Here is a 144,179-nt window from a genome sequence, read left to right on the forward strand (position 1 = left end):
CTAAGTGCTGCCACCTGACCGCTGTCATTCTAGAATCCCATCGTCTCGTTGATACAGGGGAGCCCAGGTTCAGAGCAGCATCTCCCGTGGTTAACCCCACCCTCCAGAGGGTGACCATCACCACGTTTCTTACAGGCGCCAGTGTCCCCATCATCTGTGTCTTCATTATTGCTTCAATGAAGGGGTGCCCATAGGATCCTCAGAGGGACCATACTCAAAGTGGCCCTCATGTCTTACATAACAAATCCATTCTAACATTTCCATCTCTCTGAGCCCCCTGACCCCTTCCTTAAATACTACACCAAAGAAATCCTGGCTTCTCCACCTCATTGTTGTAGGCCAGTGGTTCTCAAACCACAGAGTCACTTGGAAGACGTATTATAAACACAGATTGTTAGAGCTCACCCCACAGTTTTTGATTCAGTAGAGAGTTTTCATTTCCCCAGGTGATGCTGATTCTTTTGTTCTGTGGACCACACTTTGAAAAGAAAAACACTGTGGGCTGTAACCCATTGTCAGGCACAAGCTTCAAATAGCCATCCCAGAAAACTGTTAGGACCAACTTCAAACACAAAGGTCCCTGCCAGACCATTGAAACCTAATTCATGGGCAGGTGCCTCAACAATAAATTCTCTCCTTTCTAGCCTTATATTCCTCTCTGGTTAAACACCCACAAGATCTACACACACATGTGTTCTGGTCTCTGCTGGTATATATTAAATAGGTCCTTTGACTCTTTCATATTTTAAGCTATTTTCTCCCATAGCAGGGCTGTACTTCTCTACTCAGGTTTTGTTGAAATCCAGCTTTTGTTATCAGCCTGGATGAATGAGCGGAAGTGAGGGAAAGGCTTGTGGAAAACAAGCAGAACCTCATGAGGCAGGCAGAACCTCCCTAAGGGAGGTCATTGCAGTCTCCAAGCAAGAGGACGCTGCTCTCCTCTGACAGATGGATGGGGATCCTCTGCCAGTCTGGAGAGTTCAAAAGCAGCAGGGGATTCAATGTCCTCTGGCTCATCTACCCAAATTACTCTAGCTCAGGGTTTCCCTATTTTCCTATTCAAGACATGACCACGATATGGGACACTTGTCCTGTTGTGCATCTGTCTCTTTGCAGCTCTGATACCCTTTCAACTAGATGCTGGGACTGATCTTCAGCACCGCCTGCCCTGTGGCTGCAGAGATGAGCATCTTCTTGAAAGCTGCCTTAGAAAGGTCTAGTTTTCACAACATAATTTGTGAGTTGGCACTTCTGAGCTTGTCATTTTTGTAAGGTTTTAGTGAAGCTTTTAAAGAGCCAGCCCTATAATTATCATTGTCCCCATACTATTCAAGAGCTGCAGTCACCACGTATCTCAACACCTCACCTTCTACCTGTGCTTCATCCCAAGTAAACCTGGGTGAAAATGTTAATCATTAGAATGCCACTGTCTCCCAGAAGTTATTAGTACCCCACTCATCGTTGGTGCAGGGGTTCTTATTCCCATCCAACTGATGAATGACACAGCTCCAAACTCCATTCAGGGGTCTGATTTCTGAGACCACTGCTCTTACCAACTCTTAAAGCAGAAAACACAGCCTGAGGAAAGGGGCTTATGTGTTTTACTTAAAGGGAATTTGATCCAAGGAGGTAGGAGTGACGGTCAAAGGAAGTAAAATGGGGAAGGAGGCCGGGTGAGTACGGGAGCATCATACCTGCCAGCGCTGAGTCTGACTGCTTGATCCAGCAGCACCATCCCTGAGAAGTCACGGAAGGACCGTCCATCAGGAGGTGAAAGGAGGCAGAACTGATCTACTGGATCCCTCCTTCTATTAGGAAAGTTTCATTCCATGAGGGAAACCCACGCTTCCAAGTAACACATGCTACTTGAGTGGGATTTTGCTGCAGCACCCATAGTTAAACCCTGGAACATGAGACCAGAGGTGCCAGAGGCAGGCACGAGGCAGGGCACTGACGGGTTATGTCTCTAAAATCCAATGGAGTGCATGAACATTCAGTAACCAAAGTGACAGCTAGAACAAGAGACAAAGAGGCCAGAGGGGGTATAGAAAAGATATTCAATACACATAGTGTACAAAACTAAATCCCTGCCCTTGAGAGCTTACTTTATACTGGCCTGGGAGGGGTGGGAAGACTGACATTTTACAACTAAATTAATATGTGTGTGTGTGTGTGTGTGTGTGTGTGTGTGATTTCTTTCACTCAGTATAATCATTTCGAGATTCATCATATTGCAGTGTGTATCAATAGTGTCATGCTCCAAGAGCCTCTGTGTTTCATTTTAGATCATTTCTAGTGTTCAAGTTCACTGATCTTTTCTTCTGCAAAGTCCACTCTGCCCTTAATCCCATCAGTGTATTTTTCCATCTCACACACTATAGTCTTTGTCTTTAGTTCAGTTTCAAGCTTTTGAATATTTTCTGTCTCTACTTAACTTTTTGTCCTTGCCTGTGTTAGTTCTGAATTGGTTGCAGTTAATAAATTTTTCTCCTCATTAGTGTTTGTATTTTTATTTGATGCCAGACAGAGTGATTTTACCTTGTTGGGTGCTGGATGTTTTTGTGTTCCTGTAAATATTCTTGAGATTTGCTTTAGATACAATTAAGTTACTAAGAAATTGTTTGATCCTTTCATTTTAAAGTTCCCATCTTAGATAATGCCCAACGATGTCATCGAACCACGCTTCCCAGACAGCGTTAAACAATATGCAGCAGATAATAAGAACACAATGCCTGCAAAATAAAATGCCCCAAACTGGCCCATAAAATTTAACATTGTTTTCCCTCTCTTTCTTCCAAGTCCATCCCTGGTTGATGCAGCAAAATCCAAATTGTCAAGAAATCAATTTCTTATTCCCGGTGGTCATAGGTCCAGTTCTAAACTCTATGCAAACACCTTCCTTCCACTGCTTGCTTTCCTCTCAGCTCACCCCAGCCAGCTAGGGGGGTGGTGTCACACTCAAGGCAGAAGCATCTCTGTGTCCCTTGTTCATCGGCTGTGACCTGCTCCACCTTCCCCTGGAAGTGAGGATACTTCCTTCCCCGCCTTCCCACTCAGTCTCTCGACTGTTCTATTTCCTCAAAAGTCCAGGTGATGAACAGGATACATAAGAATACCACTTTGCCAGTCCCACCCCACCAAACTGTAATAACATAAGCAAATCCTCATATTAAATATGGTTGCTGCCACAGCTCACAACTTAATCCCCAAAACTGCTAGGCAATAACATTTCCCAAGGAATCCTGATAATGTCTCTGGGATATAATGCATCTGATGCAACCTAGAATTACATGTCGCTACCACCCGCAGGGTCAAAACACAGGGCTAAACCTCTGCTCATCGAAGTCATGGAGGTGGTCCAGCGACTCTTTGAACAAAGGCAGTGGAAAGCACCCTGGTGGACCATTGCCAGAGTTAACTGCACCCTGGCACTCTGGCCATGTTGTGGGTGGTGGCGTTTCCAGAAGCATCTTCCCCTGGGCCCTCTAGCAAGTCCTAGTTGTCTTCTGAACAACAAGCTTGCTGAGGTACATGGGCACAAAAGATTCTGGACATAATTCTCAGGGGCTTTGAGTCTTTGTCTCTTGCTATGTCCCTTCTGCTGATGAATCTACTCCCTGCATCGTGCATCGCCAGGCAATGCAAGCGGTGAGGCCTCTGCAGCCCAAGCCCTATTGGCATGTCTAACTGGTCTGCAGTTTGTGTAGCTACTGGCCCCCCTGTTTATCAGAGGCCACCGCTAGTAGCTATCACCCTGTGTGGCACAGACTGTATCTGCCCTGCAGGCCAGACTCTGAGCACCTGAAGCCACCATGAAACGTGCACTTTGATTGAGTTGAGGTGCTGCTAAAAAGCTTTATCACAGGATCCACTACAGAGGCCTGCAGCTGGCAGGGGAAGCATTGCTGCTCCTTTGCTGAGCTGAGGCAACAGTGCCTTGGTGTCAACGGTGGCAATGCCCTCAGCAGGCTGGCCTTCCTGTGTGAAATGCAGATCTCTGGGCAATGAGAGCTGAGGATAGTGAGCAGGGCCTCAGTGGTCATTCAGTCACTTCAACTGATCCCGGATTCAGGGGAAGTAGGGCGGGGAGAGGCCTCCTAGGCCACGTGCTGTGCAGTGACAACCACTCCAGTCATTACCATGGAAAGTGAGACAGGCTAGCGCTTTAACATTTGGGTTTTCAAAATCATGGACCTGTGTTTAAATATCTGTACTACCATTTCCTATCTGTGGGACTTACAAACCTCCCTGTTAAACCCTCTAAGATTTTTCCTTCATCTATAAAATTGGGATCATGATAGAACCTGGTATTCCAGCTGAGAACGTATGTGATGATGTATTTAAAGACTTGTCACGGGCCTTGCCGGCGGTTTGTACTCCCTGGAAGTGGGAACAGTTAAGTAGGATGAAGAGCGCGGATTTGTACAGAGCTGGGCTCCAATTCCAGCCATACTCTCTCTGCCAAAGCCCCCATCACACACCTTCTCTGACTCTTAATGTCCTCATCTGCACAAACAAGAGAGGAATCATTGCTTCGCAGAGTTATTGGAGGATTCAATGAGATAATGTTTAGAACGTATTTGGCATTAGGTTGACACTCATTGAACGGAGTGTAAAAAACTCCACCCGGCTACGCCTGCGCATTAGGGCCCTGTTTTACACGGAATCCTCGGTAGTGGCTGGTTTCCAACAGCCAGATCTGCCTCTTTGGGGGGCTTCCATATCCACCTCTGACCAGCTTCTCCTCTAGGGTGGTGCTCCTTCCCTCAATCTTCCCTTCCTTTTCCCTCCCCCTCCTTTAAAGAAAAAGTTTCGCTTCAAATACTGTTGTATATAGATTATTTATAGATGCATTTTGTTGTAATAGTATAAAAACCTACATGGGATGGGAGCAGAGGAATGGGATTAGAGAGGGGGTTTAACTGTGTCTATGTTTTATTTCTTTTAAAATGACAAAAAGCACATATGCCAAATATTATGATTTGATAAAGCTCAATGCTCCTTACATTGTCTTCTTATTTTTTCTGTATGGTTGAAATATTTCATTTATTTTAAAGATCAGGTATGTGGGTTGGGGAAAAAAATCAGATTTTAATGAAAAATGGATAAAATAAAATGTAAAAATTAAAAAAATATTTTAAGTTTCTCTTTTCCGTTAACTTTTCAGTTTAGAATAGCTTTAGATTTACAGCAAAGTTGCACAGATAGCACAGAGAGTCCTCATCTACCCCACGCTGTCTCCGTTATTAACATCCTACCTTAATACGACCCACCGGTCACAGCTAATGAGCCAATATTGATATGTTTATATGAACTAAAGCCCATTCTTTACTCAGATACCTCAAGTTTTCCTTAACGTCACTTCTCTGTCCCAGGACATCATCAAGGATACAGCACTATGTTTAATCATCCCGTCCCCTTACGCTCCTCTAGAAAGTGACAGCTTCTCACTTCTGATGAGTCTAACATCAAAACTTAAGGTATTTTGTAGGCTGTCCTTCAATTTAGGTTTGTCTGATATTTTTCTCATGATTGACTTGGGTTCTGGTGTTTGGGGGAGGAAGGTCTTTTCAGAGGTAAAGGGCCATTCTTGGCACTTCAGGTCAAGAGTGCAAGCTATCAGCTGTCACTGCTGATACTGACAGTGATCACCTGGCTGCGGCAGTGTGATCAGGGGTCTCCACTGTAAGCTGACTCTCTCTCCCCCTTTCCATCCTATGCTCTTAGGAAGGAAGTGACTGTGCACTGCCCGCTCCTAAGGAGTGGGGGCTTGTCTTTCACCTCCTTGAGAGAGGAGTATCCACATGAATGATTTGGAATTCTTCTGCATAGAAGCTTTATCTGTTCTTCACCATTTATTTATTTATTCAATCATTTATATCAGTATGGACTTGTGGATATTTATTTTATATTGTAGGTTGTAATCCAATATTTCTTTATTTATTTTCTTGCTCAATTTGTTCCTGATTTCGCCATGGGGAGTTCTTCCAGCTGGCTCCTGTGTCCCGATGACATACCCCATCATTGTGTATTTTTTAACACTTCCTTACTTTCTGGAACTATGTAATTCTCTGAGCTCATCCTGTCTATTCCCTGCCCCAGCCCTAGAATAAACCATTTCTCCAGAAGCCTGGTTCCTTTTATCAGAGAATGGTATTAGAAACTAAGATTGGGCTCTGGGTATGCTCACTGCTCCTGGAGTATCGTTGTGTCTTGGCCCTCTCAGCTGATAGAATAAGGAAATACGTGTGTGTATACTAACCCATTAATATGTGTACATATCTAAAAACATTTCTTTATATATTCATCTGTATGTATATTAAGCTAAACACGAGATCATAGATCAATATCTCCAATGCTAATCCAGGACCACAAGGATCATTCTGGCCTCCTCCCCTTGCTTGTCTATGACCTACCACTCCATCAGTGAGAAGTCTGACTCCCACCATCCACCATCCATTTATTCCATTCTTCAGTTCCAGTGTATGTACACGTAGAGTGGTTTCAGAATTGTTAACCTGCACCCCGACGGGAAACACCTTCACCAACTATGGTACTGTGTTTATGTACAGCTCCTCTTGTCTTTAGTCTTAGAGAGTTCATTCATTTCCAAGGTTACTCAGGTCAGCATCTTTTCCCCTACACCCTTCCTGGTGCAACACTGTGAATATATTTCCTTGAGGCTCTGTCCCCCATTGATCTGGTGGCTTTTTTCTCCCTTAGGTGAGAAAGAAGGAGGAGGGCAAGTCCCCTCCCCTGACTTGCATAAAGTTTTGGTATTGTGCTCCAGCTAAGTCCTTCCTCCTGGAGAGAGCAGATGCTATGGAGAACCATGCTGGGCCTGGTTTGCAATGATGACTCTCCCCTGCCAGAACCGCAAGGAGATCTTTCTAGGATCCTCACTGTGAAAATATGTTGGGATTACTGGAGTGAAAGTCTATAAAATTGTGGGGGACCACCTAAGACATGGCCTGCAGAGCTCTGTCACTGTCACACTAGGACACACACAGCCTCCAGCAATTCACCCAAATTACCATTAAATATTCCTACTAGTTTATGGCCCCAGTGGCTTCTTCTCTGGTAAAGAAATCTCTCTGGATGCTCTTGTGTCTCCAGATTTTAGAGTGGCAGTTTGCCCTGAAACCACAGTTCTCTGATGAAGTCAAGAAAAGTTGTTGATCTTTGTCCAGGCTTTTCTTGTCCCATAAAAATGGGAGTGATGACTTCCAAGCTTTTTAAATGTCAGGGTTGAAACTGGAAATTCCCTCTCTTTTCATCAGGATACTGCTTTTCCTCATCCTCTCACCTTACTAGTCTCCCAACTTGCAAGCCCCAACTCCTCCATTCTCTCCATCCAACCTGATCATGGCACCCCATAGGGCCTTCACCCTCCTCTGAGCCCTTATTTTATGATCTACTCGGACATTTACTCACAAGCTGGCTTGGACCTCTCTTGTGTCTGAAGCTATTCATTGTTATTAAGCTGTGACAGTGATGCTATTATTTCTCTCACATATTTTTTGTAACCTGAGTGTCCCTCAGGCCCACCACTTGCAGATCCTGGCCAAGGTCACTTTAACACTGTGTCCTATGATCTGCCAAGTCAACAGGTCCCACTCACCGAATCTTAGGCCCCCTCAGTCCTTCTCTTTTCCTATATCTCTCAGGAAGGCCCTGATGCATGGGGAGGTAGGTGTCTCATGCATAGTTCGGGCTGCTACCTCTTCATCTGCAGCCCGTCTTTCTTAGCCCACTGATGCTTTGACCAAGTGTGCCTGACACACGCTGTCCACCATCCACTTAGATGTCCCTCCTTGATCCCCGAGGCGTAAGCATCTCTGCCGAGGAAACCCCATTACTGGCCTCATGCTTTTCTGGGCTCACACTTTTCGGCTAAAGAAAACTCTCCTTCTTTTTGAGTCCCAAGCACTGGTTTTAGAGGGAAAGGGTACCAAGCAGAGGGGATACATGCTTAGGCCCCTAAGTCCAGTTTTCTTTCTTTTTCTTTTTCCTCTCTAAAAGAACTTTTTCTATCAATTTAATATGTTTACATAATAGAAAAGCAATCAACCTAAAATGTATGCAGTCACTTGCCCATTTTTAAATTTACATAGCCCTCCAATAGTTCTGTGCTGATGGACAAATATTTCTTTTTCTTTTTCTCTTATGCTCTCTAAAAGCTAACTGTAAATTTCTGATGCCAGTTTTTTTTCTATGAACTCAAGTTGGTCAGCTATAGTGCTGGATTTAGGAGGTGCAAATATACATACTCCAGTTAAATGTGGTGCAAGTCATACTATTCGCTTCTCCGTCGGCCTTTTTCTACAATAGCTTCATATGCAAACTGGAAAACCCTGTAGGTTTTTTAGGGGCACAATATATCCCTGATGCTCACGTCAGGCACTGGACCACCTCTTCTTGTCACACAGGTTTGTTTCACCTCCCTTGCCTTGCCGAAATCTTTGATCACCAAGCCCATTGTGGATATTTGTGTAGATATCTTCTAATTTTTAGTTTATACATCATTCACATCACTTACAACATAATTTAGTTCTGGGATGAGAATACAACACAGTTTTCAGTTTTGCTGCCCAGTCTTCCCCTCTGCACCCAGGAGGTGGATTGGGATGGGTTCAAATACAGCCTCACATGTACCTGAACAGTTTGTCCCCCTCTCCCCACACTCGGGCCCTGCTGCTGCCCCCGACACCTGAGCTGGCCACTCCCCTTGCTTGGGGCACCACTCGGTCCCAAATAAGCATGTGTACAGATGTCTGAACCATAATGTGGACGAGATTCAAGTTCTGTGCTTCTGAGTCACCTGCAGATCAGAGGAGAGGGCTTGATTGTAGAAGGGTCCCCAACCTCACCGGCTGGTGCATCTGAGCCTCAGCATTGATCCAGCTGGGATTCCTGAAGGTTTTGTTGTTTTGTTTTGTTTTTCAGTAAATTCTGAGCTTCTTGAACTCGGGGACTGGATGTCTTTTCCCTCTGAGTCCTCACTTATCTAACTCAGGCCTGACACCCACACAATGTGTTATTTGAATTGACTTCATTGTATTTACACTAACTTCATTTAATTATACGGCATGATAAAATAAAACTTTATTATGCACTCCCACACCCTCATCCAAGAATTAAGGAGGAGGAAATTTGGGGTCTAAGCTGTTTCTTGTCAAGTTAATGCAGAATTCTTTGTGACATGATCCAGGTAAGGAAGGGCTAGACACTATTTGCATAATAAGGCCAGTGTATTAGTTGGCAAGAAGTAGACCCAAATTTGGGTTAATATGCAGAGTATGAATTTCTTTTATAGACCCAAGAAGGTCAGAGAGAGGTTTCAGAAAGAAATGAATCCTCACACAAGCAGCATTTGTTTGGTGTTCATTATGGAGGTGGAATGTACAGGCAGGAACTAGTCCCAGCCCAGAGGTCCAGGCTTTATCTCCCCATCCTCCAGGGGAACAGCCACAATGAGATTAAGTCCACTCCCCCCCCACAAGGTGTCACCTCATTTGGGTGACACTAGAAAGGGTCTATGTGGAGGAGGAGGGGCTAGAGGAATGGGGTTGAACCTCGGGGAGAACGGGAAAGGAGTGAGACCCCAAAAGGACAAGAGTCAGAGAAAGAGCAGAAGCAATCAAGGAAGAGAGGGGCAAAGGGTGACGTCACAAGGGCTGTCCACACCCAGGACCCTGACCCCACCGCCACCTCCCCAGGAGGCCCAGGTGACACTGGAACCAGTCAAGACATCAGAGACACCTGGGCTGCCTAGAACTTGTCCTTGTGAGTCTCCAAAAATGCTCACCCATGTGATATTAAAGATGCATTTTTTCCGCCAGAAAAAAAGCAAAAGCTATATTTCTGGGGCAAGTAGACTTAATAAGCCAAGAGTAAAGAAACATATGAGTTAAGAGTCTAAATGTACACACTGAGTGACCTCAAATCAGAAATGAGACAGCTGGCTGAATCCTTAGCGCTAATTGAACAAAACCAAAAAAGCTTAGAAAAGACTTAGTAAAGCTGCCTTTCAAAACAAAAGCATCAAAAAACAACCAATCAAAGTTCCAGGAAGATTTTTTTTTAAGGAGCTCACAGTAGAGATAAAAAGAACTTAAGTATGCTCTTAAGCAAACATGAGCTGTAATGAGGAACAGTCTAAGCCAGAAAACAGGGGAAGTGGGGGACTGGCAAACTAGGAGGCATGATTATACCTTACACATGAGACCCCAAGCAGTGGAATGGGGCATCTGAGAGCTCAGTCAGCTCAGGTGGAGTCGGAAATTCAGGTCCAAATTAGACAAAAAGAAAAGTCTGTCCGTGTGTGCGATGCTCCCACCTTGGAGAGGGGCTGCACATGTTGAAGAAATGATGTAGCGGAGCCCTAAACTCCTGGTGTTGAAATGCAGTTGGAGCGGGGCTTTGATGGTCCTGTCTGTGCTGGGGAGTAGAGAACAGGAAGCTTGGCTCTAGTCTCAATTCTGCCATGACCTTGGGAGGTCATGTGGCACAGGAGGTTGAGAGAGGCTTTGAGGTCAGCAATCACTAGTTCAAATCCTGACCCCACTATCAATTAGCAGCACAATTCAGACATGCGCCTCACTTTTAAGAGCCCTGGGGTTTCCTCACTGGAAAAAAGCCTCATGAGGTTCTTGGAGGACCGCATGAGAGACTGCACAATGGCTCCCAGCACAGGGATAAGAGGCAACAATAAACATGAATTCCTCTCATCTCCAGGGTCAGTTTCTTGATCAAAAAATGAGAGGAGACTAGAACATTTTTAAGTTCTCTCCCAGCTATAAACTTCCCTGATTCCATAACAGAAGACTACGGGAAAGATTTGTGAAATGGGGTTGTAAGATCTAAAGCAAAATGTTTAACCTCTATGAGCTTATTTCTTTCTCTATACAATTGGGATAATAAAAATCATAACAATATCAACCTGACAAGGTTGTTGTAAGGATTAAATGAGCTAATGCATGTATACATGTTGGGGAAACCTCAATAAACATTAGCAAGGATGGAAAGTAGGATGATGAAACAGAAGCAGAAGAAACAGTTCTTGAGAAGGTCAACACAGGTTGCCATATTGCCAGATCCCATGGACATTTGAAGTCCTCATCTCCCTTGGCTTTTCAGCAATATTTGACAATCTTGGTGCTCCCTTCTTGAAACAACCTCTTCCCTCTAATTCCACACCAGGACATTCTTCTGGTTAACACTCTACCTCTTTGGTTGCCACTTCTCGAGGAGATCTCTCCTTAAGAGTTCCAGACTGATAAATTCAACTGCATGCTACACATCTGAACTCAGAAGTCTCTCAGGAAGCTCAAAATCCTTATGCCCAAACCTGAACTCAAACTTCCATCCCCAAACCCATTTCTCCCCTAGCAGTCCCCATCTAAATTATTGTTCAAGCCATAATCCTTTGTTTCTCCTTCTTTATCAGTACCCTGCCCCACCAACCCCTACACAAGTCCTCTTGGCTCTACCTCCAAACCCACCTCCATCTCATCCATTTAGCTCCATCTCTACAGCCACGTCCTGCCTCTGGGCTGGGCCACTGCCAGAACTTCCTGACTGGTTCCTGGCTTCCCCTGTGACCCCACCAGGCAATTCTCCATACAGTTATTTAAAACCTTTAAATGGTTTCCCACTGTTCTTAGAGCACATCCCTAATTTTTTTTTTTAATGTCCCAAACTCCTCCTTACCTATATAGATCCATCTACTTCTCATAACTCTCCACCCTACTCACTAGGCTTCAGCTTCACTCCCTCTTTCTGAACTATTTTCGAGACAGTCTCCTTCCCATATTTCACCTGCTTCCCTGAGGCTGTGGTCTAAATCAGCCTTCCTCATCATTCCCTCTCACAGTTGCCTGCTCTCTCCCTTCTCAGAACTTACCACAATTCTTCATTAATCAGGTGACAATTGACTCTTCTCTATCCACACTGGACTGTAAACTATACACGAGCTGGGACAGCTGTTGTGTTTACTGCTGTATCTCCAGTTCTTGGCGTAGTGCTTATATAACAGTAGGTCCTCAAAATTAAATGACCTAATGAATGAACAGTAGTTAGACTGGGCCTTGGAGGGAAACACAGGATCCAGGGCTAAGGATGAGTGGAGCAGCCCTTTGCATAAAAGAGTTGGGCAAGACAGCTACAAAACAATGAGAGACATGATTACAAAGCAAGGAATTCCAAAGCAACAGGAAGGTGTGCACAGTCAAGACCACAACATAGTTGTCAGCCAGAAAATAGGTACAGGACAGGGCTAGAAGGGTGGGGGAGAATCACCAGAAAAGCAAGAAGCCAGGCCTCTCTCTGAAGGGACTGGGTGGTGCCTGGTAGAGAGTGGATGGCAGGACACTGACTCCTGCCCTAAGCCACCACCCAGAGGGAAATCGTGGCTTGGGAAAGAACCTGGGTGAAGAGAGACTTCCAGATTAGGAAGAAGGCTGCCTTCCTTCCTGGGAGTGGGCCAAGTGATGGGGCAGTGGATATGCAGTGGCCCACATCCTGAGCTCACCTTCTGGTACATTCTGCCTGACTTGCCTCAAAGATCTGGACAGCACCCCGCTGCTCCAGGCTTCTCTCTTTCTCTCTGGGAAGGTGATGGCGGAGATCCTTATAGCCGTTAATGGCTCCCCCAGATCCCTCACCATGCAAGCAGATGGGAACTGTGCTCCAAGCCCATACTGCCCTTGCCTTGTTCGCTTCTCCTGCTTAAGTCTATGTTCCGGTTCTCACCACGTAGCCCAGCCACCGACCACAGCAGCCCACCCGCCGTTTTCTCGGCTTGCTCTGTTCCTCCCATACTTCAGTCCTTTGCACAAGCCATTCCACTCCCTAATGTTATCCTTCTGTCCACACTTTCCTGATGAAGCCCATGTATCCTCAAAACCCAGCTCAGATCCTAACTTCTCCCCAAAGCCCTCCGAGACCCATCTCGTTTAGTCTATTTGTCCCTCTTACACTGTGTGTTCATATCTTCAATGGATGAGATGAATTATGGTTGTCAGTCTCCCCCATGAAACCAAGAGTCACTGAAAGTGTAGGAACCCTACCTGGCTCATCCTTGTCCTCCCACAGCATCTAACCCAGAGCACAAGTCCTCCGCTGGGCTGGATGTTTGTTGGAGGAGTGTACTAGTGTCCTAAGGCTCTGTAATAAAGTACCACGAAAGGGGTGGCTCAAAACAATAGAAATGTATTGCCTCACAGTTCTGGAAGCTGGAAGCCAAAAGTCAAGGTGTCAGCAGAACCGCGCTCCCTCTGAGACTTGCGGGAGGATCCTTCCTTGCCTCTTCCCTCTGGTGGTGGTGGCAACCCTTGGTGCCCCTCGGCTTGTGCTGTAGCACTTCAGCCTCTGCCTCCATCATCACATGCCACCCTCCCACGTGTGTCTTGTGTTTCTTCTTATAAGGACATCAGTCATATTGGATTAGAGCCCCCCTGATGGCATATGACTTCATCCTAACATTACATCTGCAACGACTATGTCCAAAAAGGTCACATTGGGTATCTGGGGTAAGGACTTCAACATATCTTTTGGGGGGGACACAGTTTAACCTACCACTGGATGTATGTGGAAAGGGCATTGCATCCCTGAGGACTGATTGAGGGTTACAGATGTCCAAAGCCAAAAAACACACACATAAACCCAGCCACAGCCTGGGAGGAGGGAGGGGGAGAAATGAGGCAGAGGCGGGACTGCGGAGAGAGACCAAAGAGGAGAGGAAGGGGAGGGGTGGACCGAAGGAGAGAGACTAGGTGAGAACACCGACCTGGAGACCCTCTGGCCAAGCACGGCATGGAGGTAACAGTTAGTAGGACACAGGAAAGACACAAAGAGCCCCGGGCTTCATGACAAAGTGAAGGTGGCCCCAGGCCCCATCCCTGCCCTCCTTCCTTCATAGCTGCATCCTCCTCTTCTTCCATGGTTCTCCTGCTGCAGCTTGACTCTCCTGATAGAGAATTTAATGAGACCTGCAGTAAGTGGATCCCAGATTCTCTCTCCCTGCCCCAAGTAATTATAAAGCTCAGCAATTTTTTTCCCCTAACTTGCTGATAATTTTCTAATTACTCTTGCTTCAAATAGGACAGTTAGCATTAAAACGAAACCGTGCTGAGGTTGTGGGTTCACTCGTATCTGCTTTGCTTATTTCCTTAATTTGACTGCATGGCTTTATGGACAGAGAGCAGAAGGTGACCCCCATACTTCAGATTGCCTGGACCCCCAAAATATGGGAAACCCGCAACTGGCATCAAGGTAAAACTCTCCTGGAGGAAAAACTCTTCAAGACATACCCACCAGATGGAGTTTAATGAGTCAGAATACAGCAGCGCTCTCTCTGGAAGGGGACCAAGGGGACATTTTCCTTCACTTCTTCTCAGTCATGGAAGTAGCCTGGCCCCAGCAACTTGAGATGAATTTCCAAACAAGATGGAGATTCCTTTCCTATAAGGACATACAGTTGGGTTGATGGGATAGGAGGTATTGGGGTTGGGGGAAGGAAAAGAAAGTTCAGGTAAAAAGAATATAAGTAGCAGCAGCAACTAAGCAGAAACAGTCAGAAAATACTTGGTTTGGTGCAGAAAATGTTGGCATCTCTGCACGGGCACGTCTGGAGAAATCTTGCAGAGAAGGCCCCACCTTCAAGCCAGATTGCCCCAAAGTTACATTAGGTTGATTAATAGGGACTTTCCTCTTGCTAAATTCCATCACCTCATTGGGGAAAGCGAGAGAAACTTTCCAAGGTGGTGTGATTAAAGGAACCAGCGATATTTAATCAGAAAGAAGTCCTCACTGCAAAACCTTCCATCCATGTATCTAATTTAAAAATACCCTGTGGCAAGTCAATCTCATTTCTTCTTCCTTCCTCTAAGTGGCATCTGTGGAGGATCCTCTGCTCCTGGATGCTGAGCCGATGCTTGCAGGATCCTTTCCCCTCTCTCTGACATCTCACACGCCCATTTGTCCTCCATCAACACCTCAAGAGTCAGCTAGGAAACAGGAAAAGAAGAGTCTTCAGATGCCTGTAGCAAACGGAGGGAGATTTTAGACTCTATTTCCCTACCCTATTGTCCTGGGTTCTTGATTTTCCCCCCATTCTGCTCCTTCTTTGTTTGTTTTTTTTTAAATTATTTATTCATTTGTTTATTTATTTATTTATGGCTGTGCTGAGTCTTCGTTTCTGTGCGAGGGCTTTCTCTAGTTGCGGCAAGTGGGGGCCACTCTTTATCGCGGTGCGCGGGCCTCTCATTATCGCGGCCTCTCTTGTTGTGGAGTACAGGCTCCAGACGCGCAGGCTCAGTAATTGTGGCTCACGGGCCTAGTTGCTCCGCGGCATGTGGGATCTTCCCAGACCAGGGCTCGAACCCGTGTCCCCTGCATTGGCAGGCAGATTCTCAACCACTGTGTCACCAGGGAAGCCCAGTATCCCAGTTTTGAGCACAGATTCTGGTGCCAGACTGTCTGCATTTAAATCATGGGTCTGCTGCTTATGAGCTGTGTGACCGTGGACATACTACTTAACTTCTCTGTGCTTGAATTTCTTCGTCTGTTAAATGGGGATAATATAGTTCCAGTCTAAGGTAGGGAGAATAATGTTCCCCCAAAGATGTCTACGTCCTAACCCGTAGAAACTGCGAGTGTTACCTTATATGGCAAAAAAGGGCTTTGCAGAAGTGATTATGTTAAGAATCTTGAGATATTATCCTGAGTTGCCTGGGTTGGCCCAATGTAATCACAAGGGTCCTTCTAAGAGGGAGGCAGGAAATCAAAGTAGTAATAGGAGATGCAATGATGGAAGCAAGAGACTGTAGTGATATGATGAACGGATCACGAATCAAGGAATTGCAGGTGGCCACTCGGAGCCAAAAAGGCAAGGAAATGGATTCCTCCCTAAGTCTCCAGATGGAAGGAGCCCAGCTGACACATTGCTTTTAGACTTCTGACCTCCAGAACTATAAGAGTTCTGTTTTAAATCACTGCTGTACTTTTTTTTAAATATTTTTGTTTGTTTGTTTTTTAATTTTTTAAAAATTTATTTTTGGCTGCATCGGGTCTTTGTTGCTGCACACGGGCTTTCTCGTTGCAGCGAGCAGGGGCTACTCTTCATTGCGATGTGCGGGCTTCTCACTGTAGTGGCTTCTCTTGTTGCAGAGCATGAGCTCTAGGAGCGCAGGCTTCAGTAGTTGCAGTGTGTGGGCTCAGTAGTTGTGGCTTGTGGGCTCTAGAGCAACACTGCTGTAATTTTTTACAGCAACAACAGGAAATACACATCCTCATTAGGTTAAATGAGTTAATACATTCAAAGCACTTAGAAAAGTGCCTGACACGTAGCCTACACATAAGTGTTAGCTAGTATTATTAATGGAAAAACTCTTGGCTTGGGTCAGAGATGGCCAGTCTCATCCGTATTCCAGCTAGTAGAGAGGCCTATCACTTCTGTTACATCCAGTTGGCCTGAATTTGGTCACCTGGTCACATGTAGCTGCAAGGGAAGCTGAGGGATATAATTTTTCTCTGAGTAGCCATGTGTCCAGCTGAAATTTAGGGGTTCTAGGACTAAAGGAAGAAGGGAAGGTGGCTATTGAGGAGTTAACAGTGGCCTACTTTGAAAGACGAAAAGTTTAGCAAAGGTACTTTCCCCCCAGAGTTTGGATAGCTACTCATTTTCCAGCTCCTCTTTTTTGTGTTCTTAATTTTATGGAATATCTCTTGACTCTTGGCTGTGTAAGATGAGACATCCTTGATCACTCTTTTCCTCCCTCTTCTTGCAAAACCATTACATTTGCATCTGGTCCTGTAACCATAATTAAAATGCTCTGTTTTTGTGTGTTGTCTATCTCTGAGCTTCAAAAATTGAAAAATCAATAAGGTGTTTTTAAAAAATATTATGACTATGTAAACATTATTCTCTGCGGAGCTAACTAGCATCCTGGGACCTATACAGAAGGAGCTATAATCTTATGGTTTAAATGCTCTTGAAGAAGAAATGCTCCAGGCTCCAAGTTCAAATGTATTTTTCTACATTCCTTCAGATACTCAAAGTCATGTTATATTTTAATTTGCTTCACGTTTGGGCCATGACTTTCTTACACAACTTTTTGTTCTCCCGGAGTTTTTAACTGCTTTTCTCTTCTCTTCTCATGAAAAGAAGCATATGCCTTTTTAATCAGGTCATTAAAATCTTCCAGCTTCTTAATTACATTATTTGTTGAATGAAGCCCATTTTCTTCTTAAGGACATTCTTCTCCAAACCCTCTGATTTCCTGTTCTAATTTTGACTGATGGTTTTATGGACCTCTGGTATTTCTATTCACTGCACTCCTGGGTTAATTCAACTTTTTCATGAATCTATTAGCTCTCTCTTTCTTGGGTTTTGTCTCTGTTTTGCTGGAGTATATCTTCAAATAACATTTTTTTTTAATTTATTTATTTTTATTTATTTATGGCTGTGTTGGGTCTTCGTTTCTGTGCGAGGGCTTTCTCTAGCTGTGGCAAGCGGGGGCCACTCTTCATCGCGGTGCGCGGGCCTCTCACTATCGCAGCCTCTCTTGTTGTGGAGCACAGGCTCCAGACGCGCAGGCTCAGTAATTGTGGCTCACGGGCCCAGTTGCTCCGCGGCATGTGGGATCTTCCCAGACTGGGGCTCGAACCCGTGTCCCCTGCATTGGCAGGCAGACTCTCAACCACTGCGCCACCAGGGAAACCCCCAAATAACATTTTAAAAAGGGGTACCTGGGAGAAAAGCTATCTGAATCTTTGTGTGTCTGAAAATCTGCTCCTTCTTTGGAAGGAGCAGAATGGGGGAAAATCCTGAATCCAAATACTCATTTTACCAAAAATGAGTATTTGGATTCAGGATTCTTGAAGTGTAGGGAAGTAAAAGTGGACTTGAGACTCAGGTAGATCTGGGTTTGAATCCCAGAAGCACCATTGATGAACCATGTGTCTTTGGTAAATTTAATTTCTCTCATCCTCACCTCCCTCCCCTGGGAGCTGGAACCAGCAGCACTCATCAGGTTTACTGTGAGAACCCAAGGAGTTTGCAGACATAGCATTGACCTCCAGTAAACATTGGTCCTCATCTCCTGATCATTAATTCAACAAGCATGCCTTCAGAATCTCAGCTGGGAAAAGGGGTTGTGTGATTCCCCCCGCCCCACGATGTATGGGGCTCCATGTTTGTGCAGTGGCATCCTCACTGGTACCCTGGAATCTTCTCTTTCTTTCTTCCCCACACCCACTCAGTTCTCCAGGGCAGTGCAGGACTGAGCCGGTATGGCTCCAGGGCTCAGTTCATCTTGTTTCCATACCATCTGGCCTCTGACCCACCCTTAGTCCTTTTATGCCTCCTGTCTAAAGAAACGTCTTGTATTTTGCCTACAGAAGATGGTTCCCTAATGAATGTCAAACAACAATAAAACTTAAGTGTTTTCATCAGACACTTGAGCAGGCATCTGTCCTCCCAGCAGTAAAATATGCTGGGGTTCTGGAAACAGCTAAGAAATTTGAAACTAGGTTTCATCCACTTAGAGGAGAGCTGTGATCTGTGATCATTTCACTCACTGACTCAGTTAGAGGAAAAGCCCTCAGGGGGCTTCAACTAAGCTGTAGTGGCTCTTGACATGAGCTTTCCCCATAGAAGGAAAAAGAAGGGTGTGCCAGGCAGAAGGAAGGATGGGAAGGCCCCCAGAGCCCACAGCACCAGCTGGGGAGAGTGGTACAGGCTCCTGGGGGGCCACAGGAGCCTCTGCTGCGGTCTTGGCCCCAGGTTCTGTGAACACCCTGGGATCACTGCAGCCCCCAGAGGAGCATGCATTCGGCAGCCCTGGTCTGCCCTGAGCACCAGAGGATGTGCTTGAAACAGAGCAGGACCCTATGGTCCTTCCCCACCAGGTCCTCCACCTGCCTTTTGTCTGTAGAAAAACTTTAGTCAAAGAATAAGTTTAATCAGAGAAGTGAGAAAATGCGGAAGCAAAGGAAAACAGTCAAACAAGACTAAATAATAATAGCTTAGTCATTAAACAAAATCAAGGACTTTTAGTTCCTCCTCAAGGACTATAGATAATATTCTGAGCCTTCTCCTTTGAGCTGTCTTGTAGATGCTGAGACCCCCACCACGTAGAAGAAGTTAACTACATAATGACCAGACTGTAGCCATGACATAAGCCGCCACAGTTCCGAGAACTGGCCTCAAGGAAATGGGAACGAACCAACTCTGGAACTGAAGATTAATCGTACTTAAAACAATCAAGATGACACTGATCAGACCACCGCATGACCAAATCCAAGATGACTGTCAGAGGTGAGTGTGCTGTTTCTACATTCAGCCCCCTCCCTCTGCCTATACAAGCTCTTGCCCACTGGTTGTCGGTGGGGTGGGGGGGCGGGAATTGGCCTTTGGACTTGAGTCTGCCCTCCCCCCCGCCCCCATCCCCCAGTTGCCAGCCTCCGAAATAAAGCAAACTTTCCTTTCCACTGACCTTCCCTCTTTACTGGCTTTTGAGCAGCAAGCAGCCGGACCCCACTTTCGGTAACATGTTTGCTTACTGGTCAAGAGGGGCTTCAAGTCACAAACAGAAAAAGAGCTGCTCAGGTAGCAGCTGCCTCCATCATATGAGGTCAGATATCCAGGAGCAGAAGAATCACACCCAAAGGCCCTGAAAGAACATGCAGACAAGATCATAAAGTTTGGGTAAACACAGAAAATGAAAAGCACTAGGGTGTAGATTTGGAACCTAACGGTCCTGGGTTCAAATCGTGGTATAGCCACTGGTCAACTGTGTGGTTTGGGGAAAGTCATTTAACCACTTTGAGTCTCATTTCCTAGTATGAAAAGTTAGGTGTTGGGATAGAGGGGGAGGTAGATGGGACTTAGTATTTTTCCTCCAGAATTGATGGGTGGATTAGAGAGAAGTTGTGTAAACTGTCTAGAATATAGCTGATACTCAACAATCAACAGCCAGAAATCCCAGAGGCTAGGGGACTGAATGGTCTCCATTCTCTAAGGGAGAAGAAACAGCCTGAGGGACTTAATGACTATCCCTAGTGAGAGTGATCAAGTCAGAGGTCACCAGTGTTCACCAGGAACACCAAAATTGAGCAAAGTTCAACAAATAATGTACCCGTGTACACTGTTTTCTTCAAGAACTCTAAAAAAGACTCTTGTAAATATGGAGATGAAGTTTGGATAAGAGCAGCTGGGTGAAAGCATCTCAAAGATCCATGGAGGAAGGCCTCCATGGATCCTGCCATAACATCTTCAGTGTGCTTGGTATCAATTCATTACCAAACGACCCCTAAGAAGCAAGAACAGGCCTCCTTGTGGATGGCACAAAGCTAAGAGAGTTTTATGATCATTGGATTATAGAATTAAGATTCAAAACTATCTCAATGGTCTTAAATTATCAACTCAAAGAAAGAAGCAGAAATATCATCGTTAAATTCTTCACTTCAGTTCAAAATGGTAGCTGGAGGTGAGGCTGTCCTGCTGAGAGCAGTGACATTCTTGTTTTAAGCTGGAGATAAAAGCAGTGGAGGAGGATGAAAACTATTCCGAATCCAAATAATCCAGCCCACCCATCCAAGTCAGATGCCACCTGGGGTGGTTTGCAGGAATTGATAGGTTCAGATGCCTAGGTCGCTCCCTTGCCTTCTTCTGGGTATTTAACAGCCTTGTCCCGCCCTCTGCATTTTGCTTGAAGAGCAGATTCTGCTCTCTGTTCAGAACTAGGCGACCACCTCAGCAAACTGAAGCAAAGTCGGGGGCTCGGCTGAGCCAAAGGCAAAGTCAGCTGGAGCCCTGGCCTCACATTAGAGTGGCCTTCTTCGTTTTATGCTTACTGTCTTACATGATCCATTTACTCCATTTCTGCTGGCAGGAGAAAAGAAAGGACACTCCGTGTGCGCCTAGCATGGGAACCCTCCACTCCTGGTCTCTCCCAGTGTATTTCTCCTTATCAGAGCCATTCTCTTTGCTTCATTTCCTCCCTTTGGAAACCACATTAGCAAAATAGCTAATGTGCATCAATTCTGTTTTACTACAGCCCTTCTTTTTTGTTACTTTAAATGTTAGAATCTACTAGACAATTGCTGCTATTGATAATTCTTAAACTGGCCTTTTTCTCTGCCAAATATTTGGTATGCAATAAAATGGAACTGGGCACATTTGAAGCTGTCCCCTGGCTTCTCCCTTCCTTCCTAACAATGTTGGGGTGCCAGAAGTAGAGTGACCTCCTCGCTCCCCCCATAACCTTCCCATTTGTGGGAAAGGGTCACTGCCACACGGCCTCTTCTCCCCAGGGCTCCTCATGGGAATAAAAAGAATTAGGGAGCAGTGCAGGTCAATTTTATGACATCATGATGGAGGCTCCAAGGCAGGATAGATTTAAAATGTTTCCCCCTCTTGGTTTTGACCCTAAACCGGAACAGCAAGAGTGATTTTTATAGGTTACCAGGGGAGTGCTTGAGAATAACTTTACTTCTTTTTTAGGGAAATAAAATGATTTTCAAGAAATTCTGCCAGTGTATGAGTCAAGCCCATGCTTATCCCCCCGAAAATATTGCTTTAAATGCTGTCACATGTTTTTACTTATCTGACTTGTAGAGTATATATCTTCAGAGAATCTTCAAGAAATAATAAATATTAAAATTTTAGAAGTCAGAAATGAGTGAGGCCCTGGGACAATAAAATTATTTTTTGACACCCAGTCCCTTGTTCTTTCCACTCTTAGTTCTTCAGTAATTTATTTCAGATTATAATTCTCCACGCATTATATGAGCATAAATTCATGAAGTTTATTTTCATATGGGATTCTGAGGGTTTGGCATAGTATGGACTTTTAGGATTATGTTTTAGACCTAAAAGAGCTAGAAGAATCATATTCACCTCTCTTTTGCCTGCAACAGTAACGCATACCTTATTAGCATTCAAAGCTTGTCTATTTGCTTCTGCTACATTCCTTGGAACTTGAGCGTCACAAAAAGCAACTGCTGACCCGTGGTCCAGGCTCCCCTTCCCAGACCATGCAGGCTGGTCCCTGTGCCAAGCCCAGACTGCCCTTCCAGAACTATTCTCTGCCCAGAGAAGTCCTGGAAGACCCAAAAGCAGGAGCCCAAGGCTACCTCAGGACCCACTCTCGCCTCCTTTGTCCCGGATCTTCCTCATCACTTCTGGGGGTACTGACTACTGGGCCCTGGCCACTCCCCTTAGACAGGGGTCACAGCCTTCCCAGACTCACAGGCCTGCTGGCATCCTGCTGTCTGCTGGTCTGCCTGATGAAGGTACTAGCTTCTCATATTGAAGCCATCCCTGCCAGTTGCTGCCCTTCATTAGGCCCTTAGCATCTGCTGGTCTTTTCCTTGACCCTTGACCCCTGCCATCCACTGATACCAGGCCCTGATACCAGACACAGTGACCAAGAAGCCCAGATTCCTCCAATGTGGTGTTGTCTTAAAGCACTTATATTTAAGACACATTTAAGCGCACCACGGGTGTGAGCATTGAGAGCCAAAGGGAGAGCCTCTGGTGACCACACAGGCACACAAGAGGCCCAGCAAGGAGCCGAGTCTCACTGGGAAGATGGGGACCAAACTCTAAATGGGAGAACCAAAGGCCCAAGAAAATTGGGGCAGGGATGGGTCATGGAGCCCAAGGTTCATAACTGAGAAGAGATTTAATCCACATCTGGAATGCTTTGGAAACAGGGAAGGAGGGTCCTGGGGGATGGCTGGAATCCCAGGAGTCCGTAGGCTATTTGCAGGCCTGGTTGAGAGTGCGGTGCATGAGTCATGCTGTGCTCAGGGCCAGAGAAGGCAGACATCCAGCCACAAAGCGAACAGTCTGACACACCAGAATCCACACTCAGCAATACTGATTCCAGCAACACTGAATAAGTTCTTTGATATTTTATTGGAGGCTGAAACTTTTCATTTTAATTAGATTAATTCTCTAGGTTTACTACATTTTTAATGTGTTTTCATTATGCCTTGGGGTCATTTCCCCCATAGGAATTATTCTGGGTTTACAATTTTAAAAGGAATCAACATTCTGAATTTAAAATACGGATTTTTTCAGATTTAACTTTTCTGGACCAAAGTCATACCATAAAAATGAGACCACTGAGAGACTTGGAGGGCTGGTCTGTATACACGTTACAAGGTAATTTTTTTCTTCTCACCTGGATGAAATAGAACTAGCTTTTACTGACCAGCACTGAGAATCATCTCAGCCTGCGGGTTCTTGGTGAAGATCCCAGGGTCTCCTGGGGCGAATGTGAGCAGTCTGCCTCAGAGCTGGCTACAGAGCCCATGCAGGCGAGGTGGCTGCTTTTCCTGGCAGTCGGGAGGTGAAAGCTGTCGCTGGATTCTGCTACCTCAGCCCCACGCTGACAAACAACACACTAATAGGCAAGGAACTAGACAACTCTACCTAGGAACCCAGCATGTCTCTTGGCAGAATGGCAGGAAGGTTCTGGTTTCCAAATAACAAAGTTTTGTCAGAGCCAGAGGCCCAACATGCCCCTACCTAGATGGACACTCATGTTTCCCTCACTCCTCTCATCAAGTCAGCCTTTCCTTCAGCAAACAGCCCACAAGCCATGGGCTGAGCTGGCCATGGGCACCGGGGTTCCAGGACCCATGTCACAACCCAGTCCTGCTGCCAAAGGCCGGGTCTGTTACTGAGTTTCCACTAAGCATCAGGTACTGCACTAGGCATAGTGGAAAACATTGTTATTCTCATTTTAGAGTCAAGGAAACCAAACTGGTACTCCAAAAGATGAAGTGACATGCCCCAAACCGCAGCACTGACAGAGCAGAAGCTAATCTGAACACGAAATCTGCCCAGCTCCAAATTCTGCACACTTCCCCCTCCACCAAGCAGCATCCTTTCCAGAAGCTACAGGGTTTCTGTATGGGTGAAGCCCCCTGTTGCCTCCCTGTTAAGCAGTCTCCTGCAGACCCCTGCCCTTCTAGCTTGGTCCCACACTATAACACGTAAGCTAAGGCTTTTTTTTTTTAATTTATTTATTTTATTTATTTATTTTTGGCTGAGTTGGGTCTTCGTTGCTGCGCATAAGCTTTCTCTAGTTGTGGCGAGCGGGGGCCACACTTCGTTGTGGTGCACAGGCTTCTCATTGTGGTGGCTTCTCTTGTTGTGGAGCACGGGATCTACGAGCGCGGGCTTCAGTAGTTGTAGCACACGGGCTCAGTAGTTATGGCTCACAGGCTCAGTAGCTGTGGCTTGTGCGCTCTAGAGTGCAGGCTCAGTAGTTGTGGCACATGGTCTTAGTTGCTCTGTGACGTGTGGGATCTTCCCGGACCAGGGCTCGAACCCATGTCCCCTGCATTGGCAGGCAGATTCTTAACCCCTGCACCACCAGGGAAGTCCAGCTAAGGCTTTTCACACCCAGCACAATGGATAAAATAGGATCCAGAACAAGTGCCTCCTCCCCAGAATCAGAGCTCAGCTTTGCTCTTTAGCACCCCCTGTGGCAGCCCCCAGCTCTGCACTCAACCTGGTCATCCCTGCCCAGCCCCTGCCTGGGACTCCAAAAGAACATCATCGAAAACCCTCCTTGCCATTCATACAAATTGTCTTTATATGAACTTGTGGTGATGTGCCTTCTTCTCTCATCTTGAATTTATCTAAAGAGCCCCAAACATCTCAGTGCTTATGAAAATGAAATTATCCAGATGTCTTTGCAGATGTCACAAATGGCCAGCGAGTACAGCATAAATGCAAAGGAAATCTCCTCTCCCCACATGGTAGTGAGTGTCTGCAAATGAGACCAGGAAAAAAATGACCAAATGCACACTAATTCCTGATGAAAGTGATTTTTCTTTATCCCTGTGGTTAGAATTTCAATTTTTAAAATCTTAACTATTCTAAATTTGGATTTTTTTTCAATGGTGATCAAAGATTGATATTTGGTGGTTATTACATTGTCGTTAATTTGGGGCAAAAAAAACCAAGGAAGTGTAGTGAGGCGTGGAGGGGATAAGGGGATGAGTATGATTATCTTCCTGTTCCTTTGGGATCAGTGAAGAGATGCAGTTTGCTCCTGTATGCTTGGAGGCGGGGGAAGAAGGCATGAGAAGGACTCCTGGGCAGATACCCAGAGAAAACCATAATTCCAAAAGATACATGCACCTCACTGTTCATTGCAACACTATTTACAATAGCCAAGACATGGAAGCAACCTAAATGTCCATCAACAGAGGAATGGACAAAGATGATGTGGCACATATATACAATGGAATATTACTCAGCCATAAAAAGGAACGAAATTGTGCCATTTACAGAGACGTGGATGGACCTAGAGACTGTCATACAGAGTGAATAAGTCAGAAAGAGAAAAACAAATATATATTAATGCACACATGTGGAATCTAGAAAAATGGTACAGATGAACCTATTCCCAAAGCAGAAATAGAGACACAGACATGGAGAAAAAACTCATGGATACCAAGGGGGGGAAGAAGGGGTGGGAGGTTGGGAGATTGGGATGACATATATACACTACTATGTATAAACTAGATAACTAATGAGAACCTACTGTATAGCACAGAGAACTCTACTCAGTGCTCTGTGGTGACCTAAATGGGAAGGAAATCCAAAAAGGAGGGGATATATGTATACATATAGCGGATTCACTTTGTTATACAGCAGAAACTAACACAACATTGTAAAGCAATTAAACTCCAATAAAAATTTAAAAAAAAATTTTTTTTTTTAAAAAAGAAGGCATGAGAACGAGAATGGGATGGCAGATGAAGGAACAGAGCTTCACGGAGGAGATGAAACGCCAGCTGATCATGAGCATTCAAGACAATGGTTTTGGTGGAGATGGAGGAAAGCAGCCTTTGGAGAGCGCCTTGACCGAGAACACAGGGTTAGAAATGGGTCAAGCCCGTTTGAGGACTGACTCAGATCGTTCTGAATGGAGGGAGTGGAGGCAGGGACCAGACCCTGGACGTCCTTGAGTTCAGCCCGGAATTTTATCTCTAAAGCAAACAGAAGCATTGGAATTGTTCCAACAGCGGTGTGACACAGTGAAAGTAGAGATTTAGTAGGATTATCTGTGTGGTAAAGAGAAGGATAAATTGAAAGGCAAATTGTTCATGGATTCACCTGTCAGATTTTCACTCCGTCTCCTTTCACAGAGAAGTCGAGGGCTCCAAATCTGCTGTTCTGGTCCAGGGGTCAGGAGACGAACATATGCCCTCCATCCCTTCTGTATGCCTATGTTTTCTGCCTGTGGTAGGAGGAGCAGCAGAGCCGATTAAATCCTGGAGCCGGCCAGAGGCCTGCAACCTCCTCAGCGGTTGGTGCATCTCTGTTCTGGTCTGGCCACCAGACAAGACCTGCAGAAGCCGCCTCCCACCCCAGCCCACATTCTGCTCCTGGCCGCCTGCCGCTCCCTCTGGTTCCTGGATAAAGTCACACCACTTCGCGTCCTGCTGTCGCGTCCTTGAGTCTCCTGCTGGCCTGGGTTTTGGCTTGCCTGCTCGCAGTCTGCCGTGGCACAAACCAGCATCCTAGCGGCAGCCGTTTCTACCGTGGGCCACACAGCTCAGCAGGAAGGAGGCCTTCTCCAAGGGCCACCTGGGGGTGGGGGGTGGGGGGCGGGTGGAGCTGCTTGGGGTGAGTGTCATGTGTCTGAATGGGAAAGAAAGGGGAGATGGGTGCTCTCGGCCCCGAAAATCCTCCTGGCTCTTTAGGTTCTGCCTCTGGCCCTTGGATGGCATTACTTGGACTGAGTGAAAATCTCAAGCCACATGCTCACGTGGGCAAGATATATAATCTCTTCATCTCCTTAATTTTTTGGAAACGGAACTTCATTACTATTTCAAACACCCAGATCCCTGGAGCATAGAAATAATCTTAGCTAAAATGGAGCCCTTCCCCACCTCACCCTAGCCAGGTTGTGGGGTTTCCTTACCTAGTGCCGGGGTAGCGGCAGGCGGGAGAAATCCTCCTGCATCCTCTGCTAAGCTGTCCTCATGCCATCTGGTCTTTGGTCATTTGTTCACACAGGTTACTTCGGGTCTCCCTCCCCCCATTCCTGGCCCTAAGGCCTCTATAGGTGCAGCTTTGTCTCAGCTACTGCCACGCCCCTCTGCACCAGACCCCTCGAAGCTGGGTCCCCAAGTGCCAGGGTACACCAGGAAACCACTTCCTCTCGGGGGTCTGGCTGTCTCAGTGGGGTTCTGCCTAGATGTAGGGTAGGTACAAGTTCCCTGTGCCTTGGATTCCCCAAACCTTCAGGGGCTGTGTCTGTTGGTCCCCTGAGAAGTGGACAGTGAGGTGAAGTCAGGAGTAGAAGAGGTTTACCAGGGCCGGGTAGGGGGAGTGTGAACACTTGTGAAATATAAAGCGGGAGGAAGCAGGACTGGGCAGGAAGGCATGCACTGTCTTGAAGATTAATAAAGTCTCCCCCCTCCCCAGGGAGCTGCAGAGCTCATTAGAGGGATCTTGCATTGGGGGCCCGTCACCGGCCCTAGTATCCCAGCCCCATCATCGATGGCTGGAGCTGCGCAGGGCGAGTGTGGACTTGGCTCAGTCACTGTGTTGAATCCTGAAGGCCGCGCAGCTACAGGCTCTCAGCCAACTGCACTGCCCCCAGGAGAATGGCAGGTTTTTTCCAGAAGGGAGAGCCCAACAGCGAGCCTTCAGGGCTCCACAGGGGCCTGCCACACCTGGGCGCTCTTCACTTCCCCTCAGCCTCCCCCCTCATCCGGGATGGGGAATCTTATCTGAATCACCTCAGAGCCTCCTAGAGTTCTTTCTGGGCCCTGCTGAGGACAACGCTTTTGAAACCTAAAAACCAAAAGTGGATCTTGTTTCCTCTCTTTACATTATGAAACCCCTCCCTTTAGGAAATAAACTGGGCATAGCCTAACTTGACTGGGAAGAGACCATGGGGATGAGGGACACATGGATTTGCATCCAGGCTTTACCAGCTGGTAATTGGTGAAGGCTGAACGCAAATCTATCTCCTCTGAGCTTCATGCTACAACCCATCATCATTACCAGGAAATACGTTGCCAAAGTCCCCGTCCTAGAGTGGACAGCTAGCCTCTGCCTGAGTGGCATTTGTGATAGCCACATTTGTGGTGCTTGGAATAGCAGAGAAGCACCGAATCCAGAGAGCAGTAAAGAAGTAGCATCGCTATAAGTGAGGCAGTCTCATATCCTTCCCCGGAGAAAGCTCCCCTGCACCACTCAGTGTTTATCATAAGAAGGAATTTACACAATCTATTTATGTGCAGTACATCCCATAGTCAAGGATGTTGCCTTTCAAAGAAAGGAAGTTATTCTTTCAATACATATTTATTGAGTACTTACTACATGCAAGGTACTAGACCAGCTTGCAGGGGTGAAAGAGACAGGATGTCACATGAGGGGCTTACAGTCTAACGTAGGGAACGCTGCACATAGGCAAATTATCACAAAGTAGAAAGTGGTATCATCCATGCTCCCACCTAATGATCATAGTAACCGATATCTGAGTTTCTGGGGCATTTACACATTCGTCCCTGGAACACCGTCCCACTCCTCACCTGCTTATCCAGCAGCAAACTCCCTCCCACCCTGCAAAACCCTCTCGGATGTCAGCTCCCTTGTGCGGTCTTCTTTGCCTACCTCACACCCCCCACCTAAGCAGACTCCTTTCTTCTCTCTCTCTTTCCCTTCCTCTTTCTTCTTGCTTCCCTAAGAACAGTGGATATTTTTTGAGCAGTTCCTATGTGCGAGGCATTCGGGTTAACACTTTACAGCTATTAACTCATGTATTCCCCACCGCAGCCCTGTGAGGGAGGTACAGTGACACGCCACCACACCGTGACACACAGGCCCAAGAAACAGACCTTGTGCAGTAACTTCCATCCAAACAATACTATCACCAAAGTATCCATTTGAAGATGGGGAAATGCGTGCTGGACGTGAGGGGCCCTCATGGTTGCCCACAGGCCGACTCAGCCTGCCGTGGACCCAGCCCTAACCCCTTTGGCAGGCCTCCGTGCTCCTCCCCCGCTGTGTCCTTGCCCACTCCTCGGGGCCCCTCTACCACGAGGATCACAGGGCAGCCGGCTCCTGATATCTCACTGGTGACCAGATGGTCCAGCTAGGACCAGCTCTGAACAGAGACCCACCCACCATGAGCCCTGCCAGGTCCAGGCTGCCTGCAGCCTTCTTCAGCCATAGACTGAGACCGCGTTTCCTCACCATCCCTCTTTGCTGCTCAGCACGGCTGGGGAAGGGCACGGCCCAAGCAGGGAAGACCCCAGAATGAGAATGAGCAGAGTCCTCAGAGAGGCCATCCAGCCCAGCACACCTGGATCTGGAACCAGCTGCCTGGGCTCGCACCCCAGCTCGAGCCCCTACTGGCATGTGCCCTGGGCAAGTGACGGAATGTCTCTAAGCCTGGGCCTCCTCATGTGGAACACAAGGGCAGTATTAATAGCTCCCACTTCACAAAGTTGTTGGGGAAAAATGAGATACTGCCCGCAGAGAAAAAGTGCTTTGTAAACTATAGAAAGTGTCATCGTACACATGTTTGAGAGACTCACATAGCTATTATTATTACATTTAATAGTATATATTGAGATGTTAGAGCTCAAAGATTAAGACAGGAGTTCTAAGGCCAGTGGGCCAGGGTTCACGTCCTAGCTTTGCCACTTACTAGCTGTGTGACATTGGACAGTTAAATAACTTCTCTGTGCCTCAATTTAGTTTGCTTATCCATAGTATTTTGGGAAGATTAAATATGTTAATCTACTTAAAGCACAAAGAAGAGTGTCAGACACAGAGTCAGCATTCCATAAGTGCCAGCTGTGGCTAGTATAGGAGTCACAATATTAGTATATTATTGTCTCCGTTCAGGATGCTATAACTGAATATCACAGACTGGGTGGCTTATAAACCACAGAAGTTTATTTCTTACAATTCTGGAGGCCGGTTGTCTAAGATCAGGATGTCAGCGAGGTCGGGTTCTAGAGGGAGCTCTCTCCCTGGTTGCAGACAGCCATTTTCTCACTGTATCCTCACATGGCAGACGGCAGAAAGCTCTCTGGGGCGTCTTTTATAAGAATACTAGTCCCATTCGTACGGGCTCCACCCCCATGATCTAATCACCTCCCAAAGCCCCCCCCCCACCTCCAAATACCATCACATTGGGTGTGAGGACATCTGCCTATGAATTTGGGGTAGCAGGGGCACACAAACATTCAGTCCATTTCAACTACATTCTTCAGTATTCCTTACATTATATTACATATGATTATGGCAACTAATATTTGAGGGTTTACAGAGAATTTACACATTTATTTTCAGAAAGTGCCAAGGGACCTCAAAGCAAGTGATTGCTACCTCCCCAGGAAAATTAATGGGGAATTTTACTCCGATCCTGGGCCTTGAAAGAAAAATAAGATTTGGACTGTTGGAATGAAAGGCAGAGAGAACCACGTGAATGAAGTCATGCAAGGGTCCTGCCAACAGGACATGCTCTGGGAACCTCCAGCAGTTGGGTTGGGTTTTGTAAAGGTTCTACATATTTATTGTGTAACAGAACCACTTGGGGGAGCTTATAAAAATACCGATACGTAGGTCCCGCTCTGAGAGGTTCTGAATCATTGGTCTTGGGTAAAACCTGGGCATGAATGATTTTCACAGTTCCCCTGGTGAAACTAATGTGCAGCTGGGTATAAAGACCTCCGGGCTAGAGCAGTGGGTCTCAAACTTCAGCTGCATCAGAGTCACCCAGAACTCTTGTTAAAACACACATCACTGGGCCCCGCCCCCGGAGTTTCTGACTCAGTAGGTCTCGGTGGGGCCCAAGAATTTACATTTCCGACAAGTTTCCAGGAGATGCTGCTGTTGCCGGTGAGGGACCACACTTTGAGGACCACAGGGCTAGTACACAGGATGCACAAAGACAGCTAGCGATGAGGCCCATGCAGTTGGCTCATGGGGATCTCACTCCACAGAACTGTCAACCTCATCCTGTCAGCACCGGGCTGTGAGAATGCTCATAGCTGGGTATGACAAAAATGGACCTGGTAGCAAGGTGAAGGAGGGGATGGAGAGGGAGGAGAATGAAGACAGAGAATGAGGTGTGAAGGTTTAGACCAGCCAGCAGCCTGCAGCCAGGGAAAGTGCGGCCCAAAGCAGGACAGTCACGCTGAGAGTGAGGGACAGGAGGGGAATTCCAGCCACACTGCTGAGGTCAGACTCAGAGGACAGAGTGGCAGTGAGCTGTGAAGGGAAAGGACAAGACCAGCCATGACTCCCAGGTCTCAAGTCAGAGGAATGAGCACTGTGGAGTCAGGGGCAGGTCCAGGGTGAGAGGTGAGGGCACTGGCTTTGGACACCTGCATCTGGGGACAGAGATGGTCCACAGGCTGTCGGGATCCAGAGTTTAGTCTGAGGATTCAAGACACTGCCACTAGGAAGGGACCACAAAAGCACTGGTGAGAAGGAAGAGATTAGGTGCAAGGACAGCTCCTGGAGTTACCCAGCCCAGCCACCAGGAGGAAAAGACAGAATAAAATCTCAGAGCCACAGGAGAAGAATATTAAGGAGAACATGATGGCCAATGGTGTGAAAGGCCATGGGGCATTGCAATGATACCTGGAAAAACATTTTTTTAAAAATACAAAAACAAAACCAGCCAAGTGAAAGTAAGCTCTCAGGGGGAAAGGGCCCACTGCAGTGTCCAAGCCTGCCGTGCCAACTCAGGGGACAGCCTGTAACCTGCGGAGTGTGAGGCTGGGCCCTGGACTTCCTCATGGGCAGCAGCCTGGCTGGTACACGCCTTGCCCTCACTCTCCAGCAGCCCGCACTCCAGCCCTCGAGGGACCCCTAGCGTGTTGAGAGAAAGGCCTCAGGACCTGGCGTTGTCTTCAGTCATCACTAAACTCAGACACTGGCAGATGCTCATCTCACCAAATGCCTGCACGGGAAGGACCGTATTTTTCATAAAGGCCCAGATAGGGCAGAGAACAGCAGAAGCAGAGGCGTGGGTGTAATTCTCCCCTGTGATCCCAAGTCACACGTGTGCCTCTGTGACTGGAGAGGGCACATATCCGGAGAGGGCACATATCCAAAGAGGGACTGCGTTCTCTCTGACATCCTCAGTGGGCTCAGGCCCCGAATCGGCTCAGGCAGGACCTGCAGGACGAGCAGTGGGCATCGGGACATGTGAGGCGGGCTTTGATGAGGGCCGGGGCACCACAGAAATAACATTAGAGGCTTTATGAACAACCTCGGGCCACTAAGATCAATGGAAACTGCAGGCACAGCCAAGAGAGCCCTAGAATTCTCCATCCCTCCACCCTGACACACAGTGGGGACTCCGCCTACTCTCTGTATAAGGTCAGGTCACTGCTGCCACTCCGGGGGTGGGATATGTCTCCTGCACAAGATTTGTTCTCCTCAGGTTGGCCTTATGGTCCTTCATAATTACTCACATTTTCCAGTTTCATTACTAGGAATGAACAGGTAAACAAAGGTAAGTGAGCAGAGAACAAAGGCACTCGTTTCCCCTTGGCAGATACAGCCTATGTCAAAGCTCTCAAGTAACCACGTGTGCAGGGTAACCCTGCCCAAGCTTCCTGAGGTGGTGCCGTCCCATTTTCATGCCTTTGGGTTTGCATGCCTGGGGAAAGGGCTAGAATAGACCCAAAAGATGACATTACAGATGGTCCAGACTTAACAATGGTTCAACTTATGATGGTTTGACTTATGACTTTTTTACTTTACAATAGTGCAAAAGCTATATACATTCAGTAGGAATTATACTTCAAATTTTGAATTTTGACTTTTTCCTGGGCTGGCGATCCGCAGTACCATCCTCTCTGGTGGTGCTGGGCACCGTCAGGAGCCAGAGCTCCCAATCAGCCATATAATCACGCAGGTAAACAACTGATACACTTAGAACCATTCTGTTTTTCACTTTCAGTAGAGCAGTCAATGAATTACATGAGATATTCAATGTTTTGTTTTGGTGTTTTTATAAAATAGGCTTCGTGTTAGATGATTTTACCCAACTGTAGGTTAATGTAAGTGTTCTGAGTATGTTTAAGGTAGGCTAGGCTAAGCTATGATGGTAGGTTAGGTGTAGTAAATGTATATTCAACTTAGGATATTTTCAGCTTATGACGGGTTCATCAGGTCGTAAGCCCATGGTAAGTTGAGGAAGATTTGTACTTTGACTTGCTGGAGACGGTTGGTATCCCTGGCTCCTTCCCCGTGGAACCTCTAACAAGCTTTGCATTCAGATTCATTTGCTGGGTATTCAAATCCCTTGATTCAGAGTAACTTGCTTCAGTGGAGTTTTTCAAATGGATTCTTGATGCTGAGGCACTATAAGAATAAGAAATAACTGGTTTTCATGCTAAACTAGAGATTTCTGGAGCATCTTATATATGGTGTCTGGCAGCAGATTCTTTAATAAAGAAATCATGTTGAGATGTAGAATGTTCTTATGGGAGAGTTTAGAAATGTGATAAGATTCCTTAAGTCCCCATGTTTTAACTGGTAGTAGAGGCTCCCTGGATTCCTGGGTAAAGAAGGATTCTGAGGTATCCCACCTGCACAGGAGCACAAGAAAGAGGAGTTGCAGCCCAGGAGTATTGCCACCCCCGGTTTCTTTATGTACAAACGAGGGAAGTGACCCCAGAAGGGTAAGTGGTTGTCTCAAGCCTCAGTGCGTCTATGGACAATCAGGAGTTTTATACGGCACTAGTGTGTTCTGCATGGTGTTATTGTATGAATCCCACCTTAAAGAGCCCCTGTGAGGCGGAGAAATAAAGCAGCACCAGGAAAAACTAAATGACAGGCCCAGAAGCTGCCAGAGGTACTGAGGTAGCAGGTGGACATCGGTAGAGCCCACCAGGCAGCCGTGAGTCCAGGGGAAGACTCGGGCTGGCAGAATAGAGGGGAGGGGAGGCCAGGCCAGAGAAGGGAGCACCTGTCCTGTATGCAATCTAGCATCCTTTCCCCCTTGGGCTACAGCATCGTCTCACCTCCACCTGCAGGTGGCGTGATGCTGCCCTTCATTCAGAAGCTGGCCCTCGACTCAGGACTCTCCAGGGTGTTCCACAGCCCTGGCTATGGTGATTGGTGCAGCGACAAGCACGTGGCCCATCCTAAGCCAATAAGCAGCAGACCCTGACTCTTGCAGGAAGTAGCAGGGAAAGCTCTTTCTGCTGAAATTAGAGAGAAAAGTGAGACAGCCTGGAGCTGCTGGTAGCTTTTGTCACCGTATCCGAGGAGCCCAACCAAGAGGAAAGCAGAGTGAAAAGAGAGATACAAATTCCTGACTTGGGGGAGAACCGGCACTGACCCATGCTTAAAACCAACTCTACCTCTAAACTTTTTTAGTTACATGAGCCAGCAAATTCTCCCTTTGGTTAAGGCAGGTTGATAGCATTTCTGACACTTGCACAGAAAGCGTTCTGACCTTTACACCACAAAAGAGCATAAACTCAGGTTTGAAAGCTCAAGCATTCCTCAACTGAAACCAAGCCACCCCTGCATCATTGAGAGAGTAAAATGCAATGACTCATGTGCATGCCAGCACAGTCTCTCTGTCTCGTGATAGGTGCTTAAGAAACTCTGAGCCAGACCCTGTACTGAGGTCAGGAGAAGAAAGTTGAAGAGGGTACCACCCATGTCCTGGGGACACAGTCCCGCAGGGGGACAATCAGCTGAAAAGTAATGGGAGGTCATATGATTATTAGAAGCTCTAATAGGGATGTGGTCAGGGTGCCAGGGGAGCACAAAGGAGGGAAATACCTCATGGCTGAGCACAGAGAACACTGGCTTGATTAAATCAAATTAAACAGCATTGGTCTGTGTACACCTATGAAATCATGGAGTGTTTACAGCTCCCATCAGTTGGTAAGGTCGGAGGAAAACGAGAGGAGGGTACCATTTATTGAGCATCCACTTTGCCCCCTGGGCCGTGTACTAGATTTTCTCATTCAGCCTTCTCAGTAACCTAATGAAGTAATTATGAGCAATGCTATTTTACACATGAAGAAATCAGGGATCAGAAAGGTTCACATTCCCCAAACAGAAAAATCCAGGGGAAGGTTTAGCTTCAGGAATGGCTTGATCCAGGGACTCAAATAACATTGTGAGGACCTGGTTTCTTTCTATTGCTCACTTTTGCCTTCCATAGAGGCTTCAAAACTTTCATCCGGGGCATTCACAGATGACCCCCACAGCTCCAGGCTCATGTTATCCTTTCTGCCTGGAGTAACCAGCAGTGAGCATATGTCTACCCCAGCAGTCTCAACTGCTGTGCATCACTGGCTCCAATTGAATCACTTGTTCATACCTGAACCAGGAAATACGATGCTTTGAGTGCCCAGGATGGGTCAAAATCTCACTCCTGGAGCTGAGAGATGACTCGACTCCTCCTACTGCAAATGGATGGAGAGTGGAGCTGACAGTGGCTCCTCAGAAGGAAATGGGATACAGGGTGGCACAGTGAGGACCAGGACAAGAGTATCTCCCTTCTTCAACAAGCTTTACTTTGTGAACACAATTCATGCAAACAGGTGGTGCTGGCAATGGTTAGAAGCTCACAATTTAGGGTAGTAAGGTAACAAGTTACACTGGCTTTGGGTTCTCCTATAGTCCTGAAGAAAGACTATGGATGTAGTGAGACATAAAACACAGAGCTACAATACATCAATTCCAGTCTCTAACTTCCCGTTTAGCATCCCTGTTCCTCAACCCTAAAATTACATCCAAACAGTGGAGCCTAAGGTAGTGATCCTCAACCCACCTGTACATCAGAACCACTGGTGGGCTGATAAACACATACACACCAGACCCTACCTTCTGAAAATTCCGATTCAGTATGCCTATCTCAAGAACTCCTGGCCTAGGGTTTAGTAAAATTGGCAGGAGCACCAAGGCGCACATGTTATTTGCAAAGTTTGTAAATGACTCATTGGCTCCCATTTATTCTGGACAAAGGATGAGAAGAAAAGTGATGAGGGTTTGACAGGTTATGAATGAAGCCATCGGGTAGGAGCAATTGCTAGTAGAGTTAGGGGCTGCCTGTCCCAGTCTTCCCTTCCTCCCACCCTCTTGGAATTCCCTCTGTGCGTGATTCTTCCAGAAACATGTTCTTCGATGTTAGCCTCTACAAAAGCCCCAACCCCCAACCACTTAGTTTGAAAACAAATGAAACTAGATATGCTGATGGAATTCAGTGGGTGGTGTGGGTGCTCCAGGCATGCCCTGCTCTGCCTCATTTACCTGGGAAAGTCAGTCCAAAACCCAAATCCCTTTGGAAGGAATTGTCACCCACAATAACAAGAGCACCATACATGTGACCGTTGTGTTATATTTTAGACGATACTTTCTCTTGAAAAAAAAAAAAGCTTATTTATTTTACAACACCACAAGGTGAGGATGATAGGAAAATTATCCTCTCAATACATCTCCTCAGAATTTAGCATTAGGAACTAATTTCACTCTCCTCCTGAACTGATATGCCTCCTTTATTAGTCAGTGAAAATCAGATCTCCTAGGTCGCTCCATTTATGCCTTAGCTTAATTTCCAAATATCCAGGGCTAACTTAACACTTAGGTTTTTGTAGCCAAATTAGGGTTTGGGTGTGATTGTATTTCCCCTTCCTCAGTGTAGGGTCTGATCTTTTGTTTTAATAGTGTTATTTGATATGTACTTTTTGTTACAACCTATAAAAATCTTCTTTGGGCATAAATAATGTAAACATTATAAATACATAGAAGTATGTGATGCTATATTTTTCCTGTATTCTCCAGGCAGAGGAGACCTCTGCTTTAACCTGGCCACAGACTTTCCCTATTGCCTCAGCTGATTTGTTCATAACATATGAGCCCTCGGCCCCAGGCAGAGCCTAGCAAAGTTCTCATGGACTTTCCCTCTTCCCTTTTCGCCAACTCCTTTTTCCTTTCTTCCCCTGTCCAAGTTGTGAGGTAAACTTTGCTTGAGGAAAACCCTGACCAAACACCTCATTTCCCTCTGCAGCCTCGAAGAGCCTCAGATCAAACAGAACAATTAACTCAGCAAACAATACCATCAGCAGAACTCCCTCTGTACCCACCAGCCCTAAGCCGAACAAACACCTCTCTCGGAGCATTTGGAGGGAGGGAATTGGAGGGAGGGAAAGGCAGGCAGGGATTTCATAGGCCTCTCAGCAGGCCTGCTCCTGCTCTTCAGGAACCAGATTATTTAGCATATGCCACTGTTCCTTGCTGCCTTGGGGCTTTGGCTGGGGACCACAGACTTGTGTACTCAAGGGACAGCATTCAAAGTCAGCTGGGGCTGGGGTTGCTCTCACAGTACTGCACACCCAGAAGCTACCCCAGTGGGGACTCAGGCCCCTGGAGGTGACCACCCACCGAATCCTGATAAGGAGGACAGAGGAGCACATCCACAAGGAAAAGTCTCCTCCAGTTACGCAGAGCCTGACACACCGTTCACTTTCAGCTTCGTATGGGAAAATTCTTGGGCACTTAGGCAGAAATTGAAATTCATCAGAAATCTCAATATACCATAAGAACAGTAGTTTTTACAGAAATCAGAGACTAAAAAGACCTATTAAGGTATCTTGTCCACCCCTTATCAGCATGGGATTGGTCCCTGAAGAGTTTTGATAGTTCATTTGTAAATAACTCCAGCAATGAGCTTTCCATCACAGAATCCCCAGGAGAGACCATTCTAACGGATCTTATTCTTTGGAAGTGTACCCAAGATCCATCTTAATTTCTCCATTTCATAAGCTGCTCCTTGTAGTATCCAAAATGACTCCAGCAGCTCATGCTGCATCCCCTCTATGAGGCACTTCTCTGTAGCAGCCATGTCTTCAAGTAGTTTGTAATCCTTTCTTATTTTGGAGAGGGGCTGACGGATATATTTGAAATTTGCTAAGTGCCTGTATGATTGAAAAATATACAGTCTAATAAAGTTTTGCTTTGTGGTAAAACCGATCAGAAATCAAAGGTTAAACTGCAGCTGACAGAAGGTAAATTAGGAACCTGAAAGACAGTACAGAGTAGAGATGCAAAGCCTGGGCTTTGGAGTCTGACCAGCTCAGGTTCAAATCCCAGCTCTGCTGCCCACTAAGAGTATGACTTTGAAATGTGATAACCTCTCTGAGCTTCCCTTTCTTCATCTATAAAATGGGCATCATATTGCCTACATCAGAGCTTTGTTGTAAACATTACCTGAAAGATCAGGGATCTGGTATATAATAACACTCAATAAGTAGTTTTTAATCATTATTATTTTCTACTATAAAAGTGGCTTGACTGTGTATAAAATAGATAAACAAGGATCTACTGTATAGCACAGGGAACTATATTCAGTATCTTGTAATACCCTATAATGGAAAAGAATCTGAAGTATGTATATATAAAACTGAATCTCTTTGCTGTATGCCCAAAACATTGTAAATCAACTATACTTCAATAAAAAAATTAAGTTTTTTAAAACGTGGCTTAAATGCTAAAAGTATATACTAAAAACAAGAAGTTAGATTAACTCATTCACATCCAGGGTAGAAAAACCACGAACAAAATAATCACCTCATTCATGCCTTTTCCTGAACTGGCTAGATACATTTGCATCACTCTGCTGAACCCATGGAGGAATTAATTGAGGAGGTAAGATATTCTCATATTAAGAGTTAAACAACATGGCAATGGGTTGGCATAGTGAAGTCAGCTAAACGCTAGGTAAGTGGGAAGAAGAAGGATGCAGGCTGAGAACTGAGCCCAGGGTGGGGTGGGGGTGGGAGCTCCAGCTGAACTTGTCAGGCAAGCTCTGATGATCCCCAGCCAGAGGTCAACTCAGGGCCCTTAATGCCCAGTTCCGAGAACAGCCTTTAAGGCAGTTTTGCAATATTTACTCTAAGGGAAAATATCAAAGTGATATTAGATTATCTATTTAATCAACTGGTCAGTTTCACTAGCCCTGTGTATCAGGGCTTTTCAAGTTGTGATAGAAACCCAACCCTAAACCAGCTTAAGCAAAAATCAAACAAACAAAGATGAGTTTATGGATGATCCTGGGGAACCTCCAGAATAGCCAAGCCTCAGGAGTCCAGAGATGAGGACGCTCTTCAGGAACAGTAGGAATGGAGAGAGGATGTCTTCAGGACTTGCTGCCTCTCAGAGCTGGAAAGCTGGGGAGAGATGGATGAGTTGTGATTGAGAAGAAGCAAATGTATGCCAGTGACCAAGAAAACTCAAGAGCAGTTGATTTCCCTGGAGAATCATGGAAAGTCTCAGGAATTAGAGGCACCAGCTACCTCGGAAAGTGGGGGTACAGGTGGAGCAGAAAACTGTAAGTGGGCTAAATATCTTTATAAGAAGCATTTTGACACTCATATCCGCACCTCCACTGTAGCAGAAACCTGAGTGTTTACCCTCCGCTGAGGTCTGACCAGAGAGCTTCTGAACTGAGGGGCTGGAATGGTTGAGAGCCAAGGTGCCCGAGCAAAAGCAGGAGAACTCAGTGAGAGTTGATATACTGAACCATGAGCCCCCAGATCCCACTCCCATACTCACCTCCCAGAATGCAGGCAACCTGGCTTAAGCATCCTGGGCAAGAAGTTAGCAGGTGTCTCACAGGAAAAATCAACCAGCCCAACAGACACTGAGAGTTGAGCCCCCAGTGAAAGGGCCAAGGCTGTTCTCCCTACAGTGAAGCCCACCACCAACACATACAGCCCAGGCAAACACAGCTTCAAGCCAACTTTTCAGTGGCCCATGCTTAAATACCAACTGACAACCAAAGATCATCAAGCATTTGAGAAGCCTTCCATTGTCCAAAAGAAACAAACTGAAGTAAACATAAAGAATTCAGAGGGGATAATGAAATAATTGAGAATCTGGGAGTAAAAAGATACTGCATCCATGAAACAAGAGCAGGAGACCCTAATAAGAAACACCCACAGAATAGAAAATGAGCTCTTGGGAATTATAAATTTGATGGCAGAAATGAAATATAATCAGTAGAGTATTTGGATTATAAATTCAGAACATCACCAAGGAATTAAAATTTTAAAATAAAAATAAATAATCATAGAGGGGAAAAGAATACTCTAAGAAAGTCCACTGAGGAAAAAAGGGGGGAAGGGAGGAGCCAATTTCTCAAAGCTAGAAAAACAGAGGGCAATGTCTTCAGAATCCTCCAGGGAAATGATGTCCAACCTGGAATTCTATGCCTAGCCAAAATATCAATTATACATACAAGTAGAATGAAAATATTTTCAGACATGCCAGGTCTCAAAAACTGTATCTCCCATGTGCTTATTTTCAGGAAGATACTGGGGAATGTACTCCAATACAATGAGAATGAACCAAAGGAAAATATGGTATCCAAGAAACAGGAAATTCAACGTAAGAAAAAGGTGAAGGGCATTCCCAGGAAAATGGTGAAAAGAGGTCCCAGGACAACAGCTGTACAATAGGTTCACAAGAAATTAGCCCAGATGTGAGCAAAATGTTAGAGAAATCCAGGGTGGGTATCCCCTAGGAAAATAAGAAATTGTTAAAAGAATTGTGGGATGAATTAGTGATCAATACTATAAAACTAAGCTAACAAGTAAAGCAAAAGGATTATTAACTCTGGGAAAAATAAATACTTGCTCCTGAAAGTCAAGTTAATTATAGTACATTACATGACTCAGCTGTTACCAATATTTACATAGTACTAATGTACACAATGAATTAAGAGCACACCAAAAGTGTGATAAAGTATATCGGTAGTTAGGGGAGAAGCAGTGTGTGTGTGTGTGTGTGTGTGTGTGTGTGCATGTCAGTCAGAGGGGAGACAGAAAAGACTGGAGTATAAGGAACTTAAATTCTAATCCTCCATACTTAGAGATCAATAGATAATATTTAAAACTGTAAAATCAAGAAATCATGGTATAACCATTTTATTTCAATGTACTGAAGCAAATACCGGAATAGTAAAAGGCATTGAAAATGCTTGACTCTAGGGAGTAGCAATGGAGTGGGAAGGGATGAGGCACTGCACTGTTCTTTTTCATTCTATGCTTGTAGAATTTACTTTCTTTTTAAACTGTAGCTATAGATATATACATATATAAGTAGCCTTATACATATATAAGTAGTCTTACAGATATATCTATAAAATTTTTGTTAAGCAGGCCAGTTTGGTGACAGAGACAACTGGATTTGTATCTAAATTCTAGAACTCTTAGCTGTGTGACCTTAGGCAAATACCATCCCCTCTCTGGTCCTCAGATTGCTCATCAATTTCAGAAGACAATGTAGTTAAGATGATAAAGAGCACAAGGCCTGAAGCATCTCAGGTAGTTTCTTATCCCTACCCTATTTATCTTCATCACTGTCATCCTCATTTTCTCTATCACCAATCATCTCTAACATCTCTGCCATCACTTGCCAGCACCCACCATAAAAATTTGGAAAGGGATCAGAATTCTGAGACTAAAAACTCACCTCATAGCAAGAACTGGAGGACAGGCTGAGCATGAATGGGACCTGACGCAGTGGTGGAGAATTTGTTCAAGGAGATTCCTTCCTTCTCTTGGAAACCATTACCTAAGATGCACAGTGTTTACAGCACAGGGATTTTATTTGGAAGCTGAGGCCAAGAAGGGGCTGAGAACAAGATTGTAAAATTTTTAGGAATTTTGTGAGCCAGTTGTTAAATACAGCCATTATTAAAAATTAAATTACGACGCTTACAATGAAATAAATTATACTAAAAACAAAAATATAAAATACTAAAAGCTTCACTTCCTAATCAATCGTTTGACTATATTTGACTATTTATTATCTATGCCCTTAATGTTATCTATTTTATCCATTATTATCTATATCTACATTAAGAAGTGGTGTGTCGGTAGCTAGAAGACAGCTTTGGTGAAAGATTTACATCACAGAAATTAATAAATGCTGTAAATCAAGACTTTTTTCCCAGAGAGACAGTTTTTAAACATTTACCAGCACACCACTGGATGGGGATCAGGAACACCAGAATCCAGATGTGTCCAGCTTTCCAAAGGTTCAATAAAAACATATGTCTTGGCAACCTCCTCAGAAAACTCTTTCATATCTTTAAATATGATGGTCCCTAGTAACCAACAAATATTTGAATGAATGAACTGTAAGGGAGGAAAAACTTTTCTTCTACCTTATTAGGTTCTGAAACTGGAGACTGCAAATTAAACTGCTAAAAGACAAACTAACAGAAGAAAAGCATACAAATTTCATTTGATGTTAATATTTTTATATGCACAGGGGCTTCATAGAAAAGAAATGAAAAACCCAAAGAAACATTTAAGGGCCCAGACTGCCACTTTAACGAAGGATGATAAACTGTGGAGAAGAGACTAGACTAAGGAAAAGGGTTTGGGGCTTCTAGGGTAGGTAAATTGTGGGAAGGTAAATATCATGTCTGGTATTTTCACATTAGCTTCTTTGCTATAAACATCTTTGCCACAGGCATTTTTGCCACAAACATTTCTACTACATGACTAATTGGCCGTAAGGCAATTTTGCAGTGAAAGATAAAATAACTGATTGACAGTTCGGTTTGACAGCTTGGTTTCAACGTTAACATTTCCTCCAATTAGCGATGATACTGATAGCGTTATTGACCTGACAGGTAACAATAATTTGCCCCAAGAGTTGGTTTCTTATTTTGAAACACAGTACATTGGAGAAGAAAGAGGCCCAGGGCTTCAAAGTCACAAAGTTGAACCCACATTTCCTATAGAACTTGGGAGTACCTATCAACAGACATATACCAAGGACAAACAGTATGGAGGCTTTCCCAACATAATAGAAAGCTCAGTTACAAACAGGCATCTTAGTTTTTGGAAACTGATACCCCTTTTAATGAAGGAAGAAACTTTAACAGAAAAGAAAAAGTGTGATGCCAAACTAGGAGACAAATCAACAAGAAAAAAAAAAAAAGCATAACACTATGAATGAGAGACTCAGAAGCCAAGTGCTTAGGTACAGCCCACGAAATAAAATCAGTTATTTGTGCAGTATTGTCATGAATCTACACACATTTTAAATGTATTCAAATATTTTGTATTTCACAATAAAGTCTTTTTAATTTTGTTATTCATTTTTCGTGTTTCATTATGCCCTTTTTAGTGTCCCTCTTTTATTTTTCATCATTTTATCTTTTACAGCAAAATTGCCTTACAGCCAATTAATTATACAGTGAAAATGTTTGTGGCAAAAATGCTTGCAGCAAAGATGTCTAATGGCAAAGATGCTTATGGTGAAAGTACCTAGAAGCAGTAAATATATAGGGGAAACTAACAGTAGATAAGGGTTATTTAGTAAGGTTTGCTTATGCAGACTCATCTCAGTGCTGGCCCTCTGTCTTTGGTGATAAGAGTCACCCTCTCATTCTGGTACAGGAATGGGGTGGGAGGGGTAAGTGTACAGAATTTATGCCACCTTCACAAAGGAAAATTTATGGCCAGCTTTTAGGCAGATATAGGGAGGGCAGAGATATCTTCCTGTGTCTTTTTCTCGATTGCCTCCAGCTCAAATTAATTCTTATGCCAAAGTGGCATCGTTTGGCATGATATATTCTGATACCCTTCAGAACAAATGAACAAATGAGGAAATGAATATCGAGAAAGCAATTCTTAATTCTCAGACCCTTCTTTAACATGTGAAACAAAATCCCTTAAAACCTTCCAACTCAAAGAGGTCCATGGAAGGGCGGAGTCAAGATGGCATACTAGGAGGATGCAGAATTCATGTCTCCTCACAACTAGGGCACCTACCAGGTTCCAGTGGGGGACCACGGACACCTAAGAGGATGGGAGGAATGCCCAGCGACCGGCTTGCAGGATCTTGGTTCCCAGACCGGAGGGTAAGCCCGAGCTCCTGTGGTGACAGCTCCAAGTCCAAACCATTGGACTAACAGAGAACCTCAGACCCAGGGAATATCAACTGGAGTGAGGCCTCCTGGAGGTCCTCATCTCAGCACCAAGACCCAGCTCTATCCAACTGCCGGCAAATGCCAGTGCTGGACGTCTCAGGCCAAACAACCAGTAAGACAGGAATACAGCACCACCCATCAAAACAAAAAAAAAAATGAAATGACAAAAAATTATGTAACAGATGAAGGAGCAAGGTAAAAACCTACGAGACCAAATAAATAAAGATGAAATAGGCAACCTACCTGAAAAACAATTTAGAGTAATGAGATCAAAGATGATCCAAAAATCTTGGAAACAGAATGGAGAAAAAACAAGAAACATTTAACAAGGATCTAGAAGAACTAAAGAGCAAACAAACAGTGATGAACAACATAATTACTGAAATTAAAAATACTCTAGAAGGAATCAATAACAGAATAACTGAGGCAGAACAACAGATAAGTGAGCTGGAAGATAAAATGGTGGAAATAACTGCCAAGGAGCAGAATAAAGAAAAAAGAATGAAAAGAATTGAACACAATCTCAGAGACCTCTGGGACAACATTAAACACACCAACATTCAAATTATAGGGGTCCCAGAAGAAGAAGAGAGAAAGAAAGGTCTGAGAAAATATTTGAAGAGATTATAGTCGAAAACTTCCCTAACATGGGAAAGGAAATAGTCAATCACGTCCAGGAAGCACAGAGAGTACCATACAGGATAAACCCAAAGAGAAACACACCAAGACACATATTAATCAAACTATCAAAAATTAAATACAAGCAGAAACTAACACACCATTGTAAAGCAATTATACTCCAATAAAGATGTTTTAAAAAATTAAATACAAAGAAAAAATATTAAAAGCAGCAGGGGAAAAGCAACAAATAACGTACAAGGGAATCCCCATAAGGTTAACAGCTGACTTTTCAGCAGAAACTCTGCAAGCCAGAAGGGAGTGACAGGACATATGTAAAGTGATGAAAGGGAAAAACCTACAACCAAGATTACTCTACCCAGTAGGGATCTCATTCAGATTTGATGGAGAAATTAAAACCTTTACAGATAAGCAAAAGTTAAGAGAATTCAGCACCACCAAACCAGCTTTACAACAAATGCTAAGGGAACTCCTCTACACAGGAAACACAAGAGAAGGAAAACACCTACAATAACAAACCCAAAACAATTAAGAAAATGGTAATAGGAACATACATATTGATAATTACCTTAAATGTAAATGGATTAAATGCTCCAACCAAAAGACATAGACTGGCTGAATGGATATAAAAACAAGACCCAGGGCTTCCCTGGTGGCGCAGTGGTTGAGAATCTGCCTGCCAAAGCAGGGGACACGGGTTTGAGCCCTGGTCTGGGAAGATCCCACATGCCACGGAGCAACTGGGCCCGTGAGCCACAATTACTGAGCCTGCGCGTCTGGAGCCTGTGCTCCGCAACAAGAGAGGCCGCGATGGTGAGAGGCCCGCGCACCGCGATGAAGAGTGGTCCCCACTTGCCGCAACTAGAGAAAGCCCTCGCACAGAAACGAAGACTCAACACAGTCATAAATAAATAAAAGAAAGTGAATTTCCTTAAAAAAAAAAAAAAAAAAACAAGACCCATACATATGCTGTCTACAGGAGACCCACTTCAGACCTAGGAACACATACAGACTGAAAGTGAGGGCATGGAAAAAGATATTCCATGCAAATGGAAATCAGAAGAAAGCTGGTATAGCGATTCTCATATCAGACAAAATAGACTTTAAAATAAAGACTATTACAAGAGACAAAGAAGGACACTACATAATGATCAAAGGATCAATCCAAGAAGATATAACAATTGTAAATATTTATGCACCCAACATAGAGCACCTCAATACATAAGGCAAATACTAACAGCCATAAAAGGGGAAGTCGACAGCAACACAATCATAGTAGTGGATTTTAACACCCCACTTTCACCAATGGACAGATCATTCAAAATGAAAATAAATACAGAAACACAAGCTTTAAATGATACATTAAACAAGATGGACTTAATTGATATTTATAGGGCATTCCATCCAAAACAACAGAATACACTTTCTTCTCAAGTGCTCATGGAACATTCTCCAGGATAGACCATATCTTGGGTAAAAAATCAAGCCATGGTAAATTTAAGAAAATTGAAATCGTATCACGTATCTTTTCCAACCACAATGCTCTGAGATGAGATATCAATTACAGGAAAAAAACTGTAAAAAATACAAACACATGGAAGCTAAACAATACGCTACTAAATAACCGAGAGAGCACTGAAGAAATCAAAGAGGAAACCGAAAAATACTTAGAAACAAATGACAATGAAAACACAATGACGCAAAACCTATAGGATGCAACAAAAGCAGTTCTAAGAGGGAAGTTTATAGCAATACAATCCTACCTCAAGAAACAAGAAAAATCTCAAACAACCTAACCTTACACCTAAAACAACTAGAGAAGGAAGAACAAAAAAACCCCAAAGTTAGCAGAAGGAAAGAAGTCATAAAGATCAAATCAGAAATAAATGAAAAAGAAATGAAGAAAACAATAGCAAACATCAATAAAACTAAAAGATGGTTCTTTGAGAAGATAAACAAAATTTATAACCATTGCCCAGACTCATCAAGAAAAAAAGGGAGAAGACTCAAATCAACAGAATTAGAAATGAAAAAGGAGAAGTAACAACTGACACTGCAGAAATAGAAAGGATCATAAGAGATTACTACAAGCAACTCTATGCCAATAAAATGGACAACCTGGAAGAAATGGACAGATTCTGAGAAATGCACAACCTGCCGAGACTGAACCAGGAAGAAATAGAAAATATGAACAGACAAATCACAAGCACTGAAATTGAAACTGTGATTAAAAATCTTCCAACAAACAAAAGCCCAGGACCAGATGGCTTCACAGGTGAATTCTATCAAACATTTAGAGAAGAGCTAACACCTATCCTTCTCAAACTCTTCCAAATTGTAGCAGAGAGAGGAACACTCCCAAACTCATTCTACGAGGCCACCAACATCCTGATACCAAAACCAGACAAAGATGTCATAAAAAAAGAAAACTACAGGCCAATAACTCTGATGAATATAGATGCAAAAATCCTCAACAAAATACTAGCAAACAGAATCCAACAGCACATTAAAAGGATCATACACCATGATCAAGTGGCGTTTATCCCAGGAATGCAAGGATTCTTCAATATACACAAATCAACCAATGTGATACATTATATTAACAAATTGAAGGATAAAAACCATATGATCATCTCAATAGATGCAGAAAAAGCTTTTGACAAAATTCAACATCCATTTATAATAAAAACCCTGCAGAAAGTAGGCATAGAGGGAACTTACCTCAACATAATAAAGGCCACATATGACAAACCCATAGCCGACATCATTCTCAATGGTGGAAAACTGCAACCATTTCCTCTAAGATCAGGAACAAGACAAAATTGCCCACTCTCACCACTATTATTCGACAGAGTTTTGGAAGTTTTAGCCACAGCAATCAGAGAAGAAAAAGAAATAAAGGAATCCAAATTGGAAAAAAAGAAGTAACACTGTCATTGTTTGCAGATGACATGATACTATACATAGAGAGAAGGATGCTACCAGAAAACTACTAGAGCTAATCAATGAATTTGGTAGCATAGCAAGATATAAAATTAATGCACAGAAATCTCTTGCATTCCTATACACTAATGATGAAAAATCTGAAAGAGAAATTAAGGAAACACTCCCATTTACCATTGCAGCAAAAAAAAATAAAATACCTAGGAATAAACCTACCTAGGGAGAAAAAAGACCTGTATGCAGAAAACTATAAGACACTGATGAAAGAAATTAAAGATGATACAAATGATGGAGAGATATACCATGTTCTTGGTTTGAAAGAATCAACATTGTGAAAATGACTCTACTACCCAAAGCAATCTACAGATTCAATGCAATCCCTATCAAACTACCAATGACATTTTTCACAGAACTAGAACAAAAAATTGCACACTTTGTATGGAAACACAAAAGACCCTGAATAGCCAAAGCAATCTTGAGAAAGAAAAGTGGAGCTGGAGGAATCAGGCTCGTGGACTTCAAACTATACTACAAAGCTACAGTAATCAAGACAGGATGGTATTGGCACAAAAAGAGAAATATAGATTAATAGAACAGGATAGAAAGCCCAGAGATAAAGCCATGCACATTTGGTCACCTTATCTGTGATAAAGGGGGCAAGAATATACAATGGAGAAAAGACACCCTCTTCAATAAGTGGTGCTTGGAAAACTGGACAGCTACAGGTAAAAGAATGAAATTAGAACACTCCCTAACACCATATGCAAAAATAAACTCAAAATGGATTAGAGATCTAAATGTAAGGCCAGACACTATAAAACTCTTAGAGGAAAACATAGGCAGAATACTCTATGACATAAATCACAGCAAGATTCTTTTTGACCCACCTCCTAGAGAAATGGAAATAAAAACAAATATAAACAAATGGGACCTAATGAAACTTAAAACCTTTTGCACAGCAAAGGAAACCACAAACAAGACGAAAAGACAACCCTCAGAATGGGAGAAAATATTTGCAAACGAAGCGACTGACAAAGGATTAATCTCCAAAATATACAAGGAGCTCATGCAGCTCAATATCAAAAAAACAAACAACCCAATCCAAAAATGGGCAGAAGACCTAAATAGACATTTCTCCAAAGAAGACATACAGATTGCCAACAAACACATGAAAAGATGCTCAACATCACTAACCATTAGAGAAATGCAAATCAAAACTACACTGAGGTATCACCTCACACCAGTCATAATGGCCATCATCAAAAAATCTACAAACAATAAATGCTGGAGAGGGTGTGGAGAAAAGGGAACCCTCTTGCACTGTTGGTGGGAATATAAATTGATACAGCCACTATGGAGAACAGTATAGAGGTCTCTTATAAAACTAAAAATAGAGCTAACATATAACCCAGCAATCCCACTCACTACTGGGTATATACCCTGAGAAAACCATAATTCAAAAAGAGTCACGAACCACAATGTTCATTGCAGCTCTATTTACAATAGCCAGGACATGGAAGCAACCTAAGTGTCCATCAACAGATGAATGGATAAAGAAGATGTGGCACATATATGCAATGGAATATTACTCAGCCATAAAAAGAAACAGAACTGAGTTATTTGTAGCGAGGTGGATGGACCTAGAGTCTGTCATACAGAGTGAAGTAAGTCAGAAAGAGAAAAACAAATATGATATGCTAACACATATATATGGAATCCAAAAAAAAAATGGTTCTGATGAACCTAAGAGCAGAACAAGAATAAAGACACAGACATAGAGAATGGACTTGAGAACACGGGGAGGGGGAAGGGTAAGCTGGGACAAAGTGAGAGAGTGGCACTGACATATATACAGTACCAAATGTAAAATAGATAGCTAGTGGGAAGCAGCTGCATAGCACAGGGAGATCAGCTCGGTGCTTTGCGACCACCTAGAGGGGTGGGATTAGGAGGGTGGGTGGGAGACGCAGGAGGGAGGGGATATGGGGACATACATATGCATATGGCTGATTCGCTTTGTTTTACAGCAGAAAGTAACACAACACTGTGAAACAATTATACTCTAATAAAGGTGTTAAAAAAAAATGAGGTCCATTCACCAGCAGCTTTAATGTCACCTGGGAATATGTTAGAAAAGCAAAATCTCAGCCCCCTTCACAGGCCGACTGACTAGGAATCTGCATTTTAACACAATAAAGTTTGAGAAGCATCACTATAATTGTCAGCCCTGACCAAAATATCCCTCAGTTAGCCAGAGTGCTTTCCCTTCCCCACCTGAAATTCTACCATTCAGAAATCCATTGTGGTTAACAAGCCTTTAAAAAGGAAAATACCTCTGAGTGGGTTAATGGCCCAGGCCTAAGGAGAATTTGTTCAAGGAGATTGCTTTCTTCCCTTCGAACCTTTACCTGAGACGAGATGCACAGTGCTTACAGAATAGAGGTCTTATTTGGAAAAGACAGGGGACAGTGAAAGCGGGGAGAGGCCAGTCTCTCTCTAGGATCGTTGCAATAACCTTCTAGCCTGCTTCTCACTTCCTCCTTCACCCCCTACTGTCTAGTCTCCACTTAGCAGCTAGAGGAGCTTTAAGAAATGCAGATCAGGTCATGGAATTCCCTTCCCACTGTATTTGGAATAAAACCTGAACTCCTGATATGGAACAGAAGACCCAGGAAACTCTCCCCGAGGCTGGCCGAATCCCACTCTTGTGCTCCCAAACCCAGCCCCGCTGGCCTGCCTCCTGTCTCCAGGCTTCCTCTGCCTTCAAGCTCTGTGCCTGCTATTGCTTCTGCCTGGAACTCTCTGCCCTGGATCTTCCCTGACCAGCTGGCTCCTCATCACCCAGTCCACACTTAAACGTCTCCTTTCAGAGAGGCCACTGCTGACCAGACCCAAACTATCATTCTATCCCATCATTTGCTTTCTTTTCTTCATTGTAGTCATCGTGATTTGAATCTGTCCAACTTATTTATTTGCTTATTTATTTTCTGTACACCTCACAAACACACACACACACACACACCACTCATCCATAGACACAAACTAGATGTAAACTCCATCAGAACAGCTCGTGTCAGCACCCAGAGTGGTACCTGGCCCAGAGTAAGTGCTCAATAAACACTGTGGGGCAACTGCAAGTGTGAATGAAGGTGAATGCACGGCAAAGTGCTTCACCACACACCGCCACCACCAAGATCAGCCCTGCACCCTGAAAAGGAAAAGAAACCCTCTCACTTTTCCTTATTCTGCTCCCCACACTCTGTGGCCTGTCCCCACTCCCTCCCTGGACATCCCCCTGTTTTTGGTACTACAGGTATCCAAGTGTGAAGAAGTTTGCAGAAGGCCCATGAGGACAAGCTGGTCTGAGGGCTTGGAAAGCCCCCCGATGACAGGTCCTAGGGTGAGTCTGAACTGAGGATGACAACCACACCTCTAGAGATCCATGAAGTTGCCAGATGTCAATTTGTTAAACCGTTAGATGCTCGTGAGCACCTGATCAGGGCGGAGCTTCCTGTGAGGGGCCACATTACCGAGAGTGTGCTTGCTCCGCGGGAAGTCCAAGAAAAGAAGGCTTTATGGACACAATGCCCAGCCTCCACACATACACGCACCCCGCGCGCGTGCAGGTGTGAATGACTGCCAGGCAGATGGGATGACGGTCCCCAGGCCCCGCCGCACTGCTCAGCGCTGGGACGCGTCCCGCTGGGCGACCCCTCTCCATTCGGGATTGCACTGTAACCAGGAGCCCACATAACCGCTGGGTCATTCTCTAGACACAGGCTCGATATGTTCCACCAAGCCACCAGGTCAGGAAGTTTCTTTGCCAGCTATTTCCTACACAGGTCTCCCCCGTGGGCCTCAGGCACCTCTCCAAGGATAGCCCCGTGCCCCCATGTCTAGGCTCCTGGGGACACCTTGCTGTATCCCAGGACCAGCCAGCTACCTGGGCCATGATGGGACCACTTGTCTTTTGTAGGCTGACCTGGGAAGCCATCCTCCACGTACCACATTATTTTTCTGGGAGCAAGGACTCTGGCTTCACAAAAATCCATTGACAGGATAGATCATGGGGCTGCTGTGCTCTTGCCATACCTGCTAACTGTGCATCTCAGAGGCAGAAGTGTTGTGGGGCTTTTTCCTCCTTCCTCCCCATTAAGTATTCTTCCTGTCATCTCCTTTCATATTTACCATTGTCTTTAACAGTGTGGACAAACCACTTTTCCTTCTTTCGGCTCTTTCTCCATTTCAGGCTCTTGTCTCATACTTTGGAGGTGTCTGCCCAGCCCTTCCCCTCCCCCACTCTTTAGGACTGTCCCCTATCTATCAGAATGTCCACTACAATAGTGAGAGAAGAAGGAGGCTGCAGGAGAGGAGACCTGCAAAACAATGAGAAAGCGTCATCCTGTCCTGCCCCAGCTCCTGGCTCTCCACCCCTGGGGAGCTTCCCTGGTGTGAGGCCCGCCCATCACTACGCATCTGGTAGTAACGGCCCCTGCTTGAAAGGGTTTTCTCACTCATGACCAGAACCAATCTGGGGAACTGCTTCTACATCCTCTGGCCCTCCTTGCTTTTTTTTAATGTTTCTTTTTTTTTTTTTTTTTTGTTTCTTTTTTTTTTATTGAAGCATAGTTGATATTGACATATAAGTTACAGGTGTACAACACAGTGATTCACAATTTCTAAAGGTTATGCTCCACTTATAGTTATTATAAAATATTGCCTTATATTCCCTGTGCTATACTATATATCTGATATATCCTTATAGCTTATTCTGTACATAATAGCTTGTACCACTTGGTCCCCTACCCCTATCTGGCCCCTCCCCCCTCTGCCTTGCTTGGACTCACTTTTTATTCCCTCCTCATCATCCACCCTCAGCACTTCCTCTGGTCTTTTTGCAGCCATTGTAAGACCCCTGAGATTAGCAAATCGGCCCCTGGGTATCCTCACCTCACAGGTCCTAGCTGCCAGTCGGCTTGAAGCAAAGGCCCGGAAGAGAGGGGTCAGAAAGGGCATATGTGGGGTCTTAGGCCCGATCTCAAGGAGGGCCTTTGCCCACTTGTGGCAGGGTGACAGATCTGGAGGACCTAATATACTCTGTGTACTGAATTCAGTGGCAGGGGCATCGGGGCATAGGGGTGGGCTCTGCTCACCTGGAGACCATGGCAGAGTCAGACTGCCCTCTGTTCAGACCCGACCCCCACTCCTGCTCCCTCCCCCCTCAGCCGCCTCCTTCCACAGCCTCCAGGATCCTCTCCCCATTGGTCCTCCCCTCCTTCTCCCCAGTCCCAGCTCCCTTTAAACACAAGCAGAAACAAATTATTTATGAAGAGCCCTCATTTATGATGCATCCATAATGCCAGGGAAGACACCGATAATTTATTTAATGAGCCCAGACTCGATGATTCACAAATGATGATTCCAGTCAGGAATTAGCTTCATTAATTTGCTGTGAGCCCTCCGCTTTGATTTAGAGCCTCAGGTGTAACTCAGACCCACAAATCTCCTCAGCGTTTGCCTCGCTCCCGCCTGAGGCCGGCTCAGGTGAGGCTCCAGCACAATCACCCTGCACTGCGATCCTTCACTCCCAGCCACTTCCCATCACCCAGCCATGCTCAGCTGTCTCCCCACATCCTGCCCCTGGGCTGCCGACTCTGCTCTGCAGGAACCTCCCCGACCCGCAGTGCACCTGGCCTACCCGTGTGGGATGGCAGAAGAGCATCCCCAGCCGGACTTTCCTGAGGGCCTCACCACAGATGCCCACCCCACCCACAAGTGACAGCCACACTGGGCTTTGTGCCAATCACCGTTGGCCCCAGGACAGGTCGCAGACCTGGATGCCGCTGGCATAAGCCCGACTGTAGTAAGTTAACAGGCGGAGATGTTTTCCAACTGCCAGTGTGCACCTGTCCACACGCCTCAGGGAGTACCCCTGGGGGTGGAGAGAGGCCGCTGGAGGCGGTTAAAACTCCGTCTGGGCTTCAGCATCCCAAGTCCCCTCCTCCTGCTATCCTCGGTGACCTCATTTTTCTTTATCACCTAAGCAAACATGGATTACAGTTTGCCGCCCGTGTGAATTTTAATTATTTTTATTTTTTAATTTAGCTGTTTTTACACAAGTTACACAGACACATGGGTTAAAGAAACAAACAGTTCTACAAAGCTCGTATTCATACAATAAAGAGTAATCTCCCACTATGACCACCCCCATTTTCTTTTGGCATTTATCTCCATATCCTGAAAGTAGATTATTACTTTGGGTTTTTTTTTTTCAATTTCAGGTATGAACTCTTGGCTTTCCCTTATGAAATATGACACCTTAGTTCTCTTTCACCTCACCTCCTCTACACAAATATTTCTAGTTCAAGGGTCAGTACACAATGGCCCCTGGCCTGCCACCTGTTTTTGTAAATAAAGTGTTAATGGAATATGGCCACGCCCACTTGTTCATGTATTGTCCGTGGCTGCTTTAGTGCTGCAACAGCAGAATTAAGTAGTTCCCACAGGGACGATCTGGCACACAAAGCTTAAAATATTTATCTGGCTCTTTACAAAACAGTTTGTCAAACTCTCTTTTCCTTTGCATCCTACCAATAGAGTTCTATTGAATTTTGTTTATAGATCAATATCCAGGGTTTCCATCATTAAAGCCATCTAAATGCCATGCCATGCCATATAGTGTACTATGAGTACTTTTTCTTTCCTGTACATTTTATTTTCACTTGCGTTTGTAATTGCCTTTTTTGTTTGTTTGCTTCAATTTCTTTGTACTTAATACTAACTCAACAAACTCGTCATCGGGTGTGTAAATATGTTTGAACAGAAGGTATCAATCTTATCCACTTGAAGATATTGCTCTAGGAGCCTGCTGACCTGCTCCAGTCTGGACTGGTTACCCTGAAATGCCTGCTTCACAGCTCCCATCCTGCTGCAAAAGGGGTTCCTTTCGCGTCTATACTATAATTAATCCCCTATTTCCAGGATCTGGGTCTTTCACTTTCTTGATTTCATTTAATTTTAAAGGAACACATAGATTAAAGGAATATTTAATCTAATTTTAAAGGTGTGTATATATATATATATATATATATATATATATATTCCACTATCATCTCAAGAAAAAATACAGACGTGATACATTTTCAGAGATTGCATCTCTGAAAATGTCTTTATTCTATCCTGATAGTAATTTATTGTTAGAATTAAAATAGAATTAATGGGTGAAAATTATTTTCCCTTGGAAGTCTGAGGGCCTTTTCCACTGTCTTCTATCAGTCTTGCTGTTAAAAAGTCTGATGTCACTTTGATTTCTGATCATTTGTGGGTTTTGTATGTTTCTTTCTTGGGAGTATTTCACTAGTGTTTTCAAGTTTCACAGTGTGCCTTGATCAATTTCTACCCTGTAGGCAGGGTGCTAGGCAGGCCCTTTCAGTATGGAAACTCACCTTCTCTCATTCTGGAAAATGTTTAAATTATTCCTTTGATTATTTACCTCCCATCAATTATCTATTCTTTCTTTCTGGAACTCAAGTTATTTTTATGAACAATCCTGTAATCTTCTTATTTTTTATTTCTTATTTTTCATGTTGTGTTTTGCCCTTTGTTCTGGGAAATGAACATGATGGGCAGGTAAGAAACATCAGTCTGTTGAGTAAGTCTAATATGACAGACTGGGACCAAAACATATAAACCTAAAGCTACTAGGAAGCAGCAGAATATTTGAGAAATGAAAACTTGGGGGAAATTATTATTAATATTCTCACAGAAGGAATAAAACAGGAGGCTATGAAAAAGTGGCATTCAGAGAACACAACAGCACAATGACAGCAAAACTAAAATTTCAATGGAAGGGGAACATTCAGAAACCAATGAAAGTTCTGGGTGGACCCAGCCAGCCATGACAGTGTGGCTGGACCATTTCTAGAGACACCTCTGATGTTGCTATCTTTTGGTCCTTCCTTTTGGAATGAGCAGAATCTACAGCAAGGGCAGGGATGAATCTGGCTGCCGGTGAGAGGGAAGGTTGGGATCATAACACTCAAGGTGGGAATATTCACTTAACCACCCTATATTCACAATGGTACCCCCACCTTCAACGTGCCTGATGTTACCCCAGTCCAGAGACTTTCTGTTTTTAGTCTCTCCAGAGAACAAATTTTGACCCTCCAGTCTACTGTCTCGCTGTGTGCAACGGTAAAGAGGATGGAGGAGGACAAAAGGTGTGCAGCTTCTAATCTCATCTTAAACCAGACTTTCAACCAGTTCTATTTTAACTCTACCTTCAGCTCCACTTCCAGGGGTACCTTGTACTCCCAATTATAGAGACTTTGTGGGTTCTGGGACAAAAGTTGAGTTACTTCTTTACTTTTCCTACTTCTAAGGATTTTGCTTTATTGCGGCTGCTAAGTCATTTATCACTAATACAGTCTTCCCAGCTGCCACACGGTAGGCAGTTCTCCTGTTCTCCTTGTCCTTATAAGGATTTTTTTCTCCTTTTGGGGATCCCTTCTTAGTGTCTTCTGAGTGATGTTTCAAGATAGATAAAAACTAAATGCTTATGTTCAATCTACCACCTTTCAAAGAAGTCTCTCAGTATAAAATGTATGAATTCCACACCTTTCTCTATGTCATAGACCTTACTCCACACAATGCTTATAGCAGCTAATTAGCAAATGGTAGGCTGGCCCAAAATTACCACCTAAGGTACATTTGTGGAATGGCTGATGAATCTCCTCACACTCTCATCATTTTTAAAATAATTTTTAGTCTTCACTTTATCTTGTTTTATTATTTTTTCCAGGTGCACATCATAGTGATTTGATATTTCTATACCTTACAAAATGATGACCATGATAAGTCTAGTTACCATCCGTCAACATACAAAGTTGTTAAAATATTATTGACTGGATTCCCCACACTGTATATTTCATTCCCGTGACTTATTTACTTTACATCTGGAAGTCTGTACCTCTTAATCTCCCTCACCTACTTCACTCATCCCTCTACTCCCTCCCCTCTGGAAACCACCTGTTTGTTCTCTGTATCTATGAATCTGTTTCTGTCTTGTTACATTTGTTTTGTTTTTTAAGTTCCACATATAAGTAAAATCCTATGGTATTTGTCTTTCTCTGCCTCACTTATTTCACCTAGCATAATACCCTCTAAGTCCATCCACGTTGTTTCAAATGGCAAAATTTCATTCTTTTTTGTGGCTGAGTTGTATTCCATTGGATATATATACCATATCTTCTTTATCCATTCATCACTCCATAGACAATTAGGTTGTTTCCGTATCTTGGCTATTGTAGATAATGGTGCTGTGAACATAGGGGAGCATATATTTTTTCAAATTAGTGTTTTTGTTGTCTTCAGAAGAAATACCCAGAAGTGGAATTACAGGATCATATGGAAGTTCTATTCTTAATTTTTTGAGGAAACTCCATAATGTTTTCCAGAGTGACTGTACCAATTTACATTCCAGCAACAGGGCAAGATGGTTCCCTTTTCTCCACATCCTCACCAACACTTGTTATTTGTAGTCTTTTGAATAATAGCCATTTTGACGGGTGTGAGATGGTATCTCTTGGTTTTTATTTGCATTTCCTTGATGATGAATGATGTTGAGCATCTTATCATGTGTCTGTTGGCCATCTGTATATCTTCTTTGAAAAATGTCTATTCAAGTCCTCTGCCCATTTTTTTTTTGAATTGTATGAGTTCTTTTTTTTTTGAATTGTATGAGTTCTTTGTATATTTGTGGTATTAACCCCTTATCAGATATATTGTTTGCAAATATCTTCTCCCATTCAGTAGATGGCCTTTTCATTTTGTTGATAGTTCCCATTGCTGTGCAAAAGTTTTTAGTTGGATGTAGTCTCATTTGTTTGTTTTTGCTTTTGTTTCCCTTGCCTGAGGAGACACATCCAAAAAAATATTGCTGAGACCACTGTCCAAGAGCTTACTGCTTATGTTTTCTTCTAGGAGTTTTATGGTTTCTGATCTTACATTTAAGTCTTTAATCCATTTTGGGTTAAATTTTGTATGTGGTATGAGAAAGTAATCCAGTTTGATTCCTTTGCATGTAGCTGTCCAGATTTCCCAAAACCATTTATTGAAGAGACCATTGTATATTTTTGCCTCTTTCATCATAGGTTAATTGACCATAAAAGTATGAGTTCATTTCTGGGTTCTATTCTATTCCATTGACTTATGTGTCTGTTTTTGTGCCCATACCATATTGTTTTGATTAGTGTAGCTTTGTAGTATAGTTTGAAATCAGAGAGCATGATACCTCTAGCTTTGTTCTTTCTCAAGATTGCTTTGGCTATTTGGGTACTTTTGTGTTTTCATACAAATTTTAGAATTATTTGTTCTAGTCTATGAAAAATGTCATTGGTATTTTGATAGGGATTGCATTGAATCTGTAGATTGCTTTTGGTAGTATGGTGATTTTAACAGTATTAATCCTTCCAATCCATGAGCACAGTATATCTTTCATTTTGTTTGTGTCATCTTCAATTTCTTTAATCAATGTCTTATAGCTTTCTGAGTACTAGTCTTTTAACTCCTTAGTTATTTATTTTTAGATATTGTATTCTTTTTGATGCAATTGTAAATGAGATTGCTTTCTTAACTTCTCTTTCTGATAGCTCATTGTTAGTGTATAGAAACAGAACCGATTTCTGTAATTTTGTATCCTACAAATTTACTGATTCATTGATTAGTTCTAATAGTTTTTGATAGTGTATTTAGGATTTTCTATATATAGTATCATGTCATCTCCAAAAAGTGACAGTTTTATTTCTTCCTTTCCAATTTGGATTCTTTTTATTTGTTTGTCTTGTCTCATTGTTGTGTCTAGGAATTCTATACTATGTTGAATAAAAGTGATGAGAGCGGGCATCCTTGTTATGTTCAGATAGTGCTTCCTGGCCCTGATTGTCTGTTTCCTTTCCCAGGTTAGGGAAGTTCTCAGCTACTATTTCTTCAAAGAAGTTATCTGCCCCTTTCTTTCTCTCTTCTCATTCTGGAACCTCTATAATGCAGTGTTTGTATGCTTTATTTGTCCCAGATGTTTTTTAAACTATCCTCATTTTTTAAGTTCTTTTTTTTTTAAACATCTTTATTGAAGTATAATTGCTTTACAATGGTGTGTTAGTATCTGCTTTATAACAAAGTGAATCAGTTATACATATACATATGTTCCCATATCTCTTCCCTCTTGCATCTCCCTCCATCCCACCCTCCCCATCCCACCCCTCTAGTTGGTCACAAAGCACCGAGCTGATCTCCCTGTGCTATGCAGCTGCTTCCCACTAGCTATCTATTTTACATTTGGTACTGTATATATGTCCATGACACTCTCACCCTGTCACATCTCACCCCTCCCCCTCCCCATATCCTCAAGTCCATTCTCTAGTAGGTCTGTGTCTTTATTCCCGTCTTGCCACTAGGTTCTTCATGGCCTTTTTTTTTTTTTTCCTTAGATTCTATATATATGTGTTAGCATACTGTATTTGTTTTTCTCTTTCTGACTTACTTCACTCTGTATGACAGACTCTAACTCCATCCACCTCATTACAAATACCTCCATTTCATTTCTTTTTATGGCTGAGTAATATTCCATTGTATATATGTGCCACATCTTCTTTATCCATTCATCCAATGATGGACACTTAGGTTGCTTCCATGTCCTGGCTATTGTAAATAGAGCTGCAATGAACATTTTGGTACATGACTCTTTTTGAACTATGGTTTTCTCAGGGTATATGCCCAGTAGTGGGATTGCTGGGTCGTATGGTAGTTCTATTTTTAGTTTTTTAAGGAACCTCCATACTGTTCTCCATAGTGGCTGTATCAATTTACATTCCCACCAACAGTGCAAGAGTGTTCCCTTTTCTCCACACCCTCTCCAGCATTTATTGTTTCTAGATTTTTTGATGATGGCCATTCTGACCGGTGTGAGATGGTATCTCATTGTAGTTTTGATTTGCATTTCTCTAATGATTAGTGATGTTGAGCATTCTTTCATGTGTCTGTTGGCAATCTGTATATCTTCTTTGGAGAAATGTCTATTTAGGTCTTCTGCCCATTTTTGGATTGGGTTGTTTGTTTTTTTGTTATTGAGCTTCATGAGCTGCTTGTAAATCTTGGAGATTAATCCTTTGTCAGTTGCTTCATTTGCAAATATTTTCTCCCATTCTGAGGGTTGTCTTTTGGTCTTGTTTATGGTTTCCTTTGCTGTGCAAAAGCTTTTAAGTTTCATTAGGTCCCATTTGTTTATTTGTGTTCTTATTTCCATTTCTCTAGGAGCTGGGTCAAAAAGGATCTTGCTGTGATGTATGTCATAGAGTGTTCTGCCTATGTTTTCCTCTAAGAGTTTGATAGTGTCTGGCCTTACATTTAGGTCTTTAATCCATTTTGAGTTTATTTTTATGCATGGTGTCAGGGAGTGTTCTAATTTCATACTTTTACATGTATCTGTCCAATTTTCCCAGCACCACTTATTGAAGAGGCTGTCTTTTTCTCCACTGTATATGCTTGCCTCCTTTATCAAAGATAAGGTGACCATATGTGCATGGGTTTATCTCTGGGCTTTCTATCCTGTTCCATTGATCTATATTTCTGTTTTTGTGCCAGTACCAAACTGTCTTGATTACTGTAGCTTTGTAGTATAGTCTGAAGTCAGGGAGCCTGATTCCCCCAGCTCCATTTTTCGTTCTCAAGATTGCTTTGGCTATTCGGGGTCTTTTGTGTTTCCATACAAATTGTGAAATTTTTTGTTCTAGTTCTGTGAAAACTGCCAGTGGTACTTTGATAAGGGATTGCATTGAATCTGTAGATTGCTTTGGGTAGTAGAGTCATTTTCACAATGTTGATTCTTCCAATCCAAGAACATGGTGTATCTCTCCATCTATTTCTATCATCTTTAATTTCTTTCATCAGTGTCCTATAATTTTCTGCATACAGGTCTTTTGTCTCCTTAGGTAGGTTTATTCCTAGATATTTTATTATTTTTGTTGCAATGGTAAACGAGAGTGTTTTCTTAATTTCACTTTCAGATTTTTCGTCATTAGTGTATAGAGATGCAGGAGATTTCTGTGCATTAATTTTGTATCCTGCTACTTTACCAAATTCATCGATTAGCTCTAGGAGTTTTCTGGTAGCATCTTTAGGATTCTCTATGTATAGTATCATGTCATCTTCAAACAGTGACAGCTTTACTTCTTCTTTTCTGATTTGGATTCCTTTTATTTCTTTTTCTTCTCTGATTGCTGTGGCTAACACTTCCAAAACTATGTTGAATAATAGTGGTGAGAGTGGGCAACCTTGTCTTGTTCCTGATCTTAGTGGAAATGGTTTCAGTTTTTCACCATTGAGGACAACGTTGTCTGTGGGTTTGTCATATATGGCCTTTATTATATTGAGGAAAGTTCCCTCTATGCCTACTCTCTGCAGGGCTTTTATCATAAATGGGTGTTGAAGTTTGTCGAAAGCTTTCTCTGCATCTATTGAGATGATCATATGGTTTTTCTCCTTCAATTTGTTAATATGGTGTATCACGTTGATTGATTTGCGTATATTGAAGAATCCTTGCATTCCTGGAATAAACCCCACTTGATCACGGTGTATAATCCTTTTAATGTGCTGTTGGATTCTGTTTGCTAGTATTTTGTTGAGGATTTTTGCATCTATGTTCATCAGTGATATTGGCCTGTAGTTTTCTTTCTTTGTGACATCTTTGTCTGGTTTTTGTAGCAGGGTGATGGTGGCCTCATAGAATGAGTTGGGGAGTGTTCCTCCCTCTGCAATATTTTGGAAGAGTTTGAGAAGGATAGGTGTTAGCTCTTCTCTAAATGTTTGATAGAATTCACCTGTGAAGCCATCTGGTCCTGGGCTTTTGTTTGCTGGAAGATTTTTAATCACAGTTTCAATTTCAGTGCTTGTGATTGGTCTGTTCATATTTTCTATTTCTTCCTGGTTCAGTCTCAGTAGGTTGTGCATTTCTCAGAATCTGTCCATTTCTTCCAGGTTGTCCATTTTATTGGCATAGAGTTGCTTGTAGTAATCTCTCATGATCGTTTGTATTTCTGCAGTGTCAGTGGTTACTTCTCCTTTTTCATTTCTAATTCTATTGATTTGAGTCTTCTCCCTTTTTCTCTTGATGAGTCTGGCTAATGGTTTATCAATTTTGTTTATCTTCTCAAAGAACCAGCTTTTAGTTTCATTGATTTTTGCTATTGTTTCCTTCATTTCTTTTTCATTTATTTCTGATCTGATCTTTATGATTTCTTTCCTTCTGCTATCTTTGGGGTGTTTTTTGCTCTTCTTTCTCTAATTGCTTTAGGTGCAAGGTTAGGTTGTTTATTCGAGATGTTTCCTGTTTCTTGATGTAGGCTTGTATTGCTATAAAGTTCCCGCTTAGCACTGCTTTTGCTGCATCCCATAGGTTTTGGGTCGTCGTGTCTCCATTGTCATTTGTTTCTAGGTATTTTTTGATTTCCCCTTTGATTTCTTCAGTGATCACTTCGTTATTAAGTAGTGTATTGTGTAGCCTCCATGTGTTTGTGTTTTTTACAGACCTTTTCCTGTAATTGATATCTAGTCTCATAATGTTGTGGTCGGAAAAGATACTTGATACGATTTCAATTTTCTTAAATTTACCAAGGCTTGATTTGTGACCCAAGATATGATCTATCCTGGAGAGTGTTCCATGAGCACTTGAGAAAAATGTGTATTCTGTTGTTTTTGGGTGGAATGTCCTATAAATATCAATTAAGTCCATCTTGTTTAATGTATCATTTAAAGCTTGTGTTTCCTTATTTATTTTCATTTTGGATGATCTGTCCATTGGTGAAAGTGGGGTGTTAAAGTCCCCTACTATGATTGTGTTGCTGTCGATTTCCCCTTTTATGGCTGTTAGTATTTGCCTTATGTATTGAGGTGCTCCAATGTTGGGTGCATAAATATTTACAATTGTTATACCTTCCTCTTGTATCGATCCCTTGATCATTATATAGTGCCCTTCTTTGTCTCTTGTAATAGTCTTTATTTTAAAGTCTATTTTGTCTGATATGAGAATTGCTACTCCAGCTTTCCTTTGATTTCCATTTGCATGGAATACCTTTTTCCATCCCCTCACTTTCAGTCTGTATGTGTCTCTAGGTCTGAAGTGGGTCTCTTCTAGACAGCATATATATGGGTCTTGCTTTTGTATCCATTCAGCCAGTCTGTGTCTTTTGGTGGGAGCATTTAATCCATTTACATTCAAGGTAATTATCGATATGTATGTTCCTAGTCCCATTTTCTTAAATGTTTTGGGTTTGTTATTGTAGGTGTTTTCCTTCTCTTGTGTTTCTTGCCTAGAGAAGTTCCTTTAGCATTTGTTGTAAAGCTGGTTTGGTGGTGCTGAACTCTCTCAGCTTTTGCTTGTCTGTAAAGTTTTTAATTTCTCCATCAAATCTGAATGAGATCCTTGCTGGATTGAGTAATCTTGGTTGTAGGTTTTTCTCCTTCATCACTTTAAGTATATCCTGCCACTCCCTTCTGGCTTGCAGAGTTTCTGCTGAAAGATCAGCTGTTAACCTTATGGGGATTCCCTTGTGTGTTATTTGTTGTTTTTCCCTTGCTGCTTTTAACATGTTTTCTTTATATTTAATTTTTGATAGTTTGATTAATATGTGTCTTGGCGTGTTTCTCCTTGGATTTATCCTGTATGGGACTCTCTGTGCTTCCAGGACTTGATTAACTATTTCCTTTCCCATATTAGGGAACTTTTCAACTATAATCTCTTCAAATATTTTCTCAGTCCCTTTCTTTTTCTCTTCTTCTTCTGGGACCCCTATAATTCGAATGTTGGTACGTTTAATGTTGTCCCAGAGGTCTCTGAGACTGTCCTCAGTTCTTTTCATTCTTTTTTCTTTATTCTGCTCTGCAGTAGTTATTTCCACTATTTTATCTTCCAGGTCACTTTTTCGTTCTTCTGCCTCAGTTATTCTGCTATTGATCCCATCTAGAATATTTTTAGTTTCATTTATTGTGTTTTCATCGTTGCTTGGTTTCTCTTTAGTTCTTCTACGTCCTTGTTAAATGTTTCTTGCATTTTGTCTATTCTATTTCCAAGATTTTGGATCATCCTTACTATCATTATTCTGAATTCTTTTTCAGGTAGACTGCCTATTTCCTCTTCATTTGTTAGGTCTGGTGTGTTTTGACCCTGCTCCTTCATCTGCTGTGAGTTTTTCTGTCGTCTCACTTTGCTTATCTTACTGTGTTTGGGGTCTCCTTTTCACAGGCTGCAGGTTCATAGTTCCCGTTGTTTTTGCTATCTGTCCCCAGTGACTAAGGTTCGTTCAGTGGGTTGTGTAGGCTTCCTGGTGGAGGGAACTAGTGCCTGAGTTCTGGTGGATGAGGCTGGATCTCGTCTTTCTGGTGGGCACGTCCATGTCTGGTGGTGTGTTTTGGGGTGTCTGTGGCCTTATTATGATTTTAGGCAGCCTCTCTGCTAATGGATGGGGCTGTGTTCCTGTCTTGCTAGTTGTCTGGCATAGGGTGTCCAGCACTATAGCTTGCTGGTCATTGAGTGAAGCTGGGTCTTGATGTTGAGATGGAGATCTCTGAGAGATTTTTGCCATTTGGTATTACGTGGAGCTGGGAAGTCTCTTGTGGACCAGTGTCCTGAAGTTGGCTCTCCCACCTCAGAGGCATGGCCCTGATGCCTGGCTGGAGCACCAAGAGCCTTTCATCCACACGGCTCAGAGTAAAAGGGAGAAAAAATAGAAAGAAAGAAAGAAAGGAAGGAAGGAAGAAAGAAAGAAAGGAAGGAAGGAAGAAAGAAAGAAAGAAAGAGAGAAAGAAGAAAGAAAGAAAGAAAGAAAGAAAGAAAGAAAGAAAGAAAGAAAGAAAGAAAGAAAGAAAGGAAGAAAGAAAGAAGAAAGAAAGAGGATATAATATAGTGAAGTAAAATAAAGCTATTATAAAGCAAAGCTATACAGACAAAATCTCACCCAGAAGCATATACATATACATTCACAAAAAAAGGAAAAGGGGAAACATTAATATATCCTGCTCCCAAAGTCCACCTACTGAATTTGGGATGATTCGTTGTCTATTCAGGTATTCAACAGATGCAGGTACATCAGGTTGTTTGTGGAGCTTTAATCCACTGCTTCTGAGGCTGCTGGGAGAAATTTCCCTTTCTCTTCTTTGTTCGTACAGCTCCCAGGGTTCAGCTTTGGATTTGGACCTGCCTCTGCATGTAGGTCGCCTGAGGGTGTCTGTTCTTCGCTCACAGAGGATAGGGTTAAAGGAGCAGCTGATTCGGGGGCTCTGGCTCACTGAGGCCGGGGGGAGGGAGGGGTACGGATGCGGGGCGAGCCTGTGGCAACAGAGGCCGGCGTGACGTTGCAGCAGCCTGAGGCGCTCCGTGCGTTCTCCCGGGGAAGTTGTCCCTGGATCACGGGACCCTGGCAGTGGCGGGCTGCACAGGCTCCCAGGAGGGGAGGTGTGGATAGTGACCTGTGCTCGCACACAGGCTTCTTGGTGGCGGCAGCAGCAGCCTTAGCGTCTCATGCGCATCTCTGGGGTCCGCGCTAATAGCCACGGCTCACGCCCGTCTCTGGAGCTCGTTTAGGCGGCGCTCTGAATCCCCCCTCCTTGCGCACCGCGAAACAAACAGGCAAGAAAAAGTCTCTTGCCTCTTCGGCAGCTGCAGACTTTTCCCCTGACTCCCTCCCGGCTAGCTGTGATGCGCTAACCCCTTCAGGCTGTGTTCACGCAGCCAACCCCAGTCCTCTCCCTGCGATCCGACCAAAGCCCGAGCCTCAGCTCCCAGCCCCGCCCGCCCCGGCGGCTGAGCAGACAAGCCTCTCGGGCTGGTGAGTGCTGGTCAGCACCGAGCCTCTGTGCGGGAATCTCTCCGCTTTGCCCTCTGCACCCCTGTGGCTGTGCTCTCCTCCGTGGCTCCGAGGCTTCCACCCTCTGCCACCCGCAGTCTCTGCCCACGAAGGGGCTTCCTAGTGCGTGGAAACCTTTCCTCCTTCACGGCTCCCTCCCACTGGTGCAGGTCCCGTCCCTATTCTTTTGTCTCTGTTATTTCTTTTTTCTTTTGCCCTACCCAAGTACGTGGGGAGTTTCTTGCCTTTTGGGAGGTCTGACGTTTTCTGCCAGCGTTCAGTGGGTGTTCTGTAGGAGCAGTTCCACGTGTAGATGTACTTCTACCGTAACTGTGGGAAGGAAGGTGATCACGTCTTACTCTTCCGCCATCTTCTCTCCTCTGCTCTTTTTTCTTTTTTCTGTTCAGCTTGAGTGATTTCCATTACTCTGTCTTCCAGTTTGCTAAGCTCTCCCCCTGCACATCTAATCTACTGTTGATTGCTTCTATTGTATTTTTTATTTTAGTTATTGGATTCTTCAGTTCTGTTTGGTTCTTCTTTATATTTTTAACTCTTTGTTAAACTCCTCAGTGTGTTCAACCATTCTTCTCCTGAGTTCATTGATCATTACCTTGAACTCTATTGCATAGATTGCTTATCTCCCCTTCATTTAGTCCTTCTTCTGGGGTTTTGTCTTATTCCTTCATTTAGAATATATTCCTTTGTCACCTCATTTTTGCCTAATTTTCTGTGTTTATTTCTATGTATTAGATAGGTTGGTTATGTTTACTGATCTTGGAAAAGTGGCCTTATGTAGGAAATTCCTATGGGGTCCAGGAGGACACTCCTCTCTGGTTACCAAAGCTATATGCTCTAGGGTACCCCCTATGTGGACTGTGTTTGTCCTTCTCTTGTGGTTGGGATGACTACTGTGGGCACACTGGTAGGTAGGCACTCCAGCCAGGTTTGCTGCCAGGCCCTGCCTCATGAAGAGGCTGCTGGCTGCTGGTGGGCAGGGCCAGGTAATGGGGTGGCTGTGTGCAGAGCCAGGGGGGTCCTGGGGCTGGGGCTGGCCCACTGATGGGCAGGGTCGGGTCCTGGAGCATCTGGATGTGGGATCCAGAGGGTTCAGGGCTGGTACCAGCCCATGGGTTGGTAGGGATGGGTCCCAGGGCATCTAGCAGTGGGACCGAGGGGGTGTCCTGGACTGGTGCCAGCCCACTGTTTGGCGGGGCCAGGTCCCTAGGTGGCTGGCTGCAGGGGCTAGAGGGTCCCAGGACTGCTGCCAACAGGCTGGTGGTCGGGTAAGTCCTCAGGACTAATAGACTATAGGGAAGACTTAGTACCAGTGTCCCTGTGGCAGAATGAGCTCCCCAAAATTTCTGCCACCAGCATCTATGTCTCCAGGGGTAGTCCCATTTGCCTCCTACCTCTCTGGGAGGCTCTCTGTCTGACCCAGGCTTCTTTCAATTTACTGCCTCTGCACTGGGACTTGGAGTACGTGAGATTTTGCCTGTGCCTTTTAACAGTGGAGTCTGTTTCCTGAAGACCACCAGCTCTCCCATACATAAGTCCCATTGGCTTTCAAAGCCAATGATATTCTGGGGGCTAATCTTCCTGGTGCAGGACCCCTGGGATAGGGAGCCTGATGTAGGGCTTGGACTCCTTGCCCCTTGGGGAGAACCTCTACAATTTTATTATCCTCCCACTTGTGGGTCACCTACCCAGGGGTGTGGGTCCTGACTATACCACATCGACACTCCTCCTACCTTTTTCTTCCTTCTTTAGACCTTTAGTTGTGGAAAATCTTTTCTGCTAGTTTTTGGATCATTCTCAGCAATAGTTGTTCTGTAAATAATTGTAATTTTGGTGTGCCCATGGGAAGAGGTGAGCTCAGGGTCTTCCTACTCTGCCATCTTGGCCACACTGCCATCATTTAAAACCTCATCTGTCTTTTCCCTTCTTCAATCTTCCTTTCTCCAGTCCAGGTTCCATCCACACTGAACTTGTCTCTGTGTTGTCCAGTATGGTAGCCACTAGCCATATATGTCTAGTGATATGTCTCCAGATAGAGCCCTGCCCTCTCCCACAACTTTTACATATGTCATTCCTTCCATCTGTAATGTGATCTTTTTTGCCCTCTCATTTTGAAATTAAGGTCTTTTCTGGACCTTCTATAAATCACTCATCCCTCTCCAAAATTCTGGGTTAGATGTCTTTCCTTTGTACACTCAGAGAACTATAAATTTATAATTCCCTTTTATAATTTTGACATGGTTGTTATAAATATATGTTTACACTTTTTTTCTGCACTAGACTATGAATTCATCCAGGATGAGTATTCATATTATTTACCTCTGTTTCCTCAAGACTTATTTCAATGTCTAGAATTGGATACACTTTTGTGGAGTAAAGAATGAAGGAGGAAGCATGCAAAAAATGAAGAGGGAAAGAGAAAGTTGGAAAGAATGAGAAGGATAAGTCCTGGCATTCACTTCCATTTGACCTGTGCCTTCATCACAACTCATTTTCCACTAACATTTGACTTCTTTCCATTAACTTGTGTGATAGATTTTATTATTGCTCTCAAGTATATGCTGCCCACCCTTATAGGAGGATTATAATTCTCACCCCACTGACATCAGATTTGGCCATATGACTTGCCTTGTCCATTCAAATGTGAGTGGAAGGGACGTGTGACATTTTAGAACTGAAGATCCAAAGCTATTGTGTGATTCAGCCATATTTCCATTTATTTTGCCACAAAATCAGTGATGTCCCAGATAGGAGCTGATTCTTCTTCCTGGATCCCAAAATGAAGACAATGTGGAACAGAGCTGTAGCCAATTTGCAATGGAACTGACCTCCATGTGGATGGAGAAATTAGTCTTTGTTATTGTAAACCACTGATTGAGGGTTGTTTATTATTGGCCAATAAGTTAGCCTAAGCTGAATGATAAGTACAACTGGTGACAATCCCATGGTATACAATGCAAGAAGAGCCATAGGACTTGAGAATATAACAGTTAGAAAGTCATCCTATTAGCCTCCTTGCCAACACAGAAATCTTCTGTCCAGCACCCTGGGTCTTTGAAATTCTACCTGAATTCCTTTGGTGCCAGGGAAGGGAACTCATTAGATTGTGTGTCAATTCATTTCATGTTGGAATTCAAATTGTTAAAATATTTTTCAGTTGGTTCTCCCCCACGGTTCTAGGTCTGCCACCTGTAGCCATTCAGATCAATCCACTCTGTATTCCACAAGACCGAACTTGAGTTATTAGATGCTTTGTCATGTCCAGGCTAAACATTGCCAGATCTTACTTTATTGTAAGACTTGGAAGATGAGACAGAAGCTATTCTGACTCTTTATGACAAATAAAGACATTCTTTCTAGTCCAAAGATACCATAATTCTTTGTATATTCCACAAATGGAAATGGTACTTTTTAAACAAATTTTCCCATTTTACATCTTTATAATTAACAGAAACATTCAATCAATGAGCTTGACTCTTAGTAAAATATGCTATCAGTATTTTGCCTGCATGCGTCTTTAAGATACACATGATTTGGTAAACAGGTCTTGAAAACAATGCATATTTTAAATGCTTCCAAGTAGTCAAGAGATGAATGTAGCCCTACATAGATGCCACTACATTTCCGAAATCCATCATGGTTTTATTCCAATGAGGCTTTCACTGATTTATGCATTGTATTGCTTTTAAAAAACCAAAAAAACAGTTGTTAGGAGAAGTAGACTCTGAGTGACTACAGAGGGTAGAAGAAAAAACACTATGGTCAATTAGCAGGGAGTGAAAAATGATTTCCACTTTGAATAAACAGTTTTCTTTTTATATCATTGATCATTCTTATTTAATTACAAAAGTAAATCATGAATACATACATATTATAAAAAATTCAAACACTATTGAACCCTACAGAGCACATGTCCAATAGAACTTTCTGTGATGATGGAAATGTTCTATACCTATTCTGTTCAGTAAAGTAGCCATTAGCCACCTGTGGCTATTGAGCATACTAGAAATGAACTACTGAGACTGAGGAACTGATTTTCATATTTATTTAATTTTAATTAGGTTTAAATATTTATATGTAGCTAGCGGCTACCATATTGGACAGCACAGATACAGAATAAAAAATAAAATCACATACATCTTCAAAGCCCATAAGTAACCATTATTAATGGTTTGGTGTATTCTTAGGACAATTTTGGGGGAGGAGGTATGCTATATGTCATGTGTAATGAATACAGTAGCTTATAGCATGGCCTCTGGAGAAAGATAGCCTGGATTCAAATCCTGAGTCTGTAGCATACTACATGCATGATCTGAAGCAGGTTCATTAGCTTCTTAGTTTCCTCATATGTAAAATGGGCCTAATCATGATAACTATCTCTTAGGGATCTTTCAGGAAGTAAATTATCCAATATATTTAAAGCACTTAGAGCAGTTCCTGTTACATCATAAACATTCACTGAATGTTAGATGATGGTAGTAATATTATTTTACGCATGTTACTCTGTGGCTTAGTTTATATTTCTTGCCATAGAAAGCTTCCCATGCCACAGTGTATAGATCTTCCTTACTTTTTAAAAAAAATAAATTTATTTATTTATTTATTTTTGGCTGTGTTGGGTCTTCGTTGCTGAGCATTGGCTTTCTCTAGTTGTGGCGAGAGGGAGCTACTCTTCGTCGCAGTGCGCGGACTTCTCATTGCGGTGGCTTCTCTTGTTGCGGAGCATGGGCTCTAGGCACGCAGGCTTCAGTAGTTGTGACGTGTGGGCTCAGTAGTTGTGGTGCACGGACTTAGTTGCTCCGCGGCATGTGTTTATCCGCCTGCCAATGCAGGGAACACGGGTTCCATCCCTGGTCTGGGAAGATCCCACATGCCGCGGAGCAACTAAGCCTGTGAACCACAGCTACTGAGCCTGCGCTCTAGAGCCTATGAGCCACAGGTACTGAAGCCCACGTGCCTAGAGCCCATGCTCCACAACAAGAGAAGCCACAACAATGAGAAGCCCACGCACCACAAAGAAGAGTAGCCCCTGCTTTCCGCAGCTAGACAAAGCCCACACACAGCAACGAAGACCCAACACAGCCAAAAATAAAAAAACAAACAAATAAATAAATTTATTAAAAATAAATAAATAAATAAAAATAGTAAATGCTCTGTGGTGACCTAAATGGGAAAGATACCCAAAAAAGAGAGGCTATATGTATATGTATAGCTGATTCATTTTGCTGTATAGTAGAAACTAACACAACATTGTAAAGCAACTATACTCCAATAAAAATTAATTTAAATAAATAGTAAATGTACATGGTAAAAAAATAAACAGAATAGTAAGAATCTACTGATTTTCACTTGCTGAAATGATAGACTAGGTAATTCAGATTAATCCTCCCCTAAGATACTCTAAGAATTGGACCAAACATTTTTTTAAAAACTGATTAAAAGAATTAGAAGTTAACAAAATAGTGAAGAATTACCAAGAATTAGGGGAAAACAGAGGCCCAGGAGGCTAGCCCTGTTCTCCATCTGATTTTTCCCTGACAGAATAATAAGGGATCCAAATATTGGGGTTATCAGACACAGACTTTGAAATAACTATACTTACACTCAAGTAAATAAAAGGTAAAATTGAGAATTTCAGAAGAGGACTAGAAACTATAATTTTAAAAAATGGAAACCTTAACACATGAAACATGCAGGGAATGTTTCATTGTTTTCAATTATCTAGGAAATTTTATAAAATCAATCTTATCTGCTACTTTAAAATTTATAAGAATTCACCTATAAAACTGCCTGGGTCTGCTTATTTATTTTGTGGAAATATTATTTTCTGTTGTCAATGATTCTGTTTTGTTTAATTATGTTTTCTAGATGTTTTAAGAAAGTATTTAATGTGATGGGCACAAGCCATCCATATTATTCTCTTACTACCTTTTTACATATGTGCTGTACCTTTAAATTGTATCCCTTTTCACTTCTAAATTTGTTTTTGTGTGTGTACTTTATTATTTTCTGGATTCATTTCAGAGAACAAACTTTTGGCTGTGTTGATCTTCTTTCTCATATATTTGTTTTCTGTTTCTTTAGTTTCTGCTTTTATTTTTTGTATTATCTCATTACTTCTTTATTTTGTATTTGTTCTGTTCTTTTTTCCTAAGTCCTTAACTTTGTATAACTTTGACACTTAGGTCATTAAACTTAAGCCTTTCTTCTAATATAAGGTCTTTTTAAATCTTTATATAATTTCTCTTTAAGTACTGTTTGAGCTATCTCATAAGCTTTTTTTTTTTTTTTTTAACATCTTTATTGGAGTATAATTGCTTTACAATGGTGTGTTAGTTTCTCATAAGCTTTTATATGTAGTGTTTTCACTACAACACTGTTTCACTTTAAACAGTATTGTTTTTGTTTCCCCTTGTGGTCTTCCTCTGATCAATTTAGAAATGTCCTATATTTCCAAAGACACAAGTTTTTATCCTAAGTTTAAATAGTGGGCACATAAGGTGGTGTGCATGATACAGATTCATTGGTATGTCCGAGTTAGTTTGCAACCTAGAACTTGGTATCAATATTTGTAAATGCTCTGTGTATGCTTAAGAAAAATATGCATTCTAGAATTAATTGGTAAAAGTTTCTAAATACACCTATATTAAGTCAAATCTGTTAATTGTATTATTTAAAGAACAATTTTCAAAATCAATCACATTTCCGTACACAAGAAATAAACTGTTAGAAACTGAAATTTTTAAACGACACTAACCACTCACAATAGCATTAAAAAAAAAAAATCAGGTCCCTAACAAAATGTGTTAAGACCTCTACGTTGAATATTATAAAACTTTATGGAGGGCTTCCCTGGTGGCGCAGTGGTTGAGAATCTGCCTGCCAATGCAGGGGTCACGGGTTCGAGCCCTGGTCTGGGAAGATCCCGCATGCCGCGGAGCAACTGGGCCCGTGAGCCACAGTTACTGAGCCTGCGCGTCTGGAGCCTGGGCTCCGCAACAAGAGAGGTTGCGATAGTGATAGGCCCACGCGCCGCAATGAAGAGTGGCCCCCCCTCGCCGCAACTAGAGAAAGCCCTCGCACAGAAATGAAGACCCAACACAGTCATAAGTAAATTAATTAATTAATTTTAAAAAAAAAACTTTATGGAAAGACAGTAAATAAGATTTAAATTAATGAAGAGAGATATATTACTCACACTTTAGAAGACTCAGTGTTATAGAGATTTCAGTTCTCCCCATTTTGTGTGTGTGTGTGTGTGTAAATTGACAAATGGCTCTAAAGTTTACACAAAAGTACAAATAATCAAGAATATCTAAGACACTCAAAGCAGAATCAAATATCAAAATTTATTTTGAAATATGATAATTATAACAACATGGATTTGATGCGGGGAGAGACAAATTAAGCTAGTGAAACAGTATAGAAACCCAGAAATAGACCCATTCGTATGTGTATATTTGCTTTATGACAGAGATGATGCTGTAAATCAGTGGGGAAAGGAAAGATTTTTTTTTTTTCAAAAAATAGGGTTATCCTTATTGGCAAAAGAAAGAAAGAAATTAAAACAGAGTTTATAGTATATACAAAATTTATTTCCAAGTAAATTAAAATACCATCTAGAAAAGTTAAACTATAAAACTCTAGTAGAAAAATGTCTTATTACTTCAGGTTAGGAATGAATATATTAAGATGCCAAAAGAAAACAAGACTTAAAGTTAAATAAATTCTACTAAATTAAAATAAATAAATTCTGTTAATCAAAAGATAGCATTGAGAAAGAGAAAAAGATAAGCCACAAATGGAAGAAGATAGTTGTAATATATATAACCAATAAAGAATCTGTATATAAAGTACTCTTACAAATAAACAAGAAAAAGGGAAAAACCTGATGGAGAAATGAACAAAAGATGTGTTAGTCACTTCATAAAGGATGAAATCTCAATAATCAATGAGCACATAGAAAGATACCCACCCTCATTAGTAACCAGAGAAATAAAAATTTAAACCACATTGATATACAAATATTCATTCAACAGATTGAAGAAATTTTAAAGTCAGTGCTAAATGCCAGTGAGGATGTGGTGCAAAGGGAACTCTCATATACTGTCAGTAGATGTAAAAATTGGCTCTGCCATCTTTGACAATGGGGTTTCAAAGCTGAACATGTGCATATGTCATGACCCAGCATTTCCACTCCTAGATCCATACCTTAGAGAAAGTCTTGCACACATGCACCAAAAGATATGCACAGGAAACTTTCATACAACTCAGATAACCAGCAACATGGGAATGGGTGAATAAATTATGATACAGGCTAATAATCTTTTATACAAAACACAGTGAGTTTTATGTTAATTTTAGAAAGACAGTAGACTATTGTGTATACATATATATACACATATATAAACATGTACAAATATACACAAATACATATGTATACATAGGTACACATACATACATATACGTGTGTACATATACATATATGTACCTATGTATACATACATTTATGTATACATAGATATATGATGCAACACCCCAGATTCAAACACATAACATTTACTGAAGCAAATACATGAATTTTCACACTAAGTTGGATCAATAAATACCATAAACGTCAGTTCAAGTTTTTTACTTTACGAATTTCAGAAAAAAGATGTTATACATTCACATGATGAAATAGCATAGAGCAAAGAAAATGAATAAACTGTAGCTACACGATCATCATGGATGATTCAGAAACATAATAAGTGGAAGAAGTTAATCAAAAATAGCAAAACTAACTGTATTAATTAGGGACACATAATTTTGGCAACATCATAAACAAAGCAAGGCAATGATTAACAATGGATATTTCTAGGGGGAAGTTTGGGACATGATCAGGGAGTACTCTATTTGTTACTCCTTTAATTTTAAATTATATATATATTTTTTAAATCATATATATACACACACATACTTTTGTATATATGATATATTTCACAAGAAAAAGTAAAAGATATTAAGGCTATTGATTTTTATATATTGATTTTATAACTAAGCCATCTTATTATTCTTTTATTGTTTCTAATACTTTTCCCACCAATTCTTTTGGTTTGTATATGATAGTATCAACCGCATATAATGATAATTTTGTTTTCTCCTTTCTAATATTGATACTTATTTCTTTTTTCTTATAATTACATTAGCCGATGCTTCTAGATCAATGCTGAAATAACAGTGATGGTCTTTTTCTCGGCACCGCTCATGGATCTCCCCTGCAGTGTTCCCCCATTAAATGTGTAAGGAACTTTTGCATGGTCAGAACAGTCTCGGGATTAACTAAACCACTTGGAAAGAGAGGCAGTAAGCCTCTGTGAACTAGAGCTTTAGTTTGTTGCTGGTTTGTCATTGCACAGCTGTGGGAGACCCTGACATCATCCCACGGCTCCCCATGGAGCCAAATGGAAGGGGCCAAAATGAAACAAGCACGGCCAATGGGCAGGAAGGCAGACACACCATCAGTGATGAGCTCATGCAAAGGCCAGACTGAGTGGCCTTCCCTGCAGAGCCTAGGAGTGCTCACATCAGGCTCACCTTCAATCACAAAATTGTCTGGTCACAAACAGGCTGGAGGGAGTCCTCCGTCTCAAACCAGACACCTGCCTGCCTGTGACAGATCTATCCCCACAGGCCATTCTCTGAGCAGAGCACAGCTGAATCCAGAACAAACACCTCTCTCAAAGGGCCTGTGTTTCATTTAATAGAGTTCAAATTGAGTGTCCAGAAACCTTGATGCTTTTTTATTTCCTTGACGTCTTCTGCAGCAGCTGTAGGGATTCCCCGGTCCCCTTCCCACACACATCTCAGGACCTCCTAAACGGAGAAGGCTGCCACTACCAGAACTTACCAATTGTTTAAAAACAGTGCCCAGGATAAGTTGCTGAAAGGCTGGCTGAAAACATTAGGGGTCTGTATATATAATACACCTGCAGAACTTCCAGGTGGGAGGTGTGTTAATAATTGCTTCCGGAGCCTGGGTGGGCAACAACACTGAAACTTTTAAAAAATGCAGTTTCAGAAGTCCCATCCCAGGTTAATGGAATTAGAATCTCAAGATGATAGGGCATGGGAATGAGAGTTTTTAACAAGTAATATTAGTTAGCTATTACTACAAAATAGCTCACTATTTTGAAACCACCCCAAAACCCAGTGGCTTAAAGCAGTAAGCATTTATTATTTCTCATGAATCTACAGGTCAACTGAGCAGTCCTCAGCCTGACTCATTCATGCATCTGTGGTCATCTGTAGTTTGGGTTGGTGGTTTTACTGACCTAGGATGGGCCCTCTCGTTTGAGGGGGTTGGGCTGGCTAAGGCTGGTCTACGATGATGGACTGGGGCAACTGGGTTCCCATCCCCATGGTCTTTCCTCTTCCTGTAGGCTAGCCTGGGCTTGTTCAGTGTTCTGAGAGAGCTAAAGCAAGCAAGACTTCTTGCGGCTTAAGCTTGGAACAGGTACACTGTCACTTCCACCTCATTCTATTGGCCAAAACAAGTCATAAGGCCAGTCCAGATTCACAGGGAAAAGGCGTAGATGCTACCTCTTCATGGGAGGAGCTCAAAGTTCCACTGCAAGAAGCTTGGCTGTTGGGAGGGATGAAAACTGGGGACATTTTTGCAATCAATCTGCTATACATCTCGCCTAATGAGCCTAATGCAGGCAGCCTGGCCTCAATCTACACACCATCCGTGTATTCCAGGCAATCAATGCCTGCAGAGAAAATGCCTACAGGGAAGGCTACTCAAAGCCTCCCATTGTATCATGCATCCATGGGCCTTAATTAATTCTCACAAACCAGAGCCTGTGCCTTGTTACTAGGACCAGAACCTCAACCTTGTCAGCACTGCAAAGGTAGTCTTGGGCCTGGTTGACCCCAACCAACTCACAAAAGCCTCAATTCTTACCAACCAAAGGCCAATCAATTCCTTTACGTAGAACATGTAAGCAGCTGCCCAGACGTTTGGATCAGTGTTCTTTTCCTATAAGCAGAGACATAGGAACACAAATGAGAATCAGAGAGTTGCTCTATGTATCAGGTAGGGCCATTGACAGAAAAACCAGCTCAAACTGACTGAAGCAAAGAGAGAAATATGGGTCACACAGTACATTTGTGTAGGTCTAGCTATAGGTCCTTCTTGACCTAGGAGCTCAAATCATGCCTTCCTGCTCAGCCAGGCTACCTTTTGGCTCTGGTTTCTGCTATCTGGGCTTCAATCTCAAGCTGCATTAGGATACTCAGCAAAGCCAGACTCACAACCTCATAGGCTCATGGTCAACTGAAAAATAGAATATGCTTATCTCTCAATATTCCAGCAAAATCTCATTTCTTCCTAGTGACTCTTACTGGATCATATGCCCATCTCTACGCCAATCCCTGTGGGAGGAGAATATGCTCTTCTATATTCTAATAGGGAGAGACTGACAATAAATAAGAACCGCAGTATGTTAGATGGTGATATGTTTACAGGGAAAAATACATAGACGGAGAGTAGAGAATGTTGGGCTAGGGTCCCAATTTTAGATGAGGTGGCCAGAGAAGACGTCCCTGAGAAGCATGGAGTGAACATGGGGCTGGGCAAGGTGTGCAAATGCCTGGAGAAGGGCATTCCAAAAAGGGAACAGCCGGTGCAAAGGCCCTAAGGCAGGAGTGGCTGGTCTCATTGGATAGGACAGCCAGCGGCCTCTGTTGGATTCTAAGGGCAGACCTACCAAGAGGTGCAGACACTGAGCTGGCCTGACCTGAGTCGACCATGGAGGCACCTCTCACATGTAAACTCTCTGGTGCATACATTCTGAGACACCTTCCTGGCCCTTCAGAGGGACTATGGTTGGATCAAATGTTTTTACCTCCTCTTTGTATAGAAGAAGCCAGAGACACTTTAATCCTCAGTCTTTCTTAGTCTTTGTCAATCGTAACATTGAGAATTTTGAGGATCATGCATCGGGTATTTTGCAGAATATCCCTCAAATTGAGGTTTATCAGATGTTCCTTATTATCAGATCCAAGTTACACATTTTGGGTAGAAATACCACAGAAGGGATGGTGTGTCTTGCTGAGGGTGTCATATTAGGAGGCCCATGACATCAACTTGTCCCATTCAAGATATTAACTTTGATCCCCTGGTTAAGGTGGTGTCCATCGGGCTTCTCCTCTGTAATGTTTCTACTTTTCTCTTTATATTGTTAGGTATCTTGTTGAGAGATGCTTAAGGATTATGTTAATATCCTATTTCTTATCAAACTTTCACCCACTACTTGTTTTTTTATTGGAGTAGAATTGCTTTACAATGTTGTGTTAGTTTCTGCTGTACAATGAAGTGAATCAGCTATATGTATATATATATATCCCCTCCCTCTTGGGCCTCCCTTCCACCGTCCCCCCATCCCACCCATCTAGGTCATCACAGAGCACTGAGCTGAGCTCCCTGTGCTATGCAGCAGGTTCCCAGTAGCTATCTGTTTTACACATGGTAGTGTATATATGTCAATCCCAATCTCCCAGTTCATCTCACCCTCTTATTCCCCACCGTGTCCTCATGTCCGTTCTCTACATCTGCGTCTCTATTCCACCCACTACTTTTAAGAACTTGTTTGAATTTCCCAGGCGATTCAAATGTGCAACCAGGGCTCAGGACATTCTCCGGAGCTTCCCTGGACCTGGATCCCACTTTTAAAACTAAGAGAGAGAAATATCACCCAGTGTCCTCACAGAACTCTGGTTGCTGTGGGCACAGAGAAAAAGAGACTATTGCAGCATCACCCACTGTGGTTTAGCATTGTGGGAGCACTGTGGGGAGAGGCATCTGACCCAGCCAGAGGACCAGAGTCTACAACATTTCTGGCCCAGTGGCCCTTAGCCTGGGACACTTCCTCATCAGAGTCTGACCTGCCACAGAAGGAGGCCTCTGTTCATGCTCACTGCCCTGGGGAATCGCCCAAGACCTTGTGCCCTTCTGGCTTCAGCAGGTGAAGCAGGACAGAGCAGCCAGGAAGTGGGTGCCATATAGGGTGACCAACTGTCCCAGTTCTCCCGGGACTGATGAGATGCCCTGGACATGGCATCTGGTTTCAGTGCTGAAACCAGGAAAGTCCCCAGCAAAACAGCATAAATTGATCACCCCAACAAGCTACCTTAGCTTAGACATACCTGGTGCTCAGCAACCAAGATCTATGCCCAGCGGCGATCCAGAAATCCAGATTGAAAATAACTGACCTAAGAGATTGGGACAACTCTGACTGCTTTTTAAGAAACTGATAGAAAGTACACGGCAATATTGCTGGGAAGGGTGGGAGTCGGGGGGTTCTGTGTTGGAGACAATTGGGACGCAGAGGCCAAGTGGGACTGAAAGAAATTCATGGACCCAAATTGACCGATGACTGATGTGAACCAGAAAATGCAGATGAGGTGCCCTCCTTCCTCCAAGTTCCCACAAGCTTCTCTCCTCCAGAGCTCTGGCAGCTGTCAGAGAATTTAGGCACTAAAATGATTATGGTATCCAGCCCTCTACCCTCCTCTGCACACATCCACACACAATATATGATTCCAAAAAGTAAAACGTAAGGAATTCCAATAAAATTTGCATTTCTCCCCCTTTCTCATGGCAAGTCTGCTGGTGATCTAAGGGTGCACTGGATCTGCCCACAGGGTCATCCAGACCTGCTCCTCACAGCGTAACGGGCTGCTGACCTAGGTGTCTTCTGCACAATGCTGGAAGTTCCCACTGGGCAGGCATTCTGCCTAAATCATCTTCATAGGCCCAGCCAGGGCTGAGCATAAGCACCAACTAGATGGCATTCTCCAATGAGGTGATTTGAAGAGAGTTTAATAAAGGGTTATTTACAAAGGTGTGGAAAGTGGTTCTCAACCTTGCCACACATAAAATGTCAAGAAGAGTCTTAAATATTACTGCTGCCCAGGTCTCATCCCCAGAGAATCTGATCCAACTTGTCTAGAGCTGCACTGTCGAAATTGAAATGCATTTTAAGTGTAGGATATGCACCAGATTTAGGAGGCTTTGTAGAAAAAAAAAAAAAAAGAATGCAAAATATCTCAATAATTTTTAGAATGATTTCTTGTTGAAATGAAAATATTATTGAAATTAATTTTATCTGTTTTATTTTTTACTTTTAATAATATGGCTACTAAAAAATCTAAGATTACATATGTAGCTCAGATTCTCTCTCTGATGGACAGCACTGGTCCAGAGCACAGCCTGGGCATCAGGCTGGAATATTTTTAAAACTCCTCAGATGATTCTAATGTGGAACCAAGATTGAGAAGCACTGGCTCAGAGAAATCATAAGAGACAATGCAGTAGCCTGTGACTAGCAACAGCAGGGAGCATTTAGCCTGCAAGGGCAAGGGGAGGAGGTGATTACAGGAACAGAAGGAGGGTAGCTCTATGAAGAGAACTCCTTGGCAGGAGCTGTGGTCTTTAGTGGAGGAATGAGGTAGACTCCAGTTCAGTAGGGGAAGCCAGGGAAAGAAACACCCTGATCCCTCTCTCCTCCTGCCTTGATCCCCCACTGGTAATCCCCATTATCTGAACCCAGTTGACAGCCAAATGACAGGGAAGCAAAGTTGATGCAGCCCATCCAGGTCAGCCTCCCTGGCCAGAAGCAAGACTGGAAAGGGTGGAGAGCGGATTTGAAGGGGCAAAGTGAAGAGATCCAACTCAGGCACTTAATCCATGTTCTGAGGATAAATGAAGAGCCCACAGATAAAACACATAAACCCTGAGAGTAGTAATACTGACCACAGGTAGACCGCATACCTTCCATCTCTCCAGTCCTGAGCTCTGGATTAATATCTAATGGGAAATGCAATCAACAGCATTTCAGTTGCTCAGAAGAGTTTTCAAAGCTAGGAAATTCCTAGTCATCCTCTTTTCTCAAAAACTGTAATTTTGAAGTTCTTGGTTACTTCAGTTCCTGCAGAAAAAAAAAAAAAAATGTTGACTAATAATACTAATAACCACAGTGGGTTTCTGTGTATTGAGTGCTTACCATGTGCCAGGCACAGGGCAGGGCACGGCACATAAATCATAGCGCAGTGTGCCTCTATGCCACATCTCAGTTTCACAGTGGAAAATACATATTATGCATCAGGATGTAAAAATGGAACTGTGTTTGTCTCAATTCATCCTGAGGTCCCAAAGATGGAAAAGAAAAACGTTTAATACAAGTTATCCTTGCATTCAAAATGTTGCGAGGATCCAAGGTTTTTATAGGATATACTAAGTTATCATTAATAGGGTCTGCCTGTATTCTGGCTGCAAGGACATTGGACACCGGGGCATGGCCTTCTCCCTGTGATCACAAGAGCGCAAGAGACCAAGCCAAACCATTCAGGCACCTATGAAGCCCTGCTTGTGTCATAACTACTATTGTTCCATTGTCAAATCCAAGATCAACAGGGCAGCAAACTATACTCTGCCCATTCTAATGCACTGAAGGAACACATGGCAGAGGGAGGGAATGCAGAACTATAATCAGAAGCCAATCCAAGTGATCATAGTAACAACCCAATAACCAAAGAGAAAAGAAGCAGTTGACATCCCCAACCCCACATCAGACTCCCAGCTCAAAGCAGGCTGTGAATATTCACAGAGAAGAGATGCTTTCAACTCGATAAGAGTGTGAAGTTATTTGATTATGGCACTGGATGGGACATTGTAATAATGGAAACGAAAACTTCCTTGAGACTAAAACTGGTCAGGGGACATGTTGTCATCTGAGAGTGACCTACAAAAAAAGAGTACAGGGCTTCCCTGGTGGCACAGTTGTTGAGAGTCTGCCTGCCGATGCAGGGGACACGGGTTCGAGCCCTGGTCTGGGAAGATCCCACATGCCGCGGAGCAACTAGGTCCGTGAGCCACAACTACTGAGCCTGCGCATTTGGAGCCTGTGCTCTGCAACAAGAGAAGCCGCGACAGTGAGAGGCCCGCGCACCGTGAAGAAGAGTGGCCCCCGCTCGCCGCAACTAGAGAAAGCCCTCGCACAGAAACGAAGACCCAACACAGCCAAAAAAAAATAATGTTAATTAATTAATTAATTAATTATTTTAAAAAAGAGTACAAATTTATCCAAAATTCCACCTAAGGCGAGGGAAAAACAAACCTGCATGTCACGTTGAAATGCGCCATGGAGGAAAGTATGAGTTTCCTGCTAGAATCCCCACTGAATCCAGGTCATGCGGCAACCAAACCACATATGCTATATTCCAACCTGCAACTTGACCGTTTGTTTGACGTTGTTCACATAGAAAAACCAACATCTTTGTCCTTAGAATGTTTATTTAGTTTAATATGCTGTAAACACAGTTTGAGAAAAAATATTCCTAAGAGCAGCCTTTAAAAATTGTCTTTACCCACCTTCAAAATATTTACAGAAAAGATGAAAATCAGAATGTTTTCAACTGTGCCTAAAAGAAATCTGTTGTGTTCTAGTTAAGATTCACAGAAGGGGAAAGAAAAAGTCTGTCACAATTAAATTCAAAGCAAAAAAAAAAAAAAAGCCCGCTGTTCAGAAGCCAGAAACTATGAGGTTCATTCTTCATGGACTCGGAGAAACATTCCCTCCTCAGGAAAGCTCTTTTTAGGTGAAAGGAACTGAGGTCATGGTTAAAGGTATTAAACACTCATTTTCCCTTCTGGGACTTGTCTGATAAGACACAGATTGTGATAAAATCAAGTTACTGGGCCATGTCTCTGCACAGGCCTGTGTGCAGAAGACCACCCTCCCCATGCTCCTCCCCACCCTGCCAGGACAACTGCCCTGAGGTGGCGGCCACTCCAAGGAGGCCACTTGTTAGCCACTGTTTCACAAATGGCATGGTCACAACTGCTAGGAGTCAGATTCTAGGGCGTCGCTGAGCCCCTTCCCCAGCAGAGCCCACCTTCCTCTGAGGGTCTTATAGTCTTGACGTGTTAAGATCAATTTACCTTTCCCTACCCACTCAAACCATTTACTAAAGGGTTTGTGCCTTTTCATGTGACCTTCATCCCTGAAAAATGATAAACAGATGTCAACTGAGCTGATATTTTGTTCTATCTGAAAATGATAACTCACATTCCCCTACTTTCGTGCATAAAATGTAACTCTGCAATTTCTCAGATAAAAGTCAAGTTCTTTCATCATCTCGAGGATGAATACCTTGTCTTGTTCATCTCCATGTTCCCGGTCTCCGGCACAGTGCTTGGCACTGTAGGCATTCAGTGTTTGAGATCACATGAATAAGTAAAGGATCCAGGGGTCATAGGAGACTCCTGCATATGTAGTTGACTAAGGGATAACTGAGAAAAAAGGACAAAGCAGGGCATGATATGATTTCTGCATGTGCTTTCCCCCTTCTTTCCTGTGTGCCCAACATTTCTGGGGCCCCAGGGCTGGTAGTAACCAGTAAGAAGAGTAAAGAGGTCCTAGTGTAGGATAGGTTGGAGCCACTGTGGTCCCTGCTTTCCTCTTTATAGTCGGGCCTGGCTTCACGGGCAGTAGCACAGGGCCCTGTATTCAGAAGGTCCCCATGCTTGGCTTAATGCTCTGTGTTGCCTTCTTGAAATTATTAATCATTTTGAATAAGGGGGTCCTGCCTGCGGTTTCATTCTGGGAGCCTTGTAAATTATGTAGCTGGTCTCTTTATAGGATAACATAAGGAGGTCTGGGTGAGGGAGTGGGGGACGGTGAGTAATACTAAGTTTCTGCCCAACAGGGATGTTCCAAGAGTCTGTTGCCTTCACTAGTTTCCTAAAAACAAATGCAGGCATCCTCCAGGGGACGTCCTCAGCTCAGCACCACCTCCCTCCCTCCAGCATTTGTGAACCTGAACCCTGAACTCATTTTCAGCATCAGACCCATAGGCTTGAGTGGAGAACAAAGAAATTTAGTTACCTTACCTTTGACTTTGATGCTTATATTTATTTATTATAATTCTGTTTCCTGCTGGATAAGAACACTCTATTGGAATTTTTAAGGTCAAAATATTTCCCCAAAAGTGCATATGTAATACGCAAAAAAAAAAAAACCTTCCATTTTTTTGGTTAAACTCTGCCAACAATCCCATTTCTCCTATATCTATTTTGACTTCATTTTTCTTAGAATTGTCATAAACAATTTTAAATAGAACTTGTTCATTCTCAGTAATTCTTTGTTCTTTAACTGTTGCTTCAGAGAATCGTATTTCCAGGGCAACTTCTCATGTGGTCACCCTTACAATAATGTAATCAATCAAATTTAGGCTCACAGAAAAATTTATTAACTCAGCAGAGAGAAGCCTCCTGCCAGGTGCTTAGCTGAATTATTAATATTGGAAATGAATGCTGAATTGATCACTAGAAAAACTTCTAAGTAGACATTGGTTTTAAAACTTGATTTCCCCATCCCTAATGAAAGAACTGCTCACACTATATTTCACTGTATAGAGATGTGTCGAAGCTGTACTTTCATTCTAATATCTGCTCTCATGAAAGCCCAATATGTCTTTATTAGCTCTGGGGTGTTTGAGCCCTGCTATTTTAACATATCAATCTGGAATCAGATGCTACATGGTTAATATTTGTTCAAAAATCATTGTTGTTGTTATTTGTGCTTTCATTCTGCTTAACGTCCAGAGTAGGTGATTGATATCCACAATTGGCAATACATACACACATTGGTTTCAAGGAGTTTTTCTCTACTGTTTTTGGGCTGGTGTTGTGAAGGGCTGTAGCCATGAGCAGGCGGCCCTGGGGCTCTGTTCAGCCATCTCTCCACTGCCAGGTCTGATCAGGCAGGAAATTGTGGCCATTTCCTCCCTGATCATTGTCTAGAAGGGGTAGCCATGGTCTAGGGTGGGCAGAGCAATGGGGGTTAGGGCCAGTGAGGCCACCTGAGGAGCTCAGCGCTCTGAGGAAAGGCTGTGAGAAAGGAAGGGCTAGGCTGTCCTTCAAGTTCATTGCCTTCACAGTAGTCCAGGCCTAAGGGTGACCACATGGAACTGGACAGTTTTGAGCAAATGTGCACCAGCCCATCTGGTACTTTTCCCACCTCACCTCATGCCAGAGTCTCAGATCCACTCAGTTTCCGAGTCCTAAAGCCCATTTATACCCACAGAGATTGTAGGAGGTTAGGGTCAGCATCTCACGGAAAAACACTTTGTTGAAGATTTATCCATCATTGTTAGTTTCTGGACATCATTCTTGTCTCACACATTGGTTACATAACCCACCTATATGGGCCTCACTGTCCCAGTTTTCCCAGCCCAGTATGAATTCATAGGAATATTTTGTTATCTGTAAAATAGCCGAAGGCTCTCCAAAGTTTCCTCTTAGCCTTAAAATGCTATGATTCTGTGATTCGAGGGGAGATGAAGAGGTTTTTCTGTCATTTTCTCTCTCTCAGAGAGGAGAGGGCAGATGGAGAACAGGCTGGGGCAGAGACAGCCAGGAGAACCTGCAGGGGCAGCTGTAGTGAGGTAAGTAGAGTGTGGGGTTTGACACTTGTTGTGTGCCGTGGTATGTTATTTTATGCGCATCTTAACCAAACTGCCTCAGATGTTTCTGTGAATTGGAGTTTCAGAAGATGTTTCCCAACTGACTTCTAATTTTGACAGCTCTCCAAAAGTTTACTTCAAATTGCCAGAAGTCCTTTCGCTTTCTTTCAGCAAGAGTGCTTCAGCAGCATCACTTTTATCAATGAAAGTGATAACGACAACAATAATAATAATTAAGGATGTGTTGTCCATAGAATTTTTAAAAGATTTTTGTGTTTTATGAGTCTATGAATCTGTGAGTTCTAGAACCCCTTTGTTTTGCAATCTTTCTCCCTCCCTCTCTCTCTCTCTGATGGTCTCCCCTCTCTCCCACCCCTCATCATTCTGAGGAGAGGGAGTTGTCTAGAACAGAGGTGGCCAGAATTTGTAAGCCATTTGCTCTCTCTTTCTGTAGCAGCTGAGGTGAGGCTTAGAGAAAAGAATCTGAGAGAAAATTTTGACCAGCACCCTCATTTTACAAAGAAACTGAGTCCCAGAGAGTTTATTCTTCCTTAAGCACTGTTCCCATCTTCCCCTGCTCACCAGCCTCCCATGCCCACATTTCATACAGATGCAATGAAGCACAGTTGCAAGTAGCACATTTGGGGCTCTCTGTGATTCAGCTCCAAACTACCTTTCCAGGTCTTTCCCCAACTACAGCTCATCATGTACCCTTATGTTTCCCAAGCTAACTTTCTCTCTATTCCTCATGTATCTATCATATTTATCTCTTTTCATGACATTACTTACAGAGTTCCTTATGATGAAAATGCCCTTCCTCCTTCCCCACAGCTTCCAGTTTCAACTTTGTCCATCCCTCAAGGTCCAAGTCAAGTGCTTTGTCTTCCGTAGGCCATCTGTGTCTCTCCAGACTCCCTGGAATGGCTCTTCCTTCAACACGTGCCAACCCCAGTGCTGGGTTGGTGGATTCAGAGCTGAATTGCATGCTGTCCTCACATGTGACACGTTCTCATTTGCATGACAAAGAGTACCAGCTGGGCTCCCATGAGGTATCTGTAAAATTTTAAAATAAATAAATAAATAAATCCATGCTCTTCTAATCCTGGAGCAGCCTCCACTGGGTTGTCCATGCACGAAGCAGCTTGACTTCAAAACAAAACCCAAATTCAGTTTTAGCCTTTTTGTAGGTTTCACCGTGGACTCCTATTGGAATCGTTTTCCTTGGTGCGTGATTGCTGAGTACAAATGTCTTGTCGCTCCCAGTCAGCAGTCATACAGGCCTCTTTGGAACCTCAATTTCAGCTTCTCTGGAGGGTGGCTGCCCATCAGTTTGAAGGCCCCCAACCTAAGTGCTCTTTGAATGTAGCCTCGATGTCAAGTCAGACCATCCCAAACATGCCCTGCAACATCATAAATTTTGAGCCACCAAGCGGAACTTTAGAGAGTGCCTCCTGCCTGGGTGAATTGTAAAATGAGTGCTCTCCAGTGCAGAGGGCCCAGGAAGGCCTCCAAGGAGAGCAGGCATATGTTCTATCTTGGCACCAGTCCACCTGAAAGGGTGACTGCTGCCATCCGGCACGTCCAGGCTGCAACAAAGAGATGGGTTCTTGTTACGTCACAAGCCATCAAGTATTCTGTGTTTAGCTTTCTCACCTGGGGCCTTAGATGCTCTTAACCCCAGGATGTAGCCACTAGTGGCTTAAGTGATAAACCATATTATCCACCATGGCCCCATTTGGCTCTTTTTTCTGGCCAGTTATTTTTTTTCCTTTCTTTCTTTGTGCTTCGAAGAAGACAGGATGGAGAGTCAGTATTACGCCTCCTAAACACCCAGGGGACCACAACCAACTTTCCTGGTCTGTGTTCTATTATCCAAAAAAAGGAATAGGAAGGAAAGGACTGTAAAAATAAATGCATACTCTTCTTTCGAAATTCATGAGGAATGTTCGTGATTTTTAACCAAAAGATGGCAAAATGGGATAAGTTGATAAACAATGCAAACAGTACTGTTAACTGTTAAAGAAAAAAGAAAGAAAGAAATGCAAAGAGAAAAAGGAAATTCAACTCTAGGAATCTTAAATTCTGAAAAAAAAAAAAAAAAAAGAGCTCAAAAAGATCTAGCAGGGAAAAGGCCTTCCAACTGTTGTCATCCTGCTATTGTAACCTGAGCGCCTCCAAGTTTTCAGACTCCAAAATCAGATCTAATTAAAAGAAAATGGAAAAGGACTTGGAGCCTTTTCAGCTCTGGAGAACATGCAGACAAATAAATTAAAAAGTGGGAGAAGTGGAACTAACCCAATAATCCATGAAAAGCTCATTTCCCTCCCCGCCACCACTGATGCAACAGTGTCCTTCCTCCCTCCCTGTTCTCTGGTTCAGGGGCAGTGAGTGAAGAAATTGGCTAACAAGATCAGAAAATTTAATTACAGTTTTGCCGTCCCCTTCCAAGAAGTTGGCTGTCACACTTCCCTTTGCCGATCTTCAGAAGGCGCTGTCTCTGATGAGCTTCCCCTCTGCTCCGTCCCACTTATTTCCCTACTCCGGCTCAGGACGGTGGACACAGACACTTTCATTTGTGGGTTTAGGAGGATTAGATACAAAGATTAAAAGGGGCAGTTGGAAAAAAGAATGTCATTATCCCCTCATTTCCTTTGGTCTGCCTGAGCAACTTTGACTTGGTCTTATCCCAAAAGAAGGGCACCCAAAAGCCTAGCATCCTTGCCTTCCAGACCTAAAGAAGGCCTGAGACCTTTTAGAAAAAGCACAGAAACCTGCATTCAAGTGTCATTTTGCAAACCAACTCAGAGATACAAGAAGGGCTTCCTTGAGCAAGATTTCTAACAAGATTCTGAAATGCTTTGGGCTCAAAATGAACAAACAGAAGAATAATGTGATCAAGTCATGATTTCCAGCAAGTAGTAGAATGCAGAATGGTGTCAAAAAAAATAAAAAGATATTTGCCTTTTCTGTTCTAGGGTAGCCAGAGATGTATGATCAAATCCAGGATGCAAACCATGGGAGAGTGACATGGAAAAGATGTCTTCAAAATTCAAAGTTTAGCTAATTAAAAAAAAAAAGACTGCTTTTCCGTTACTAGGTAAAGTAAGGTAGCCAGACAAAATGTGTAGAGGTTCCTGGCATTCATGGGACTGAGATGCTATTTCTTTTCACAAAATGTAGTAATCCCTAACATAATTGAACCACCACAAATCACCTCCTAGATTAGAGCAACACATATAAGCCCAGAAAAGATAATAAGGGCAGCCCGCCTGCAACAGCTTTAGGGATGTCTTGACTTGGCTTGGTCAGTGGTGGTGGGAAGACAGTGTGTTGGCAAGAAGAGGAGACAGTCAAGGGCAGACAGGCAACAAATCCATAACTATAATCCAGACAGATGAGAATGTTTCTTAAACTTTCCTTCTTAAGAGGTTGTATCAGTTTGGATTACATTTGACTGCATACAATGGAAACCTTCCTTGCAGGCAACAAGGAGTCCAAAAGCAGGTGATCCAGTGCTGCTGAGACGGCTCAAGGAAATGTTCAAGGACTCAGGCTCCTTCTGGCTCCCTGCTCCTCCAGTTTCAGCTTCTGATTTGCATCCTCAGAGTCACAAGGAGCAGTGCGACCCCTGTGTTCCGGACAGAAAGAAGGGGAAGGGCAAATGGGAAAGGTCAACTGTTGGTCCCATTGGTAGGAATAAAATAGCTTTTCTGAAAGTCCCAGCCAGTGGACCCTGCTTACATCCCATCAACTAGAAGTGGGTCCCATGGCCACCTCTACTTCAAGGGGTATGTCTTATTAGACACATTGCTGTCCTTCACTAATTGGGGATCTGTCAGTAAGGAAAAAAAAGAAGAGCATGGAACTATTTACAATAGCCAAGACTGGAAGCAACCTAAATGTCCATCGACAGAGGAATGGATAAAGAAGATGTGGTACATATATACAATGAAATATTACTCAGCCATAAGAAAGGATGAAATCATGCCATTTGCAGCAACATGGATGCACCTAGAGATTATCATATTAAGTGAAGTAAGTCAGACAGAGAAAGACAAAATCATATGATATCACTTATATGTGGAATCTAAAAAAATGATGCAAATGAACTTATTTACAAAACAGAAACAGATCCACTGACTTAGAGAACAAACTTATGGTTACCGGGGGGGGGGGGGGGGGGGGGGAGGGGGAGGAGAAGGAATAGATTGGGAATTTGGGATTGACATGTACACACTGCTATATTTAAAATAGATAACCAACAAGGACCTACTGTATAGCACAGGGAACTCTACTCAGTATTCTGTAATAAGCTTTATGGGTAAAGAATCTGAAAAAGAATGGTGCTGTGCACCTGAAACTAACACAACATTATAAATCAACTATACTCTAATATAAAATAAAAATTAAATTAAAAAAATAGAAGAGCATGGATGTGGAGCGGATGACTAGCAGCATCTGGCGATGAACAAGTAGTCAAACGTGCCAAGTGAAATGAGAAATACGGAAAACAAAGGAATATGTCAGTCAGGGCACAGGTAGGCTTCTAATGCCATTGTCCACTAGGAACAAGGAGTGAATGATGCAGAAACCAAGGCTGTGAGGTGAACCCTGCATCCTGGAAGCCTGGACCCATGTACCTGGCATAGAGGTCTACCCTGGCCACAAGCAATATTGACTGTTTCCTGGACGTACTGCTTCCCACCCACCTGTATCAGTACACAGAGGTGGGGAAAATGCAGAGATGGTGAAGATCCTGACTGAGCTGGAATGTCACAGCTACAGCCCATGTCTCCGGGAACCTCCCCTTTCCCTAGAGAGTGCCCTTGGGACTCGGCTGCAGGCCTGGAAGGGCATCACCTTGCAGATAGAAATGATAGTGAAAAGCAGACAGAGAAACCAAAGCAGAGAGAACCAGTAAACAAAGGCCTTCAAAGTCCCCTGACCTCCCCTTGGCCTCCTCAGACATTTGCACCCAAAGCACCCACTGGGCCAGAATAAGGTCTGAAGCTGAGTGTCTGCCAGTCCAGGAATGGGCTCCTCGTGGTGGTCTTAGAGTTGTAAAGGCCATGGCGGGAGACCCTCTCAAGGACAGTAGATTCCCTCATCTCCTCTCTTGGTGTGAGGGCAACTGGACAGCCACATAATCTCATGCACAGCAGCTCAAACAGCACTTGGAGCTCCTGTCACTATGGAGGTCTGTGGCCTGACACCCACCTTGAGTGTTTGTGCCTGGAAAAAAGAAAACACAGGGAGTGATTTATTTTTCAAGAACTTGATAAAGGGGCATAAACACGTAAATATGAACTGCTGGGAGATGTTCTTCTGATTCTTTCCACAAAGATAAGAGTAGCCTAGGACCACCTCCTTCCATCCACACTCACCAGGGAATGGACTTAAGACTGAGATCTCATCAAGCAGTGGCTTGTTTGCACATCCGTGATTCATTCCACTGTGCCAGTGTTCATTGCCATGAACTGAGCTTGCTGTGTACTTGACAATGTGCTAGGGGCTGCCAGATGGACTTCAGTTAAGAGACTCCGTCCCAGAAGGGTTGCTTATGGAAGTACCCCAAAGGCAAACCATTAATAGTAATGATACCTCAGGTCCATATAGGTCTTCAGTGTGCACAGAATGTTTGCAAATCCATCACCCCATTCATCCTGTACCACAGCACTGTGAGATAAGCAGAGCGACAGCATCTTGTGTGGTGGCTAAAGCTCAGACTCTGGATCCAGGCTGCATGGATTCAAAGCCTGGCTCTGCCACTGACTAACTGTGTGACTTTGGCCAAAGTTATTTAATCTCTCCATACCTCAGTTTCCTCATCTGTAAAATGGGAACAGAAACAACTGCTATCTAATTGGATTGTTGGGAGGATTAAATTGGTTATTCCACATAAAGTACATTCAACAGTACCTGGTACACAGTCAACTTTGGCTACATGTTAGTTCTTAATACTCCCATTTTCTAGATGCAGAGCCTATGTGATGCTCAGGGTAGAACGTTAGAGCGAAAGGTTGTCATCTTTTATGAACAAAGAAATTGGGGCACATCATTCATCAGGGATACAGTCCAGACCAGGGTCCTGGGCCTCGGGGTGACAAGCAGCAGGCGTAAAACCCCAGTCTGCTCCCTCTGATAAGGTGTTCTGAAATCCTGTCCAAACCACAAGGAAGCCATACGATGCAACTTCTAGTCGCCTGCAGACTCCCAAAAGTTCCTGCAGAGGTTAATTGTACCTGTCACCTTGGCTAGGCTATGGTCGCAGTTGTTTGGTCAAAAACCAGTCTACGTGTTGCTATGAAAGTATTTTTTAGATGTGATTAGTATTTAAATTGGTAGACTGTGAATAAAGCAAATTACCCTCCATGATGTGGGTGGGTCTCATCCGATCAGTTGAAGGCCTTAAGAGCAAAGACTGAGGTTTCCTAAAAAAGAAGCCGTTTTCCTCAAGACTGCAACGTCGGAACCCTGCCTGAGTTTCCAGCCTGCTGCCCTGCAGAATTCCAACTCAAGACTGCATCATCAGCTCTTCCCTGAATTTCTAGCCTGCAGGCCTGTCCTACAGATTTCAGACTTGCCAGTTCAAACAATTACATAAGCCAATTCCTTAAAGGAAATCTCGCTTTCACTCAATAGAAAGATAGATAAACAGATAGATAGATGATAGATAGATAGATAGATAGATAGATAGATAGATAGATAGATAGATGATAGATAGATAGATGATAGATAGATAGATAGATATAAATGATAGATAGACGATAGATAGATAGATAGATAGATGATAGATAGATAGATAGATAGATAGATAGATAGATAGATAGATAGATAAATGAGCAATAGATAAACTGTTTCCCTGGAGAACCCTAATATAGTATCCTTCTTAGAAGGACAGGGTAGTAAATTTGCCCAGTGATTTCTTGAGCCCAGAATGCTATTGGTGTTGTCTGCTGTCAATTTTGCAGCTCTTGCAACTGTTTAAACATAATTAGCCACTCCAAAAATATGAGTCAACCTCAAAATATGTAATGGATGCCTGAAAGATTCCTGTCCTGCTAGATCCCATAAGGGACATGAAAGATCTGTGGAATGTATGGCGCCCTTCCCCCAAAAGTTTATACCCTAGTTAGGTAGTTAGGGACCGAGAGCACTGTGGGTGACAGTGGACAGGCCAGCTGCAGGGTGGTGTTAACCTCTGGGGGAGAAGGGGCAACCTCCATATGAAACCCTCAGGGGAGAGGGATTTACACCTGGCTTTCAAGCCCCAAACTAAGGGGTCTTTTCTCAGTCTGGAGGCCACGTGGAGATTCAGGTGATGTGAGTCCAAGCATGAAGTCTGCATTTGGTTCCATGGCATGTTTTGAAGAAATGTGATGAAGGAGATTGTAACACAGATGGGTATAGCAGCTATGTGCTAGAGATTCACAAATATGGGGCTCATCCGGGGAGGGGCAGATGTGTGGCATGAAGCAGCAGGAGCCTGGGACTGAGTCCTAAGAGAGGATGGAGAGGAAGAGGGGCAGAGGATGTATCAGGTTTGGGCATTTCACTGTTTAAAGGATAGAAGAATGTCCACAGGGTAAAGGCCTCTGGAAATCTAGGTCCCAGCAAGAAGTCAAGGCTAAAGATGTTAAACTAAGCCGTGTGGAAGTCCTGGTTTAAGCCTGACAATGATGAGCACACAGAGGGCGCACAAGAAAGAGTTGAGGACCTGTTTCAGACCCTTAGTCACCCCCACAGATAGAGGCTGAGGGGGAAAAGAAGGTGCAAACTATGGTCCGAGAGCAGAGGAACTAGGACATGCTTGTGCTCCTGAAACCTGGGAAGAGGTTTCAGTGCAAGAAGGATGGGTTGGAAAACAATCACAGGTACTGCTGTGATTGTGGCCCCTGGTCATTCACAACGTACATTCACACAGCAAAGGATGTGAGAGGTTCTGCAGTGAAAGAACTCATTTAACTTGGTTTAGCACGGCTTTCCCCAAGCTCACAGGACATAGCAGTCTCCTTCCAGGATTCTCAGAGCACAATCAGAAACACTGGTCCAGCCCAACCTCTATTAACCAGCAGAACTAGACTGAAGTCCCAGGTCCCCCAACAATTAACGCAGCAGTTTTCCAATATATCACACCGAACGCCTTGAACTCTGCAGGAGAACAGCGTCATATAAATCTACATGTCGGGAATGCTAAGCAGCCTGGACAGCTGGAGCCCGAAACCACCATGAGGTCAGCCCACATCTGGTCTGTCTCCGAGCCTCCGGGAGCAGCTACCCACGCCCCCTCCCCAGACTCTCAGGAAGAAGAGCAGAGAGATAAATAACTCCTTGAAAGCATTCCTACTTTCTCCACTTCTGCTGTCTTTCGGCCTCTTCTCTCCCGGGCTTTCCTTGATGAATCCACCATGTGCCTCAAATTATTTATTTCTCTTTCCAGAATTTCAACAACAGATGGATTAGAGTACTACATTTTTTTACAGCAGACTCTTGCAATGCCAGAGGTCAGAGTCATTATGTGCTGGGTCAAAAGACAGGGCCAGGGGCTGGAGGGGAAGCCTTGCATCTGGAGTGGGGTGTTCCCCAGGAAGCCCTGGCAAGCTCCGGGCAGGGGCTGCACCCTGCACCTTGCTGGCCAGCTGGGTCTGGGTGGCCTTCATGCATTCACCACCCACCTCACCCCATCGCCTACCCAAGATGAAGTAGTCCTTCTTGGTGCCTCCTTCTTTCTGGGAGAAGTGGTGCCAGCTTTTGTAATCTGGAGGAAAGGACCTCCCAGCAGCCATGATCCTTGTAGGACTTAGAACGCTATTTAGAGGTACCGTACCTTGAAGATCCAGAAGAGGCACCACAGTTTATTGATTATTTAGAGCTGGGGTCGCAAACTATGGCCAGTGGGCCAAATCTGGCCTGCCACCTGCTTTTATAAATAAAGTTTTATTGGAACACAGTCTGCCCAACCTTTAAGATATTGTCTATGGCTGCTTTTGCCCTCAACAGCAGAGTTGAATATTTGTGACAGAAGCCACGTGGCCCACAAAGCCTAAAATATTTACTACCTGGCCCCTTACAGAAAGTTTGCTGACCCTGGTTTAGAGAGAATGGCTTAGAATACCGCCCTTGCCCTTGTTCCCACCAAATTACACACACACACACACACACCTACACACACTCTCTCTCATCCTCCCATCTCTGGGCCATGACTTATCTTTGCTTCTACTCTGGGTCTCTCTCTGTATCTCCTGGTCCTCGTGTGTCCCTGTCAGTCTTTACTTTTCCATCTCTGGCCCTTCCTGGGTCAGTTTCTCCCTACCTCTCCCTGCCTTATCTATTTCCATTAATAACTGATTATATATAAACAAAGGGGTGTTCTTTTCTCATTTGTCAGACTTACTTAAGGACCTGCTCTAATTATGAAAGTGAATGAGTAGGAGCTTTGTATTTCTCTGGGAGAAAAAAAAATCTAATTGCTCTTTAGTTCCATGGTCCTCAATCCTCCCCATTGTGGTTCAATGGCTTACCGTAGAAAAGGTTCCTCCCACACACATCCTTAGAGTTTTTAAACCATCCTTAAAGAATGTCATTGTGCATAGGCTTCAGTTCCAGTTACTTGAGAAACAGTCGGCAGCAACCCTGAGAAATTCTAGCCCACATTTGTAATCCAAGTTAGGAGACATTAATTGGAAGCCTGATCCTGTAATATCTTTGTCTGGGAGGTTTTTGGTCACTTTAGAGGTTTTTCACAAGTGAGCAACTCTGGGGTCAGGAGAAATTCAGCTGTGGTGGTTTCATTTATTACAGCACTCATCACAGTCTGACTTATGTGATAATTGTGAAGTTATGAGCAAAATGAGAACTGAGAGTTTATCTTACTCATTTTCATAACCACCCAACCCAACCTGTCCAAGGACCTTGATTGGTAGCCAGCACGTGGTAATAATGAGCCACTGTTAATTGGAACTGTTTCTTTGTACCATGAATGTGTTAAATGATTTATAGATCTTCCTTGACAAACAACGGAGTTATGTCCCAATAAACCCATCGTAAGTTGAAAATATTGTAAGTGGAAAATGCATTTAATACACCTAACCTACTGAACGTCATAACTTGGGCTAGCCTGCCTTAAACATGCTCAGAACACTTACATTAGCCTACAGTTGGGCAAAATCATCTAACACAAGCCCTATTTCATAATAAAGTGTGGAATATCACATGTAATTTACTGAATACTGTACTGAAAGTGAAAACCAGAGTGGCTGTCTGGGTACAGAATGGTTGTAAGTGTATCAGTTGTTCATCCTCGTGATCACAGGGATGACTAGGAGCTGTGGCTGCTGCTGCCCCAGCATCACAAGAGGCTCAGACTGCACATCACCAGCCCTGGAAAAGATTAACATTCAAAATTCAAAGTACAGTTTCTACTGAACACATATTGCTTTTCCACCATCATAAGGTCAAAAAATCGTAAGCTGAACCATCATAAGTCAAGAGCCATCTGTACGTTCCTTTTCCTATTCTGACAACTACTTTACCAGGTAGAAGTTATTAGTCCCATGTAATAACATATGAGGAAACTGAGGCTCAGAGATGTTAAGTGGCTTGTCCAAGCCCTTGCCATGCCAAGGCAAGAGTGGCAGGGCTTTCTGTAGTAGGCTGGCTCGGTATCTGTCTTCGGGCCCCCATGTCTGAGTTTTCCCTAGATGGTCTGACACTGACCCCTGCTTCCCCCGCTGGTCTCTGGCCCTGCACTCCTCTCCCACCCCACGCTCCAGTCACACCTGGTCCTGGCTCCTTAGAGAGATGGGTGCCTCTGGATCAACCAGGCAGATCTGCTCAGCAGAGCATCACGCCACTGCCCTGGGAGAGGCTGTCAGTGCATGGGAAGGTGGTGGAACACACCCTCTTTCTACATTTCTAGAAGGAGAAAAGAAAGGAGCCAGAGTCTCACCCCAGGAAACCCATCTTGGGGTGCAGCCTTGTGAGGTTTTCCCAGCCTGGCTGATGACAATCTGACAGGTTGGGAAACAGAGGTTCCATTCTTACTTGACCCATCCTTCTCTGACTTTTTGGGCAAGATGGACATCCCAGCGGCAAGACACGCTCCACCCCTGAGGAAGTATGTCTGGGAAATTCTCTGCTTCCCAGGGGTCCTCCTCACTGCTGCCCCCCATGCTCAACCACCAAGCCTCCATGCCCTGTAAGAACACAACCCTGATGATTATGGTCCTATATGTGTCCTACGTGTTTTCCTACTCCCGCTCCAGTAGCTTTGCCCAAGCAAGGTCACATGGAGTCCCACGGTGTCAGCTGCTAGGTGCAAAGCATGCCGGAACCTCGTGGGCCCCCAGATGCAGGCAGCAGATATTTTTAACTGGAGGCAGGCAGTCTCCCCACCACTGGCTCCGCTGCAGCCCACACTGGTACATGTCCCGTCTCCGGGGTGTTCTTCCTCCAAAACTGGCAGAGAATGCTGCCTGCGCTGCACACCTGCCGACCCCATGCCCAGAGAATCTGAAAATGGTTTATTGCTCTCATCAATCTGCATTCTTACATTCCAGTAGCTCGTGTGGATGTGGCGTGGCTGCCAGGGCCAAGCACTTGGGGTTCTGGCCACAGACGCTGGCTTCCATTAAGTGGATCTACCCCCAGCCAGCCACCAACCACCAGCCCTCCCTTCCTCCATCCTTCCCACCCTTTCTCTATAGGAGAATCAGAGAAACTGAAATTTGGAGGAATGTATACATCACCTAATGCTGGAGTTTTGTGCATAAGATCCATGGATGGATTCCAGTAGTTCATGAATTTCTCAAAGTCATATGAAAAAAACCTACCTACCTACACAACACACACACACACACACACACACACACACACACACAGGTGTGAACTGTTCTGGGGCAGGTGTCCATAGTTTTCAATGACTTTTCAGAGGTGTTTATAACATAAAAGAAAATAAAAGAGTTAAGAACGAGTGACTTAGTGTGGTCTCCTCATTTTGCAATGCAAAAACTAAGACCCAGAGTTTCTAGAGGTTGTGATTTACTGAAGTTCTCTAGCTTTCTTTCCTCTTCCTTTTTATTCCTACCTTTGATGTCAAAAAGGGATGCAACAAGAGGAGATCACTGAATCAGGGTCTGGGCAGAAGCTGTCCCTTTCTGCATGGAAGCTCCTGACCCTGAAATATGCTCCTTTGGTCTGTAGAAAGGCCTTTGGACCATGGGACACCTGCAAAGGGCCCCTTGTCCATCAGACCCAACTGGCCAGCTTACCTTGTCCTCACCAGCTATCTCTTTCCTCACCATAAACGACACTACCCTTGGGAAATCAGCACTAGGATGAAAGAAAATAGAGAGGAGAGGACTCTCCTGCCTCATAGGAAAACAAAGTCAGGACACTAAGCTTCCCATACCTAGTGTGTCTGGTCTGGCTTCAGTTGGCCTTGAGCCAGAGCAGCGCTGCACTCACTCCCATGGGCTGCAGCCATCCTGCGCTGCTCCTGTGGGCCAATCGTTTGCTCCGATGCTTCCCGGGGCTGGCTGGTGCATCCTAGGATGCAGCAGTCCTCTGGATAGGAAGCTGCCTCCTGCTGATCCTCCCCAGGCAAGACCAATTTTGGGGGCTGCACCCCAGGCTGCAGCTGTCCTGCTGGTGCTCCCCGGGCCAGAGTTTTACCTTCACCCTTAGCTCATGGTTAAGGTGCTTCTGAAATTCACAAAGAAGATATAAAGAATATTCCTTCAGGAAGTATACAATTTTTGAATTAGAAATTCTTAGAGTCAAATGGAATATGGGAGATTAACTAGATGAACCCCCTACATTTTATAGATTCTCAAAGAGGCAAGCTTACTTGCCCTAGGCAGTACAGTGACAGAAGAGAAGATGGATGGATGGATGGATAGATAGATATAGATAGATAGATAGATGATAGATAGATAGATAGATAGATGATAGATAGATAGATAGATAGATGATAGATAGATAGATAGATAGATAGATAGATAGATAGATAGATAGATAGATGATAGATAGATAGATATGAAAAATATGAAATGGAGGAGGGAGAGAGAAAGAGAGAGAGAAACAGACGAAGAAAAGTAAATATGTTTTTTCCTAGCTTCACCCCTATGGCATCATCGTGAGTTTTGGTCATAGTGGTGTTGTTGCTGTTTTGATACTTGCATTCGTTTTTTTCTTCATCACATCTCCAAATGTGTTCTTTGGGGAAAAACAGCGTATCTGTAAAAGAAAGATGGAAAGGACATTCTAGTGGGCAGGACAAGATGGAAAGGAGAACAGTTTCAGTCTTACTGAGCAGCCACCCTGAACTTATGTCCTGAACCCCACTGCTTGGTGGTCACGGCAGTAGCTCATCCCTGATCCACTTGTATATTGGACCCTCTTGTCAAATGGCAGAAGCTCAGCTCTCCTCTCTTGTGTCTCATGGGTGACCTCAAGGTGGGGAGGAGGGCTTTTCACATGTAATTTACACTGCTGTCTATGCATCTCCTGCCCTCCACTCCAGCTGCTACCCTCCTTCTTGGCCACTGTTGGGGTCACCCTCCTCTTCACTTTGATCCTGTCTACATTTGTCCATCAATGCTTCCCGTGACCAATGCAACCTCAGGGCCATCTCTCCTCTCACGGCTCCCTCCTGGAGACCCCTATCCACCTGACACTGGATCCCTATCACTCCAAGGCTTCCACTCCTGGCGCATCATCACTGCTCTGTTCAAGTGGCCCACACCATGGCTGGCACCCAGCCTTGACTGCTTTGAGCTCTCTATGCCCACCTTAGACTCAGTGAGGTTGCCAAAGAGGGTGACCAACTGTCCTGGTTTGCCTGGAACTAATGGGCTTCCTGTCATGAGACTTTCAGTGCTAAAACTTGGACAGTCCTGGGCGAATCAAGATGGTTGGTTACCCTATGAGGTCAGGCAGTAAGTGGCAGAGCTGGAATGCAAATGCAGGCCTACTCAGCATCTACACTTTGTTCTTTCAAAGCATCAGCCTGAAAAATCCTGTATATGTGTTCAACACACAGAACAGAAACATATAGGAAGTGACACTCAACTGACACCTGCTTTCCTAGGAAGAATGATATGTGGAGTGAACCTATTCCATGGGCTTCTAAGAATTAATTGATAAAGTTAATATATTACCTTAGGGTAACCATATGTCCTGGTTTGCCTGGGACAATCCCAATTTACACCTGTTCTCCCGACATCATTATTAATAGCATTCTGTTTTCAGTCTCAAAAGTGTCCTAGATTGGACAATAAATTATATGGTCACCCTCACCATCATATCACAGAGCCAGCTGATTAGGCTCTTGATTAATGGGGTGCTTCCCCATGACTATAACTAAAGCCCAGCATGGCTTCCCCTGCTACTGACTGGGAAAGTTTGCTTTGCAGACCAGTCACCTTGAAAAAGCAATGTTTCTCCAGCCCCGTCTCTCTCAGCCGATTGGAACTTGTGTGGCCAAAGGAGCAGGCCCTCCCCTGGCTGCCAAACAGAACCCAGCCTGAGGAGTCAGTCCTCACATCACTTCAAAGAAGCAGCCCAGGCATTAATTGGCACTCTGCAAAGATTTATGCACCATACATCAATATCTCCTGCCGAGAAACAAGACAGATATAGGGCAGAAGGCAGGTCCTTTAGAAAAAGGTGTCTTGACAGAGCTTTGAACCTAAAATACCTTAAGTAATTGGGACATCCACTCAGGGATGTGCAAGATAAATGACCCAGTTTGTAAAGTACCCACACCCTTAGCTGCCTGCCCCACCCCCCCCACTTCCTCCTCTTCCTCATCCAGTCCTCCTCAAGAGCCTCCTATGGCCTCTCCCTGCTCATTAGTAGCTCCACAAAAAGACAAATTGGGGCGGGGAGAGGAAGGGCATATCAGTCACTGGGAGTAGGTTGGATGGGAGAGGAAATGAATGGCTTGAATGAAGCTGGAGTTGGCTGGTAGATTTCACTGCAGGCTCTACCTGTTATCTCGTCCTCTAATTAGCAGAGGCGAGAGCTTTAGAGTTAACATACAGATGTGCAAGTCACCCAGTGTGTGGTTGGAACACAGTAGGTACTTAATACATGGTGGGTGGCAGCAGCCTTGAGCCCTGTTAAGGGAGTAGCAAGGTCGGAGGAGCCCATCACACCAGGCACGGAGGGTCACCTGACACCTAGTCCAGCTCACCTGTCTGATCAGAGCATCCAGAGCTAGCTTCCACTCGTCTCTGTACTCCGTCCCTCCCCAGCTCTTCTCTGTCTCTGTGCCTCTGTGTCTGTCTCTGCCTCTCTCTCTCTCTCTCTGTCACACACACACACACACACACACACACACACACGCTTCTCCCCCGGGGGCTGTAAACTCAAAAGACAGCTTGGGGCAGGGATGGGAAGAGCACCATCCCAGGAAGTAGCAATTCTGCTCCCACTGCAGTTCCACAAATATTTTGGCCATAGGATGTGCTCAGGATACAAAGCTGGGGGCGAGGACATCATCACGGTCTGCTGGGGTCTCAAAGTGAGGTGGGGAACATATTCAAGTCAACAATCAGTCTCAGTCTGAGCTCATAAAGGAAATAATAGAGGGAGCGCAGGGCACTTCGGGATGCAGAGGCAGGGCCCCAGGCCTCCTGAGCCGAGGTCTGGGACAACCTCCTGGAGGAACTGGAGCCCTTCAGCTTGAAGACCTGTAAGAACGAGCCAGACGAGGGGGAGGAAAACAAACACCCCCAGGCCCAGAGGTGGGACATTGCATGGCCTTATGGATGAACCAACATTCTGCGTGTGTCTGAAAATTAACCCAGCAGATATTCTTATTGTTTTACTTGTAAGATGTTTCCAAAGAGAAAAGCCCTTAGGCTCATTCCTGATTCTTAAGAGAACCTTTTATAATGGCTGAGTTCATTATATTTAATCAATAAGCTCATGGTCAAAGGTTAATTATCACAAGGTTGGTGAAAAAATCAACTTCCTATAGCAATCATAAATTACAACTCTCAAGAAACAAATTCAATGTTTTACAGTAAATGCTCTAATATTCTAAATGAATATATATTTTTTCAAGGTTATCAGGTACTAGTCAGCAGCCCCTAGAACAATTGAACAAACCTATTAGTATGATAGGAAAGCTAGTTTTTGCCTCTTTTAGTAAACAAACTTATTTAGAAACTCAAGTTTATGATAAGATATAGAATAAGAACAGATTAACTTAAAAATCTTGGTAACTGGTATATAAATATTCACTAATCATCTGACCTTTCTGAATGAAGAGTCATAGTCTTTCCACTGATTCACCTTTTCAAAAACACGTATCAAGAACTTATCCTCTCAAAGTCCCTGTTAAAAAATTCTGTCCACTGGCAGTAACTTAATTTTAATCAAAGACCTGGGGACTTACACTAATTTTTTTTCCATAATAGCATAAACAGGGACACACCTGCTCACTCACCTGGCCCTCCGCTTCCTCTCCTGTGAGCTGGGGATAATTGCCTGCCCCTCCCTTTCAGAGGGCCTTGTGATGATCCAAAATGCCATGACATATGAACTTGAGCCATGGCTATCTCCTGGCCTGGCTATGACCTTGCCCTATGTTAGGAGTGGGGAGAACACTCTGGCACAAGGCAGGCCCTCGGTGGGAAAGACAGGACAGTTCTGTGGGCAGTCAGAATTCCAGAAAGCCATTCTCTTGACTCCCAGAACAAAGCCACTAAGCAGCCCTTGGCAGATTCCTACTCCAGACCCACATTCCTCTCTCCCTACCATGGCCTGATCCCTTCTCTCCACTCCCTTATCCTTGGTCCACTGTGGCTGAAACCCTCCAAAAAGCCCTCTCCCCTACTGAGTGCTCCTCACTGTCAGAGCCCTTCCACCATTCCTCGCCAGTCCTGCTGTTCTCAGCTGTCTTCAACGAGAATTAACCAAACCACCAGCCCTGCCTCTTGAGTCCCAGGTGTGTGAGCTCAGTGCCCACATTTTGGAGCCTTTTAGCCCTTAGAATTGGGGTACTGCTCTCTGGTGTGTCCCCAGTGTTACCCTCACCACTTACATCTGTGGGGAGCTGGGAGCCAGTGCCAACATGTGATTTGTTTCCATAGTTCAGAACCTGAGAGCCTGCAAGCCCGGAGAAACTCCAGGTAGAAGATTTATTTCTCTGCACCTCTTTCACAGCCTTTACAACTCTGACCAATGAAATCCATCCAGGGCCACTGAGGTTATTTTCAAACTGAAGACACAGGGACCCAGAAAATGTTTTAGAAATGAAAAATAAAAAGGCAAATGGATAAAGTGGAGGAGAAATAGGTGGACACCAGATGGATCACAGTAACAGTGGATGTGAGAACTGGAGATCCGGCTTACCAAAAGATGGAAAAGAAACCACAATGAGAACAGCACAGTGGGTTGGGAGTTTCAATGAGGGAAGCCAAGCTAACACAGTCCTCCTGCCTGCAGGACAGCTTGGGGCCACACTGAAAGCTGGACACCAACAGCCATGCTGTCAGGTTTAAAGGCTGACTGTGGGGACTGAAAACGTTTTTATTGAGATCAGAAAGAAAACACTGGAAAGGACCCTAGCTTCGGGGAAACCTACAGCTGCTATGGTTAATTTCATTAAGTCATCCTAAGCAGTACACACAGTTCTTATGTATGGCTGGTGGACTCAAAGGTGACTAACTGCACGCTCCCATAAGAATCCCATCCTGATTGAAGGAAGTCATTGATAGGTTGGAGACAAGTTGTCACAGTGCAGAAAAGAGATACAGCATGATCTTTTTCTCCATCAAGTCTTCTTTTCTGGACAAGGAAGGATCAGAGAAACCATCTGAGGAATAGGAGCTACATGCAGGGAACAGGTAACCTAAAATGTAATGAAAGCAGCATCAGGAGGCAAAGGTCTTCCCTGTGCTGGGGCAAACAAGCAGGATGTTCATGCTTCCCAGAGACCGGGTCCTTTGTAGAGCAGGAACCAGCAGGGCAAGGCAGAAGCATGAGCCTGAACACAAAGCCAAGCTGGCATGTGGCAAGGACTTGGTGCTCTAACTGCTTGGGCAACAAATATACAGCCCTCCTCACCAGGCCCACAGGATATTATCACTCTTCCCATTCTCACTGGCCCATAGAACTTTCTCACTTTACCTTATCTTTGGGGCAGTGGCTCTCGACCTGTGTCACCATATGCCAATAGATACTGTCAGTTATCAGGTAAGTAGAAAGCATTTTGCTACTAATATTAAAGTACCTAAGTGTGTGTATTTTCTAAATATAAATTGAACGAGACCAAGGTGATTTCCACAATAATATCACTTTCAGTCTTTTGCTCTATTAGTCAGGTCTTATTGATTGGAAAAGACAAAAATTAACACAAACTAGCTTAGGTTGAAAGGGAGATTTGTTGGAAGGTTACTGAATATTCCAGTTACTATTGCCATGTAACACATTATCCCCAAAGTTAGTGACTTAAAACAACCATTTTATCATGTTTATGAATTGTATGGATCAAGACTTTGGACGGGGAACAGTGAGGATGGCTCTGCTCCGTGATGTCTGGGGCTTCAGCTGGGAAGACTCTATGGCTGGGAGTGACTCAGTGGTTGGTGGCTGGAGTTATCTGGAGCTTTCTTCACTCACATGCTTGGGTGGCTGATGTTAGCTGTCATCTGGGACCTCAGCTGGGGCCAACAACCTGACCTTCTACACACAGCCTCTCCATATGGCCTGAGCTGCCTCATAGCATGGCAGTCTCAAGGAAATGGGGCTTCTTACATGGCAGCTCAAAGTTGCAGGTCTCCGGTGCAAATTTTCCAGCTAACAACATTGAAATGTATCACCTTTTATGACCTGCTGTCAGAAGACACATTATGTCTCATCTGCTGTATTCTACTGGTTACAAGCAAGTCACAGGCACACTCAGATTCAAGGGAAGGGGAAATATATCCTACTTCTCAGTAGGAAGAGTATCAAAATAATTTGTAGTCATGTTTTTAAACCACCACACTGAGCTATCTTGTGTAACTGTGAGAAGTAGGGACTCAAACAATGCCAGGACTCTCCGCTTCTCTTTGCATGATGAATTCTTTGGTTTTCTTCTCTCTTACTGCAGACTGGCTTCATCCAGGGAGCAGAGAGGGGAACATCTAGAGCCACATACCACAGGCATGACCCCTGGAGGCCCCTCTTTATATTTTCAAGCCGTTCCCAGAGGGTAGATAACCACTGAGAGATAAGCAGCATCTGCAACATTTGTGATCCAGTACATGCTCCTAAGTACAAGAGCAATGGTGGACTGACTGCCAGCTACTATGGAATTACCCTTATACTATAGTCTACCTTATATATGTCCAGGTAATATGCCAATGGTGGGAAAATAAAAGGAGAGAAGTTGAAAGCCCTGATTCTTGGCACTAATTGAATTTTACCCTAAAATGTAATTGTGTATATGTTATTTCCTTCTCTAAACTTTGAGTGTCTTGAGGAGTGTATGGCACTAGAGTTTAATATACACTTGATTGAATGAATAAATAAATAAATATTCTAAGTGAATATAAATTAATTACAATTTAACATGATAGAAAACCTCAAGTTATACAGACAATAAATATGTTCAGAATTAGATAAAAAGATATCAGTGTATACCTAAATATTTAGTATATTTCTTTAATATTATTTAAAATGGTATTTTCTTTAATAATTAAAAAATTTTAATGACTAATTTGTGGTTAATATACTTATTTAAGTTCACTTTTAATATAAAATACATGCAACTTGGTTGCAAGTCATTACAGTGCCTGGCTTTATCTCCTATCAGAAGAGAAGGTAAATCCGCTGGAGAATTATAACATCAACATACGTTCATCAGAATATTCTAATCTAGTAATGAAAATTAAATAGAAACTACTTGTAAAATCAGAATATATAATATCTCAAAATGAGTAACACATTAGATGGACTTACCAAAGCTTAAACACAGCAGAAGAGTGTATTACTGAACTAGAAGATAAAGTAGTAGAAAATAAGACTCAGACTTGAAGAGAAAGAAAGAAAACTGACTTAAAAAAATGAAATACAGATCAATAGAAAATCTGTAAGTACATAAATGAAAAAATCAGGAAAATACAGAAAAGATCATTAGAGAAATGGTGAGAATGTTCCACATACATGCAAACGGAGGGGAAAGAAGAGAGAGGATGGGACAGAGCAATATGAGAAGAAATAATGACCAAAATGTTTCCATAGTAATGAAAGACAATTCACAGATTCTAAACACTCTACTAATTCTTAACAGGAAAAAGTCAAAGAAAAGTACACATAGGCCCATCATAGTAAGACTGCTGAAAGAGAGAGAGAGAGAATATCTTAAGAATGGCCTGATCCATGAGCATGATATATCTTTCCATTTATTTGTGTTATCTTCAATTTCTTTCATCAGTGTCTTATCATTTTCAGAGCACATGCTCTTTGTTAAAATGTCCATACTACCCAAAGCAATCTATAGATTCAGTGCAATCCTTATCAAAATATCAACGGCATTTTACACGGAACTAGAACAAATAATTCTAAAATTTGTACGGAACCACAGAAGACCCCAAATAGCCGAAGAAATTTTGAGAAAGAAGAAAAAAGCTGGAGGCGTCAAGCTTCCCTGATTTCAAACTATGCTACAAACCTATAGTAATCAAAGCAGTATGGTACTGGCACAAAAGCAGACACCTAGATCAATGGAAGATAATAGAGAGCCTAGAAATAAACCCATTCTTATATGACCAATTAATCTATGACAAAAAAAAAGGAAAAGAAAATGAAATGTGGAAAGGACAGTATCTTCAATAAATAGTGTTGGAAAAACTGGACAGCTACATGCAAAAAAAAATGAAACTAGACCACTTTCTTATACCATATACAAAAATAAACTCAAATGGATTAAAGGCAAATGTAAGACCTGAAACTATAAAACTCCTAGGAGAAAACATAGGCAGTGAGCTCTTTGACATCAGTCTTAACAGTATTTTTTTGGATCAGTCTGCTCAGGCAAGAAAAACAAAAGCAAAAATAAACAAATGAGACTACATCAAACTAAAAAGCTTTTGCACAGCAAAGGAAACCATCAACAGAACAAAAAGGCAACCTACTGAAATAGGAGAAGATATTTGCAAATATGCAATATTTGGGATATTGGGCAATATGCCCAATAAGAGGTTAATATACAAAATATACCAAGAATTCACACAACTCAATATAAAAAAGCCAATCTTATTTTAAAATGGACAGAGGACCTGAATAGACATTTTTCCAAAGAAGACATATGGATGTCCAATGGGCACATGAAAAGATGCTCAACATCATTAATCATCAGATAAATGCAAATCAAAACCACAATGGAAAAAAAAAAAACCCACAATGATGAATGGCTATTATCAAAAAGAAAATAAATAACATGTGTTAGTGAGGATGTGAAAAAAAGGGAAACCTCCCCTACACTGTTGGTGGGAATGTAAACTGGTACAGCCATTATGGGAAACAGAATGGAGGTTCCTCAGAAAATTAAAAATATAACTATCATATGATCCAGCAATTCCTCTTCTGGCTATTTATCCAAAGAACATTAAAACACTAATTTGAAAAGATATACACACCCCAATGTTCATGGTAGCATTATTTACAATATCTACTTAGGAAGCAACCTAAATGTCCATTGATAGATAAACAGATAAAAAAATAAAATGGATATTTATATTATGTATTATATATATAATATATATATTCAATGGAATATTACTCAACTACAAAAATAATGAAATCTTACCATTTACGACAATATGGATAGATCTAGAGGGTATTATGCTAAGTGAAATAAGTCAGAGAAAGACAAATATCATAGGATTTCACTTATATATGCAATCTAAACACAAAACAAATGAACAAACATAACAAAATAGAAACAGACTCATAGATACAGAGAACAAACTGGTGGTTGCTGAGGTCGGGAGTGGGAATCAGGGGAGATGGGAATGGGTGAAATAGGTGAAGAGAATTAAGAAGTACAAACTTCCAGTTACAAAATAAATAAATCACAGGAATGAACTGTACAGCATAGGGAATATAGTCAATAATATTGTAATAAATTTGCATGGTGACAAATGGTAACTAGACTTAGCATGGTGATCATCTCATAAAGTATAAAAATATCAAGTCACTATGTTGTACACCTGAACCTAATATAATATTGTAAGTCAATTATCCTACAACCAAAAATAAATAAATAAAGAATGGCCTGAAAAAAAGGCACATTACCTTCAAAAGAGTAACATTAAGATGGACATTTGATTTTGTAACAGAAATGATAAAAGCTAGAAGAACAATGGAATGATTTTCAGTTATACTAGGAAAAAAATTTTTTAAAGTGAATAAGTAATGGCCAACCTGGCATTCTAAACCTTGAGAAAATTTCCCTGCAAAATTAATATTAAAAAAAATGCTTTAGCACAAACCAAAAGTAAGAAAAATCATGGTTATCAAATCTGCATAAAAGAAATTTAAAAAATACTTCTTCTACAAGAGTCAGCAGTGGGGAAAAAAAATGACCCTGGATTACAAAAGCAAAGTATAGACCTCTCTGGAAGAACACATTTTTAACACAGGTAGCAATGTTGGAGTCCCACATATAAAATGTTGCCAAATATGAGTTCATATGAGGAAATAAGCCACAATTTGAAATAATCAGAAATAAAAAGCAGTAGAATTAGACAAGCTATTAATATAGATAACTAAGAACTGTGGGCTATAGGCTTATAGAATAAGCATGTATAAAATAAAGAAATAAAAGCTGAAACTTTTAAGAAGAGATAAAAAAACAAGACAGTATAAAATACTAAATTTTTTAAAGAATTAAAAGGAAATTTTGGAAATGAAAAATATCACTTTATCTAAAATTTTAAGCATGTATTAAACAACATATTAGACATAGAGAGGATGAGAGAACTGAAAGTTAAATCTAAAGAAATTACCCAGAAACTACCACAGAGGAATTGACAAGTGAAAATATTAGAAGTGAAGTTAAGAGAAATGGGGGATAGAATGAGAAGATTTAGCATAGCTCCAAGGATATCATACATGAGAAGAAAGAGAATGGGGGAAGGCAATACTCAAAAAGATAATGGCTTAAAAACTTCTAGAACTGATGAAAGACATTAAACCTCAGATTCAGAAAGCATATGAAAGACATTAACACTCAGATTCAGGAAGCATAATTTATTTCAAGCAAAATAAATAAAGATGAATCAACAAGCAGATTTATCAAAGGGAAACTGTAGAAAAAGGGGGAAAAATATCCCAAAACAAAAAGAGAAAGAAGATAAGTTACCTCCAGAAGCAAGCAAAAATGTACTGACAAGTATCAGCAGCAGAAGTCAGAGACAATAGAATAGTATTTTCAAAGTTCTAGAGGAAAATAACTGTCAGTCTAAAATTTTGGATCATGTTAAAGTTTGTTAATGCTCTTCAGCCAAAGACTCAAAGAATATACCTTGAGTAGTAGAATAAGTTGGGTTTATTACTTGCTGTGGCAAGAGGGGGACCATGGTGTATCTCAGTAAGAGGGTGCTAGGCATGATCTATTATAACATCTGGGCTATGACTGGGTAATCTTGGGGAGGGTCTAAGGAATCAGAGGACTCTTTTTGGATGAGGGTGTTATCAGCAAGTGAGAGCAATTCTATGATTGTGTATCTCAATAATTAACAGGAGGGAGGACTAGATTGAGGATAAGCTGTAATTGGTTAAAAGTTGCAGTCACTCTTTTAGCAAGAGAGGGAGACGTTTGGGGTTTTGTGAGCTGTACAGTGACCTTGTCTGAGTGGAGTATCTGTGAGACTGTTTATGTTCAACAAGAGAACAGCATGGCTTAGCTGTAAGCATCAGATTCATCTATAATAATATTGAGACCTAACTGTGAAGTTAGATCAGTCCCAGATGTTGAGAGCTGCCTTTTTTATCCTTAACGTCTATTCACAAATGAGGATGAAATAAATAAGAATGAATTAGAGAGTTTGACACTCACAGTCCCTCACTGAAGGTAATTCTAAAGGGTATAACTTCAGGTAGTAGGAAATTGAACCCAGAAGGAATGGGATATGAGAAAGAATAGTGAACAAAGGAATTGGTAAACATGGCTATCAATCGAACCTCACATTAACAGTATGAAACGATAATAACAATAGTGATAGGAGAGGTTAAAAAATAAGGTTGGACCACAATTCTGAACAATATGTAAGATCAGAGGGGAAAGATTAGGCCAAGCATTCTATGACTCCTGCATTAAGGAAGAGGTAGCAATTCTGATTAACCATAAGGCTTTGTTAAGGCAAGGATGCATGTTAAAATTTAAGAGTAACTCCTAAAAAAATAGAAATAGGCCATATAAATTTGGTGGGGAAAGGAATGAAAAAATTCATTAGGAAGGAAAGGGGAAAAATGATGCCAAGAAATATCATGATAAATGGAATATAAAAATGAATCCAAACATATCGGTAAGGACTACAGATGTCATCAGATTAAATTTATCAGTTAAAGGGCAAAATTTACCAAAGTGGATTTTTTTAGTGAGCTCTGTGCCTTTGCAACTGGCACACGAAACATAAGGACAAGAAGGTTGAAAGTTTTTAAAAGGATAGAAAATGAGCAAATATCATACTAGTAAAAGGAAGCTGATTTCTGTAATTAACCATCAGTCTCAGATCCTCTCTCTCTCTCATCACTGCCTACTGCTCCATTTTTTTGTTTTTTAATTCAAAGCAATTCTTTCTACCCATCATAACATGTCCCCAAATGGCCTTTCCAGCCATTTTTACAATATGAACTTTCAATTCCAGATACAACCACTAACAGATTCCCAGTCTCTTAAAAAAGAAAATCTTATTGATTGGAGTGAGGAAGGTTTAAGGCATTAGAAATAACTCTTAGAAGAGAGTAGAAGGGTGGTTGCCCGGGGCTGGGGAGGGAGGAAACGGGGAGGTGATGGTCAAAAGGTAAAAAATGTCAGGTACCTGAGATGAGTAAATTCTAGAGATCCTCATGACAAGGTGCCTGTGGTTCATAAAGCCATGTTATATACTTAGAGCTTGGCTAAGAGGGTAGATCTCCCATTAAGTGTTCTTATCACAATAATAGAGAGGATGGAGAAAACTTGGACCTGATGGATGTATTTATGCCATAGACTGGTGATGGCTTCACAGATGTATACTTATCTCCAAAGTCATTGGGTTGTATACATTAAATATGTACAGCTCTTTCTACGTCAAAAAAAGAAAAGAAATATGGCAAGGCTCTGAAGAACTGGAGAAGTACTTGCCGATCCCGATTGCAATCATTACTTTAAGTTAGTTACTTTGTTTGATGTTCAGAACAATGCCATTAAGTCATCAAGAAAAGCTTAAATGATGTTTATAAAAAACTGTTCATTAACACATTGTGTCAATTCAGTTCCTCCATGAAGCAGACACCAAGATGTAATTACACATGTAAAAGATTCACTAGGAGAAATACCTGTGAAGGATAAAAGGAAGAAGGAGCAGAAGAAGGCAGAGAGAAGTTTAGACCAGGGGTCCCCAACCCCTGGGCCACGGACTGGTACCAGACGGTGACCTGTTAAGAACCGGGCTGCACAGCAGGAAGTAAGCAGCAGGTGAGCGAGTGAAGCTTCATCTGTATTTACAGCTGCTCCCCATCACTCGCATTACTGCCTGAGCTCCGCCTCCTGTCAGATCAGCGGTGGCATTAGATTCTTATACGAGTACAAACCCTACTGTGAACTGCTCATGCGAGGGATCTAGTTTGCGTGCTCCTTATGAGAATCTAATGCCTGATGATCTGAGGTGGAGCTGAGGTGGTGATGCTAGTGCTGGGGAGCGGCTGAAAATACAGATTATCATTAGAGAGAGGTGTGATTGCACAGAGACCATAATAAATCAATTGCTTGCGGACTCATATCAAAATCCTATCAGTGAGAGTCAAGTGACAATTAAGCTGCATCTGATGGCAGGTTTTATAGTGGCAAGTGAGTTGATGTACTTCAATTGTACAGCTGCATCTGATGGCAGTCTTCAAGTCAGAATCCAACACTTATTTTAGTCTGCGCATGACTTGCCCATTATTTTATTTACCACTTCCATCCTCCCCTCTTTCCCGCACTGCGCGCTTGTCTCAGTCGCAGTTTTGGTAAGCCCACAAGCTAACCGTAACCAAAATGAGTAAAAAACAAATGTCACTGGAGAGTTTCTTTGAAAAGGGGGAAAGACCCAATGATGAGACAGCAGAAGACTCTAAGACTGCCAACAAAAAGAAAGCTGCGTTTAAAAGAAAATACCGGATAGAGTTCGCGGGTCTAGCTGCTGGGGGCAGGAGCCGCACGCAGTGCGCCGCCGCGCGCCAAAGCGGGAATCCGGGAGGCGGGCACCTCTGCAACTAATGCACGCATTTAAAACTCCCGAACCTGCGGACGCCATGCACAGGAAACACCTCCAGGAGATTCCCGACCAGAGTAGCAACGTTACCACCAGCTTCACGTGGGGATGGGATTCTAGCAAGACTTCTGAACTGCTTTCAGGCATGGGGGTCTCCGCCCTGGAGAAGGAGGAGGTGGACAGTGAGAACATCCCCCAGGAACTGCTTTCAAACCTGGGCCACCCGCAGAGCCCCCCACAAAAACGGCTGAAGAGCAAAGGGAATGACAAGGACTTTGTGATTGTCCACAGACCTAAGCTAAATCGAGAGAACTTTCCAGGTGTTTCATGGGACTCCCTTCCAGACGAGCTGCTCTTAGGAATCTTCTCCTGTCTGTGCCTCCCTGAACTTCTGAAAGTCTCCAGTGTTTGTAAGAGATGGCATCATCTAGCATTTGACGAGTCTCTTTGGCAGACCTTAGACCTCACGGGCAGAAACCTCCACCCAGATGTGGTTGGTCGGCTGCTGTCTCGAGGGGTGGTTGCCTTCCGCTGCCCACGATCGTTTATGGACCAACCGTTTGTTGAACGTTTCGGCCCTTTCCGTGTACAGCACATGGACCTGTCGAACTCGGTGATCGATGTGTCTACCCTCCATGGCCTTCTGTCTCATTGCTCCAAGTTGCAGAATCTCAGCCTAGAAGGCCTGCGGCTTTCGGATCCCATTGTCAATAATCTTGCTCAGAACACAAATTTAGTGCGATTAAACCTTTCTGGGTGTTCTGGATTCTCTGAATCTGCCCTGAAGACTTTGCTGAGCAGCTGTTGCAGATTGGATGAACTGAACCTCTCCTGGTGCTATGAATTCACTGAAAAGCATGTGCAGGTGGCTGTCGCACACGTATCAGAGACTGTCACCCAGCTGAATCTCAGCGGGTACCGAAAGAATCTGCAGAGATCGGATGTCTCTACCTTAGTTGGAAGATGTCCCAGTCTTGTCCACCTAGACTTAAGCGATAGTGTCATGCTGAAAAGTGACTGCTTTCCGGAATTTTTCCAGCTCAACTACCTCCAACACCTATCACTCAGTCGGTGCTATGACATAATACCTGAAACTTTACTTGAACCTGGAGAAATTCCCACACTAAAAACACTACAAGTCTTTGGAATCGTGCCAGACAGTACCCTTCAACTATTAAAGGAAGCCCTTCCTCATCTACAAATTAATTGTTCCCCTTTCACCACCATCGCCAGGCCAACCACTGGCAACAAAAAGAACCAGGAGATATGGGGCATCAGATGCCAACTGACACTGCAGAAGCCCAGTTGTCTATGAAGTATCTATTGCAGGATGGTGTCTCCTCTTTTCTTTGAACAGGGAAAGTAGGCAGGAAGCCCAATTGTGGAGAGCTCAGCTATTTTTATTCTTGGTTTTCTCTTGCCTTCATTCTACAAGTATATTAGAGAACCGTTGGAGAGAGAAAACTATGAAGTGTTGCTTTTGAAAAATGACTATGAAAGCTTTTATCACTGCTATATCCTTAAGAGCCTAAGCTGTATGCCTTTTGAAATTTTAGGAGAGTGAGCCTATAATTTCAAGATACCCTAAAGAGCAAAATTTGAGCCACCTCTTCCAAGTGCCCTTCTTATTAAATCTATTTAGAATCAAGCTTAAAAATCACCACCAGCAAATCATTTTCATAGCCTATATGGCAACTGAACTTTCTTCTATTTAATTTTTCAGTACTGCTTTATAAGACGTAGGTTGCAAAAAATAATAAGCTATTTGTAGTGTAAGCTGAACAGAATGAGAATCATAGATTTGTGGCAGTCTGCTGAGGATAGAAAGAAAAATACACATTTCAACTTGGCCTTTAGATTTGCAATTAGGTATATGGAAACAAATAGCCCCGGGTCATTCACCTTAAAACCTAAATAAAAAAACAACCGGCCAACCAGAAGTATAGAATTGGTTAGAATTTACAGGCTCGAGAGGCAATTTTCTATGACAGGTTAACCTGGGGGATCCTCTAATGCACATTAATGAAGTCTCCTTTATGTACTGTGTTCCCAGCATTCTAAATTAGCTGAGGAAATTTAATTGTGGACTTCTGACTTTATGATCAAATTATGTTAACATAGGTTCTTTAGCTTTAAAGTGACTTGCTTTGTTTTAGAAAGGTGGTAGGAACCAGTCAGTCTCTAATTCTTAAAATGGATGGAATGCTGAACTGAGGTTACCTGTTGTTTTCCTTTATCACTGAGGTTCTTGAAGTTATTTTTGTATTACTCTGGAATCAAGTATTTTAAATTATCCTTTTTTTGTTTTAAATGGCCTCCCACAATGATTGAAACAACCCATTTTATAAGGTTACTGGACCTAGAGTTCCCTAAGAAGAACCTTGTTCCTTTCAATCAGAAATACACAGTAGAAGCACGTGTATGTTCCACGCAGTTTCAGAGCAGTTAGCACAGCTGGCACCTGCATAAAAGTTAAGGCTCAGGTGCTGAACCTTTTGATGGCATCAGTGATTTTTTTTTTTTTAATGATACATGGAAGCAAAAGGATTAAATTCTACTTTAAAAAACACAAAACACTAATTTCTTATTTAAATTGATGACCTCCCCATATGTTCAAAATGGAACAAAAAGCCCAAACTCATCATTTCTATTAAAATTGCTTTTTCTAAATCAGATTTTTCAAATGTTAGAAACAATGGTATGAAGTGCCCTTATCTGCTCAGACCTAAGGAAGAACATTTTAAAGTAGTGTTATACAGGAAATGATTAGGTTTCAATTCCATAGTAGTTGAAAAGTGCTAAATACTACTTGAAATTATTGTTTACAGATTAGTGACAAGGGCTGGAGGTAGGATCCGGTTGGCCTCTGACTTCCGGATGCCCTCAAACATACAGTACTTCCAAACTCAAGTCCAGCCGTAAGCTACTTTGCTAACATGTCAGAGTAATCTGTATTTTTGTATGGGATTTCTACTTTTATAGACTTGTTTTAAAATAAAACACATTTTTATAAAAATGAAAAAAAAAAAAAAAAAAAAGAAAATACCAAGACTCCTACTTAAATTACAGGTTCATCGCAACAGGTGATTCACATTCTCCAAACCTGCTTTGTATAATATGTGGCAACTGGCTGCCGAACAAAGCCATGAAACCTTCAAAACTGCTTTGCCACATCATCATTCTAGTGGCTAACCGCATCGCTAAGGCTAAGAAGCACTTTACTATTGGTGAAGAGTTGGTCCTGCCTGCTGCTAAGGACGTTTGTGGTGAACTTTTAAGAGTGGCTGCAGTTCAAAAGGTGGCACTTGTTCCTCTTTCGGCTAGCACCGTAGACGAGTTGATGAAATAGCAGAGGATATTGAGGTACAATTGTTAGAGAGGATTAATGAGTCACCATGGTACGCAGACTCCAGGTTGACGAGTCTACCAATGTTGACAACAAGGCAACAATGCTTGCTTTTGTGCGATATATTTTTCAGGAGGATGTGCATGCAGATATGTTATGTGCACTTTTGTTGCAGCCAACACTACAGCTGCAGAACTATTCAAGTGTGAATGATTACATATCAAGAAAATTGAATTGGTCATTTTGTGTTGGTATATGCACAGACAGAGTGGCTGCTATGACTGGACAGCTTTCTGGTTTCACTACTTGGGTCAAAGAGGTCGCTTCTGAATGTGAGTCTACGCACTGTGTCATCCATAGAGAAAGGCTGGCTAGCCGGAAAATGTCACCTGAACTTAACAATGTTTTGCAGGATGTGATTAAAATTATCAACCACATTAAAATATATGCCCTTAACTCACGTCTGTTCATGCAGCTCTGTGAGGAGATGGACGCAGAGCACTCATGTCTTCTCTCATACACAGAAGTGAGATGGCTTTCTAAAGGTAGATCACTGGCCAGAGTTTCTGAGTTATGAGAGCTGCTCCAGAGATTTCTTTTAGAAAAACAGTCACCACTGGCAGCACATTCCAGTGACACAGAATGGGTCTCAAAACTTGCTTACTTGTGTGACATATTCAACCTGCTCAATGAACTCAATCTGTCACTTCAGGAGAGAAAAACAACTGTGTTCAAGTCGGCAGATAAAGTGGTTTCATTCAAAGCCAAACTGGAATTACCGGGGAGATGAGTGAACATTGGGATTTTTGACGTGTTTCAAACATTAACAGAGATTTTGAAAAAGGTTGAGCCAGGGCTTTCTTTTCTCCCAGGTGGTGCATGATCACCTATCTCAGCTTTCAAAAGAGTATGAGCATTACTTCCCAACCACAAAAGACCCCCGAACTGGGAAGGAATGGATCTGCGACCCATTTGTGAATAAGCCAGGTGAATCGACTTTGTCCATGCTAGACGAGGATCAACTGCTTGAGATCGTAAATGACAGTGGCCTGTAAAGTATGTTTGAGACAACTTCAAATCTCCATACAATCTGGATTAAAGTCAAGGCGGAATATCCTGAGATTGCCACAAAAGTACTGAAAAGCCTGCTTCCATTTCCAATATCCTATCTTTGTGAAGCAGGGTTTTCTGCAGTGACAGCAACCAAAACGAGATTACGGAGTAGACTGGACATAAGCAACACACTTCGGGTGTCACTGTCCCCCATCACCCCCAGATGGGACCATCTAGTTGCAAGAAAACAAGCTCAGGGCTCCCACTGATTCTGCATTATGGTGAGTTATATAATTATTTCATTATATTTTACAATGTAATAACAATAGAAATAAAGTGCACAATAAATGTAATGCACTTGACTCATCCCCCCACCCCAGTCCATGGAAAAATTGTCTTCCACGAAATCAGTACCTGGTGCCAAAAATGCTGGGGACTGTTGCTTTACACGATGAAGCAGATCTGACCCCTGTGTAAGGAGAAAGGGATGGAAGTATTGAGTTGGAAGAGTCCCACACTAAAGCACATTTCTGAAAAGATCTCTTTCAGGCCAACGGAGTTTCCAGGCAAAGTTGCCCATCAGAGGAATTCCTTGTTGGACAGGAATGGGTTGGCACTATTCCAGAATTCCTGTTCCAGAATTCCATATTGGATAAGAATGAGCCTGCCATGCTCATTCATTGGCTAGAAATGGTGTCAGGGAAGCATGGACTCAGTATTTATAGGGCAGCAGCTGGAGGCTCTCTGTCAACTATGCCCCTGTAGCAGGCTCACATGAAGGAAATCTGAATGGCATGTCCCATGGCCACCACGTTCATAACTTACACCACGCAGATTCATTTCTCCACTCATGTTCAAGGGACAGCTACTCCACGGTCCCCTTGGGTCTCTCTTTATAAGAGAAAATTTAGAAGAGAGAGATTAGTGAGATGAACCATAGTCCCCAATATTGTGGTTCATCCTGGGGCCACAATTGGTACTCATCCTCTCCCCTCTACACCATTCATTCTAAAGTCTCCTCATCCTCACCATTGCCTTAGCAAGCCTTGGTGGCTTACGTGGTAATACGACCCAAACCTTCGTTCTGGAGAGGCCTGAACAAACCACTGGTAGCCATACCCTTTTCAAGCTGGAGTTGCTTCACAGGTCCATTCAATGGGAAGTACCAGGATGCACCTAGTTGGATCAACTGGGTCCCACAAGTAGTCCCCCCTGCCCCCATCACATAAAAGCAGCCTTCCTGCTGATCAGAGCCAATTATCCCAGACTCTTCTTCCTGCCTGCTAGTCCCTGGATACAGGAGTCCGGAGTGCTCTGACTAAAGTATAACCTGTAGTTTAATGGGATTCTTACTCTGTCCACTGACAAAGCTTACTATCTCCACTGGGGATAAAGACTCTTATCCCACAGTGCCCATAGTTCCAGGCACATGAAGCACAAAATCCCCACAGGGTCATTGAGAGTGATGTTGAGTGGAACCACCCATACTTTCAGGCGTTGGTTCCTAGACTCATGTATCCTTCCCATTGAGGACACAGCACCACATCGAGGTCTCTGCTTTAATACATTGTGCATTTTGTCCTGAGGAGGTCATCCCGCCATCCAGACTGCTAACTCTGCACTCACAGGGCAGCAGCTGAGCCTGCCACTCATCCACACTCCCAGCAGCACGTTCTCTTGAAGGGGGTCCAAGGGGCACACCTCCATGACCACCATAGACAAGGAAAGGTCAAAAGTGGTGTAGAGTAGTTTCTAGGTGAACACCTAAAATCTAACTATTTCCACAGTTGTTCCAACTATCTTGCTGCATCAAAAATTATCCCAAAACTTAGTGTCTTGAAACAAGTGTCGTGTTATGAAAGCTAATGATTTTGAAGGGTAGGGATTTGGGCAAGGTTTGCTGGGTGATCGTTCCATTGTGCAAGGTATTGATAGGTCACTTGGTGGTATCAGCTGGGGTGTGGTCTGGAGGGTCCAAGATAGTTCACTCGCCTGCCCTGGCACCTTGTTATGGATGAATGGAAACCTGGGCTTAGCTGGGACAATTGGTCTGAGGGTCCACACATGGCCATTCCAGCATGGCGGCTCCAGAGTCGGAAGACTGCTTTTGTGGTGGCTCAGGACTCCAGTGAAAAAGGTAGAAGCTGCATGGCCTTCTCTGATCTAGCCTCAGAAGTCACATAGGATCTCTGTCAAAGTACTCTATAGGTTGAAGCAGCCAGACTAAAGGGGAGGGAATATAGAATGCACCTTTCAAGAGAAAGAGGGTCAAAAAATTTGTGACCTTGTTTTAAACCTATCCCAGAACTAAACTTTCTGTTAGCTGGGATAATTTCTTACACAGGACACCTCAATTTCCAGCACTGCCGGGAATGCAGTATGTCACAATAATTTACACAAGGTAAGAACAAAATTATCTGTTGAATGATTGCATGGTTAAATGTTTATTACAATCTGGAAGACAAGAAATGAACTAGCTGGAGACAACAATGCCTGCCTCTTTCATGGCAAGAAACCCCCTCCCCCACTTTCCCTGTTCCCTTGAGTGAAGGAAAGACTCATAAGTAGCATCACCCCACCCCCACTCCCCCACCTTCTCATACATATGCCCTTGTAAAGCAGAGCTGCAGAGCTTGCTCTCAGATGGGACTCCCTCAGTCTGGCCATGCACTCAGGGCCTGAGCCTCTTCCACTGCTGTGTGCACAGCCCGAACACAAACACACTTCATTCTCTGATTCCCAGTCGTCCCTCAGGAGAGGCTGCTGTCCTCAGGTACTCCAGCTATTGCTGTTGAATTATTATTCAAATTAGTATTCTTTTAATAATTTGAATATTTAGATAATTTTAATTATTTGAACTAAATAATTTGAGTAATTATTAAAATTATCATTGTTATTTTTATTCCTGGGAGATGAGACCTGGGAGGTAGTTTGCCCAAAAGGCTGATAGCTCTCCCTTGAAGAAGTGCTCTCTGATCTCCCACAAAGTTCTCTTCCCTGCAGGGCAGGGGGATTGTGGGGAGGAGAAACCAAACTCAGTATTTGCCAACTTACAAGTTTTCCACCGTCCATGCTGCCTTGCACAGTCTCTTTTGGGAAGTACATGCTCCAGTTTAACATTTCTCCCCCTTCTCCTTCTCTTCTCCAAAATGGTGCCAGTTTGTAGAGGGAGGGCTTAGTCAACCTGTGGGTGTGGGGAGAGGAGATGATCTGCTCATCAGGTGTGAAAAAACTCAGAGTCTTTGCACTGAGCATGTCTTCACGTTGCCCTTACACTGGAATGTAGCTTAAGCATGGGATGTGTATGTGTTGGGTTCCTCCAACAGCTGATCCTGAGATAAGGACCTGGGTGGAGGTAGTTTATTTGTGAGGTGATCCCAGGCAGCAGGATGGAGGGTGGAGCGATCTCAGACAGGGCAGGGAGTGAAGTCAGTGTAAGGGTGTGATGCGGACGAAGTTCCTGCAGGTTGGTGGCTCCATGCTGCCAGGACCCCCTGAGAAGTGTGTAGAATACCCTTCCAGAATTATCCCCCTGAAGAACACTGGGCTGGGTGGTTGTCCCCCAGATCCCATTACCAATCAGTTGAGAGTTGGAGGGTTGCCCCCGGGGGCAGTAACTCACCCCACTCCAGGCTGAGCCTCAGGGTGGCCATCGGAGAAGACCCTGGGGCAGGAAGAAGACTCACACCTTGAGCTTGAGGAGGGAGGCTGGTAGCAGGAGGTCAGTGAGCTCGTGAGAAATCTCCACTGCAGCCTCACGGGGAAACCAGAGGTGGGCAGAGGGATGACGTGGCCACAGACACCTGCACAATGTAAAGGAAAATGATTTCCCCTTAGAAACTAGAGATATGATACCACTGACTTTGAGCTCCCAGGATTAGCAAAGAAATGTAATGCCCACCTGTTCCCTCACAGGCAAATTGTTACTTTTCTCTGCGGAAGCTTTTAGTATTTTCTTTTGTTCTTGATGTTCTACAATTTCATGAGGATGTATCCGGTTGTGAGTTTTGGGTCCTTTATTTTGCATGTCTCTCTGTGACCTTTTCCAATCTGAAAATCTGCAGAGTTTTTTCAGTTCTAAGTTTTCTCATATTGTTTCTTTATTTTCTCTTTCCCATGCTCTCTGGTCTCTTTTTTTTTTTTTTTTTTTTTAACTCTCTAATTCATGGATTCTGTCTTTATCTGTGCCCATGCTGCTATTTGGCACATCTATTAAATTTTCAAAACTAGTTGGTGATCATGGAATCCTAATTAATTCTTTTTCATACCACTTGGTCTTAACTGATGGTGTACCAGCCTCTCATATCTGAATATTAATTACACTTATTTTAGCTATTTCTCCCTTCTCATAGACATTAGCTATTTTATTTGTTGACGTTGGTTCTTATTTTTAATGATGTTTGTTTTTCTTAAATGTTTGGACATTTTAAACTATTGTTTGCACTTGAATCTGAAACTCCTGTTTGCCTGAGTACATAAGTGCTGGTTCCAGCTTCCTTCGGTGACTTGGGTGGGTGGGGGGCACGGAGGTGGAGGGCAGAAATTGTGAACTGGTAGCTCACTTGCCTTCTAAGAAGGGGGCAAACCCCTCCAGGAGTGTAAGTAAGTCATCTGGAGTCATTTCCCTCCTTCAGTGGCCCAACTGCCCTTCTGAGTTTCCTGGGTCAGGACTCCTCCTGCTTCAGATAGCTATGCTCAGAGTTTATTCTGGGGACAAATGCATGAATCAGCCACCCTCTTTCTTTCTTTCTTTCTTTCTTTCTTTCTTTCTTTCTTTCTTTCTTTCTTTCTTTCTTTCTTTCTTTCTTTCTTTCTTGGATGTCTGGGGTTATTTCCAGCTCTGTTCTGCCTCTCTGGGTTGTTTCTCCCCTTCTGGAGCTTTTATCCTGGGTCTAAACCTCACCCATGCTCTCTGCTCAGTAGGTGTGAGGAGGGAAAGGGGCCTGGTGGGCTCAGCTGTTCCAAATACTGAGCTTTGTTAATTAACCTGATGGTTGCCCCAAAGCCCCTCCTGGTCTCTCTGTTTGTTGACTCTGAGCTTAAAATATTTCTGGAATTTCTATTACTTCCCTGGTAGTTTTCTGTTGTCTGTGTGCTATGGCTTTTTTTTCTGCCCTTATATTTCTGCAGACTGATCCCATCTGCTTTCTATCTTCCAAGAATTTTTCAAAATCTGTCTAAGGATAGATCCTTTTCTTGCCGTGGTGGATTCCTTTACCTCCTCCTCCTTTCATCCATTTATCTTATTTAATTCTCACAATAATTCAATGAAAGAGGTATATTCATGATAACCTTTTTATTCAGAAGGAAAACTAGGGCTCAGAGAGGTAACTTCCCTGAGGTGTCACAGCTAGAACTTGGTGGTGCTGGAACCTGAACCCTGGTTCAACTAACTCCAGGTTGTAATTACAAATATTCTCACCACTTGTCAGGGACTTTCTCTATGTCTGCTTCTTACTTCCTTCCCCCTGTGGCCTAAGAGTTCCTTGAGAAGCCAGGGTTGTTCTGGAACCCCCTTTGGGTCCTCTGCAGCACCTTGCACTGTGCAGAGAACACCAAACACTGGGAGCATGGGTCGATGACAACCTGCCCAAGGTCACCTGACTAGGAAGTGGCAGATCAGGATTTAACCCAGGAAGTCTGGCCCCAGAGACTGTACCCTAATGCGATCTTCCATTCAGATCTGAGGTGTCATTCACAAACTTCCTCTCAAGCATCTCTTTCCTGTCACTAGGCCAACAGACAATTTATGCTGAGGGAAGACTGCCCTTGGGGAGCTTCCCCTGCTGTATTTCATGACAAGCATCATGGCACTATTTGACTCTCAAAACCAAGACCAAGTATTATTTTGATGAAACAGAAGAGAAGAGAAACAAAAAGAAAAGAAGAATACAGAATATAAGGCTGTATGTCAGAGCTATTAACAAACTACACAGACACAACAGAGACTGGGAAAGTGGTAGAGACCGTGTCTGGGCAAGGAAGGGAGTGGGGACTCTGGACGTGGCAAGACCAGGCTAGAGGAGGCGAGAAGCTGTTGTTCATGACCTGCCCCTAACGAGGGGTGTCACCTTCAGAAGTGGACCTCTGTGGGCTTCAGTGTTTCCATTTGTAGGATAAGGTCATCTCTACGGTCCCACTAACACTGATACGCAAGGTTCTAAATAAATAGCAAACTCACTTTTATCAGAACTAAAAACTTAACTCATGAGTCTTCCCAGCTCTCTACTTACCCTTGTCTTTCAGAGCCCTGGGTACTTCTCCAATCCCATGCCTCATTATCTTTCACCTTACACTTTTCCCCTCTAGCCCACAGACCTAGGCATCGCTTTCTTGTGTAAGTGTCATTATATTTTCTGTACCGAAGTCCTTCCTCATGTCAGGTTGCACCATCCCCTTTCTGACCACCCACACACACACCCACACATGCCCATTTTGGGCCAGGCTAATTATATTTGCTATTTTTAAGACTCTGTTTAGGTATAATTTCCTCCAGGAAGACCTTTCTGATACCCCTCCCCAGGCTCTGTGCTTCTCTCTGCTGCCTGAGGGGGGCCCATGATGGACCACAGCACTAATCTAATTTAAATCTAACATCCCGGGCAAGCAAACATTAGCTCTGTTTTTACAGATGTGGAAACTAAGACTCAGCAAGATTGAGGAACCCACCCAACACTGCACACCATCAAGTCTCAGAGCCAGAAGTCAAACCCAGAGTGTGTGCTCTGGCCATCTTTGTAGCATCCACGTCATAAGGCTGGGGCACAATTGGGATGATGCCCCAACACCCCAAGCTGGGGAGGTGAGGATGGCAAACTTGCAAAGGCCAGTGCACATGTCATGGAGAATAGAAAAAGGCTGGGCTGAGAGACTGATGTAGGGGGGACCTCAGGCCCCACCCTGAATGGGGAGGGGAGCACAGGGGCCGCCTATGCGTCCCACTTCCTGGGCACATAAACTAACCATCACAGTTGGGTTGGAGGAAAGGAAGTATGTCCTAAGCAAAGGGACAGTGGGTGACAAGGCACAGAGAGAAGCTACAGAACTATGCGTGTTGGGATGTGTGTGTGTGTGTGTGTGTGTGTGTGTGTCTGAGTGTGTCTATGTATAAGTAGGTCTACGTGTGTGTATGTTTCTGTGTGTGTGAATGTGTGTGTGTGTGTGTTGGTGGAAAGGCAGGGGACTACACAGAAGCAAAAGTGTGCCAAAAGACAGCACAAGCTGAGTCTACAGAGGTGGGCAAGGTCTTACCTGTCATGCTGAGGAGCTTTACTTTACACTGAGGCCCAAATCAGGTTGATCATCAGAATCATCTAGAATCTCCTAGGCATCATTTTTGAAAACAGACTGTGTGGCCCCCTCCAAGACCCAATTAATCAGATTAAACCAGAAACTTATATTATTAAAAAGCCCCATTTTGTCCCCCAATCTGATGACTAGGTTTGAGAATTCCTTCTTTAGACAATGGAAGCCACGGAAGTATTAAACGGCAAGGTCCAAATTTTGTTGACATTTAACTCTCTTCCTGGTTTAAGTGTTTGTGATTTTCACATGAATAGGATAACTTTTCCATGGTGGCTCCAAGTATCAATGCAAGTAGAATGTGCCTGGGAAAAACTTGGCTGAGATCCTTCCCGGTATGCTTATCTTTGCAGACACAACCTAATTGGGATCAGAAGGGCCAGGGAGCTGGGAGGCAGAAAGATGGAGTTCTCTGTCACTGTCAGCCCCATTTCCATGGAGATCCATTCATTCATCAAGCATTTATGTGAGGCTCACAGAGTACCCAGTCCATGCCAGGCTCAGTGAGGGACAGGAAGACAGCAGAAGCCAGCTTACAATTTTGCAGACTCGTGTACCTGTAACACACAGTTTTGAAAAGAACAGAATACAGAGCTCTTTCAAGCCAATGTTTAAGATAAGTGTGAGGCAAGATGGTACAGATGCAAAACATACATGTCAAAGACCTCATCTTGTTGAACAAGGCAACTCACACAAAATGGCTAATACACACCTGGCACATAGGCAGCATTAAATAAATGTTGGTGCCTTGCCTTCCTGAGTTATTATTAAATCTACCACCCCCTTTTCAGGAGTGATAGTCCTTGAGATCCTGAAATAAATTTTTAAAAGGAAATAGCATGTCTGGCTTCTAGAATTGTGGGAGATTTTATTACTATCATGGTGTTCATCTGGTTAACATAGTAGACAGGACACTGGATGGGTGTAGCTGAGCTCCAAAACAGATATTCCAGATAAGACTTCCATAGGAAATAGAAATACCCTTTCCTCAGGATATTTGTTAGTCCTCTTTCAGTTTAGACCCTTTGAAGCACACCCAGGGAAACGATCAGAGTCATCACCACCACCTCCAACCCCAGAGAAAAGTGTTTTTCTGAGGGAGGCCCTTCTTCTTTGTGAGCTTTAAATGCCTTGTGACATTCAATACTAAAGTTCTTTAATCATCTCTCACATCCAGTCTCAATAGGTCAAATGCTCAGATTCACATGTATCTTGCATGTCAACTAGCGGGGAAGTGAACCTTTCTTAGAGAGTAGGCTGCAGGTTATCCAAGGATGGTTTTTAAGATGATAAGAAGGTACAGGAGTTAAGGATGGAAAATGTCTTCAACCTGCAGCAGCTCTGACCTCAGACACACCCAGGCCCAGGGTTGCTCTCTCAACTCTAGAGGAAACCATTCTCAAAATGGAGGTCCTACGTTATGAAGTGACTCTATGGTGTATTTCTGAATTTCCCCATCTTGTACAGAGTGTGTAGATATGCCCCCTCATCTCTCATGCTTAGTTCCTACCACCACATACTAAAAGGGACTTAACTTTTCCACTATTGGGTAAACCAAGCATCACCTTCTTAGCCAACTGGTTTGCAGCACTGTGACCTGTACTGGCCCTCCTCTGACCATGTTCACATTTACCCTCCCCTCCACATAGCTGTGATTCTTTGAGGGTCCAACATAGTGAGCCTGAATTAACAGAAAGTAAGAGTCCAAGGACTGAATTAAATGACTATAATTTAGGAAATAATATTAGCTAAAATCTGACACTCAAGAAAAGAAGAGAATAAAACCTTGATAAATTTTAAATCTTGATAAATAAATTCTTGACTGTTACTCTTAGAGAGATACACCTTGAAACACAAGAGAATTCCCCCAATATAATATGTAGGCTTTTTGCTAAGATGCACCTGAGCTTTGCCCTGAAAGCTGGACCAAAGGAGGATTCAGACCCTAAGACTCAGATATGAGCACATGTGAACCACATTCTCTTCTCAGAAGAGCAGTTACCTCAGTGCCTTGAGCAAAGTCCTGGTCAGTGAGGAAGGCCTAGAAACGCTTACTGTGAAAGGAACCCGACTAGCTGACAACACAGCTGTGGCTACCATGGCATAGAGCTGGGTCTTATATTACGAGGAGACTGTCCCTCCGCTGGTCCTCACTGAGAATTCCAGGCTTTGTCCTAAAACTGCATTAGATAGATACTGAGAGACATATGCTCTGTTGTAGCACAACAACTTCCCTGCCAAGAGCAGCTAAAAATAATAGGGGAAAAAATCCATTTTAAGACACCAGAGACCCATCAGGCCCTAGGACTTAAAGGCTCAAGATCCTGGAGAAAAGAGAAATTCACTGAGGTGAGTTCTAATATTCTATTCCAGTTTTTCCTTCAAGGCACTTGCCACTTCTTAAGTGATGTAGCAAGTCAAGCAGAAAGCAGCTGGTAAGCACCTGAGAACCTGAATAGAACTTTAGGCAGTGTCATGGGTATGGGGAGATCACATTGGGAGTTCAGGACTACCAAGATAGGCAGGACATATGGTTCCAGAAACACAGAGAAAAAAGAAAAGGAATGCAGACTGTGAACACAACATCAGGTACAACTTTTCCACTCAAGGCCTTGCTCATTCCTAAAGAAGGCAAACTGGGCAGAAAGGAGCATCAAAGAGGCTCAGAAGGTAAGCAGAGCTTTGGGCAGGCTCATCGGGCAGGGAGGGGAGGGGAGATTAAACATCAGGATTTCTCCACAGAGGAAGCTCCTCTCACTTGAGATGCATGAAGGGCTAAATTCTAGGGGCCAATGCAGTCAGGGATTAGGCTTTTTAGAGGTTTGGTGTCAGCCTTCCACATTGACAAGAAAAGAATTAGTAATCTAAAAGACAGATCAGTTGAAAATATTCAGGGACTTCCCTGGCGTTCTAGTGGTTAGGACTCTGAGCTTCCACTGCAGGGGGCATGGGTTTAATCCCTGGTCAGGGAACTAAGATCCCACATGCTGCATGATGCAGATATATATATATATATATATATATATATATATATATATATATATATATATATATATATATATATGAATAAATGAAAAGAAACAGACCCCTCACCACCAACACCCTTCCCCCGCAAAAAAAATCCTTTCCCCTAAGATTGGGAACAAAGCAAGAGTGTCTGTTTTCACTTCTTTTAACATCGAACTGGGTGTCCTGGCCAGTGCAATAATGCAAGATAAAAAAATAAACGGCCTACAGATTGCAAAGGAAGGAAATTTTTATTCCTAAATAACATGATTATTTACATTGGAATTTCTCCACCCATGTCCTCACTACAGAACCTGCATGGCACCCTTTTCCTCCACACCTCCAATACCTCTCCTTTTTAAGGACCAGCTCAAATATATCTGCCTCATTAAAGCCTGCCCTGATGCTTCCAGCCTCAAACTCTCTCCCCTTTCTCTTAAATTTTTACTTTAGTGCCATTCAGTAAACAATGTACTGGGCACTGGGGATTCCCATAGAATTTTATTTACCCATTTCTGTGGTATTTACCACTCAAGAAAATTTTAAAAATATAAATACATTTCCTTAAAAAAATATGTCAAAGTTAAGCTAAGATTTCCTTTCACAAATATCCTCAATCCCAGCTCCTCCAAACCTACCCAGCGGTAACCACTGTAATCACTTTTGTTTGTAGCCTTTGGAACTTCTGGTCTTTCATTGTTTTGTATTTTACATAAATATCTTTGTCCCCTAGAAGATGTATAAAATTATTTTGTGTTATGCTTTTTTCTCCCTTTGCTTGACATTTTTCATAAAAGAAAGGACAACATACATAATTACTTGCCACTTACTTAATTCAAAAGTGTACCCTAAAGATCTACTGATAGATTTAACTCCTTCTTCTTAACCATTGTATAATTTTCATTGTATGGCTTTAACCTCTGCTTATTTAGATACTCACCTATTGTGTATTTGCAGTATTGGTTGTTTGCAGTATTATGATATTATGAACATCACTGCAAGTACCATAATTGTATATGCCCTTTCTGTGCACATGAATGAATGTCCATCTGCAGTACAAACCAAGAAATGAAAATTCTGGATCAGAGTATGTCCACTTTTTTTCTTACCAGATATTTCCAGATTGCCTTCCAAAACTTCCTTGAAAGAAGGATCTTGGTTAAGTACATCTCAGCATTCTGCCTCTAGCCCTAAACTGTTCACACAGTAGGCACTCAGTAAGTATTTTTAAGTTGATGGATGAAAGAGTGCATGGTTATACTGAAAATATTCTGAATCATTTCTCTGACCCACCATGTCAAGACTTGCAGTATTTTTTTTTTCATTAGTTCTGTCACATTTGGGTGTTTCTCTGTGTGAAATTTATTTATTTTTTTATTTTTTTGAATTTTTGAATTTTATTTTATTTATTTTTTTATACAGCAGGTTCCTATTAGTTATCCATTTTATGCATATTAGTGTATATATGCAGTATTTAACTTTTTATGAATGCCTTGTCTAGGCTTCAACTTCTAAACCATAAATGCTGTGTCTTCTGTTTTTCTGCATCACACATAGCAACTAGCACCTAGATGGGTGTTTAATAAATATAGGTGTTTGCTAAATCAGTGAGTAGATTCAATTTATGTTTATAGTAAAATAAGTTGGGGAAATAATCATTGTGATTATAGCAACACACAGTGAACATCAAGTAAGAGTGACACTGCACAGGCCAATTACTGTGAGAAGAGCTCTAGGCAGTGGACATGTTTCTCTAGACCAAATGACACAGTAATGGTGGTCATTAACTGAGAACACAAAACGATTGGCTAAGGGCCATTCCTCTTCAGTAGCAATATGTCAGCACTGAGAGATGGTGGAATTGCACTAGGGAGGGGAAGGTGGTTCCATTCCACATTAACAGAGCTCTCAACGTTCTGATGATGTGCAAATGTGCCACATAAAACATTTCAAGGCAAGGACATTGGTGAGAAAGAGACCTGAGCTTGTCCTGCTTTAAGGACCTTAAGAAGCAGTGTCTCAGAGCTTGTTGATGAGTCTGACTTGTTTTATGCCCAGACAAATAGGGCTTGGGCCCATCACACACCTCCAAAGTGGCCTCCAAAAATCCACCATCTGAACCTACCTCATTCTAATAGTATCGCTTCTCAGAAGCCTCATCCTCAGAGGTGAAATAAATCCCAATCATTAAAGCAAAAGAAATGCTCCCTTCTCATTTCCACAAGTGTCCATTTCTTCCAAGTTTTTCTAATCATTTTCTCATTAGTCTCATTCTCCATCGCACTATCATTATTATTCTGTTTATGTAACATCATTCATTGAGCACCTCCCAGACTCCTTCCCGCCAGCATGCACAATACATTCCAATTATGTAATTATGCCATTGTAATCAAATCATTAAGATTCACATTAAACATGTATTAAAGTTCATAAGAAAAAAAAAAAAAAAACAAGCGCTAGACACAGGCACTAAGAGGGAGGGAAGCAGACACACATGCTTGTAATGGTAACTTGCTTTTAAAAAGCCCATGACTGCAGATTTAGGGTCTTGGAAGGATTGTGTAACTGAGAAGAGGTTGTTGATTTCTAAAAATGAAAAGCAGCTCTCCCCTTTCTACCCCTATGATTCCACTGAGTTAATCCCTTGATTATAAAATACATTATAGAAAACAACTCAAGATAAGGTCACTGCATTTGGGGCACACATACACACAGAGTGAATAAAACATAAAGGGCTGTACAAGAGATTTGCAAGTACTCACTGGCTTGGGAGAAATAATACTGTACCTGTGAAGAATGTCAGTTTACTAACGGATTTGAGTCGTGTGTGATATCTACACAATAAATTTAGAAACACAAGACCAGACTTACTGATGTTGGTTATTTCCTATTAGAGATGGTTCCTACAGTGTTGCCATCTGACAACAGCCAGATGATAATGGTGCCCTGAGTTGGGTTGTGTAAGTCCAGTGGTAATGCCAGTAATTTGCACCTCATATTAGAGAGATTTGGTGGAGGAGGGCTTTAAAATAATACTCAAGACTACAGTCCAGGTCCTGCCCAGACCTACTGAATCAGAAACTTGGTGTGGGGCTACCAATCTGTTTCAACAAGCCCTACAGGAGATTCTCAAGGACACTATAGTTTGAGGGCTACCGGGCAGGAACATGCCCAAGACTGGGTGATGGAAAGAAGGAGAAAGACACATTTAAGGGGTACTCACTGTGCTGTGGCCACTGGGTTAGATACTTTAGGTATATGATTGCATTTAATTTTCTAATAATGTATTTATTCACTCAATAAACATATCCTGCCTAAGTCAAGACCTTGTTAGGGTCTGGAAATATAAAGATGCATAAAGCACAATGCCTACCTTCAAGGAGACATGCAGTAAGTCAATAATTATAAAGTAGTAACAATAATTGTCATCATATATTGAGTGCTAATTGTGTGTCAAGGACTCTGCCAAGTGCTTTACCTGTACTATCTCTAATCCTCACAGCAACCTTAGGGATGCTAAGGTGGTGTTATTTCCAGTTCCCATTTGAGAAATCTGAAGACTTAAAGAGGTTAAATAACTCACCCAGAGGCACATAGCTCACAAGTGGTTAAGCTGGGATTGAACCATATTCTTAATCACTCCAGCACTAGTTTCTAACCTACCGGTCCAATTCTCATAAGTACCATCTCATGAGGAATCCACAAAAATTCACAAGTGCCCCAGCATTTTCTGCAGCCTGATTAAATTACAGGCCCAGCTCTTATGTATAATGTTATTTTTCAAGTGTTACTAATGCTATTGCATTTAATAAAATACTGGTTACATAGTCATTGCTGTCATTTGTAATTTTCTAAAGATACTACAAGTAGAGTTACTATTTTGTGGGAAATCACAAAATGTGGGGCTGTCAAAGAGAGCTCTTACTTGGAAACATTGGGAACCATATGTTTCCATATGGCACTATACGACACAGCACTGAAAGGGTCTGAAGTCTCCTCCAAATTTGAATAATGTATGACCTAATCTCCATTAAAATAAACAAAAGGCTATGTGTACTCCCAAAATCTATGGATACTCTCAAAATCTAGTTTGAGAGCCACTGCATTAAAAACTAAACACTTTCACATAATGGGACCAGTTGGTGACAGTTTGATTTTAAACATAATTACCAATGTATTTCCACTAAAAATTCACTTTAAAAATTACCCAGGGACTTCCCTGGTGGTCCAGTGGCTTGGACTCCACACTCCCAATGCAGGGGGCCTGGGTTCAATCCCTGGTCAGGGAACTAGATCCCACATGCATGCCACAACTAAGAAGTCCGCATGCCGCAACTAAAAGATCCCACATGCCACAACAAAGATCCCATGTGCCGCAACTAAGATCCAGAACAGCCTAAATAAATAATTTTTTTTTAATTACCCAAAGTCTCTAACAAAGAGACCATGCAAATGATTCAGAACACTCCTGTTGCAAGACCCTTGTTTTTGCCTAGGAATTCTTTGAGGAACCATCCTTTACTTATTGCACTTGTGGTTCAAGTGGTGCTGACACCACCCTAAATTTCAGGTTTGGGCTCATGGCCCCAACCTGGTCAATCAGAGAACCTGAACCCCAGACCCTGGCCACAGTGTTTCATTCAGGAATGGGCATATGGCCAAGCTGAGCCAGGCCAGTCAGAGCCTTACCCAGGGCTTCTAATGGAATTGTTTGAAAGAAGTATTCTATATTTGCTGTAATACCAACTATTACATGAGCATAAGCCAAGAACTATAGAAGACCATCTTTCTACCACATGGAGAGTCTGCTTGAGAATGAAGCCAACACTGAGGACAAATAAGCCAAGAGATAAGAGAAAAATATGCAGATTCCTAATGATGCTATTTGAACTTCTGGATCCAGGATCACCTAAAGCCACCTGATGCCGAAAACTCAGCCTCTGTGCACCGGTGCCAAATCGAATCTCAGAGACAGTTTTGGGTGAAGCAGGAAAGAATAACTTTATTGCTTTGCCAGGCAAAGGGGGACACAGCAGGCTCGCACCCTTAAAAGTGTGTGTCCCAACCCAGGAGGATTTGGTGAGGAGTTTTACAGCAATGGTTCAAAGGTAGGTTGCTGATAAGATTAGAGTATGTGCAGGGTCTGCACTCCTTTAATCTGGTCTCAGGTAATATCTTGATGAGCTTCTCTGGTTCCTTTAATCTGACCTCCAGTGGTTTTCTCTGGAATGAAGAATGCTGCATCTTCCATTTGGGGGGTTTGTTCTGTAAAGAGCTCAAAGACATTGTTATGTGTATCCCATGAGGCAGGAACCAGGACCCTGCCCCAAGACTGCACTATTGTTTCTTGGCTGCTCCTCCCTTGTCTCTGCATCCCCTCCCTTCCCTGATTAGCAACTGTTCAAATCTGCCCTTTAGAACTCAGGGAAGGTTATGGAGGCTGGATTCTGTTCCCTACAAACGAGAAATGGGGGACATGGAAAGGTTTCCATGCCCAGGAGTCCCAGAGTACTGCTTGGTTTCACACCTATACTTATTTTACTTACTAAACATGGGTCAGTATCTTCCCTGGGGCTTTTTTAAACTAGTTTGAATTGTTTTTCTTTCTCTTACAAGTGTCCTAACCAATACATCAGTACTAGGTGTGGGATGCTATGAGTTACAGACCTACATGGAAGTGGCTGAATTTAGGTGGACTGAGATATAGTGAGGATTCCCCTTCCACATATTCGAGTTGGTAATCATTTTTATGGACTTACAAAAGAGCTGGTTAAACCATCCCATGTTGTGCTTTGAGATTCAGCTTAGAAGAAAATATTATCATGATGTTAGAGTGAGTTTCTATTTCAGTGCAGGCTGGCCAATCTACAAGCAGAAAGGGAAGGCTATAGAGTCTTGCTAAGAGACAGTGGTCAGCAATATAAGAGGGCTAAGAGTCAGATACTGTCTTCCTAAAGCTAAAGTTAGTGTAAGTCAAGGTAATTAGATGGGAAATGCAGAGGCAATTAAGATTGAGACCTTGAAGAAGCCAGGAATATGGAGTGAGCCTAATGGCCCAGGTCCCTTCCAACACCTCCAATGGTTCGCTTGTTGCTTGAAAAATACAATTACTCCCATTGCAAAGAGCTCCAGAATGAGGGTCACATTAGCCTTGCCTCAATCCATTGTTTGAGAGGACAAGATGGAAGCAGTTAAGCCCAGGGCTAGGAGCATGCACAGAGCTCTTGAGCCTGTTGCTAAGAGACAGACACTGTAAAAACAGGGTCAGAATTCATAGACCATGACTCCATAAGATCTCTGGCTTTGGTTAATATCCCTTGAAGGTTCTGGAAATACAAGACTGGCTAATTGGTCCAACTACAAGTCCTGAAAATAAAGGCCCATGATTTCTCAGTTCCTAAGGTCAACCCCAATGCCCTAGACTCCCTACAACAAGAAGTGAACTATGACAATAAATACAGCTCCTAGAAAAGAAATATATCCCACTGCCCAGCTCACATGTGGTTGTGGAGAGCAATAGATAAGGGAAGTGCTTTCAAACCAGATCAAGGACAGCCATTTTGACCCAGCGAGGAACTCCCTCCTCCATCAGGGTCCTTGGAATGTTCATCCAGGTAGGCATGGTACATGATATTCACTAGTGCCAACAGCATTATTTCCTCATTCCCTATTTTTTTCCAAAAAAGAAATATCTTATATGGTAATATTCTTTTGCCTTCACACTTCCTTCCTGGTATGTTGGGAGTGATTAAATGTATGATTTGACCTTGGTTTCCATTTGAAGAGGCAACAGACAGCATACAAAAACAAGGGAGTGAAGGGTGGATAGGATTGATATATAAATGAAGCTTCAATGGACTCCATAATGCATTGTTTCTTTTTTAAAAAATTTACAGAAAAAAAAATATTGGGGGAGGGTTTTTGTTTTCATAGTAAAAAACAAAACATATTGGTTTTCAGGGAGTCCACATGGTATAGTTTTAGTATTGTACTGGTTTAAGAGTCAAACCTAGATTTGAATCAAATCTTTCACCTTCCCTACCACACAAAAGGAAACTACTTTTCTTAGACTGATATGTTTTTTCCCTGTTTTTATACTTTTACTACCATTGCACATGTTCATAAATAATACATAGTATTTACATAGTATTTATTGATTATTTTAAATTTACATTAATAGTATGCTATACTTGTCCTTGAGAAACTTGGCTTTCACTCAACATCATGTTATTAAGATTTATACATTTGGATATGTTCATTCTTTTTAATGACTTGATAGTATCCTAACATACAGATAAATCACCCTTTACTTATTTATCCCCACTCCGACCTTTTGGAGTTTTTCTATTATCATTATAATTTGTTTTTACAAACAATGGGACAGTGAACATCTTTGGGCACATCTTATATACGTGTAAGAGAATTTTCTAGAGCAGGGATCCCCAATCCCCAGGGCCATGGACCAGTACCAGATCACAGCCTGTTAGGAACCAGACTGCACAGCAGGAGGTGAGTGGCGGGAGTGAGTGAAGCTTCATCTGCCACTCCCCATCGCTCCCCACGGAGTGAATTCCTAGGCTCGAATTACTGCCTGAATTACTGCCTGAAACATTGCTCTCATTACCAGCTGAGCCATTCCCCCCACCATCTGTGGAAAAATTGTCTTCCATGAAACCAGTCCCTGGTGCCAAAAAGGTTGAGAACCGCTGTTCTAGAACATATACCTATACAGGAGCTTGCTAGGTGTAGCATGCACCCATCTTCAAATGTACTGGCTCTTGCTCTGGTGTAGTTTTACCATTCGACACTCCAGCCAGTAGTGGACAGGAATTCCTGTTTGTGGTGTCTCCTGAGCCTGATGTGTGGCAGTTTGATTCATGATGTTTGTCTGTTTTTTATTATGAGCCCCTCTTCATCAGGGGTGTTAGGTCTATGGAATTCTGTGTGCCCTGGATTGTGAAAGGATTGCTGCTGAGAAGTTTTATATTTGCTTTTACTGTAGCCTATAGGGTTTCAATGGTCCTTGACCAGGTTTATGATAAATTCTGAGCTTGGGCGTCCCACACCAGACAGGTAGTGTAAATTTGGATCACATACCTCTATGTAGTTCAGGCCTAGGAATTAGGTTTCTCAAATGATTTTTTTTTTTCTATCCGCCTAAGTCTTTGGATATATGACAGGCTTCCATGTTGCTTTCCTTGGCCAATAGGTACAATTTTCCAGTCCACATTTCATGAACAGGGAAGCTCTTTGATTTTTCATGCTTTATACAGAACTCCTCCTCCCTCCATTACCTGTGGTTTGAAAGCCACATAACTGATCTTCATGTAGACACTATAGGCCCAGTCCCAAGTCTCATGTGGAACCCAAAACCCCATGAGTCTCCTGGGTGTGGGCTTCCCCTTATCCACCCACTCACAGTAGCTTTCATTTCCCTTTCTTTTTCCCTACATCTGAGATTAGCTTTGCTTTTAAGTTCAGCAATGCAATTTCACCAAAATTTTGTTGTTGTTGTTTTTTAATCTAGCATTTTTATGTATTTGAATTAAAGGAGGATGGTCAATTCCATTAACATAGTCTGTCATGTTACTAAGAGTCCTCTGAAATGTTTAGGGTCACTTCCTATTTTAAAACTCCACAATTTTAATTAATCACTTTATAAGTGACAAGTGAAAGAATAGATACATTGTGTAGCAAGATCCAAAGAACCAAGCATACCTAGGTATACATAGTACCTAGTTCCCCTTAACATTCCACTCCTGTCATCTGTTACTTAATCTATTCAAAGATCTGTCATTTCCCAACAAGCTGTAAGCCCTTTTATAGTAGCGTTTACCTCTGTATATCTCATCATACCCATCACGTTGGCTAATACACATAAGTACTCAATAAATTATTCTTGGGTCTCTTATAGTCATTCAGACGCATCAGTTGTGGGGATCTACTTTTCAAATCCCCCTCCTAGGACCCTGGTTGGCCCACAACCCTTTCTCTCATCATTGGCCTCCTGTCTTCAGCATCTGCTGAACTTCCACTATGGTGAAGGACCAAAGACCACCTCTTTTAAAGACATCTGTTACAGCATGGAGACCATTTGCAAGATAAATGAGGCTTTTCTTGGCTTCAGGCTGGGAAAAAATGGTAAGAAATCTGTGAGGGGAGGCTCTTCTCTACCTTTGTGGGAGGAGAAAAAATGAGGGGGAGAACCACAGTGAGGGTGTGCAGTGGATCCTCCAACCTGGGTGATGAGGACTCCATGGGCACAGGTGTATTTAGTTCAAATTGTGAATCAAGCATCTTAAAATGTCCACGGGCTTTGTCTGGTCATCTGACTTCTGCAAATAGAACCTCATAAAATAATGTAAAAGTAGGGGTGGGTGGGAACATATGCTTTGAACAGTATCATTTCCACGATACAGTGAAATTTTTCAATTGCAAACAGTCTAAATATCAAAACAATCAAGGAATGGTTATTTAAATAACATTTTTTTCACTGGAGGAAACATTATGCAGTCATTAAAAACTATGGTTTTAAAGGCCACATACCACCATGAAAAATACTTGTGGCTTAATGTTAAGTGAAAAAAAAGAGAGAGAGAGAAAATTTGTGTATACGATAGGATTGCAACCAGATTTTAAAAGTGGTGCTTAGCAGAAAGACTAGCAGAAAATATTCCACCCTGCTAATAGGAATTCTGTTATGTTGTTAGTCTTATGGGGGTATTTTTCTTTTCCTTTTTCCAGCTTTTCTGTACTGTGGTTCTATTACCTTTATAAGGAGCTACGTTACACATAAATGTCCAATTTTTTTTTTAATTGGGAAAAGATTCAATCCTAGTGAAGAGCAGAAATGTGTTCCTCTGTCCTCACTCACTCCTTTCTTTCTCTCCTTCTTTCCTTTCTTCCCTTTTTCTTTCTTTCATGGGACAAAGAGGAACAATTGGAGTTTTAAGAAATCAGAAAGAAGAATATTCTATTGTACTAAAAGTTTAAATTCTTGGAATAATTCTTCTTCCCTTTTCTATTAACAAAGGTGGGAAAGGAACCAAGAGGGAAACAGGCACTGAGAGGACCAGAGGCAAGATTGTTCAGGGAGGTGACCAGAGGGCACAACAGGTACAATCAGGCAGTTGCAGGAAAATGCAGCAATCAGCCACTTTGTGGAAACCAAGTTTCATGGGTATGCAAGATGATGGCAAAAGTTAATTTGGGAAAATGAGGAACAAACAGGGGCTAATCAGCACTGACCGACCAGGCAAAATACTATTTACAAAACACCAAGGATACCTTCCTGCTTCATTTAACCAGAGTACAAAAAAAGCCCCCACTGAATTTTGCTGGACTGCTGTTGGCAACCAATGTGGCTTAAAGGATGAAGCGGGGATTGATTGTTGTCTCTTGTGAGTCTCAGGCTTGTACACGTGAACTGTCCCCAGACACTTAGTTCAGACTTTGGTCATCAGTAGGGTCATTCGCACACCTGGAAACTGATGTCTGATTAACCGCTCCCCTGTGGTGCTCCCATAAGCTCAGCCTGGATGCATGGCAGGTCCACAGCTAAACTGTGGTTAGTTTGGAGATTAACTCTTTCCTGTCCATCTGCCTATCAATCACCTGTGTGTCCTATACAGCTCCATATCCACGCAGGTTTCCTGAAAGCTCTGCAAGAGAAGAGGCCACGTGTCCAAGGTAGCTCTTCTGTGGCATATAGGACTATGTTTGGGATAGTTGGCCAGAGGTCTTCACCTAGTCATAAGATGGTAGAACCCCAGGGACTGGCCAGAGCAGGAGAGGTCATCACCTTAAAGTCTGGCAGTCCTTGTTCAGGATAATCACCAGAAGTACAGAGCCAGAGACTGGCATGGAAGGGGTTACTATGGCAGAGCTCTGTGTGCCTGGGATTATAGGTACGTAGAAAAGCTCAGAGCAGAAGTTTCTCTGACAGCTGTCAGGGGCCTCTGCTACCTCTAAATTAATGCTTTTCAGCCCTAAACGCTCAGTCTTGTTCATCTGATTTTGGTTGTGGGGTTTTGTTTTTGCATTTAAAACAACATATATAAACACATATAAAGTGGATTTATAATGGAGCCACTTTTCTTCGGTGAATAAGATAGTCTTGACAGAAGGCTTATTTCTCCAACACTTGGAACTTGCCATCTTGTGCCATCCTTGCCTCCTCTTCATGATGCTGGTTGATTTGTGCTCCTGACCAGTATGGACACTACTGGGTTGAACAAACTCCTGTGTGTGGTGTCTATTGGGATACCCCCCCCATGAGGGTTGATTCTCTCTGAGGGGGTCCATGTTGTGAGCCAGCATAGAAGAAGCAAGAAGAACCCTCATCCCGTAGTCATGAGTAGCTAAAACCACAGGTTTCTGAACATATGCTATGGTTCAGGGTCTCACAGAGGTCCCGGTGCTCCTCTAGTCCTAGATCCTACCCAGAAAGGTGATAGTCAAGATGTCTCTGGCTCCATCTTACTCATCTAAGTCTGGCCAGGATGAGATGATGCCTTGGACAGGACTACTCCTCACCTCCCTCTAACGTCTCCTTTCTAAACGTTTTTATAGATTTTCCTCCCTACCCTTTCCAGGTATGGGATTGTCCATCAAAAGCAGCCACCAAGAAATGATGTGTGCTAGCAGTGTATACTTCAATGAGAACTACTCTAATGGTGTTTTTCAAACAGGATGTTTCCTAAATATCCATAGGTATCACTCAAAATTATTTTAGATGGTGCGCAGAAAACAACATTAATAGTTATATATTTTAATCTCAACTACAGTAAGTCCCCTACATATGAATGTTCAAGTTGTGAACTTTACAAGATGCAAATGTGTATCTGATTCCAGCAAGGAACCAGAACCTGTGCCATCAGCGTCAGGCATGAGTGAAATTGCAGCTTGCCCTCCGTCTCCTGTTGCTGATGATCCTTCAGTTCTACCATCTCCCACCTCCTCTCCCTCCTCCAGTCAGTAACTCTTCTTGCTTGTTCACTCGATGCCAGCCCCTGCATGCCAGCTGTTGTACTGTACTACTGCACTTTTCAAGGTACTGTACTGTAAGATTAAAAATATTTTCTTTATTTTTTGTTTTTTATGTATTATTTGTGTGAAAAGTATTATAAACCTATTACAGTATAGAACTATATAGCCGATTGTGTTAGTTGGGTACCTAGGCTAACTTAGTTGGACTTAACGAACAAATTGGACTTACAAACGTGCTCTCAGAACAGAACTCGTTTATATGTAGGGGACTTACTGTAGATATAATAAAATAAAAGAAGCATAACAAACTTGTGATTTTATCACTCTTTTTAGTTAAGATAAGGCTAAGATAGGTAGTTAAAATAATTTAAAGAAAAGTATTAAGGACTTCCCTGGTGGTGCAGTGGTTAAGAATCCGCCTGCCAATGCACGGGACACGGGTTTGGTCCCTGGCCCGGGAAGATCTTACATGCCGCGGAGCAACTAAGCCCGCGAGCCACAACTACTGAGCCCGCATGCCACCACTACTGAAGCCCACGCACCTAGAGCCTGCGCTCCGCAACAAGAGAAGCCACTGCAATGAGAAGCCCGTGCACCACAACAGAGAGTAGCCCCCACTCGCCGCAACTAGAGAAAGCCCGCGTGCAGCAACGAAGAGCCAATGCAGCCAAAAATAAACAAATAAAAAATAAATTTCTTTAAAAAAAAATTAAACTACATTTTTTAAAGTATTAATTCATAATATTGGTATAACAAAAATCATAAAGAAGTGGAACTTGATAACTGAAATTTGGGAAATACTCTATGGATTACTTCCTTTAAGTAACCTCACATTAAATCTAAATCTGGTTGGGAATGAAAGGATTTGCCCTTTATTAATTCACATCAAGCAGGCTGGGAAGGTAGTCTTAGGGGAGGGTGGCCTTCTGGCCCTGCTGAATTGTGCCCTCGGACCGAAGCCCACACCGCTGAGATGCAAGGCTAGCCCTATTTCAGCAGCACAATGATTGGGAGTTCTGCCAAGAATGAAACAGACTATCCTGCAGCTGTTATCTCATTTGTATGAGTAATATGAAAAACGCTGCACAATTTAATATGCCATCTAATGCTTTTATTCTTATCTCACCAGTAGGGCAGGCGGTAGCACACATGTTTGAAAGCCGGTGTAGATTGGTACGGGGGAGGGCCCCAAGAAATGATGTTAGCTGCTATCTGAGCTGAGTAAAATGATATGAGCACAGATATTATTTTATAAAGGCAATCTCACTTGTATCTTCGCCAGTGAGATCTTAATCACAGCACGCAGTGGGAGTGGATACCTCCTCTCCTAGTTATCTAGGTGTGGGATGACAGCATTGTTATCACTGGGAGAATGGTTATCTGTTATTTCACTTGTGAGATACCAACAAGAACAGTATCAGGGTGTTTGTAACCAAACGTGTGCAGCTCAGAGTGATAAAAGAGTGAGGAGGAGGCTCATCTCCAAGGGTGTGGAGATAATGCCACTGGCACGGGGATGAGATGGATGGTATTGTTGAAAGTGGTTTCAAATATTGGGAACCGACTAAGAATCTCTCTCAGATGTTCAAATTTTGGCTCAGGAGCAGAGGGAAATAAATAAGAGGACGTGGGTGAAGAAAGGGAGCCTGGATGAGAGAGTGATCATCTCAACTCCTTTGACCTTAAGAGAAATGTGGGTAAATAAATCTTTCATGACTCTCTGTATTTGAAGATGAACTACAGCAATCTTCAAACTACTGAGGGGCACAGATAATATTTTTTTTCTTTCCCACATTCTCAGTCTTATTTATCTTTTCTGATTTTCTGTTCTTTTTAAACAACCAAGATCTCAAATAAGCTTCAACAAACAAAACTAAGACGTTAACAGCAACAAAAATCAGGGCACAAATTCTTCAATGTAAAAGAGAGACCAGGGACTTCCCTAGTGGCACAGCAGTTAGGATCCGCCTGCCAATGCACGGGACATGGGCTCAAGCCCTGATCCTGGAAGATCTCACATGCCGCAGAGCAACTAAGCCCGTGAGCCACAACTACTGAAGCCCACGCACCTAGAGCCCGTGCTCCGCAACAAGAGAAGCCACCACAATGAGAGGCCCACGCACCGCAATGAAGAGTAGCCCCTGCTCTCCGCAACTAGAGAAAGCCCACGTGCAGCAACGAAGACCCAATGCAGCAAAAAATAAACAAATAAAAATAAATAATATTTTTAAAAAAGAGAGACTAGAAAGAGCCTCACTACTGTAACACTGAACATTTACCCCCCAAATAGTCCATATCTGTAATTTATAAGAATAACAATGTCAGGTTAAAGAGGCAATATTCTATAATGGTGTTTCTGTCAGCTCTAACTGACTTTTGACCACTTTTTCCTGTGGTTGGCAAAATCATTTTCTTCTTTCCCCCGTGAAGACTGAAGTCTATAATGTTAATGTTCTACCCCGTTCTCTCTCTCTCTCTCTCTCTCTCTCTCTCTCTCTCTCTCTTCCTCTCCCCCCTTCCCTCTCTCTCTCTTTCTCTCTATGTCTCTGTTGGAGGACAAAAGGAATGAAAAGTGCCCACCAGACTGAGAAGACATATTGAAACTGAAAAATGAGCAGGCAGCTCCATAAAATCAGTGGATCAGTTTATTATAGGGTACTTACTCACAGGGTAGGATGGGGGGGATTGGGCAGACAACGGACTGGAAAAATGCACAGCTGCACTCTGCACCACCAAGGGGCTATGGGGACAATTTTATAGTTAACCTAGGGCATGGGGGTAGATGCTTGGAAACAGGATGTACATTCCTAAGTCAAAATTTATGAATGGGTAACTAGTCTTGTGGGTACCAGGAATACGTCAGGGAAGGTTTTCATCATTGTTTGGGGACCAACAGAGCATAGAGGTTACCTGGTCCTAATGATTATTAAATAATATCTATTAACTACAAAGCCCTTGGTGACAGAGAAGTGATTCACTGAACAGCACGGTCCTGGGTAGGGTCAGGGGAAGGACAGGGGAAACTATAAGGGCCCAAGATGGCGTCAGTAATGCTAACAGCCACTCATCCTCTCTCTCTCTCTCTCTCTCTCTCTCTCTCCTTCCCTCCCTACATTTTTGTTTTTTTAACTTTACTTCAACTCAGTGAAATCATTAATCATGAATATATTGCTTGTAATGCTTTCAAACAAAATAGAAATATATAACAATGACAATTATTAGTCTCCTATCCTCAAATTCACCCCCTTTGAAATAATCAATCTAAATAGTTTGAGGTATTTGTTTCCGTAGCTTTTCCTAGGCCTTAACAATATACACACATTTTGCCAAACAGCTATAATGTGGATACTTTCAAGGCAATAAATATAAATCCAAGTCATGCTTTTTAATGGCTTTATAATATTTCATATTATATATATATAGTAGGTTATTCCATTATCCCTAAATTGATGAACATTCACATTTCCTACTCTCCAGTCCCTATTTTTCACAATCACTGCTACAATAGTTACCTTTATGCATTTCTCCTCATGTATTAGCACTTTATTTGCTGAAATAGTGGGATTATTGCATCAAAGAGTATGTCCATCTTTTATTTTTAAAATATGTTTAAATTACTTTCCCAAAATGTTATAGCTACTCACATTCCCACAAACAACAGATGAAAGAGCCTGTTTCCCCACATCAACCCAAGCTCTGGCAGTCCTCAACCTCTTCATGTTTTGCTGATGACTGAGTAAAGATGCTATTCCATTCTTTTAATTTTCATCTCCTAACTTCCTGTGAGGCTGCACATCTTTTCATATGTTTACTTACTTTTGTTTCCTTAGGTATGAGCTGCCTTTGTGCTTCCTTCTAATGGCTGTACGCCTTTTTCTTAACATTCTATAGAGCTCTTGAGATACGAACATTTTGTCTACCACATGGGTTGTGGGTATTTTCCCCCATGTTTTGTTTATGAAATCATTTGATATAGAAGTTTTAAATATTTATCTCATCTAATATGTCAGTGTTTTCTTCTTTGGATTATGGGTTTCCCGGCTTATTTTAGAAAGTCTTCCCCACCTCAAGGGCCAAGGGTATATACTCTTCTAACATTTTGGGTTTTTTTTTTTTTTTATTCTTAATTTTACTTTGGTAACAAGGAAAAATAGGATATACCTTAACATAATCAATTACTTTACTGTTTGAGACAGGACTTCTTGATATCACTTTGTCATAATCTGGTCTTTTTCAGCCCAAACAAATGATCCTTCCATCACCACCACCCCCCAAAAAAAATCAATTAGGAATTACCAATAAAACAATTGAACTAAATAAAGTATACAATCTTTAATGAATATGCAAGAAGTAACATCCAGAATAGAAAAAGCAAACAGTCAAGAGTCCGGGAGGTTGATCCTCAGCCTCTGAAACAGTGCTATACTTGATTCATGGCTGCATTCCCCCAGGACCTCTCCCAGGCACTTGTACAAATTAAACACTTCAACAAGTATGCTTTTACTGGTTGGATGGGTGGATGCATGCATGGATTCATGGGTTTTAATCAAGCCTTTAACAAATACATCTCCAATCCAAAAACTAACCAAGGGCCAATGTGAAAGCATTAGTGATCAAAATTAAACTCCTACAGGTATAGCCCATATGCAATTAGTAGTTTACTTTTCACTCATCTGTATAATGAAATGCATCTTTCAGTTTAACCACAGAGTGATTAAATTGCTTTCAAAGAAAGTTTTTCAGCTTCAAATGCCGATCAAAGAATGCTTAAGTAGTAATTATCTGAGGCAGAAACTATTGAGCTCAGAGGAAATCAACTTACCCGCATCTGGTCACTGGACGGCACAGATTAGCTGCTCCTAATGTGATTTTCATGACAATAATTAACAACCACGACTTTACAGATGACAAGGAGCTCTCTATACATTATCCCATCTGATTCTCACACCCATTCTACAGATTAAAAAAAAAAAAAATGAGTTTCAAAGAAGATAAGTAAATGTCCTGACAAACTAAACTAAGATTCAAATCAAAAGTCCTCTCCCTCTAAAGCCCATTCTGTTGTCACTAGAGCAAATATATCCACCACCACCACCTTCATTCCCCACAAAGATGGAAAGCAAGACTATATGATTAGGGACTTCCCTGGCTGTGCAGTGGTTAAGACTCTGTGCTTCCAATGCACAGGGCATGGGTTGGATCCCTGGTCAGGGAACTAAGATCCCACATGCCGTGGCCAAAAAGTAAAAAAAAAAATTATATGATTATTGTCCCCCAAAGGAGCAGTTACTCCTTACCTCCCAGGGATCTACACATTGAGATATCTTCTCAAAGATTTTGTTTCATAAAACCCACAGACTATCTTCAGACAGCCCCAGAATCTTCATCTTCCAAGAGATGGGCATAGCTGGATTATAAGCAGCAGGGATTTGTGCTTGGACAATGGGTCATCAGCCATAGACATCAGGGGAGGTGGGAGGGAGGCCAAACTCAGTCAAGTGAGGGAATCTTCTGAACATCATTGCAGCAAGTAAAAATGACTCCATTTCTATCAGTGAGCTTTGAGCAGGGTGGGGTTGGGGTGCAGCTCTATATCTATGCCGGCAGCTACTGAGACAGCCTCACTCCTTCCGGTTTGAGTGGTCAGGACATGCAGGTCACTGATGGACCATTCTTCACTCCCAGCACAAAGCTCTTTTGGATCTGGCTTCTCTTTTCTACCTTCCAGCCCCTCTGCCACATCTACTTCATGATCATGTCCCGGACATGCAGTGTGACCCTGCTACATCCCAACTCTGCATTTGGCAGTTCCGAGGACCCTCATGAATTGACTCTTTCTGCAGGTTTCCCTACGCCCTTCCCAACCCATCCCACAGCTACTCCCGGTCTGGGGTCTTGCCCTTTCTCGGTTCCTATCCAGGAAAGAAAACCCCTAAACCAGTGATTCTCAACCAGAATTGGTCCCATTCCCCATGGGGTACTTTGGAAATCTGTGGACATATTAAGTGGTTGTCACAACAGCAGGAGTTATATT

At 42.9% G+C, this 144,179-nt stretch overlaps 1 pseudogene; it reads left to right on the forward strand.

The window, feature by feature from the left end:
- Window positions 1–111,420: 111,420 nt before the first annotated feature.
- Window positions 111,421–112,765, forward strand: LOC137766729 (S-phase kinase-associated protein 2 pseudogene; annotated as a pseudogene).
- The last annotated feature ends 31,414 nt before the right edge of the window (window positions 112,766–144,179 follow it).

Source organism: Eschrichtius robustus, chromosome 6 (genome assembly GCF_028021215.1).
Source record: "Eschrichtius robustus isolate mEscRob2 chromosome 6, mEscRob2.pri, whole genome shotgun sequence".
NCBI lineage: Eukaryota > Metazoa > Chordata > Mammalia > Artiodactyla > Eschrichtiidae > Eschrichtius > Eschrichtius robustus.